At 40.3% G+C, this 144179-nt stretch overlaps 1 protein-coding gene across 1 annotated transcript; it reads right to left on the bottom strand.

Annotated features, from left to right (window-relative positions):
- Positions 1-31236: 31236 nt before the first annotated feature.
- LOC132398806 (transmembrane protein 114) lies at positions 31237-124412 on the bottom strand. Its single transcript, XM_059978650.1, has 4 exons — positions 124229-124412; positions 123940-124020; positions 110474-110611; positions 31237-31559 (listed from the first exon to the last, which is right to left on the bottom strand). Exons 1-4 carry the CDS (start codon positions 124410-124412, stop codon positions 31330-31332), a joined length of 633 nt encoding a protein of 210 aa, XP_059834633.1. The 3' UTR covers positions 31237-31329.
- Positions 124413-144179: the final 19767 nt, after the last annotated feature.

Raw genomic sequence — 144179 nt, 5'->3', positions numbered from 1 at the left:
GCATGCGCGCGCACACATGCACACACACGCACACACGCGCACACACGCGCGCGCACACACACACACGCACACACACACACACACGAGTGGGGCTGGAACACTGAATTAAACTATGGGCCATATTAAAGTGACTGTGTCTAATGAGGCTAAATCTCCAGTAAAGAGAACAAACATGAGAGAGGAAATTATCCCATTGCCCACAGACTAACACCAGAAACATAGAACAGTACAGCACAGTATAGGCCTTCCAGCCACAATGCTGTACCAACCCTTTTAACTTTAAACAAGATTCATCTCACCCTTCTTTCCAACAGTTATCCATTTTTTCTTTCATCCACGTGCCTAAATAAGAATCTCTTAAGTGCCCTTAAAGTATACATAGCTCACTTTACCTTTCCTTATAAGTCATGCCCTCTAATAATGGCAGCATCCTGATAAATCTCTGCACCCACTCTAAAAACCTTCAAATCATTCCTGTATTGAGGCAACTGTAAAATGAATACAATACTCCAAGTGGGTCTAACTAGAGCTTTATAGAACTGCAACATTGCACCGCAGCTGTTGAATACATTCCCCTGACTAATGAACACTTTATAGAGCTGCAACACTTTATATATCTTCTTTAACCACCCTATCAACTTGCAACAATGAGGATCTATTGTCATGGACCAAATGTGGTATCAAGACACTTTAATGAGAGCAAGATTTCTCTACTCTCGTACTCAACTCCTCCTGAAATTCGTGTCAACATGTCGTTCCGTTTTCCAAACTGCGTGCTTACCCTGCATCTTTATTTTTCATGGTTCATACACAAGGACAGTCAGGTTTCTGAAGATCAACACCTTTCAATCTGTCACCACTTCAATACTACACTGCCTTTCCCTTTTGTTTTCTATCATGGAAGATAACCCTGTACTTTTCCACATTATATTCTCTCTGTTTTCTCCTTGTCCATTCCCTTCATCTGCCCATATCCCCTGAAGCCCTTCTACATCCCCTCAACCCACACAGCTGCTTAACACTGTATTAACTCTTCCTGCAAGTTGAACATTAGCGTGCAGATTTGGGTTATGCAAATTGCTTCATATTGATTCTGCTGACTTGTTTAATTGAGAGCACGTGGGGACAAGAAGCAAATCCAAATTTATTAATTCAGTCTGGTAAATTTTGATTCTGTACACAAGTGTAAATAGATAGCTCTCCTTAATTCTTTGTCAGTAACAATTTCCATACTGAAGTGACCTATGAAGCCCAATATCTCTATTGAGCGACAATGGGTTGGGCAACACTGAGAGAGCAAGCCTTTATTGCCACTTAATCAAGAGATTTGCCAAGTAGTGAAGTGAATGGTCTGGAGTCACATAAAGTCCAGAATGAATAGGGAGAGAAAATTCCTTTCTTTAATGGCCCATGAGTTAAGCAGATGACAACCATCAGATTTTAAATTGATTAACTTAATTGAATTTAAATTTGTTGCTTTGACAGGATTTTAACTTGGTCAGTAATCTGAGCTTCTGGATTCCATATCTCTCCACCTGATCTACCCAGCTCCTCCTGCACCCAGCTCATTATCACCCTGTTTTTTTCACATTATGCATCCATTCCATCTGCCTGTGACCCATTCCCTCTTTCGTACTGGGTCACCTTCACCCACAACGCCCCCTCCCCAAAATCACAATGTTTCCGTTCGCCCTCCCAACTCCTTTGTTTGGTTCTCTGCTCCACCTTCCTTTCCTATTAAAATCGGTCACCAACCCTCTATCACCTCCACCTCTCACCATCCAGCTTCTGTTGCTGTTTTCACTCTCCCATCCTCCATCTGCCTGTCATCTCTCCTCACTTGCCAGCTCTTGCTCCTCACCTGGAGACTGTCCAACCCACACTGCCCTGCCCTCCATTATTCAGTACAAAAGAAGGGTCACATCACCTGCCCAGTTCCCTCTCCGCATCTGCTGTCTGTTCTGCTGAGTTTTTTTTTGGTCAGCTTGATTTCTATTTTGCTTCATTTTCCAGCATCTGTGATCTCTTGTGTCAAATACAGCATTACCCATGTGAATACTTGGAATTAGGAGCAATGAATACAATTCTGTCATCAGAAAGGTGATTGCCTGCTCTGCACAATGAACTAATTGTCTTCAAAGTCAGAGTGATCCACGCACTCTTTTATCTAGTACATTAAACTGTGCCTAGTTTGTGTTTTTCTTTTGGAGCAGAGAACAGAATAGCACAGTACAAGCCTTCCAACCCACAGTCTTTTAATCTGCTCCGAGTTCAATCTAACCTTTCCCTCCCACATAGCTCTCTATTTTTCTTTCACGCATGTGCCTAATGTATCTGGCTCTACAACCACCCCTAGCAGTACAGTCCACATAGAGGGCTAATATGAGAGGACATAATTTTAAGGTAATTGGAGGAAAGGATAGTGGGATTACAGGATAGGATTTTTATACCCACCCTGTATAAAAATCCTACCCTGTCATCCCACTGTCCTTCCCTCTAATCATCTTAAAATTATGTCCTCTCACATTAGCTATTTCCCTCTGGGAAAACTCTGTCTGTTCACTCTGTTAATTCCTCTTGTCATCCTGTACAGATTTATAAAATTCACTTCTCATCCTCTTTCACTCATGTGGTGAACTACATATACCTGTCTGGACACGCCCCCTGCTGACTGCTCCTGTGGCTCCTCCCACAGACCCCGGTATAAAGGCGATTGAGGCCTGAGCCCGGCCTCTCTGTCTCCAGGATGTAGTATGGTGGTCACTCACTGCTTGTTCCTTCTTCCAGTCAATAAAGCCGATATCTCGCCTTCTCGTCTCAGAGTGAGTTATTGATGGTGCATCAACTCAAAAGAGAAAAGCCTTACAGTGTTCAACTTCTCTTCATAAAACATTCTCTAATCCAGGTAGCATCCTGGTAAATCTCCATGTGAAATGTGGTGCAGCCAGACAACACAGGAGCCTCTGACATTACCTCTGACATCCTCCCCTCCCTTTTATTTTAAAATTATGCTCTCTTCTATTAGCCATTGCTGCCCTGTGAAAAAGGATCCGGTAGCTGTGAGGCTAATATCAACAATGCTGGATGTTGTTTACAATTTAAATTTTAAAATCTAATTACTTCACATGAATTTCATTTCCAAAGCTATGCTGGTGAAATTCTGACTTGTGCCTCTGTGCCAGTGCTGCATAATTCTAACTGATAAGACAATCTTTTACACAGCTCCAGGCTGCAGAAGGTCCATTCAGATTTCCTCCTTCTTCCAAAGCTCTCTCAGTACCACCTCACCCTCTCAACCAGCCCCAAGCTCCCAGTGCTCCTCTCCCTTCCCTACACCTTCTGTTCTCACCATCATCCCTCACCTTCTGACCTCATATCCCACCCTCAGCCCTCACACTACACTTACCACTTCTTCATCCCTCTTTCCAGCTGAGGCCCCCTTCCTTTCACCTCACTTCCTTATTTTACGCGCCCGTTGCCCTCTCATTTTCCCCTTCTGATCCCTATCCTTGCACCAGCTCCAAACCCTGCCAGGTCTTCACTGTACGCCCCCACCTCCCCCTCTCTGATGCTGATGAGCAGTCTCCTCTGCAAGGGCCCCACCTTGTACCTCTGAGCCTATAGCCCACAAGATGGCCTGTCATGATGTGAAGTTCTTTCTTCCATTGCCTTTGCCTGCATGTGGATTTCTTTGGCAGGAAATTATCACCAGACCCCAACACCTCCCTCTGCTGATGATCCCCTTCTCATATTTCAAATACTCCCCTTTCTCTTGGACACCCGTGCACCCCCCCCCCCTCCCTTCTTCAGCGTTTTACTCTCTCTTGACCTTGTCCTCCCCAGTTCTCTTGTGAGATCAACAAATTCAGCTTCTCCACTACCCTGGCCAGTTCTACCCTTACTCTTTGCAGAGACCAGATGATGGATCTTGAATATCTCTTCTTACTAAGCCCTAGATGATAACCCCTCCAACAAACTCAGGGTCGGCATTTTCCACACTGTCACAGATCTCACTACATCAGGAGATCTCTCTTCCTCAACCTGTAACCTGATAGTTCCTCAAACCCACACTTCCAGCTTCCACCTCTTGCCTAGTATCCACAAATAGGACTATCCAGATAGGGCCGTTGTTTCTGCCTGATCGTGGCACAGCAAACTTAGCTCTTCATACCTTGACTACATCCTAAGCCCCAGACACACAATGCTGAAGGAACTCAGCAGGTCAGGCAGCATCTACGGAAATGTATAAACAGTTTTAGGCCGAAACCCTTCTTTAGGACTGGAAAGGAAGAGGAAGATGCCAGAATAAAAAGGTGGGGAGATGGGAAGGAGGATAGCCAGAAGATGGTAGGTGAAGCCAGGTGGGTGGGAAAGTTCAAAGGATGGAGAGGAAGGAATATGATAGGAGAGGAAAGTGGACTGTTGAAGAAAGGAAAGAAGGAGGGGACCCAGGGAGAAGTACTAGACAAATAGGAAGAGGTAAAAGGTCAGACTGGGGAATAGAGGAGGGGATTGGCAAGAATTTGTTTACCAGAAGGAGAAATCAGTGTTCATGCCATCAGGTTGAAGGCAACACAGATGGAATATAAGGTGTTGCTCCTCTACCCTGAGGGTGGTCTCATCTTTGCAAAAGAGGAGGCCATGGACTGACATGTCAGAAGGGGACTCCATCCTCTCTCCCATTATCCAATTCTTTCACCCCTATATCCAGGACACTTCGCATGCCCTTGACAATTTAGGCAACTTCTGATTCCCCAGCGCCGACCACTTTATCTTCACTATAGATGTCCAGTGTTTATGCATCTCTATCTCCCATCAGGAATGTCTAAAAGACCTCCACATCTTTCTACAACAGAGGGTCAACCAATTCCCCTCCACCAACATACTCACCCACATGGCTGAACTTATTCTTGCCCTAACCAGCATCCCTTTTGATTCCTTTCACTTATAAAAAATCAAACAGGTAGCCATGGGCACCTGCATGGTCCCTGGCCCTGCCCGTCTTTTTGCTGGCTACATGGAACAGTCTCTGCTCCAAACCATCTCTGGTACAACTCCCTGATTCTTTCTCCATTGCATTGATGAATGCATTGGTGCTGCTTTTTGTACCTCTGCAGAACTCATCATTTTTTTCACCTTTGCCAACAAATTCCACCCTGCTGTCAAATTTACCTGAACAATTTCTGACACTTCTCTCCCTTTTCTATTTCTCTCTGACTCCACCTCAGGAGAGAAACTCTCCACTGATATTTACTATAAACCTACTGATTCCCAGAGGCATTTAGACTAAACTTATTCACTCCTTCTCTCTTGTAAGGATGGCATTCCTTTCTCCCAGTTTCTTAGGCTCCACCACATCGGGTCTCAAGATGAGGCTTTCTGGTCCAGCACATCTTCTGTGGTTGATGGAGCCTGATCTCTTCTTGTTCTTCTTCTCACACCTCACTTTCTCATAGCGGGAGCAGAGACCAAGGGAGCAGCCGGCATAATATCATTCATCAGTTTCGCCAACTGCAACGTGATCCCAGCACCAGCCATATCTTCCTCTCAACCCTTAACCCTTTCGCAGCGGGAACTCCCTCCACGATTTCTTGGTGTGCTCATTCCTGCACACCAATCCCGTCTGTAAACCCTGCCACTTCCCACTGCCCTTGCAATAGGTGTAACACTTGTCCTTATACCTCCTCCCTTACACTATCTAGGGGTCTAAACAGGTGAGGCAAAGGTTCACATGCATCTCCTTCAAACCTGTCTACTACAATAGCTGCATTCAATGTGGTCTCTATATTGGCAAGATCATGCACAGACTCAGTGACATCTTGCATAGCATCAAACCTTAGTCCATGATGGCCAGTTGCAGACCATCTCAACTCCCTCACCCGTTCCCACATTGACCTATCCACCCTTGGCCTTTTCTGCTGTTAGGATGAAGCAGAACATAAACTGGAATGAACAACCACTTTCTATTCCACCTGGGCAGTCTGTAACCCGATGCCAGAAATATTGAGATTTCCAACGTTAGGTAACTCTCTCCTTTTCATTTCTTCACTCTGCCCATCAAGTCTTCATTTCCCTCCCCTCTCCTTCTCTTTGTGATCCCTCTGTCTCACTCTCTCCCAGCCTCACTGCACCCATCTTCAATCCCTTCCCTCTCCTGGCTGCATGGACCCACTTCACGCTCAGGTTTAGCTCCCATCCATCCTGCCATCTGGTTGCAATTGTCGTTCACTCTTTCCAATTATTCCCATTCTCTTCTCGTCTCATTGCTTATCTAAATGCAATTCTGGTAGTGCTTTGCATTCCTGCTTATCTCCTTCCAGCAGCTGTCTCTCCTTCTCCGACCTTGCTCCATCTGTTTATTTTTTCCTCTTTCTCTTTGTCTGCCTTAATCTGTCATCCACTGTCTTCCTCCTCAACCCTCACACACTCCTCCTCTACCAGATACTACCTGTCAGTCATCTTCCACCCCTCCTCAGTACCGTATCAAATCAATCAGCCATTGTGCTTGCTGCATGCATATGTAACAGTTGTCACATCCCCACCTCTCCACTCTCAGTCCTGATGCGGGGTTTTCATGCAAAATGCCAACAATTTCTTTCTTCCTACAGGTGCTGTGTGACCTGCTGGGTTCCACCTGCACAACCTCAACCCACCCATATATTTTCCTGTCTGCCCTTCCTTTTGCTGCCACCATTCAAACAATTGGATATGCAAGGATAGAAACTTTGAAGCACAAAAAAAAATGCTAAATTTGGTTCAGTTATGGAATGGATCATTAGAATCTCCAGGATCTTCAATCATCAGAGTTCAACCAAAAACTGAGTAGTGCGATTAGATTGAACAGTCAGAGTGCAGCTTCCACTCTATGATTTATTATCACCAAGGGATATCTTCAAGCCCATTTGTTGTTCTGAAATAATTAAGTTACTTGTCTTTAATCAGTGTTTGTGCTGCATCTTTTAAGAAGCTGACAAAAGTTGAAAAATTAGTACATTAAAAACAAACCATTGGGCAAGGGTGATACACTGAAAGTTCAATTTGCAGCAATCCATTTTGTGAGTGAAATTACCTGTGAAATAAATAAAAATATATTTTCACGCTGTAAATCTTTACTAAAAAAACTTACCTTTAAGTTGTAAAGCATCATATCTATTACAGAAAAGCAAAAAGCTATCACCACTACAATTGTTCAGTAGTTCAATTTAATATCAGAGATTGTACAGAGAACAATTTGAAATCTTTATTTTTCATAGACAACCAAGAAATGGAAGAAAACAGCCCCAAAGACTGAATGGGAGAAAATTATAGCACCCCAAAGCCCCCTTCCCCAAGCACAAGCAGCAGTAATAAAAAGCATTAACCTTCCCCCTACTTGCTACAGCAAAAGCACCAGCCCCCACCACTCACCATGCAAGCAATAACAAAGCCCAGAGAGAACATGATCTGGAGTCCATCAAAAATTACTGTCCATCCCAACACTTTGACATCTCAGACAAGCTCTCTCTCTCTCATTAGCAAAGGAGACAGAGATATCACTCCTGTAACTGGCCAGGGGGGGACTAACAGCTTGCCGTTTCGATGTTACAATCTGCAGCGTCACTCACTCGAGTTTCCCTGACTCGAGGGCCTTCTTTCATCAGCAGCATACACTGCTGTCTGGATGTTTCACTCTCCCACAGCACGGGTGAGGAATCAGGTGGTCCACAGAGGTACACACCTTCCAGGCTGCACCTGGAGGTATTGAAAACGTCAAGCTGCTCAGCAAGCTCCGAGACCAAGAACCTACCAGCATGAAGAACCACAGTTTGGATGCAGCTGTAGATCATGGGCTCAAACAGGAACCCAGCCATCTTGAAAAGGAAAAAAAAGGAACATTAAAAGAGAAGAATTAAACTGTTCCACCACTTTGACCACTACAACTCTCACATGCCCCAACTATTTCCTGTCACATCCTCTTCATAAGGCTCACTATAACCTATTGCAGCTAGTATAGGTTATGCAAACAACACACACACAATGCTGGAGGAACTCAGCAGGTGAGGCCGCAACTACAGAAAGAGTACAGTTGACATTTCAGGCCGCAACCCTTCGGCAGAACTGGAGAAAAAAGGCTGAGCGGTAGATTTAAAAGGTGGGGGGAAGGGAGAGAGAACCACCAGGTGATAGGAGTGTTAGGCAAAACCAGGAGGCGGAGGGATGAAGTAAAAATCTGGGAAGTTGATTGGTGAGATGAGGCGAGATAGGGAAAGGGAGTGGGAAATGGAGAAAGGGGGTTGGGGTTTGGGGTTATTACCAGAAGTTTGAGAAATCGATGTTCATGCCATCAGGTTGGAGGCTACCCAAACAGAATATAAGGTGTTGTTCCTCCAACCTAAGTGTGGCCTCATCATGACAGTGAAGGAGGCCATGGATAGACATATCGGAATGGGAATGGGAAGTGGAATTAAGATGGGTGGCCACTGGGAGATCCCGCTTGTTCTGGCGGACTGAGTGTAGATGCTCAGTGAAGCGGTCTCCCAATCTACGTTGGGTCTCACCGATATACAGGAGGCCACACTGGGAGCACTGAACACAGTAAATGACCCCAACAGACTCACAAGCAAAGTGTCGCCTCACCTGGAAGGACTGTTTAGGGCCCTGGATGGTAGTGAGGGAGGAGGTGTAGGGGCAGGTGTAGCACTTGTTCCACTTGCAAGGATAAGTGGCAGGAGGGAGATCAGTAAGAAGGGATGAATGGACAAAAGAGTCGCACAGAGAACGATCCTTGCAGAAAGCAGAAAGCAGAAAGCGGTAGGGAGGGAAAGACGTGCTTGGTAGTAGGATCCCGTTGGAGATGGTAGAAGTTTCAGAGTCCTGCCAAAGGTTTCCAGCCCAAAATGTCAACTGTGTTTTTTCCATAGATGCTGCCTGACCTGCTGTGTTCCTCCATCATCTTATGTGTGTTGCTCAGATTTCCAGCATCTGCAGATTTTCTTCTGTTATAGGTTATGCAAATGAACATAGCAATAGATTTCAGGGATCGTAAATCAAGAAATGAATTACCAAAGTTGTGTGTTCAGGTACATTGCTTTCCAAACTATAAATCTTGTTAATGGATAATAATTCTAAAGCTATTGAGGACAGCATACATACATACATACATACATACATACATACATACATACATACATACATAATACAGTTTCTTGCAGATTCTGAGTGATCAGGTTTGTTTTCAATATCTCGCTACTCAAGGAAGACTTCCCTCAAATATCTACAGAAACTAGTTCTAATGAATGGACCCAGACCCCAATGTGTTAACTCTTTGCTTTCCATGGATGCTGCCCAACCTGCTGTTTTCAGCATTTCTGTTTATATTTCACACCTATTATAGTTTGAAGAAATCTCAGGATGAGAACAATGCTATGATTGGGCATTTTGAGTCAAAGCTGAGAAAGTTTTCTTTAAGAAGCACAAGCAAATTCTAACAAACACTTTTTTTGAAATCTTCTATGTAAGTTTATCTAATATCTCCTCAGCTTAATCCTTTAAGCTTTGATACTATTCTAGTAAAGCTGTGCTGAAACCTTCCATCCTTGCTCTGATGTAATGCCTACAACAGAATTGAATAAAGGATCAAATGAAGCACATGAGGAGCATAAAAGAATTCAGAGAAGAACTAAAGAAGGGAATTGGAAAAGCCAGAAAGGGCCATGAAAATTCCTTGGCAAGTAGAATCAGGGTGACTCTTAAGGCATTCTATGCATACATCAAGAGCAAGAGAATAAGTAGGGATAGGGTGGGACCACTCGAGCATTAAGGGGGAAACTTTTGTTTGGATGCAGAGAAAGTGAGTGAGATACTAATAAGTACTTTGCTTCGGTATTCACTGAGGAAAAGGATATGGAGGACCAGGAGATCAGTGCTGAGTGTAAGGAGGAGGAAGTGTTGGGCTTTCTAATGAGTATTAAGGTGGATTAGTCCTCGAGGCCTGACGGGATTCACCTCAGATTATTGAAGGAGCCAAGACACAAGATTGTTGGGACCTTGACCAGTATCTTTGTGTTGTCTCTAGCCACAGTCAAGGTTACAAAGGGAAGACAAGGGAAAATCCTGGGATCTATAGATTGGTGAGTCTCACGTCAGTTGTTAGGAAATTGCTGCAGAAAATTCTCATGAATTATATGAGCATTTGTAAACCCATGGCCTAATTAGGAAGAATAAGCATGGCTTTGTGAGGGGTAGGTCATGTCTTACCAACTTGATTGAGTTTTTTGACAAGGTGACAAAAAAGTTTCATGAGGGGCAGTGGATGTTGTCTACATGGATTTTAGTAATGGGTTTGACAAAGTCCCTCATGGGAGGCTAATCCAGAAGAATACGATGCATGGGGTCCACTGCGAATTGACTGTTTGGATTCGGAACTGGCTTACGTATAGAAGACAAAGGGCAGTGGTTGAAAGAACTTGTTCAAGTTGGAGGTCTATAATTAGTGGAGTTCTGCAGGGATCTGTACTGGGACCTCTGCTATTCGTAATACATATAAATGACCTGGATGAAAATGCATATGGGTGGGTTTGTAACTTTGTGGATGGTAACCAACACAAAGTTGAGATGTGTTGGTGACAGTCTGCAAGTGTTGCCACACATTCCAGCGCCCCTTCTGACTCTCTTAGAGTAGGAGTGATTTGCAGTTATCGATGAACTTAACAGCATGATTTTGGAAAATAAATGTTGCCCTGCTGAGAGAGAAAATAATCAGAATCAGACTCAGCTTAAAATGACTGGCATATGTCATGAAATTAAATGTTTTGCTGTAGCACTGCAGTGCAATACATGTTAATGAAAAAACTACAAATTACAGTAAGTATATATATAATTGAATTAATTAAGTAATGCAAAAAGAGAGCAATAAAAAGAATAAAAATAGTGAGGCAGTGTACGTGTGTTCATTGCCCATTCAGAAATCTGATGGTGGAGGGCCGTGATTTAGGCCCAGCAGTGGTTTAGGAATATTTGACGCGCACCCCAAAACTGATTCACTTGCGACAAGGAAGGGAACCTTCTCGTGATGTTAGGGTGGTTTTGTAGGCCATCTGGTCAACCAGTTATAATATCCTTCTTTCATGTTAACTCTTTCTTTGTGCTTTTTTTTGGCTGGTGTAGTGATTCATGTGCTTTGCTCCAACAGCCATTCTCTCACTGATTTGGTAAACGTGAAGTGTCCCAGCATTTTTCCCTCCAGAGGTTCTCAGTCAGTTCTGAGAATCGATCCCTTAGAATTGCCAAGCTCATCTTGAATATGGAAGCGAAGGCAAGATTGTATAGGGGCTGCTGCTTCTCTGGCTACCCTTCCCGACCAGTTCTCACTGCGTATCAACTGATATCCTCTGTTGTTTTACTTTTATTGGTTGCTTTGCTATAAGATTATCATATTCTCAGGTTTTACATGTTTACAAAGTTTTACATGTTTGAAATCTGTCCTTGTTGTAAGAAGATAAGTCGAATTCAGTGTCATGTTGGGCACTGGCTACAACTGAACCCAGGTGCGGAGCAAAGACATTACAACCAGGCAACACTGTAAGACGAATCATTCTCAACACAAAGTCCACCCCTACAGGTAAGCATGAATCTGGAGTCTGCTTTAAGCAATCACAGACCGCGGAAAATCCATGCCAGTCAAAATAAACTTGACAAGATTAAACAAAAAGCACAAGAGCTTAACACCTCTAGTTAAGACAACAATTACTGAATACAGGATCTCAAGAAACCTAAAAGCCCAATTCTTTATGGCTCACCACAGAGGCCCACAAGGCTCAAGGTATTCAGTGTGTTTACAATGGACATGTGACTGCCTAGACCAGGGGTGGTGAACCTTTTTGAGAGAGTGTGCCTAAATTGGCAGTAATCTTCTAAAAAATTCCCTTGCATGTTATTGATCAAGTATCAAAGTACATCCACTGTTTGTCAACATACTGTATACTACGTTCAGCTTCATTTTCTTGCAGTCATTTACAGAAAATAAAGAAACAATAGGATTTACGAAAAACTATATATAAACAAAGACTGACATACAACCAATGTGCAAAAGAAGACAAGTTATGCAAATAAACAAACAAATAAATAATAATGAGAACATGAATTGTAGAGTCCATGAAAGTGAATTAGTAAAAACTTAAGTAATGAATTATGGACATTTGTAAGTAAAAAGAAAGAATCATGTTACTTATTTTGGTGTATTATTGTTTTACTATTAATAAAAGCATAACAGAAACAGATTGAAATAAATGAGGGTTTTTGAAAACCTGTTCAAAACTATTAATTGTAATATTTTTTAAAAAGATAGCATTTGGGAGGGTACAGAACCGAGGGGGGTGTAGCTGGGACACCAGGTAACACCGTTGAGCCCTCTAGAGACGTTGTGGGCTTATCAACGAAATGCCAAAGAAGGAGGCTGCCCACCTGATGACCCGATGACGTAGCTACCCTTCTCGTCACCACTCCAAGCCACTGCCAACATCGAGAGTGCCGACTTATCATAGGGATTGAAACATCAAGTCCTATTAGCTCTACTAATAGTGTGGGACTTCATATATAAGAAATGTGAATGTGAAATTACAAGCTTTGGTGAATGTTCATAACAGATGAAGGAAGGGAAAAGAAGCACACTTTACTGTCAGTGAGACCTTCGTTATTGCACAAGTGATGACAAATATTTTACATCCAACTTGTTCTTTTGAGAGTCATGCATTTAGCACTAGTTTCATCAGTGTCTACTCCTATAATTAAATATTTCATCATTCAAAACAATGACTTACTTGACTATTCATGAGGGCACCGAACTACAGCCAAAATTTACCTTTATTATCACTGAATATCTAATGTTCACTCACAAAGGACTGAAAACAAAGTTTAAGCAGCATGAAGCCAATGCCAACAGGCCCTACAGTTTATTATCCAAATATTGATGTGCACACCAGGTCTGAGGGGATTTCAAAACACATCACCCAACGTCACTTGTTCTCACAACTATCAAGCTGGTGAAAGTATCTCACTGCTCTGTGGTTGTAAAACAGTATTCAATGCTTCATTTGGCAGTAAAGATGACCATTGGGTATCCTTTTATTATGGGTGGGGGTTAAAGAATTGAGAAGTGGCACTGCATGCTGTATGCCAACATATTTTGCACGTGTCATCTCAGGCACATATGCTATAAGTTCTATACCCCTGGTTTAGACGAAGTCGTACAGTCATTCAGCACAGAAAATGTCCCTTCCATCTGTGCTAACCAAGATTCCCACCAAACCTAGTCCTATTTGGCCCCTATTCCTTTACACCTTTCTTATTCATGTACCCATCCTATCACCTTTTCAGCATTGTTAATGTACCGACCTCAACCGCTTCCTCTGGCAGGTCATTCCATATACACAATATTCCATATGAACCACAGGTGGCACACCAGTTTGTACAAAATGGTTTAATTGGGAAAGTTAATGATATGACCTTGCTGATAAAAACTGTCTTATGTCACAAGATCACAAGACAAAGGAGCAGAAGTAGGCCATTCGGCCCATCGTGTCTGCTCCGCCACTCCACCATGAGCTAAACTATTCTTCCATCTAGTTCCAATTTCCCGCTTTTCCCCAAATCCCTCGATATCCTGACTTCCACCTCTGTTAATATAGTTCCTTTCCTGATTTTGAATGCATCAGAACTTAAGAGCTAATTAAGCATTTTAGAAATAGGTATTGAGGTTATAATTTTGAATATGTGACAGCCAATTTGTCCTTGGCACAATGCTACAAATAACCTTGGGTTAATGTCTAGATCAATTGTGTGTGTTTTTGCTGGGGATATAAATTGTCTTGATGAATGCATAACTGGTTCAGATCTCATCCAGAATATTAATCACCTGCAATACTAGAATGTACTCTCCATACTGCACACTAGCTTCTGACTTATTTTCTTGAATTCCTGATACAGAGCTTTATAGAACATTACAGCACAGTGCAGGCTCTTCAGGCCACAGTGTTGTACCGACCTTTTAACATACTCTAATATCAATCTAACCCTCCTCTCCAACATAACCCTCCATTTTCCAATCATCCATCTACCCATCTAATGCATCTGCCTCCACCACCACCCCAACACTGTGTTCCACACACCCACCACTCTCTGTGTAAAAAACTTAACTCTGACATCCCACCATGCTTTCCTCCAAACATCTTAAAATTATGCCTTCTCATATTAGCCATTTTTGCCCTAAACGTGTCTGACTATCCACTTCATCAATGCCACTTACCATTTCGTACACCTCCATCAAGTTATAGCTGGTTCTCCTTCACTCCAAAGAAAACAGCCCTAGCTTTCTCAGCCTATGCTGATAAGATATGCTCTGTATTCTGGGCTGCATCCTGGTAAACCTTGCCTGCACCTTCCCTGAAGCTTCCCCATCCTTCCTGTAATGAGCTGACCGGAAGGGTAGACAGATGTAAGCCACATCCTCCTGACTCAGAGGTAAGAATGCTACCTCCAACCCAAGGATCATGTTGAAAATTGCAAGGTCTCCCCAACCTCCCACACCCACTCCAGACCTATTCTATCCCACATCTGATGGCTTATCCACCCAATAGTACAGTATGATCTGAGTTACATTTTTTAGCAGCAAAGATAATTAAATTAATTCATAAAGTTAATTACTTTACTATTAAGTGCCTGAAAAGGAACAAGTCAATTATTATCTTATCACCCAGTTCTTGGTTCCTTTGTAATTGTCTTCAAAGATTAAAAAAATCCAAATCCAAATATTTGAAGTATGCTCATAGCTTTGCCTTTGATCCCCATCCCTGCATCAATATCACTGTAACTTTAGTGTTCTGCCTTTATCTATAAGTGTCCTTTAAAATGAACTAGTCTTCCAGTTCCAACAATACACATATTTCCTTTATCTCTGTTCTATCACTATTTCAGCCCCAGAAACCTTCAAATGGTCCCATGCTGTTGTGCAACATCTAGTATTGAATGAGTTACAATTTCATCCAGTTTAATAACAGAAGAGCCACATCAAAAAATCCAAATCTACATCACAATTTACTGTTCCATCAAAACAGTTAACATTTCAGATATAGGACCCTTCATCAAAGCTGTTATATAGAGAAAACAAGCTTGTTTTACATAGCAGGGAAGGTGGGGAGGGGTGACCAGTAGAACAGACGGAATGTCTATGGAGGGGTCAGACCAAATAACCCAATATAACGGTTAAGTAGCAGTTAAAATCAGATTATTCCTTTTTTTGTGTGTAATGTCCTGCTCATGGTAAGATCATGGGATATTCCCAGCAAGCCAAATGATACAAGAAAAATGAAAAAATGATGATAGGCAGAAATGTCCCTTTGGTGCCAAGGCTGGTGGTGAAAAGAGATTTGCAGAAAATTGGTAAATCTTTCAGTAAGATGGTGGCACGTTTCGATGCAGCAGGCTCTTGGGGACCAACCAAAGGTTTTTTTTTGTCGTTAAGGGTGTTTCTTACGATCACAAGACAATGCTGGACTCCAAGAACTTCAGTACTCTAAATCTACCCTATCAGGGAGCTGTTTGTTGATTGGAGTAGCCGGACTGGGTTTCGGCGGAGTCAGCCAGGGTGCCAGAGGAGCTGTCCTGGGAGTTGGAGGAGCTGGCTTGAAAGCAGACCGTGTTGCTGCCGCTACTCGAAGGCATCAGATTTGGGGTGCGAAGGTGGCATGGAGTGTAACCATATAGGTGATTGTATTGGATGTTTTTCTTGTGATTGCAAGACCCTGTTGAACATTGATCATGGAAGTTGCCTGTTCCCCTTTTTTGGTGGGTGACAGGCGATGGGGAAGCTACATAGCCTCAGTTGTAGTGAGGACTATGCCTAAAGCCATGGGCTTGCCTGCTGCTGCAGTCCTGGAGAGGAAACGCCAGAGGCGGTGCAAAGTGGTGTCCATGCTCTGTTGGGGCTGGCCTCTCCCACTAGTGAGGCCCTCTAGTGTTCAAATGGCAGAATGACAGACTGGATTGCAGCGCGGGGAACCGTTCTATCAATCTGCGGGACATGTCAGTCAGGGTCTTGCGCTGCATGTGTTTTTTTTTTGCATGACTATGTTTTTTTGTTTGTTATTTTGAACATGCTGTGTACTTTCTGCACCTTGGTCCCAGGAATGCTGCTTCATTCGGCTTCATTGATGTATGGTTGAATGAAAATTAAACTTGAATTTGAGCATTCAGCATTGAGACATGAAGGCTGCAATGTGCTCAGAGAGAAAGTGAGGTTTTGTTTCTCAATCCCGCGTTGTACTTCCCTGTACAGGAATCAAAATCAGAATCACAATCAGGTTTATTATCACTGACATACGCATATAATGAAATGTGCTGTTTTGCAGCAGCAATACAGAGCTATACATAAATATATTATAAATTATAATAGAAAATATATAAAAATTAAATAAGCTGTGCAAAAAGAGAGCAAAAAAAGTGTTCATGGACTCATTGTTCATTCAGAAAAATGTTGGCGGAGAGCAAGAAGCTGTTCTTAAAATGGAGCACTTGTATCTTCAGGCTCCAATATCTCCTCCCCGACGGTAGTAATTAATGGAGGGTAGGTCCTGGGTAGCGGTTGTCCTTAATGATGGATACCTCCTTTTGGAAGATATTCTCAATGGTGGGTAAGTTAGTGCCTATGAAGGAGGCCGCAGCGAAAAAAGTCAGAGTGGGTGTTTGATGGTGAATTAAAGTTATAGACAAGCAGAAGATTAAGTTTGAACACAAGTGCTCTGCAAAGCAATCCTCAATTTGCATTTGATTTCTCCAAAGTAAAGGAGGCCACACTGCACATATCAAACTGCTGAGTACTGGTCCAGAAGAAATGCAAGTGAACAGCTGCTTCTCCTGGGAAGTCTGGATGGTGAGAGGGAAGACGTGAAGGAACAGGTGCTGTACCTCGTTCGCCTGCACAGGAATATGCCCTAAGGCAGGGAGTGGTAGAGCAGACCATGGAGTCATGAAGGGAGTGAGTCCTTCAAAGTGCTGTCAGGAGAGGGGAGGAGGACCTGTGTCCAGTGGTGGAATGTTTTCAGAGTTTTCAGAGTTTTCAGAGGATAAGTTGTTGAGTGAGGAGATTGCACACCTGTCCGTGCTCTGTCCAGGATAGGAGCGGATGAGAACCGAGATGCAAGTAATAGTTGAGGTCTGGTTAAAGGCAATGTCAACTATGGTAGAGGAGAAGCCATGGTTCTGCCAAGTACTATTAGGCTAGAGGTGCATTGTGGTGATTGAGTGTATTGAAGACATCAAGGCTGTTTCACTGGCAAAGATATACTGCACTCTGATGCTCCTGAAGTAAGATCACTGGTTTGTTTCACAATCAGAACGGATAACCTCTTCTTCCTTCGTGTTCGGGAGAATGCTTATTTCAATGCTTCATTGCATATGCATATCTCTGTGACTGACAGCCTCCCAGTGAATCCAGCAATTTAATAGAATGACTACTGTAGGCAACCAACATGAAATGAGTCAGACCCAAGAGTATGAAGCTCTTTTTATGTACTATGTCAGCCTGTTGGAGGCGAAGTCGGAGGAGGCATTTGAATAGACACAAAGATTGAAAATTACTTTCTTGTTTTTAGAGAAGGACAAAAGAAAATATGCAATAAAGGCACAAAAAATCTTGAAAGACACTGAGAAGTGAGGACATGTATGATTTTAAACTCAGTTCTTCTGTTTTTTGTCCAGGCTTGATTCCTTCTCTTTGATTTTGGATGTCTGTTCGATATATTGGACCCTGGCTGCATGGTGTTTGCATTAATAGTTTGTTTTCTGCACATCAGCTAATTTCTACCATTCAGTTCTGGGAAAATAGAGTTGATTGAGGGCAAATACTTGCATAAAAGCAATTATGTTGGAAGCAAAAGAATAAAGTGAAAAGTAGAAAATGTTAATCCAATAAAAACAGAAATTAAACATATAAGGACATGAACTATAGGCAGATTTGTTAACCAGGGTTAAACGTGTAAAGAATTATTGAATAATATTTTTACTCATGATTGAATATTTATTTAAGTTCAACTTTATTGTCATTGGTATTTAGACATGGTGGATGAATGCCTTGAAAATGAGTTTCTTATAGCAGTGCATTACAAATATTATTGCTTCAAATATCAGTTAATCACTGCAGCCATCACAGCTGCAGATTTTAACATTAAAGGATGAAAAAGGGAATATTTTAATGTTCCCGTAGAAATTGGTTTCAAAATGTCATCATATTCCAGCGCCATCATATGACAATTATGCATTTGATGCCACTGACTCAACTTTGGTGTTGAGTAAAAATAACAGCCAATGCACACATTCAGCTCTACAGACCACAAGCAGATTTCTTCCCTGGAATGTTCCCACTGCTATCTATAATTGACAGATACTGATCTGTGGAAGACTGTAAACTGGATGAAACAGCCTTAGGAATGTTAGCCAGCATTCTTTTGTCTCTGAAAGGGAACAATATGGTTATCTACTCTTCCATCACAACCTACCAACCTGACAAATTCATAAGCTCAAGTGATGTGGTAGAATTTATTGCTAAACTGATGGTTTCAAAGAGGCATTGCTCAAAGGTACACAAGATATATACTAAATTTAATACAGAATAGTCAAGTTATTCTTATCTTCATGAGCAGAACCAGAGAGCTGCCAAGCCAAAAGGATGTATAATGTATATGTTGTGAGGCATAATGGAGGCAGTAATTATCCTTTAAACTGGCATCCATGAGAATTCAGTGTGATGGTATTGGGTTTGCTATCTGCAAAGTTCTGAACTCAAAGGAGGTCTTAAGCCCTATTCAATATAGATAGGTATGTGTACCCTCACTAAAAGGAGGTTATTGTATAGCTACCTACTCCTCCAAGGTGAAATATCATCATTGTTTACTCCACAGTGAGTTTAGCTACTAATACCTACTAATTGAGCCATGTTCCCCTCTCCCTAACAAGCTTCCAGCTAATGAAGTAGGTTAAAGGCAGTTCAGTTATTTTTAGTGATATGCATTAAACTTAGATAAAAAATTTTAAAACACACTTAATCTTTTCTATCTTACAAAAGATTTCCAAATTACAAACAATTTCTAAAACAAAAAAGATTTACAAAACACAGGTACAATTCCTATAAGCTAAAAAGACATAGCAACGAGTTACAGACAAAAATGTCCTTCACAGAAAATGAAGATAGAAAAATGGATTCATGCCACACTGTCTTTCTGTCACTCTTCTTCTCATTCTTTGACCATTCCTAATAAGTTTGTCTATCCTCTAATGCTTATACTGCTTCTTAGCTACTTTGTAAAATGACACACATGTGATATTTTTCAGACTCATTTTCCTACAAATGGTCTAAAATCTGGGAACAGATATCCTAGACACATAAAATTAATACTGTGAGGGCTGAATGCCTGAGTACACAAGTGTCCCAACTATTGATAGAAACATAGAAAACCTACAGCATGATACAAGTCCTCCCTTCGGCCCACAATGCTGCGCTGAACATGTCCTTACCTTAGAAATTATCCAGGGTTACCCATAGCCCTCTAGTTTTTCTGAGCTCCATTGACCTGTCCAGGAGTCTCTTAAAAGAACCTATCGTATCCACCTCCACCAACGTCGCTGGCAGCCCATTCCACGCACTCACCACTCTCTGCATAAAAGACCTACCCCTGACATCTCCTCTGTACCTACTTCCAAGCACCTTAAAACTATGCCCTCTTGTTCTAGCCAACTGGGTCAAATACTTGAGGTGCTAAGTGATAGCATTAGACAGGCCTGCAAGATTCCTTGGAACTAAATAAATTAGCCAGTGTTGTCTGGTTTGTTGAAGGCCTAATTAACATAACCCCGTTCTATGGCGCTGCATCTTTTGAGCATCCAGTCCCATGCTGTGTGCCAGCAGTCTGTGGTCCATACACAATACTGTTTGTTTTCAAAGCTGGCCTTTTATCTTCAGACTGATTATTGTTTGCCATTTGCATTAAGAACTGAAGACTGTTTGTTGTTTATAACAAGAAACTGAGCAGAGAATATTGTTTTTTTTTAATTTAGAGTTACAGCATGGAATAGGCCCTTCCAGCACTTTGAGCTGTGCCACCAATAGCCCATCTGTTAAGCATTTAATATTTCAGTAACATTTGAGTAATGTTGTAAATATTATCTTTGCTTAAACAATCTTTGCTTTTTACATAATGCATTGTGAGTTATATGTAAAAGTACATGAATGGCATCCACCATCACGCCACCACTTCATAAGTGGGTGCCTCGCTAAAAGTAGTGTAAAGGGGGTTTCTTTTTTATTTGTTGCTGTGTATGTATCAAAAGGGCTTCTTTGTTTTGTTAAAAGTAGGAATGCTCCTTTGTTGCGAGAGAGTGCTGGAAGCTTGTTTGGGTTAAAATTTACTGATAACGAGAATTGTATTCCTTTGTAAACCAAATGGGGATTAATGTTGTTCTTTCTTCTGAGTCTGTAAGCGGTTGTTGATGGGCTTTTGGGCAGATTGGCGCGAGGGGGTCGAGAGAGAGGATGCAATGCTGTAAGCTGGGCGAGGAACGGACCCCAAGCGGGGGTCCGAGGTCCGGAGGTACTCCGAGGAGGGGGGATGAAGCTAGATGTGCTTGGTTGACCACTTCGGAGGGTCCTGAGCTGCGAGTCGAGGAGTTCAGAGGGGATCGAATGGTGGCCAGAAGACTTCAGTAATTGAGCTCCAACGGTTGTGCATGAAGTGGTTTGGACTTTGATAAGTTTGGTGCCTTTCCCTTCATATATACTGTATCATTATTAATCACTTAGTTATAGTAACCTTTATAAATTGTACTCATTCAATCGCTTATGGTGTACTGTCTGTTTTTGGGCGAGACAGGGACATCACACAGCATCCACACCAGCTGATTACCCAGTTTGGCGGGGCCGAAGGCTGCTCCCCCTAGACGAGAACGAGCTGAGTGAGCCTGAGGCGACCCAGGGGGTTACAGTAAAATGAACAACATACACAGGTTATCCTGGCTCCAAGTGTTCTTTCAAACTTTTTAATGTTCTGGAGTTGAATGAAATAGCCAATGAAAAGTGAATGCCAGTTTTGCTGAGTGTAGTTAGTGGAAATGCATACAGTTTGCTTCAAAGTTTAACTACTCCAACCAAACCAGCCAAAATGAGCCCTGCTGATATCGAGAAAGTAATGTTGGAACATTAAGAACTGAAGCCATTGTTGACTGCAGAAGGCTTTAGGTTTCGTAAGTGGAATCAAAAGGAAGGGGAGTCCATTTCAGCTTACATGGCTGAAGGGAAGAGATCATCTGAGCATTTTCATTTCAGTGATGGGTTTAATGGCTTAATGCTGTAGTCACAAATTGATCAAAGTTGCAGTGTCAGATGGAGGCCTGTCTGGCTGAACAAATCATGTTACCACTGTGGCCGAATCTCACATACACCTGACCAAGGCAGGTTTAAAGGTGAAACCTGTAGAAAATACAACAAAATTGGACATATACAAAGAACATATCAGGCAGACAAAATAAACGGACTGTACAGGGAAGAGAAAAAGATAAAAAGTCAAGTTAAGGTTTCAAAAGGAGCACTAATCTGCATGCTGTTGATGAAAAATCCGATAATGTCAAGAGTGACCCAGGACTGAGTAACCTTGAGGTTTGCAATCTGAAAATGAACAACAGACCAGCAAAATGGCTTACTCCAAAAATGAACAGCAAAGTACTTAAAACGGAATTGGACACTGGCTCAGCTGTTCCAGTCATTCCACACAACAGGTTTCAATGGCATTTCAAAGGTACTAAATTGTGCCTGCAGATATTCAACTGAGAACTTATAATGAAGAAAAGTTAACCCCTGTGGGGTTATTCGTAATGGTGAAATACAACCACCATCTAGCCACATTGGGCTTATATGTGGATAAAAACAGGAGTGCCAGATCGTGGGGGCATGATTGGCTGAGGCAACTACAACTTGATTGGAGATCTGTCCCCACTAGTTGCGTGCCACATCCCCTGCAAGAGAGTCAACTGAAAGTGAATCAAGACAGGTACTGAGTGGTGCCACAGGAATGGCATTGGAAAACTCAAACATAGTAAGGGTGAAATAGTATTAAATGAAAATGCTACATCCAAAGTTTACAAAGCCCATCCGGTTCCTTATACCATTACATGATAAAATAGCCAGTGAGTTAGATTACATGGAAGGTGAAAGAATTCTTTCCAAGGTTGGGTGGAGCCCATGGACAACACCAGTGGTCCCAAATCGCCAAGGAGAAGGGGTCTGTCAGGATCTGTGGTGATGTTAAGGATACCATCACCCCTGTACTGACAGTTGAACAAAACCCTCCCCAGGACAGTGGATATCTTTACAAAACATTCTGGAGGGAAACACTTCAGCAAGGTGGACTTAGCTGAGGCCTACCTACAGATGCAGATGGAAGGAAAGTCCAAAGTGTTTCTCATTATAAACACTCACAAAGAGCTTTATCACCATAATAGGCTTAATTCTGGAGTAACTCTGGCAGAAAGCTATGGATCAGGTGCTAAAAGACTGCCCATACACTCAGTGTCACCTGGATGACATCATTGTTGCCAATAAGGATGACAAAAACTCCAAAATATCAAGACAGTGTTAAAAAGATGTGAAGATTATGGGCTTACAGCAAGTCACAACAAATGTGAATTCTTTGAACTAAGCATCTCTTGCTGTGGTTACACTATTGACGCTCAAGACTTTGACAAGTGTGCTGAGAAAATCCAAGCAGTGGGGAATGTCCAAGACCAAAAAATGTGTCACAATTGTCATCCTTTTTTAGAATTCATCAATTACTGTAACAGATTCCTGCCAAACCTGGTAACAGTGCACCACCACCTGAACTCATTGCTACAGACAAAAGAATGGTGACAATAGACACGGTATTCACACATCATGATCCATATCGCCCAGTGAAGCTTGACCGTGATGCCTCGCCATATGTTATGAGTGAATTAAGTGTAAGCCCAATGCCTTTACATAATATTGCCACTGCAATGAAAAATTATGCGCAGGTTGACAGAGAGGCCTTCAGTCTCGTTTGGGGTATAAAATATTTGAACCAGTACTTGTATGAGAGATAGTTAACCTTCATTACTGATCATCAACCACTAATGTCTATTTTCAATCCACAGCAGAGTGTTCCACTAACAGTGGCAGCATGAATGCAGCGATGGACTCTGTTTCTTGGAGGACACAATGCTTAGATCAAAGTTAAGAGGGCAACTAATCATGGAAATGCTGATGGACTATCCTGCTTACCTTTGGAAAAGAAAATGCCTGAAAAATTTGCAAAAGAAGACATTCCTCTTGATGTATTCTCCCTAATGAAAATCAAAAGTCTCTCTATTATGGCAGAGATGATCCAAAGGGAAACCAAAAAGGTCCCTATTCTCTCTCAGATCTACGTGCCCTATAAAAATGGCTGGGAAGTGCAGCAGAAACTCCAGCTCCCCCTTTTTTACCAGCGCCGGGATGAACGCATTTTACGAAGGTTGCCTTATGTGGGGATCGAGAGTTGTTGTACCATTCAAGCTGAGAGCTAAAGAGTTGGAGGAGCTACATGCTGGTCAAAATGAAAGCTTTGGCTCGAAGCTTTGTCTGGTAGTCTGGGGTAGATCAGCAGATCGAGCAGCTTGCCAGGCACTGTCCAGAATGCGAACACATCCTGGAGAAAGGTGTCCAGGGTTGTCAGAAGCACAGCTTGCAATCACCCAGTCAACTCCAACATGGAGGAGGACCCAGAACCTGAGATCATTTCCCAGCCAGAAATCTCACCCCCAGCCTTGTCAGAAAAGAAGTCCTCAGCAGCAATTAAGTCTTTAGGCCTGAATGGGACAATTTAAAATTCACTATGCTGTGGACGTCTATACAGTAGTTTTATTGTTAGTATACTGTATGTATGGAATGCATCACAACTTAGTATATACAGATATATATCTGTATATTTTGTAAATTGAAATGTATTCCAGATTGCATTGGAATTTAGAGCTAAGCAGGGAGGAGTGATGTGTATTTATTATCTCAATAATATTTGAGTATTATTGTAAACATATTGTTTGATTAAACATTCATTGTTTACATAATGCATTGAGGATTATCTTTAAAAGGACTTGAATGGCATACGTCATTATGCCATTGCGTTGTAAGTGGGTGTCTCACTAAAAGTAAAGCTAAGAAAAACTAATCCCAGCTCCACGTTTGGCTTTCATTTAGTGTTTATGTTTTGGAGTTACAAAACATAACATCACGCATTGAACCCTAGCCTAATCACGTGACAATTTACAATAACCAATTAACCCACTAACCAATGTGCCTTTGGAGTGTGGGAGGAAACAGGAGCACCTGGAGGAAACCCGTGCAGTCATGGTGAGAACGTACAAACTCCTTACAGATGACATCAGTATTAAAGACTGAACTCCAATGCCCCAAGCTGCAATACCATCATGCTAACTGCTACACTCCATGGCACCCTGGCTGGGGATTTAACTTACTCAAAAGCAGCTCTTTGATCCCTGGAAGGTTCAGCTGCTTTGCTAGAAAGCTGAGCTTTGCAAACAGGCCCTCGAGGCCCTGGGCAGTGAATGTCTATCTCAGCAGAATCCCTGAAAAAGAAGATTCTGGAGCCTGGGGGTGCCTTCTGCAACCTATGCATCAAGAAGCAAAGCATTATCAACTTCTTGTTCAAAGCACAAAATAACACAATTGAAAATGTTCCATAGAATGGCTGGTATTGAAAATGTTCCGAGGGATGGTCAGTGCTGTAATTTTTCCAGTGCATTTGAAATTATTGTTCCTCTGGGAATTTCCATCAATACTTGTTATTAGGGATGCATTATGTTATGCACAGCTACAGACGGGAACACAAGAGACAAAAGGCACAAGAGGTAGATTTTTTCAGCCACTCATCCTATGCTACCGGTATATTCAACAGAATATCAGAAAACACATTTATGTATGTAAACCCTTGTATAGAGTGAAACTACCCTGAAAAAAAATTCACCAGTCATGTTCATCTGCCAAAAACTTGTTTATAGTAATACTGAATAGCATTGCAATACAAAGTAATCCAGATTTCTGTCAAATCACATAAGACAATCTATACTCATCCGCTGGCAGTGTCTTCCCTTCAGAAACAAGACAACATCATTGCCAAAGTATAATAATGAAATCGATAGAGTTTGATACCCTGTAGATCAGATGATTAATATGCCTTTGATGGTGAATAAAATTCTCATCAATACTAGAATCAAGTAGTGTCTGCTGTTTCTTCTACCTTTGTGTGTGTTCCTTAGTTTGCAAACAATAATTGATTGTAATTATCAGCTAGGCACTCCATCAACCCTGTGGCTTATGTAAATCAAAAAAGCTTTAATTTTCTAATATGAAGCTGGTAAATTATCATCAGAAGGCACTTCCTGTGCTACCTTAATGTGCAGCTGTGATTTAATAGCAACTAAGAGGTACTCACTGCCCCTCATTTAAAATCGCAAGGTGACAGGTGTCAAAAATAAAATTTCTTGGAAATTATGAAACTGACATTAGCAGATACAGGTTACAATAAACCAACCTTCCATTGTTAACTTTATCTCCAAGGTAGTGAAATATTTCTTCCAGTAGAAGTACGTGTAACATTTTTAGGGGAAGCGTATTTAACACAGGCAAATGGAACTATATCTGATAGGTAAACTGGTCAGTATGGACAAGATGGGCTGAAAAGTCTTATTCTGGGTTGTATGGCTCTGATAGCAATACAAGCAAAAAATGCAGGAATTGCTCAACAGGTCAGGCAGCATCTGTAGAGCCGGAGTTAACATTTCATTAAAGAGCACCATCTCAGAACATTAACTCTGTTTCTCATTCCACAGATGCTGTCGATCCTGAGTAGCCCCTGCATTTTCTAATTTTTGTTGTTTCAGAGTTCTATGTTGTACAGTACATTACGTACTTCATTTATTTGTCGCTTATTTGTTATTATTATTTCTTTCTTTCTTTCTTTCTTCCTTTCTGTGTTTGCATAGTTTGTACACATCTTTTGTACGCTGGTTGAAAGCCCAAGTTGGTACGGTCTTCCATTGATTCTGTTATTGTCATTATTCTATGGATTTTTTGAGTGTGCCCAAAGGAAAATGAATCTCAGGATTGTATATGGTAAGATACACATAATAAATTTACTTTGAACTTTGAGCTTTGCTTTTACATTGCTGACTGGAAATTAAATACAATGCTTTATTTTATGTTTTTTTATGTTTTATTGAGTATGTCTGGAAGTTCCACTTTCTACTTTACCACACAAAACATGGTGCAGGTCACAAATTAGTATACAATCCATGTCCAATGCAACTTGCAGGAATACATGCAAACATGAGGAAATCTGCAGATGCTGGAAATTCAAACAACAACACACACAAAATGCTTGTAGATCTCTTACTATTTTTCCTTTCGGTTAGTCCTGACGAAGGGACTCAGCCCGAGACGTCGACAGTGCTTCTCCCTATAGATGCTGCCTAGCCTGCTGTGTTCTACCAGCATTTTGTGTGTGTTGTTTGTTGGAATACATGCAAATTGGCTTTAACACAGCTTTCCAGTTATGCCATCCCACTCTGCATTAGCAAATTTAGTTCCCCTCTTTTTGCAGCCCATTGCAGCTCATAATTGAGATCAGTATAAATAGCACAAAGTCAACATGAACTTGATAGTCTTTGTCTTTCTTATACTCCGCAGAATATCATCAGACAAAAACATCTGACTGCTCCGACTGTTACTTTACTATAGGCAGTACAGTAGTGTAGTAGTTAGCTTAATGTTAATACAAAGCCATTCTCCCCATGACCATGTTGGTTTCCTCCGAATGTTCTGATTTCCTCCCACAGTCTGAGGACATCAGGGTGTGGTAAACTATGTATACCAGTCTGGACATGCCCCTCTGCTGACTGCTCCTGTGGCTCCTCCCACAGATGCCTGTATAAAGGCGATTGGAGGCACTGCTCCCCCCTTCAGTCTCCGAGATGTTGTGCTTCCTTTTGCTGCTAATAAAAGTCTATTGTTCACCTCCCGTCTTCGAGAGTTATTGATGGTCAATTTTTTTAGCAGCAATTTTAAAACATGGAGAGCATGTTACGACCCGACAGATTGGATCTGGACCATCAATCCCAGGAAGCCAGCGACACTTTCGAACTCTGGCTAGCACGCTTCGAATCATATGATTCATGTGACCGACCCTACCACGGTGTGCGGGGTTCTCCTCTCCAGAGTCAGTTCAAGGGTCTACTCCATGATCAGAGACCAAACGGACTACCAGGGTGAGATGGATGCCCTCAAAAGACAATACCAGCAGCCGGTGAACACCGTCTACGCAAGACATCGCTTAGCGATGCAGGGGCAGCAAGACAGAGAGTCGAGCGCTGAGTTTGTCCTGGCCCTACAGACACTCATGCGGACCTGCGACTGCAGGGGACTGACGGTGGAACAGCATGCGGAGCTGCTAGAAAGGGACACCTTCGTTACGGGGATCAGGTCAGTGTACGTGCACCAGCGGCTGCTGGAACACACCAATCTTACCTCACATTCGGCGATCGAGCTGGCCGACACGCTGGAGGCCGCTCTGCACAACGCTGACGCTGTCCCGGCGCGCAACCTCCCGCCGGCCTCATGAACACTGCAGACCCCGCCACCCGCCGGCGAGTCGACCATGGCTGCTGCCAGTCACAAGTCCGCACAGTGTTACTTCTGCAGACTTGAAAGCACCCCCAAAAACGCTGCCCAGCCCAAGAAGATTCCTGCTCCAGCTGCAGAAAGAAGGCCCTGAAATTCTGCACCCCGCGGTGGAGAAAGAAGCCCAGGCCATAGTGGAAGCTATTAGGCACTGGAGGCACTATCTCACCGGCAAAAGGCTCACCTTGCTGACCGACCAGCGCTCAATTGCGTTCATGTTCAGCAACCAACAGTGGGGCAAAATCAAAAATGATAAAATTTTGAGGGGGAGAATAGAATTCTCCACCTACAACTATGACATCCTGTACTGGCCTGGAAGGCTCAATGAGCCCCCTGATGCCCTATCCCGGGGACCATGTGCCAGCGTGCAGCTCAACTGGCTATACGCCCTCCATGCAGATCTTTGCCACCCGGGGGTCACCCGACTTTACCATTTTGTGAAAGCCCGAAACCTGCCTTACTCCCTTGAGGAAATCAGGACGATGACCAGGGACTGTCAAGTCTGCGCTGAGTGCAAACAGCACTTCTACCGTCCTGAAAAGGCACAACTTAGCAAGGCCACCCGCCCCTTTGAGCGACTAAGTGTTGACTTTAAGGGCCCCCTTCCCTCCACCGACCGCAATGTCTACTTGCTCAACATCATCGATGAGTACTCGTAGTTCCCCTTTGCCATCCCCTGCCCCGATACCACAGCCACATCCGTCATAAAAGCCCTGCGCCAGCTCTTCACTCTGTTCAGATATCCCTGCTATATCCACAGTGATAGAGGGTCCTTGTTTATGAGTGATGAGCTGCACCAGTACCTGCTGGCTAGGGATATTGCTACTAGTAGGACCATGAGCTATAATCCCCGGGGAAATGGACAGGTGGAGAGGAAGAATGCCACAGTGTGGAAGGCCACACTCTTTGCCCTTAGGTCAAAGGGATTGCCGGTCTCTCATTGGCAGGAAGTCCTCCCCGAGGCACTCCACTCCATCCGCTCCCTGTTATGCATATCCACCAATGCCACCCCTCGTGAGCGACTCTTTCCTTTTCCCAGGAAGTCTGCCACTGGGACCACCCTACCGGCTTGGCTGACGTCCCCGGTGCCAGTGCTGCTCCGGAAACATGTGAGGAGCAATAAATACTCCCCAATGGTCAAGAGTGTTCACCTACTTCATGCGAACCCCCAGTATGCCTACATGGTCTTACCTGATGGGCAGGAGGACACGGTCTCCATCCGTGACCTGGTGCCCGCAGGAGCACCAGACCCCTACCCCAAACACTCCACGGTGACTATGAACCCCATACTCACCGATGTATATACTCACGAGACACCGTGCACGCCAAGCCCTACACAGACACCTCATGACACTCCCATACCGGGTGCCATGCACACGCATGAGGGGTTACTGATTCCTAACGGGCTGGTACCTCAAGTCAGGCCGGAGCCAGCACAACCACTGTCACCGGTGCAATCAGTCTCTGTCTTTCTACTGGTCCCCACCCTATCACAGACACTCCCATTGTTCTTGACACCTCTCCCCATATCTGCAACTTAAATCAAGTTTCATTTCTTATTTTTCTTGGTTTGAATGAAGGATCATTGACTTGAAATATTGACTCACTTTCCCTCTTCACAGATGTTACCTAACCTGCTGAGTATTTCTTATATAATTTACCTAATGAGCATTTTAACAAATAAGTTAATAATATTTTCAATGCTTAATACTTTTCCTCTAGGATGAATGCATCTCAGGATGACCAATGATTTTATGACAAAACTGCACCCACTTCTTAAAATCAAGTTGTCAATGTCTTGCACCATTTGACTTAATAATGTAAGGTTTTCACAAGGAGTCACAATTATTTATTCTTTTGAATGTTGATGTATTACAACTGGTCAGAACATTATTTATCATAAGCAATAAAATATGAACCCAAAAGACTGTTTCTTCAACATTTTGTACATACAAACCACAAGTGCCGCTACACTGTTCTAAACATCCAATGGCAAGCATTAACATATAATAAAATAAATCAAATAATGAAATATTATTGTGTTTCCAAGTAATCCCAATTTGTCTACAGCAAACTTTTCACTTCCTTTTCTGTACTTACTAGAACATTAACTAGATGGTTTTCACCAATGGCTCAGCATTTTTGCACAATGAGCTGCTGAATCGCAGTCAGCAGAAAGATCATAGACTGGATCAGCTGCTGTGGTAAGCTAAATCAGCACAATAGGAAACTGATGTGGATCAGAATGAATTAGAGAGCAGAGAGCCAGTCTTAATCCTTCATAAAATCCTGTCAGAGTTGTGTATGTGATGACAGCATGGCGGTTATGACTCTCCATGGTTTAATTATCCAGTCTTTGTCCCTCTCAGAGCTCTCAATAAATACTGAAAATTTGAGCAAGATGTTGAAAGGTAACAGCTGTGTATGGAACAAAATCCATGGAGGTAATAGAAAAGTATTGATGGAAACACAAAAAAAAGAATTGCTTAGCTTTAATTATCAGATCAATTTTGAATGAAATGTGTTTATCTCTAACATTCTTGCAGTCAACTACTTAAGAGTTGATTACCATTTCCTCAGGCCGTTTAAAACCTTTAAAGAAGGGATTATTCAAAAATAAAAGCTTTGTATTTATATATCAACTTGCACTTCTCTAAAGGGTTTTGAAGTTTGACTAGTATTAATGTAGTAAAAGAACAAGATCTGCACATAGGAATCTCTCCACAAACAGCAATGTAATAATGATTGGATAATATGCTAATTATGTGGTAATTATTGTTTAGGATGCTGGATATTAAAGCAAGGGTGTTGGATCTATTATATTTACCCAAGAGAAAAAGCAGGGCCTCATTTTAACTCTAATCAGCCTTTCTAAACTTCATATAAAATAATCATTATATAGATCCTTAATTCCAGCTTTTGGACTGGTATTTGAGCTCCCTTAACACCCCAATTCTAAAACAGGGGCGTTATCAACCGACTAACAGCTAAATCCTAGTCAAGCTTGGATTGTGATATTCAGTCTAATTACATCTTATGCCCTAGTAAATACTGCTAGCCATAGACATGTAAGATTGCTTATATAGCTCAAAAATCTTTTGTGACTTGGTATTTTTTATTTAACAATAAACAACTGTATTTACAACAGAATGGAGTAACAGTAAAAGTTGTTCTCTGTACAAAAGAAATCCTTATCATTTGACCTGAAATTCCAAGAATGTTTTTCTCAAAGTCATCACGCATAAAGCAGCTACAGTAATCTTTTTCAGCTGAAAGTTCTATTTGCAAAGACATTTTGATCTCATTAGCAGAAACACGGCATCTACTAAGCAGCATTGAAAAGCAGAGTGTTCTCGTTAAAAAAAATCAGCTACTAATATTTATTTCCAAACTTTTAGCATTGAAACTATTTGTAAATAATACTGATTTTGAGAGAATTATATTTAGGTCGGTTTGCCAGATTTGCATGGTTTCTATATCAGTTATTTTCGGAGACTGCTCTTACTTTCCTTTGTTTCACCTCAGTTCTGAGCTCCAGCAAGCCATGAACATATTAATTAGCTCTATGGTGATTCTTCGTGTCTTTCCTTCATGCCTGTCCATTTTGCAGCCAGTATGAATGCAACACCTGTGAACGCCTCAGCGGTGAGTGAGATCCACGCCAGAGCCAAGGACCATCCAAACCCGATGTTAATATCTTCAAGTATGTCATTTCCAGACAGATTGACGGCTTCCTTGAACGCTGCTGCAGAATACCCGACGTACACACTGATTCCAGCAAGTGTTACCAAAGCTAGGTGAAGCAGAAAGTGAGATACCTTCATTAGATACAGCCACAATTATGATCTCTGTGGTCATTCTTTTTCAGAATACTGATCATGCAACATTTATTAATGTAATATCATCTTTATAAAAGAAATAATAAATAAATAAATTCTGTGCTAAAGGATGTGGAAAAACAAGCAATTCACAGAGGCACAAGAAACTACAGATGGCCGAATCTGAAGCAAATGAAACCAACTGCTGCAGGAATTCACTGGGTCAAGTAGCTACTGTAAAAGGAAATGGACAGCTCTACCATCTTTATCCCTTTGTTGTCTTTGTCTCCACCAATCTCCTCTCAGCCTCCCAACCACCCTGTAACTTTTTTCCATCTTATCTTCCCCCACATGACTCCATCTGCCAATCATTCCTCCTTACCTCATCACCTTTATTCACCTATCACTTGCGAGCTCTTGCTCCACTCCCTCTTCCGCATCTCTTTAAACTGGCTATCTTCCCCTACTCTACCAGTCCAGATGAAGGGTCTTGACCTGAAGAGTCAATGTGCCAACCATCCATTTCCCTCTGACAATGCTGTCTGAACCATTCCATTCCTTCAGAAGTTCATTGCTTGAAACATTTCTTGTAAACTGGTTACTTAGAGTCAGAACCAGTTTGCATTGTCATTTCGAGTGAGGACAATGGTCAGGAGCCTGATCAGTTGCAGCTCTGCAGTAGCGTTGGCTAGAAGCCTAAGCTTTCCTCAGGGATGTCATGCTCTCAGAAAGGTGGCATTGTTGAGCAGGTGCTGGAAGTCCTCCTCGACCACTTTTGGAGAAGGACATTCAGTGTGCACATGCCAACATTTAAACAAATGCTTGGCAACAAAAAGGAAGCATGCTTCAGGAAGAAAGGAGGATTTTTCTAATGAATCCTCCATTGCATGGTGTCCTATGCAAAATAAGAGGAGAAAAACCTTAATCCCCAGAGGCTTACTAGAATTATTGGCAAAACTAATTTCTTGAGATATTGCTGTTCATTCAGATAACAAATTCAACCAAAAAGCAGCATGCCATTTCACTATGGTTTCCAACATCTGGTAAACTCATCAATGGGTGAACTGAAGACTACTACGCAGGCAACCTAATAATTTTAGAATGTGGGGATGACCTGGGAAGTAACAGAGGCGGAACCTCAGTTAAGTAAAGTATTGTAAGCACCCTGAATGTCATTCTAATATAACTGTGATCTGTGAAGGTTTCTGATTAGAGGAAGTCAACAAGAATGTGTGGGAAGTGGGAATCGAGAATTGTTCAGGAAGTTGGACTCCACAATAACTTCTTAAATGTAAGAAAAGAATCAAAGGAACAGTGAAGTAACTTGACTTGTTCTATAGCAAACTGATTGAAGTTGTTTGCAAAGCAAAGTTTGTGGCTGTGATTTTGTGCCAGCCAGTGATTTTACTGCAGCTGGGAAATAATAACATGCAAATCAGAGTGAGCAGCATGACTGCAGATGAAACACCGTAAAGAATGAAACCACACAATCTGTGCTGAGGTCTGGCTGCTTTGCAAAGTAAATATTTCTGACACCAAATCCGTGGGCTGGTGTGTGTTTGCTTAAAGAAAGGGACAGAAAAAAATCAATACCTAAATAAAACGTCTTTAGAGAAATACATCAATAAAATATGATGATAATAGATAAATAGATAAGTGGAATAACAAAAGAGGATAATGACAGGAAATGGAAATAAGTGGCAAGAGAATTGGGATAGAATTAGTTCATAATATAATCCATAATAATGTAAGTCATGATGAACTAATGTAAGCTGAGCTGTTTGAATGGTCAGTCAAATGGTTTATTGCTGCTTCATGTGAAATGTAAGCATGGGACCACATATCATTTTAATCTCGTATTTTAAAAGTATGACACAAAATTAGGATGGTATGATTGCTAAATTTGCTAATAACAAAAATATACTGTATACCTGGTAAAAGGAATATAACATGAGGAAATATGAAATGTACCATTTTATCAGGAAAACTTCAAAAAAGCAAACTATCTAAGTGATGAGAGATTGCAGAGCTTTGAGATGCAAAGGGATCCGGATTATGATAGCAAAAGGCCAGTAGCAAGTACAGTAAAATCTGAACAAATCTAATGTTCCAGACATGGAACTTATTCAATGAAATCCCAGAAACTGCATAGACCATAGTTACATAAATACAAATCCAATGAATATCCAGTATGATGCAATAAGAAACAGTTTGATACTCTTAAAAAAATACTTCAGTATGTACTGATCATATAACTATGCCATTTGGTATGATCTCTGGAAAGCCATCTCACAGGTGTAGTGGAGACTCTGGACTAGACTGGAATCAACAAGGGATGCTTGACAAGGGTTTGAATGCCATAACCTCCTACAAAGTTAAATCTTGTAACACAGGAGACAGCAGAGCTTCACTTACAGATCAGCTCAATGCTTGCTTTGACTTCCAGAACAGGGAGGAACCATCACCCACCCCCATGTCTCCTGATGATGCTTTGGCCTCAGTATCATGCAGGCTTTCTTCAAGAGAGTTTATCCAAGGAAAGCATCAGTCCAGAGTACCTGGTCAAATACTGAAGATCTGTGCTGATGTATTCAAGGTTATCTTCAACATCTTGCTCCAGCAGTGTGTGGTACCCACCTGCTTCAAGCAGGTTTCAATTAAACCAGTGCCAAAGTAGAGCACGGTAACCTGTCTAAATGACTATCACCCAGTAGCACTTGCATCCACAGTGATGAAGTGTATTCAGAGGCTGGTGTGGAAGCATATCAGCTCCTGTCTGAGTGGCAAATTTGATCTGCTCCAATTTGCCAACGGAAGCAACAGGTCTGGAGCTGGAGCTGTCTGGAGCCATCTCATTGGCTCTTCATGCAACCTTGGAACATCTAGAGAGCAAAGATGTATACATCAGGGTTCTCTTTATCAGATAGAGCTCAGCATTCAATACCATTATCCCCTTAAAATCAATTAGAAAATACCAAGACCTGGGCCTCAATACCCCCTTGTGTAATTAGATCCTGGATTTCCTCACTTGCAGACAGACCCCAGTCAGTTGGGATTGGCAAAATCACCTCCTCCACAATCTCCTTCAGCACAGGAGCACCACAGGGATGTGTTCTTAGCGACCTTCTCTACTCGCTTTATAACTATGGCTGTGTGGCTAAGAACAGCTCCAACACCATATACAAGTTTGCTGATGACACCACTGTTGTGGGCCGCATCAAAGGCGGTGATGAATTGAAAATTTATTGAAAATTTAGTGGTGTCATGAAAACAACCTTTCACACAATGTCAGCAAGACAAAGGAACTGACTGTAGAATTAAGGAGAAGGAAACCAGAGGTCCACGAGCCAGTACTCACTGGAAGATTAGATGTAACTTTAAATTCCAGGGTGTCACTGTCTCAGTCGACCTGTCCTGGACCCATCTTATAAATATAATTGCAAAGAAAGCACGACAGCACCTCTACTTCCTCAGGAGTCTGCAGAGATTCGGCTGACATCTAAACCCTTGGCAAACTTCGAGAGATGTGTGGTGGAAAGTATGCTGATTGGCTGCATTGGGAACATCAATGCCTTTGAGCAGAAAATCCTACAAAAGGAAGTGGATTCAACCCAGTACATCACGGGTAAAGTCCTTTCAACCACTAAGCACATCTACATGAAACATTGCTGTAGAAAAACAACATCCATCATCAAAGATCCTCACTAACCAGGCCATGCTCTATTTTCCTTGTTTCCATCAGGTAGAAGGTACAGGTGTTTCAGGATTCACACCACCAGGTTCAAGAACACTTACTACCCCTCAACCATCAGGCTATTGAACAAAAGGGGATACTACACTCATTCTATTTCTGGTGTTCCCACAACTGATGGTCTCACTTTAAGGTCTCTTTATTTTGTTATTTCATGCTTATTATTTATTGCTATTTATTTATATTTGTATTTGCACAGTTTGTTGTTTATTGATCCAGTTTACTGTTCTATAGATTTGCCAGGTATGACCCCAGGAAAAAGAATCTCTGGGTTGTATATGCTGACTTGTAAGTACTCTGATAATAAATTTAACTTTGAACTTTTGAACTTTGAACTTTTTGTATCATGCTAGTAACTGCTATTTTCTGGTTTAGTGGTAACTACTAACTACCAGCTGCCGTGGATAGTGAGGAAAGTCAGAAACCAGAAGGGTCTCGTCCCAAAACTGTTCATTCGTTGCCACAGATGCAACCTAACCTTGTGAGTTCCTCTAGCGTTTTGTGTGTGTTGCTCAGAAACCAGTCAATCACTTCTGTCAGAATGCAGTCAATCAAAAGTAAGCTCTGCTTGATTAGACAAGCTGAAGCATACAGGTCACCCATTAAGCAACCAGTATTGATCGGAATGCTAGATGGAAGAACATCATTTGTTGTAGAGTAATCACTAAAGAGGAGTAAGGAAAATGAACAAGGTCATTGATCGATCCATTAGTATTTTTTAGTGATCATTCTAAACAAGATTTTCTGAATGAGAACATTTAATCTTGGCAAAACCACAGGTTCTCAACAGATATTGTTTCAATTTTGTTTTTTTTTTATATTCTGGAAGTGGAGGGAAGCCAATACTAACCATATGGTTTTCTTTTTCAAAACTTACTGTGTTTGCTAGCAGGAGATCCTGTTAATTTTTATTACATTGTTAAATTTCTACAATTTGTTATATGCAAAATTTAAGGGGTTTTTGTGCATCAAGTAATTAGGAAAGAATGTTATAATTTATTGCTGGGAAATTTAAATGAAGTAGAAATGTTATTTGTGTTCAAATCTGGTTGCCTCATTATAGGAAGGATATGGAAATATTAGAGAGGATGTAAAGGAGATTTTACTAGGATGCTGCCTGGATTAGAGAACATGTCTTATGAGGAAAGGTTGAGCAAGTTAGGACTTTTCCCCTTGGAGGCAACAGTGCAGGTATATAAGATCATGAGAGCCATTGATAGAGTGGACACCCAACACATTTTTCCCAGGGAGCCAACGCCTGATATCAGAAGATATCCATTGAAGGTAACTGGAGGACATTTAAGGGAGATGTCAGAGGTATGCTTTTTACACAGAGAGTGGAATGCACAGCTGGAGTTTGTGGCAGTCGTTGATACAATAGGGACATTTAAAAGGCTCTTAGATAGGCAGATGGATGAAAGAAAAACGGAGGGTTATGGACTGTATTAGATTGATCGTGAGTGGGTAAAAGGTCAGCATAACACTGTGGGCCAAAGAGCTATACTTCCACATCTGGAGAGCTGTGTACAGTATTTTCTCTCATTATAACAATATTAATGAATTGGGAGCATTTTAGAGAAGATTTATTGGACTATTCCCTTGATTTGGTGGGCTGTCTCATGAGGAAACACTGTACCAGCTGGGTTTATATCCCAAGTGGTAACTTAGAAGAGCAAGAGACAGAGATTGAGAGAGCTTGATTATAAGATCCTACTGGTTTTTACGGGGTGATTGTAAAGAGGATATTTCCTCTCGTAGGAGAATCTGGAACTAGGCATCACTATTTTATAAATGAGGAAGTGCCCTTTTAAAACATCACGATGCAATTTTACTTTCTCACAAAGTAGGTCATGTATCTTTGTAACTACCTTCCTCGAGGGGCAGTAGAAGCAGTCTTCTGATCTTTTCTTCAAGATAGAGAGGGATGAGCACTTACAAAGTGGTGAAAGGTTAATATGGATATACAGCAGAGTGAATTTGAGATGGTTTGAACAGATTGTTATTTACTCCTGTGTTTGCTTCATAGGTTTGAATATATAAATGGGAATGAAACAAAAAATACTGATGAGCATTCATTGAAACATTCAGTAGTAATGAGGGCTAACTAAAGTTTGGAACATAGATAAATCCTGCAAATCTGAAATAAAGAAAAAAGGCTTAAAATTCTGGGGAGAAAGAAAAAAATAATATTTCATGCCGATTGTAATAAATTTAGGCATTAACACAGAATATTACAGCACAGTACAGGCACATGATATTGTGTCGAATTTTTAACATACTTTAAGAACAATCTAACCCTTCCCTCCTACGTAACCCTCCATTTTTCTGTCACTCATGTGCCTATCTAAGGGTTCTTTAAATATCCCTAATGTATCTGCATCTACCACCACACCTGATATCACACATTCACTATATATTGCAGAACTAAAGAGAAAGGGAATATCATCACAGGTCCTTGATAGAGTGAAGGTGGAAATGATCCTAATGACCAAAAGAATGATGGTGCAAGGTATTTGGAAGTGATACTGGGAGAAGGAAATACAGTGACTATTAGTACACGGGTTCATCAAAGCAAATATCTAATCAGCCAATCACGTCGCAGAAACTCAATGTATAAAAGAATGCAGACATGGTCAAGAGGCTCAGCTGTTGTTCAGACCAAACATTAGAATGGGAAAGAAATGTGATCTAATTGACTTTGACCATAGAATGCTTGATAATGCCATACGGGACTGTCTCAGAAACAGTTGGTCTTCTGAGATTTTCATGAACTACCGTCTCTAGGGTTTAAAGAGAATGGTGCGAAAAACAAAAAGAAAACATCCAGTAAGTGGCAGTCCTGTGGACAAAAATGCCTTGTTAATGAGGGAAGATAAAGGAGAATGGTCAGACTGGTTCAAGCTGACAGGAAGGTGACAGTAACTCAAATAACCATGCATTACAGCAGTGGTATGCACAAGAGAATCTCCGAATGCACAACGCGTCGAACCTTGAAGTGGATGGGTTACGGTAGCAGAAGACCACAAATGTACATTCAGCGTCCACCTTATTAGGTACAGGAGGTGGCTAATAAAGTGGCCACTGAATGTAAATAAAAGATGGATCTAGAGCAGACATAATAGCTGCAGGAGAATTATTATCAACATCCACAACTTGACTAAAATAGAAGCAGCACTTTTCATCTGTAATTGTTGAACTCATTGTTGGGTGTCGAAGCTATAATGTGCCTAAATGAAAGATGAAGTGAGGTCCTCTGAGGTTTTTATGATGAGCTTTACTTGAACTATGCTGGAGTCCAAGGATAGAGAGATCAGACTCAGAATAGGATAGAGAAATAAAATAAGAACAACTCAAATCTCGTTCAACATTAACTGCCTGTACCCTCAACAGTCTTGGTCAGGAGAATTATATTTATTTAAAGACATTTCTGTTGTTGTTTGTTAAGACTTTATTAGTAGGTCTCATTGACAATACTAACTAACAATTCCACTCATGAATATTACTTATATTCTGCCGATTTGACGATATTTATCACATTATTTAAGTCGGGTAATTTTCTTTGATTGTTTGAAAATGAGAGGAACCAAAAGACAAATTGTTGAGGGTGAGAGCTAGTTCCAGCAGATGGAGGAGCCTCCAGCCTGGTAATTTCTCCCTCCACCCAATTTGTGCGTGGAATGGGCTGCTGGCGACAGTGATGAAAGCAGATACAATAGGGTCTTTTAAGAGACTCCTGGACAGATATATGGAGCTCAGAAAAATAGAGGCCTATGGGTAATCCCAGGTAAGGACATGTTCAGCACAATTTTGTGGGCCAAAGGGCCTGTATTGCTCTGTAGGTTTTCTATGTTTCTCTGTTTCTAATTTGTATATTTGCATATAACAAACCTGACTTACCAAATGGTTCTGAATCTAGCATCATCATGACTTTTAAATTCTTTTAGCTTCAAGATCTAAAAGTTTAATTTCCATCCCTGTAATTGACTTTAATTTAAAAAAACTTCTGGGATTTCAGTGTTACTTCAAGTCTAATGATCTCATTAGCATCCCTGATTTTCATCACCCAGGCATATCTTTGGCTCCTTAGCTAATGACGGCTAGCTACAAACCCAGGAGACTCAATAAATTAATTATCCATCGCAGAAATTGAAGGCAGAGGAACGGATTCTAGTTCACTCCTTGTTTCTGTCATTCCTCTTGATGTTCCTTAACCATTCCTAATAAACCTGACTTCTCTCTATGTTTACAATGTTCTTGTGCCACTTAGGTGACTTCACACACAGGTGTTTTTTTTCTTCAGACACCTTTTTACACCAACGGTCTAAAAGCATCAGGAGACACAGTTCCCAGATACCCACAATTAATGCTGTGAAGCTGAAAGAACTACTGACAATTAGCTTATCAGCTATTTGATGTGCTAAGTGATAATATCAATCTGGTCTGCAAGCTTCCTTGAACTCAATCAATAAGCCAGCATGTTTGGTTTGAAAGAAGCCAAATTAAATAACTCCATTTTCCAACACTGCAATACTTGAGGAGTCAGTTCAGGTGCTCCGGGTCAGCAACTGCTCTGTTAACAGTGTGTTTATTTACAAAACTTTCCTTTTAACTTCAGACTTATTACTGCTGGTTATTTACATCAATAACTTAAGACTGGCTCCAGTTTACAACAAGAAGCTAACCAAAGAATATTGGTTGGAAGTTTATCTTACTCCAAACTCGTTTACCTCCAGAAGTTTCTACTGCCATGTTAGAAAGCTGAGCTTGGGAAAAAAAGAAAGACCCCCTGCCTATGAGGACATGCAGCAGTTTCCCAGCTGGTGACAGTGTCAAAACGGTCACCGGCCCCATCTTGAAGTTCCTCCAAACAAGTCAAACTATGATTCACTGTGTAACTCAATTCAAACAAATTAAGTGCAATTATCAGCTTTCAGAAAGCTAATTAATGTCTGGCGTTCACAGGTTATTCAATATTTCTTTTTATATAGCCTTAATGAATTCAAACATCCTCCCAGCACAGCATTTAATTATCACAACTGATTCAATTCTGTAACTGTACAGGTGTGCAGTGCCTAATGGAAGGAGCAATCCTCCTTTCTGGTTGCATTTACTTGGCACTTTATAGCATTTGCCCTACCTTGGGATAATCAGTGTAGCTTATTAAACTCATAGATTCCATCTAAACACATAACCCACAATTAAGCTGCTCCTGTGCACAAAACCAGTGCAAAATGAGCCTTCTCCCACTTCTGCACAGTTCTAGATGTTATTATGAATCTCTTCCCAGCATCACTCCCCACATAAATACAGAGATTGTAACTATTCCACAGTGCAAATGCTGACAGAGAAACCAATTCCCTAAAATGCTAATCACAAAACAAGATTTTCAATGAACTCTTTTTAAATTCACACAATTAACTTCAAAATAACCATTTTCCTCAATGTATTGATGTAGAAAAGAATCTCATGTAGCTTCTTGAAATCATCTTACTCCTTAATACAGATTATGTAGGTCTTATGTAGGTCAAAATACCCTGTAAATAGTTCATTACCACATTACACACAATTTGGATTTTCCAATTGTTTTCATGTCCAATATTACAAGTACTATTTTATGGTCTATAAATAATTTCCCACAATATTTACTTCCTTTTGTTATTTCTTAGCTTAACCTAAATTGATTCAACTTCTACATCACCAAGTTAATTTCTCTCTACTGTACTGATCTCCTCCGGTTTTAACAGTGTTACACTGCCCACTTTTTCTTCTTTTCAACTGTCTTTCTTAAATATTAAATATCCTGGAATATTTAAATCCCAGCTTTGGTCACCCTGCAATCAAATCTCCATTATGCAAAAAAAGAGCATACTCTTTTATATCTTTGTGAACAACCTCTGGATGTTCATTTTCTAAGATGAGGGACCCAATACTGTTCACAATACTCAAGGTGAGGCATCACCAGTGCCTTATAAAGCCTCAGCATCACATCCTTGCTCTTGTATTTTGGGCATCTTGAAATGAATGCTAACATGGCATTTGCCTTCCTCACCACCGATTAAACCTGCAAGTTAACCTTTAGGTTGTTCTTCTCAAGGTCTTCAAAGTCACTTTGCATCTCAGATTTTTTGGATTTTCTCCTCGTTTAGAGAATAATCTGCACATTTATTTCTACTACCAAAGTGCATGACCATGAATTTTCCAACATTGTATTTTATTTGCCACTTTCTTATCCATTCTCCTAATGTCTAAGTCCTTCTGCAGCTTCCCTGTTTCCTCAATGCTACCTGCTCTTCCACCAGTCTTCGTATCATCTGCAAATTTGGCAACAAAACCATCTATTCCATCATCTAAATCATTTATATACAGCATAAAAAGAAGTGGTCCCAACTCCAACCCTTGCAGAACACCACTAGCCACTGGCAGCCAACAGGAAAAGGATCCTTTTATTTCCACTCCCCACCTCCTACCAATCAGCCAATTCTTTAACCACAATGGTAACTTCCTTGTAATACCTCCGACTCTTAACTTGGTAAGCAGCCTCATGTGTGACACCTTGTCAAAGGCCTTCTGAAAGTCCAAATATACAACATCCACTGCATCGCCTTTATCTATCCAACTTGTAATCTCCTCTAAGAATTCCCACAGGTTCATCAGGCAGGATATGCCCTGAAGGAACAATGCTAACTTTGTACTATCTTGTCCTGTATCTTGTGGTGAAGTACTCCATAACCTCATCCTAAACAATTGACTCTAACATCTTCCCAACCACTGATGTCAGGCTAACTGGTCTATAATTTCCTTTCTGCTGCCTTCCTCCTTTCTTAAATAGTGGAGTGACATTTGCAATTTTCCAGTCCTCTGGCACCATGCCAGAGTCCAATGATTTTTTTTTCCAGAAGGGCCCATTCTGTGCTGTATTTCAATAACTAAGTAATAAATAAAAATGTGACTGAACATTTCAATCACTTCAATTTTCAATCTGTGATTTCAAACTGCATGGCTAAATTTCTTTAAGATGTTCTTGAGGGTATTTTTTGGTTTCTGTTAAAGCAAGTACATGTTTATTGGTTTAACAAAGTTCAAGCAAGTATCAGAATCACAATTCAATATCACAAAGGACATCATTAAAGATTGATTCAGTAGATGTGTGATTTTCTGCCCTGTGCACACAATATCAAAGTGAAGTAAGCAGTCAAAATAACATTGGGTTAGCTCAGCCTGAATGCTGGTGACTGAAGGATTGTATCAACCTTCATATTCCTAGATAAGTTCTGAATAAACTTTTAATTTTAGTATTCATAGCTGCAGTGAGGAATTGTAAGTAAAATGCTCATTTTCTCAAACAACCAGATGTGACGTGACTAAGTTTCAAAGAAAAACATATTGTCTGGTGATTAACAAGGATTATCTGACAGCATGATGAATGTATTATTGAGATATATAAAGACATCAACAAAAAAAAAAAATCTAGGTGCCAGTGTGTTCGTATTCTAAGTAGGAAGATGATGCTCCATGTAATATCTGACTTGAATATATGACAGTCCATATAATATTTGATCACAGTTCTAAACAACAGTGTTACAATTGGCAGGACAAATTATATTTGACGTGTACAGTATGTATAGAGAGGAGTACAGGATTGCAAACTAATGAGTGTCTGGAAGGTCACTGAATTGATACCAAAGAAAGACTTTAGAATCTGCCATCAGAAAATTCATGGAGCCACAGGAGACTGCTGATGCTGGAATTTGGAATGAGAAAATATCTGCTAAAGAGAGGAAAGGACCTGCTGATATTTTGGGTCAAAACCCTGCATCAAGATCTGATTTATAAATCAATATTCAATATATTTCTTGGCTTCACACCATTGAACCACAAAAGGAGCAACGCATACATTTTGGAGAAAGGTTAGCAGAAGGCAAAATTAACCATCTTAACCATGAATGATGAATCTGAGACAACACCAAACATTCAAATGAGAGCTGCACAAACTCCTGATTCCAGTGGTGGAACAAATTATAAGAAAGCAGAACACAAACATTTATAAAATATCTACATGAGAAATGGAATTGGCAAGGCCACAGATCAAGTGCTGATAAATAGGATCGTGATCAGTACAGATGGGTACTCAATGATTGCAATAATGTGGTGGGTAAAAAGGCTTGTTTCTATGTTCTATATCTCTATATTTCCACTAAAATAGGAGACAATTCAGGAAGCAGTTTTCCACATAAAACTTGGAAAGTTAGAATTCTAACCCTGAAGAACTGTGGTCGCAGTGCCTGTAGAGCTTTCAAACCCAAGCTCTTTAAGTAAAACATCATAAGACAAGATGTAAAACCAGGTAGATGGAATCAGGCTAATATAATTGAATAGTGAAGTGAGCTTGATTGTTTGAATGGGCTACTCCTGTTCCTAAATTCCCAACAGCTTAGCACCAAGGAAGTGAGGATGTATATTTTTCTAATCAAATTCAAATTATGAAATGATCTGAGTTTATGGTCTTAAATGCATGTGAAATTAAGCCATGATAATCCAGAACACCATAATTCTAATCATGAAATGTACTGGATTGCATAAATATAATTATGTTAAGTATATTCCAATTAAAATTGAGAATTTTCACAGATGAATTTCCCCCAATGTTTTGATAAGGATCACCAAATCTACTGAACATTATTACTTCTATTGTGTGAAGATGATTGTTTCAATATTAATGCCTCGAGCACTTCAAAATTTTTCAAAGAAATGTGCACAGAAGCCTGAGCCAAAAGTGCAATTATGGGCATCCTCTATACTAGCTTTCTGTTTGTACACTTCCAGAAAGGGTGAGGTTACAAAAACCCCTTAGATTGTCTCCAATTAAGTTCTAAATCCAAACCACATAAACCACCATATGATAAGGTAATAGAGTATTAAACTGCTGTGATATCATGATATAAAGACTATGGTTGGATGTCTCTAATTCTGAAGCGATTCAATCTTTTCCAAACACCACAAACTTCTCTGAAGTTGCTGGCATTCCTTGATCATCTCACATCACAGAAACTGCAGTCAGTCGGGAGCCTATTTTGAAAACACCACTTTGTGCTGATGCAGTTAAGTTTAATCAAAAAGTAACACCTTGCATGAACTGTATTTTCTCTCTCTGATTTTTCCAAACAGAAACATTTATGATCAGTAAATTAAGTTTACAGTACAGAACAAAAACAGAAATTTATGCTGTGTTAACATCAGATTTGTGGGGCTCCAAATGTAGAGCAGAGCTCACAGGAAAGAGGGTGATATGTCAGTTGCTGTAATAAAGCATCCAATTTCCCACCAACTGATTTGTTCTCATAACCAATGTAAATCCAATAACACTCATGATCTTATTTTAATATATGAACATATCTTTGAAAAGATTTCCATCTCAAATCTTATGAATGTAGCCTTATGAATGAAGATATATCCTGCTTAATAATCACCCCAAAATCATCCTTTTAAAATTGTTGAACCATATAAACTATTATACTAAAGGTCTGCCAGCAAGTGCCACACCTGCCCCAACACCTCCACCCTCATTACCATTCAGGGCCCCAAACAATTCTTCTAGGTGAGGCGACACTTGACCTGTGAGTCTGTTGGGTTCCCATACTGTGTCCAGTGCTCCTGGTGTAGCCTCCTCGATATCAGTGAGACCCGATATCGACTGAGAGACCGCTTCACTGAGCACCTATGTTCTGTCTGTCAGAAACAATGGTGTCTCCCAGTGGCCACCCATTTTAATTCCAATACCCATTCCCATTCTGATATGGCTATCCATGGCCTCCTCTTCTGTCGCGATGAGGCCATTGTTGTTCCTCAGGTTGGAGGAACACCACACTATATTCCGTCCATGTAGCCTCCAACCTGATGGCATGGACATCAATTTTTCAAACTTCTAGTAATGCCCCCACCTTCACCATTCCCCATCCCATTTTCCCCTCTCACCTATCTCCTTGCCTCCCATCACCACCTTCTGGTGCTCCTTCCCCATTTTATTTCTTCCATTGCCTTCTGTCCTCTCCTATTAGATTCCCTTTCTCCAGCCATGTACCTCTTTCACCAATCACTTCCCAGCTCTTTACTTCATCCCTCCCCCTCCCAGTTTCACCTATCACAGTGTTTCACCCTCTCCTTCCCCCACCAGTTAACTCTACTCCTCATCTTTTCACCTCTAGACCTGCTGAAGGGTCTCAGCCTGAAACATCGACTGTACCCTTTTCCGCAGAGGCTGCCTGGCCTGCTGAGTTCCTCCAGTGTTTTGAGTGTGACACTAAAAAAGTCAAATACTTTGAAACAGAAAAATGGAATTTGTGTGCTTGAATGCAATATTCTTTGCCTGATATAAAAAATAAATATATACCATGGAAATTTCACGAAGTGTGTAAGAGGCAACATTTTCTTTGTCTTGCATTGCCATCTTTTCCATATTTATGCACATAAGAAACTGACGCAGGAGCTCAAGCCTACTCTACCATTCAACAGGATCTTCTACCTTATTTACATTTTCCTGCACAATCCCCATGTCTATTGGCCTCTGATCTAAGTGAACTCAATAAGTGAGTCTCCACATCCCTTCAAAACTGTACACCCCACAGATTCTGTATCCTCTGAATGAAGCAATTTTTCCTCACTTTGGTCCAAAATAGACTACTCCTTATCACCTCTATAATTCCTCAGCCAGGATTCCCTTAAGGAATGCAGTAAGTTTCAATAAAATCTCAAAGTGAAATTCAAGTTCAGTTTATTGTCATTCACCCATACACATGTATACCACCAAACAAAACAATGTTCCTCCAGGCCAAGGTGCACAACACAGTACATTTAACTCACATGCACAACACATACTGTATGTAGTACAGTAAGTCTCCACTGGTTGGGATCAATTATGGATGTCGTATCCTAGCTGGTATACACAAGCCAGGGCAGTACACTATGGAGAGCAAGCTGTTGACCGAGCATCAGGCTCTCCCTCTCCACACAGCTGACGAGTCCAAAGGAACAGCAGAAAGGCAGATAGTTTGGCAGCAGTGGCATCACAGGAGTTGCCAGTCAGTACGAGCTCAATGTAGGACTGCCTTAGGGACTCCTGCTCTGGATTATTCCCTCAGAGTTTACTCCCAAAGCCTTCTTCATGAGTGAGTATAGCCTCAAGACAGTGGAGGTTTGAAATCAGAGTTTTCCTTTTCCAGATGAGCTGCCAACTATAGCTGATGAACCCCATATTTTCAAAGCAGCTGGTTTTAAAGTGGCAGCAACTTAATTTTGCCCCTTCTCTTTTCAGTAGAAATGATTCCACCAGACTTGATAGCTAAGTTACAGGTGAAGGACGGGAATGCACACAAAATGCTAGAGGAACTCAGCAGGCCAGGCAGCATCTGTGGAAAAGAGTAAACAGTTGACGTCGAGTGTTTACTCTTTTCTATAGAGGCCACCCGGCCTGCTGCGTTTTCTCCAGCATTTTGTGTGTGTTGGTTTAGATGTCCAGCATCTGCAGATTTCTCATGTTTGTGAAGGACCTGGACTTGGTTGTCAGAGGCCATTTGAGATGCATGCCATTGGGAGTGTTTTATAAGTAGTGGGAGCTTATCCCCATCACCACCTCCCTCCACCCCTGGATATGACAACCTTAAGGGACTGACACATAAGTACTATTAATACCTATAAGTACTATTACTACCTATAAACTAACAAATAATAAGGTGCCCTTACGACACAAGTTAAAAGGCAAACAGCATAGTGCTCCTAGCACTTCATACGTAATGAGACCTAGGTGGTGGCTGGCAGTTCATCAGTTTTATGGCCTGGGGAGTAAGCTGTTTCCCATCCTAACATCCTTTCCCAAACTTTCATCCATATGTTCGTGGTCCGCTGCTGCTGTTAACATTTAACATGTTGTACATTCAGAGATGTTCTTCTGCACATCGCTGTTATAATGTATGGTTACTTGAGTTACTGTCACCTCCTTGTCAGCTTGAACCAGTCTGGCGATTCCATTCTGACCTCTCTCATTAACAAGGTGTTCTGCCCACAGAACTGTCACATACTGGATGTTTTTGTGTTTTTCACATCATTCTATGTTAAACTTTAGAAACTATTGTGCATGGCAGTCCCAGGAGATGAGTAGTTTCTGAGATACACAAAGCACCCCATCTGGCACCAAAAATCACTCCACAGTTAAAGTTCCTTAGATAACATTTCTTCCCTATTCTGATGTTTATTCTGAACAGCAACTGAATCCCTTGACTATGTCTGCATGCTTTAATGCATTGAGCTGCTGCCACATGATTGGCTGATTAGATATTTGCATTAATGAACATGTGTACAGGTGTACCTAATAAAGTGTCCACTGAGGGTATACATGATTTAGTTCAATCATTTTGATATTAGTGTAAAGAACACAGAACTATTCTCCTCATCCTTTCCTCATACAAGTTCACAATCCAAGAAACAATCTTATGAATCTTCACTGCATTTCCTGGGCAAATACCTAATTTCTTAGGTAAGAAGACAAAAATTGTACATAATTTCCCAGATGCAGTCTTAACTAAAACCTATCATTGTTGTCGTCCCTCCGATTGCCTGTAATCAAATCATCCCAGAGGAAAGCCCAACTGTATTGGAGGGGTCATGACTGTTAAGTGACAGCACGGCCCATTACCTGGTCGAAGGACATGCCACCTACCAATCAAGGTTTGATCTCTCCTCACCCATCAATGCACACCTAACCATTGGCCCCTTTAATTAGCCTTGTATTTGGCCTTGGGCAATTGGCCTTTGTAATCTGTTTAACTCAGCTGGCACAGAACCATTGGCTTCCCTATGAACTACCTAGGCTGGACTCATCAGCCCTGCTGCACTATAAAGGAAGCCACGTGTGCTTGACCCCCTTGTCTTTTTGCCATCCAAGGGATCAGCCTGCTTCACTCCAGGCTGAGAACCGTATTAGTTAGTTGCGCATTGAATAGGGTCAGGAACGTTAGTTATTGTCCCTAAAGGCAGAGAGCCATGCCCCCACAGAGTCAAGGGTTGGCAGATATCATATTGAGTGTGTGTGTGTGTGTACTGTGTTCCCATGTGATTTTATTAATTGTCCACTTGTATTTTATTGCTGATCCAACTACTGTAAATTTTGCGCATGTGTGTGTTGCTTCTGTTGCCATTTCCCAGGTTTCCCTCTGTAAATAAAATTCTGTACTACCAAGGCTGCATGTCCAGAGTCCTTGTCCGTGAGACCGATCGAATCTGTTTCCTCACTTACAACACCAACACACAATTTGCCTTCCTAATCACTGTTACAGCTACGTTTTTGTTTTCAGAAAATTGTGAACAAGCATACCTATTTTGCTTTGAACATAACCACCACCCGGTCTCTCATCATTTAAGAAATACAATGTTTCTCTGCTGCTTCTTCTTAATAGTAGAGTTTCTTAGAGGTTACAGTACTATAGATAGCATCTAAATGCCTGCACCATACATGAAAAGAAAGGTTTTGTACTGGTCAGTGTATCTGACCACTAAAGCATCTTAGCCGTTATCAAAAGGCCAATTTATTAAGCAACATTTCTTACTGTGCCCATTACTTACATTATACTTGCACAAAAGCATGTTTAATATCCATTGCCTTTAACTTTCCCATCATAAGACTTATAATGAGGGATCAGTGTCAGTGTGTAAAGACTTTTTGGGAACCTTCATTTTAGCTTGGGTGTTTATTGGTGAATGGCCTTTAGCTCAAATGGAACAATGTTCTTTTGTGCGTTTACTGAAGCCTCTAAATCATAGCACCAAAAATAGCAATGTGGCCTACTTATTTCAGTTTTCTCATTGTGAGAAAATAGCATCCATTACTGCTACAGCCATTATATGTCTTCTACAGCAAAGTACAGGCTTTTAAGCGCAGCTGAAGAGGCAGCTTTTATGTTTCCCTGATAAATGTGTAATTGGCCAACTCTTTGGACAAACCTACCCTGTGCTGGTAGTCTATTCATACTTAAGGAATGAACAATGATTGAAAAGTTCAACAGGTGAACTACCATAGATCATAATGATGTATACATCAGGATGTCCTTCATTGACTACAGCTCAGCATTCAATGCTATCATCCCCTCAAAACTAGTCATTAAGCTCCAAGACCTAGGCCTTGATATCACCATGTGCAAATGGATCATCGATTTCCTCACTGCAGACCCCAGTCAGTATGGGTTGGCAATAACAACTCCACCATCGTCATCAGGACAGGTGCACTATAAGGCCGCATGATTTGACCCCTGCCCTGCTCGCTATATTCTTATGAACATGTGGCTAAGCTCAGCTCCAATACCATATTTCAATTTGCCGACAACATTATAGTTGTTGATCAAATCAAATGTGGTGACAAATCGACATATGGTGGGGAGGGAGATGGAAAATCTGTGTATTTATTGAGATACAGTGCAGAGTAGGCCCCCCCGGCCTTTCAATACACTGCCCAGAGGAAACCCACATGGTCACTGGGAGAATGTAAAAATTCCTTATAGACAGTGGCACAAAATGAACCTGGGTCACTGGTACTGTAAAATGTTGTGGTAACCACTACTCTACCATGTCGCATTTGGTTGAACAGTGCCACAACAATGATCTATCACACAACGTCAGCAAAACTAAATAACTGATTATTGATTGCAGGAAGAAGAAACTGGAGGTGCATGAGCCCATCCTCATTAGCACATCAGAGGTGGAGAGGGTCACCTCTCCCTGGCATTATTATTAAAGTCCCTGGCATTATTATATCAGGCGATCTGTCTTAGGATTGTTATGCCTGCAGCCCCCTCCTTTGTGAGAATCACTGTTGGGTTGGGTCAGGGGACCCAGGAAATGAGAGAGAGACGTGCGGAATGTCTCGTTCCCCCGGCGATGTAAAGCTACGGGACATGGCCATTGTCTCTGGAAGGTGAATTTGTGGATTGAAGACTGTGCCACGTGGAAGCCCTCAGGCAAAGTGGGCTGGTCGAGGGAGGGATTGCATCACCCCCAACCTGATTGACTTCTGCGACCCTGCGAGTCAGGAAAAAAGAGGGTCTGTGGGAACAGCCCCTCAGATGCACCAGAAGAAACGCTAGCGATCCCGTAATAGCGGGAAGCCATTTGAAGGAGGCCACATGCTTTCAGTTCCGTTGCCTGGGACTGATGGCTGGTACCACGGAAAACGGCTTTTAGCTAACAACGGGGAAACCAACTCCCCCAACTCAAAGGATTGGCATCATAAAAGACCTGGGCAAGTTTAAACCGTCTCTCTCTTAAACCCAAAACGCTGCAGCTTGAACGAGCTAACAGTGACTGTTATATTTCCATCGGACAATACATTATCCCCTAGACAACGATAGAGCTATTTCTTATTGATTGTTATTATACCTGCGCTTTTAGATTTAGTATTGATGACGTATAGTATCTGTATGTTTGCATTAATCTTATTTTTGTGCCCCTTTTATCAATAAATACTTTTAAAAATAGTACCATCAGACTTCAACGGACCTCTCTATCTTTGCTGGTAAATGACCCAGTTACGGGGTTCGTAACAGGATCAGCATATCAGTGCCATCACAAAGAAGGCATGACAGCACCTCTGCTTTCTAAAAAGTTTTCACCGATTCAGCATGTCACCTAACAAACTTCTATAGACAAACTTCTATAGACGCACAGAGTAACGGTGGAAAGTATCTTGACTGCTTGCATCATGGCCTGGCATGTAAACACCAATACCCAAGGATGGAAAAGTCTACAGAAATTGATGGATATGGCCCAGTCTATCACAGGCAAAGCCTTCCTTACTATTGAGCAATTCTACAAGGAGCACTGACAAAAGAAAGCAGCATACGTCATTAATGAAGCCCCACCATCCAGGCCATGCTCTCTTCTTGCTGCTGCCATCAGGAAGAAGGTACAGGTGGAACCTAGGGGCCCACACCATCAGATTCAGGAACAGTTATTAACTATCAATCATCAAGCTCCTGAACTAGCATAGATATCTACATCCCACAATACTGCACAACCTCTGAACTCACATTCAGAGACGCTACAACTCATGTTGTCAGTATTATTTGCCCATCTGCCTACCTACTTATTTATTTGAACAGTTTGTCTTCTTTTGTGCATTGGTTGTCCGTCAGTCTTTGTGTGGTTTTCATTGATTCTATTTTACTGTGAATGCCTGCAAGAAAATGAATCTCAAAGTAGTATATGGTGACAATAACTGTGATATAAATTTACTTTGAAAGGTCATAGGGCATGCCTGAAGCTGGAGAAGCTGAAGATGAGACAAGAAATTCTCAGATAGTCGGGAAACGCTAAACTAGGCTGGCAGAAGATGCACCTGAGAAATAGAGCATTGTATCTATTCCCATGTTGAGATATGCTACTTCCATTTACAAGTGGATAGGGGGTGCTGAAATCACGAAATTCAGAAGTTACAAATTCATGAGGACATGACTATTGTTGGTGGGGGGAAGAGTGTAATGCCCAGGTTAAGATTTATACTGCTGGGTGCTTTTTCAATTATCTTTCTCTGTATCAGATTGTTATTGTATGCTTATTTTTGCACTGTATCAATGTCCTTCATTTTGATCTGGGGGGTTTTTATCTGTAGTTCTGTAGAAAATGTATAAAAAAACTAATTAAAAAAAAAGATTTATACTGCTGTGCTGTAGGCATTTCGTATCAACAGTTCTCTGCAAAATCAGTGTGTCCTGATGGTAGGATGTTTTGGTCTTGGCTAGATATAAGAGCCCCACTGTTCTGTTTAGGAATGTTGTGTCAGCCAATCAGAGTGGTAAACTTGGGAGAAAGTTCTTGAGAGAGTGGAACAGAGAGTTTTGGTGACAGACAGTGTGGATCATGGCTCATTTTGGCAGGAGCTGTGGGAAGACAGGAAAGAAGATGATTGAGAATGTCATGGGAAGGAACCTCTCCATTGCACAAAGTGCTTTGTGCAGATGAATGGCTCCAAGAAGAAAGGGCCATTACTTCCAAGAGGAAGCCCATTTGTTCAAGATGGATTTTGAGTGAAGTTTGGAATATGGTTCTCTTTCCTCCCAACTGTCTGATAAAGCTGAAATTTGTAAATATGCTTTCTTTATGAATTTAAGCAGTGTACGATTCGTTATATTTTGCCGTCCAACAATTGTGTATGGGCGGTATTTACACTGCATTCACTCAAATCGAGGTTTCTTTAACTGGAACATCACAACATTGCTGTTTGATTGAATACCAAATCATATCAACCCTAGATTTATATTGTTTATGTAAGATGGCCTTTTAACCACCAAGTCCCATGGCTGTTAGCAGAGCAGCCTATTAAACCAAGTTTGCATACGAGCCCAGTGAGGGGGTTACATTAATGTGGTTTTACAGACAGGCAACACTCCCTGTTGTGTGAAATGAACACTGTTTCTCAGCTTGGATTAATTAAAGCAAAGCTCTGGAGACAAAGGGGATCATTTAAAGTTAGTTGTTTATCTGGTACTTCAATGACCTTAGAACCTCAGAATTAATTTCTCTTCAACATTTCAATGCTGTCTTATTTGCATTTCAAATTTTGTTGTCTGAAATAGCTTTGACAATTTGCAATTGTTTATCAGTTGCACAAATTAATCCTGAACATGTGATCATTAAAGTGAGGCTTTTGAGACATCCCAATTGCTATTTACATTGTTCAGGAGATGTTGTAGGAGTCAGCACCCATATTAAATGCCAAATCCTTCATAATGATTGGAACTAGGACAAACCCATAAATGAATGCATCTTAAGGAAGGGTGGGGGCATTCTTTTAATGCAGGTTACTCAATATAAAAGGCTGAAAGACAAATATTAAAAGCTGGACAATTTTCCTTCAAAATTTTAACAAGGCATGAAACAGGTTAATTGTAAATTGTCTTTGTCAATGAAAGTATCACAAATCCAATCCAATTCAATAAAATGGCTGATAATTATGTGAGGAAGCAATAGAGTTGAAAGTCACAAGAAGTATATAAGTACTGATCATATAGTATAAACCGATTTAATCCCTCTATATTAAGCAGCAATGTCTCTCAAAAGGAAGAGTCTCAGGACTTCTCCTTATTTATTTATAGTTTGGGATCGATGTGCCACACTAAGGTCCAAAGTTTATTTCCTGCTCCTAAACTTCCCTTGTGAAGTTTGTGATAGCCAGCTTCTAGATCTGTTGCAACCCTTCTAGCGAAGGTTGTCTCATAATACTGCTAGACAGGGTGCTCCATTAATGAGATCCAATGACAATGAAGGGGCGGTGGTATACTTTAAGTAAAGAGAGTGAGAGATTTCAAGGAGAACTTGCAGATGGTGATGTTTCCATTTACCCACTGCCCTTGTCCTATTTGGGGATAGAGGCCATGTTGTAAAAAACCTAAGCAAATAACTGCATAGCGCTTTGTAAATGGTGCACATTTCAGCCATGGTGCACTGGAGACAAAGGGAATGAATGGTTACTCTGTTGGATGAAGATAGGCTTTTTTATCCAAGAATATGTTGAGCTTCTTTAGGGTTATTGGAACTAAACGCTTGCAGGCAAACAGAGCGTATTCTTCCACACTCCTGTATTATGTCGAGCTTGGTGGAAAGGTTTTGGGATGCCAGTAGTGATCCCAGGATATTGTTAATACAGTACTATTGAATATCAAGGGAAGATTGTTGAAGACATGCTTGCATTTAACTTTCTTTGGAGATTTTAATATGTTCAGAAAAAATGTTTATCTGACACTTGTGATACAAATATTATTTATCAATTATCAGCTTTGTTGACTATTAACCAGTTTTTTCAAATTTTTATTAATACTAGACTTGAGTGAACATTGAAACAACACACAAAATGCCAGAGGCAGAATCTATGGAGAGAAATGGACAATAGAAATTTCAGAATGACCAAAACTTCAACTGTCCATTTTTCTCCATAGATGCTGCCTGACCTGTTGAATTCCTCCAGCGCATTGTGTGTCACTCCAGGTTCCAGCATGTGCAGTCCCTTGTGTCTCCATCAGGAGAACGTAGTTTTGCAGTCAAGGCCATTCACTTTCACCTTATCTCTGTGAAAAGGCCTGGAGCTGGTCTGAGCATTGCTGAGCAGGCTCCACTTGATCATACTGTAAAACCTCCCAATGATTTACTGATGATTAAATGGTTGGTAATTAGCTGGATTGCGCAAGCAACTTTCCACATTGCTGGATAGATGCCAGTATGTGACTGTTCTTAATACACCAGATTCCTCAAGTTCCTGCCAGTAACCCTTGGAGCACTCTCTTTGCTGCAGGGAATCATTGGAATAGCCGGAGCAAAGTGAACAGCGGGCTTTGTGCTTGACCACTTTGAGGCTGGCTGCTGAATTCTCAACTATGTGTCAGAGTCTGGAAACTATGAAGAATTCAACTTACTGGGGATGGAGCAAAGAGGGCTAACAAATCACTGCACCTCAATGTGTGTGTGTGTGTGTGTGTGTGTGTGTGTGTGTGTGTGTGTGTGTGTGATGTAAGCACATACATCTATGTATATTCATCCTTTCTCTCCCAAAATGGTCAAAAGTCTGAACAAACCAGCAACGCAATACGTCTAAACCTCAGCCCTCTGCCATATAAAAATGTTACAATGTGGCCTTTCAGATTTGTAGTGTTCACCCAATTTAGCACCAAACTTGATAAATATATTCACTTATACTGTTGGTGTCCTTTGGCTTTGAAATACTCTCTTGCAGAGAAAAGTGGTCATAACTGGCAAATTGCTGGTACAAATGCATTCTTCATACACAAAGTTCACAAAAGAATGGGGAATGAAAAGGATGACTATGTAGTAGATTTTCATGATACAAAACTAATCAAATTCTTCTAAGACAAGCACCTTTAGAAGCAACACACACAAAATGTTGGTGGAACGCAGCAGGCCAGGCAGCAGCTATAGGAAGAAGTACAGTCAATGTTTTGGGCTGAGACTAACGGAAAAACAAGATAAAAGAGATTTGAAAGTGGGAGGGGGAGACCCAAAATGATAGGAGAAGACAGGAGGGGGAGGGATGAAGCTAAGAGCTGGGAAGTTCATTGGCAAAAGGGATACACGGCTGGAGAAGGGAGAGTGTCATAGGACAGAAGGCCTTGTAAGAAATAAAGGGGAGGGGAGCACCAGAGGAAGATGGAGAACAGACAAGGATTTATTGTGAGAGCAAAAAAGAGAGAAAAAGGAAAGAGAAAAGTACTTCACTTTATTGTCACCAAACAATTGATACTAGAGCGTACAATCATCACAGCGATGTTTGATTCTGCGCTTCGTGCTCCCTGAAATACAAGTCAAATTAAATATAATAAAAAATTAAATTATAAATCATAATTAGAAAATAGAAAAGGGAAAGTAAGGAAGTGCAAGTCAGGTCCGGATATTTGGAAGGTATGGCCGAGATCCGGGTCAAGATCTGTTCAGCAGTCTTATCACAGTTGGAAAGAAGCTGTTCCAAAATCTGTCCATACAAATCTTCATGCTCCTGAACCTTCTCCTGGAGGGAAGAGGGACAAAAAGTGTGTTGGCTGGTGGGTCGTGTCCTTGATTATCCTGGCAGCACTGCTCTGACAGCGTGTGGTGTAAAGTGAGTCCAAGGATGGAAGATTGGTTTGTGTGATGTGCTGGGCTATGTTCACAGTCTTCTGCAGCCTCTTCCAGTCTTGGACAGGACAAGTTCCATACCAGGTTGTGATGCACCCTAGAAGAATGCTTTCTATGGTGCACCTATAAAAATTAGTGAGGGTTTCAGGGGACAGGCCAAATTCCTTCAGCTTTCTCAGGAAGTAAAGGCCCTGGTGGGCCTTCTTGGCAGTGGATCCTGCTTGGTTAGACCAAGTCAGGTCATGGATGATATTCACCCCGAGGAACTTAAAGCTTTTGACCTGCTCCACCTGCGCACCACCAATGTAGATGGGGTTGGGCGGTCCACTACTCCTTCTGAAGTCAACAACCAATTCTTTCGTCTTGCTGACATTGAGGGATAGGTTATTGTCTTTCCACCATGCTACCAGGTTCTTAATTTCCTCTCTGTACTCAGACTCATCATTCTCCAAGATACGGCCTACAATTGTGGTGTCATCAGCAAGTTTATATATTGAGTTCAATGGAAACTTGGTTACACAATCATGGGTGTACAGTGAGTACAGCAGGGGGCTGAGTACACAGCCTTGTGGGGCACCGGTGCTCAGAGTGATTGTAGAGGAGAGCTTGCCCCCTATTTTTACAGCCTGGGTCCTGTCTGTGAGGAAGTTGAAGATCCAGCTGCAGATCTGAGTGCTAAGACCCAGGTTCTGGAGCTTAGGAATCAATTTATTTGGAATGATGGTATTAAAGGCAGAGCTGTAGTCAATGAAAATGAGCCTTACATATGCGTCATTATTCTCCAGGTGTTCTAAAGAGGAATGTGGTGCCAGAGAAATGGCATCTGCCGTTGACCTCTTGCTCCGGTAGGTGAATTGCAAAGCATTGAGGTTGACCGGTAGGTTATAATAAAAATAATAATATCAATAAATAAACAGATTAGATAGATAAATAAATAGTGATGGGGTAAGAAGGGGAGGGGAGGAAGCAAAGTGCCTTTTGAAAAACTCTTTGGTGCAGTTGAGAATGAACTCAAATAAAATGTTGGACCAATAATGACAGTCGTGATGTGAGTTGAGGGGTTTGACAAGGTGGCTCACAGACAAGTGAATAGTTAATAATTGCATTTTTTCACAAGTTGTTCAAAACTCAGATTGTCATTGTGTGAAATGCAAAATCAACGACGAAGTTAATCATCAATTTTTAAATCTACCAGCACTTGGATAGAGTCTGATTAGGAGGAGTCAGCGAGGCTTTGTGCATGAAAAGTTCTGCCTGAAAGGGGACCCAAAAAAGGTTGATGAGGGCAGTATAGTGAATGTTGTCTATTTGGACTTTACCAAGGTCATTGACAAGGTCCCACATGGTAGGCTAGTCTAGAAGGTCAGCTTCCTTGGAATACAAGGAGAGCTAGTTGGATGGATTCAAAATTAGCTGAGAGATAAAAAACAGGTTGTTGAAGGTTGTTTCTCAGATTGGAGGCTGGTAAGTAGTGTTGGGACCCTTTTTATTCATTATTAATATCATCGATTCGGACACGAATGCACAACACTTGATCAGTAAAGCTGCGAATGACTTTGTAGCCTCGCAAGTTCAGGTTATTGCCATCATGGCCTTGACAGTGAATTCCTAGGAAGGTTGACTCATTCTTTATACAGGGAGCTTCACAATGAAATATCAACCTATTGGGGAACTTCAATCTGGAAACCCTCATTCTGCTACTTTGACAGTCCTACATAGTTGCCCTTCATCTATCTACCCCAGCCACTAAGGGAATGCACATTTAACTATGATCAATTTTGCTCTGGAATGAATACATCTTGATTTGCTTAGTTCTGATGTTTTTGATTATTTAGGAGCAAAATATTGAGATGTTCTGTATGTTAAAGATGTTAATGTGGGAAATCCATGACACAAAGGATTCTGAGCTAATCTTCACTTGTTTTCATCTTTGTGTGATCGGGGGACAGGTCATCATGTTGTGAATCTCGGTTGCCCTTTTAAGTTGGCGTGGTGCGGCCTTCAAGGCCCACTGTTTTGGTGTGGAAACAGTTCCAACAAAGTGAAGATTGAAGGAAGGGGAAGATTGTAGGATGCCGAGTCTACTTTTCTGAAATATCTAGGCAAAGGGCATCCTTCCCATTCCAAATCTTACAGATTGAAGACTCTGTTTGTGAGGGAAGAAGATTTCTTGAGGTACTGCCACTCATTTAGAAAGCATCATATAATGAAGGCATCACAATGTAGAGCTGCATACAAGGCTGCTGTTGTTCATAGTACTATCAATTGGTTGCTTCAAGAAAAATTAGATAGAGCGTTGGTCATTGCCTTTGTGGTTGCAAGCAGAGAGGCAAATAGAGAGCTTTGTTAGAGCTTTGGGAACTTCTGAGTTGTGATCTCTCTTTTTCTGATGGATGAGCAGCTTTGTGAAGTCCACACAATGGCAACCACTACCTCTGACATGCTTCAGGAGCCACAATAATGAAGTGACAGTTTCAAGTAATTTTCTGGTCCATTGTAATCCCCAGAAGGTTTTTGTTGTTGGAGTGTGCAATCATAATACACTGAATGTCAAAGGAAAGCTGGAGGAGCTTCCCACCGGTAGATAATTTATTTTCTCCCCTTGCTGCATTACTTTAAGCATATTTTACCAGCAAGGTTCTTTTAAAGCATGCCACTGGCATAATATTAGGAAAAGCCAGTAACCAATTCAACAGAGCAATGCTCCACAATAAGATAGAGTTTTGTTGAGTTTGAGGAGATATAAATGTTGTGCAGATATCTCTATATTTTGCGATGTTCCTATAATGACTAAAAAAGCCATTGTTCTAATGAAGGATCATTTACCAGATAAGTTTTTTAATGGCAACAATTATGAAAATATTTTTATCTGCAGATCAAGGACACCTGATAAAATTCAGCTTCAGCAAAATGAAACTAAATACTAATGTATCAATTGTTTCATTCAATAAATAATTGGGTAACCAGGTGCTGAAGGCAGTGGCAGAAAATATCTTTTCGGCCATTAACAACAGTAAGCACCTCTGGCAATCCAGAAAGCCCATAGCCTTTGTCAAAGCTGCAGACCAATCACAGCCTCAGCACTGATCGCCAGCAGGGTTTCTCACCACAACGTCTGACTGGCAACTGAAAGTCGACCTTGGCAAGCAATTACAGTTCCCTGACTTCATTACATAGTCACCATTGAGGCTTGACATGGTCATTCTGTCAGAAACCTCAATGCAAGAGATCATGGTACAATTAACAGTGCTATGGGAAGACTGGATTGAAGAGACATTTGGGTGTAAGAAAGGCAAATACCAGGAGCTGGTAGAACAATACCAGAGATGGGTGGAGGGCCGAAGTGAGCCTGTAGAGGTGGGGTGTAGAGGTTTTGCTGGCTGCTCACTCTGCAGGCCCAACTCTCTCCTTGGTATTACAGGGGGCTGCAAAGAAAAGAGCCATCAGGACCATCACAGAGGCTGCTGATGGAGCCACCAGACGACTTTGGATCAAGAGGTGTGACCAATGGACTGTTGCTGCTGGGACACAAGCCAGGGCCTAATCAACCCTGGCTGGGTTGCCAGGGGGAGGGAGCCTGATGTTGAAAGATCCGAAACACCCAATGACCCCAAGTTACATCACTGATGATGTTTCAGCACATTCTAGGATGTAACTCAGTTTCACATTAAATATTTCATTTGAATAGTATTAATAACATAAGCTAAGTAAAATCCTTTACAAAATTAACAAGTAAACTATTTTAATCTTGGCTTCTCTTCAAAGAAAATTGAATTTGTCCTTTATTCCCATTGAACAATTTTTATGTAAGTCCTATATCTTTCCAACAGAATTATAATGGCCAATAGAGTAACTCACCATTAGCATCAGCTTTAGAAAGCAAATAAAACAGCCTGAAATGTATTTTAGAAAATAGAAAGTTACTGTAACATTCTCCTCCTCTTAGACATAGGTATTGAGGATGACTTGCTTCCACTCTCATTTTGTAGATAGTGAGTTGGTTTATGGGGCCAATGTAGAGATTGTAGACTCATTCACAGATGGGGCATACAATGATAAGCTGGCCCATTCTTTCAGGTGCATAGACAAGGTCTTATGTTGCTTCTGATACATTGCCTTAAGGTTCATAGTTGGCCCTGTTTTAGCCTGTTATTGACCAGATATTCCTAGGAGTCAGAGAGAAAAATGCACAATTTCTTCAAGAAGGATTTGAGCACATTCTTGAATCTTTCTTCTGTCTGTTGGGAAATGCCTTCCCATGGTGGAGTTCAAAACAGAATGTACATTTCAGAAGTTTGTTGTCAGTTATATAAAAGAAGTAGCCTGCTTGCTGTAGTCAAATGCAGGAACAACAGTGGGGCCTTGCTGGCTACTCTTAATGCCAAAGAACTGTCCTTCAAATCCCACGGTAAACTTTATCCATTTGATGCATAGTGGACATAAATCTCAATGAGAAAAATGCAAGAAGCAGAATCAAATATTGTACACACAGTATTCTTCAATCTCACCAAAGCCTTTGATGTCTTGAATCAGGAAGGATTGTGGATACTTCCTTAAATGTGGCTTCCAATAGAAATGTGTCCTCACTTTAAACTGGCTCTCCGGTAGCATGCGTATGAACCAATCTCAGTGGACTGGTGTCAAACAAATCTGCATTATTCCTCCAACACTCTTCTAAACCTTCTTCCAACAATATTCCACAATATTGTGTGACAAATTTCCTTGGTAATGGAGCTACTCTTCAGAATTGATAGGAAGTTATTAAACCTACTGTAAATACAATCCAGAAGCAAGGTCACCTAAACCTCAATCGATGAGTTTCAGTACAAAATTGTGTCTATTTATACCTGGAGAATGAGTTCTAAGCCATCATCGATTTATTCATTGAAGTTTACGAAAGAATGAGCTTTACAATCGACATTCACAAAATCAAAGTCCACTACTAACTTACCCCTACTGTACCACATAAAAAATAACCATGGACTACATGCAACCCATTGCTTGGAAGCCACCTCTCAGTGAAGGCGGGCATTGATGGTGAAATTCACCAATGCCTTCAATGCACTTCCACGGCCTTTGGTCAACTGAGGGAAAAGCTATTTTGTTTCAGTGTTATTCCAAACATTACTCTACCAACAAAAGTTGCAAATTCTAGGGTGATTATTGTCTCTATCTTTACAAATACAAAGACTGTCTGTCTCTCATTCACTTTATTTCCAGTTTTTATTAAATAGATACTTATTTTCCTTTTCCTATCATTTACATGTCTCAGGTTTCCCACTAGATCATTATGGAATAATAGACCTGCTGAGTTCCTCTAGCACTTAATATGTATTACTCAAGAATTCCAGCGTCTGCAGAATCTCTTGTGTTTACTATGGAATTAATTACTTCATTAATGAAGCAATCTTCTCCACAATTTACATACAGCTCCTTTTCGACCCTCTTCTGTTTTAATTGACCATACAAATCTGTACTTCCTAATTCAACATGATGGATCTGATTGATCTGATTTTATAAAAGGTACTAAGAATTTTCTTAGTAACTAAAGGAACCTGTTCAGTGATTCAAGAACACCCTCAATATATAAACTGGGTTATCCTGATATCTCCAGATTACCCTGATCGAATAAATGTCAGATTGTGATACTGAAAAAGGTTGCTACTTTTTTGATGACACGAATGGCAACCTATTAATTGGTTGGAAACCAGAAATAAGACCATAAGACATCGGAGCAGAATTAGGACATTCAGCCCATTGGATCTACTCCGCCATTCCATCATGGCTGATCTCGGATCCCACTCAACCCCATTCATCTGCCTTCTTGCTACATCCTTTGATGCCCTGCCCAATCAGGAAACGATCAACTTCCACCTTAAATATACCCACGGACTTGGCCTCCACCGCAGTTGGTGGATGAGCATTCCAGAGATTCACTATTCACTGGGTAAAAAAATTTATCCTTACCACTTTTCTAAAAGGCCACCCCTCAATTTTGAGGCTGTGCCCTCTAGTTCTGGATACCCCACCATAGGAAACATCCTTTCCAATTCCACCCTATCTAGTCCCCCACATTCTTCTAAATTTCAGCGAGTACAACCCCAAAGTTGCCAAACACTCTTCATATGTTAACCCCTTCATTCCTGGAATCATCCTCGTGAACCTCCTCTGAAATCTTTCCAATGACAACACATTCTTTCTGAGGTATGGGCCCCAAAACTGTTGATAATACTCTGTGTGCCCTGACTGGTGTCTTATAAAGGCTCAGCATTACTTTTTTGCATTTATATTCTATTCCCCTTGAAATGAATGCCAACATTTCATTTGCCTTCATGACCACAGACTCAACCTGCAAATTAACCTTCTGAGAGTCTTGCACGGGGACTTCCAAGTTCCTCTGCACCTCTGACATTTGAATTTTGTCCCCATTTAAATAATAGTCTGCACTACTGTTCCTTTTATCAAAACATGTTATCGCACATTTCCCAACATTGTATTCCATCTGCCATTTCTCTGCCATTCTTCCAATTTGTCTAAGTCCTGCAGTGATCAAACTGCCCTACCTACCTCTTCACCTATCTTCATATCATCCACAAACTTTCCCACAAAGCCATTAATTTCATTATCTATTTCATTGACAAACAATGTGAAAAGTAGTGGTCCCAATACTGACTCCTGAGGAACATTACTAATCACTGGCAGCCAACCAGAAAAGGCTCCCTTTATTCCTATTTGCTGCCTCCTGTCTGTCTATTCATGCCAGTATCTTTCTTGTAACACTATAGGACTTTAGCTTGTTAAGCAGTCTCGTGTGGCACCCTTACAAATGCCTTCTGAAAATAAAAGTAAATGAAATGCATTCCCTCTCCTTTGTCCACCCTGCTTGTCACTTCTTCAAAGAACTCTAATAGATTTGTCAGGCAAGATTTTCCTTAATAGAAACCATACTGACTTTGACCTGTTTTATCATTAGTCTCCAAGTACCACAAAACCTTATCCCTAATAATAGACTCCAACACTTTCCCAACCACTAGGGTTAGGCTAACTGGTCTATAATTCCCTTTATGTTTAGCTTCCTCCCTTCTTAAAGGATGGTGTGACATTTTCAGTTCCCTAGTCCTCCATGCCAGAATCAAGTGTTTCTTGAAAGATCATGACCAATGCATCGGTTATCTTTTCAGCAACCTCTCTCAGGACTCTGGGATGTAGTCCATCTGGCTCAAGTGACTTATTCACCTAAAGAGCTTTGGGTTTGCCAAACACCTTTTCCTTTGTAATAACAATGGCACTCACTCCTACTCCCCGACACTTCAAGACTTCTGGCACACTGCTAGTGTCTTCCACAGCGGAGACTGATGCAAGGTACCCATTAAGTTCATCTGCCATTTCTTTGTCCATCCATTACTACCTCACCAGCATCATTTTCCAATGGTCCAATGTCAACTCTTTTTACTCATTATATAACTGGAAAAACTTTTGGTATCCTGCTTTATATTACTGGCTAGTTTTGCTCTCATATTTTATCTTTTCCCTTCTTATAGCTTTTAAGTTGCTTTTTATTGGATTTCCCACTTTCCCACTTACATTTGCTACCTTATATGCCCTTTCCGTAGCTTTTATGTAGTCTTTAACTGCCCGTGTCAGCTACAGTTGCCTACCCCTGCCATTTGAGAATAACTTCTTCTGTGGAACATATCTATCCTGCGCCTTGTAAAATATTCCCACAAATTTCAGCCGCCTCTGCTCTGCTGTCATCCCCGCCAGTATCCTCCTCCAGTCCACATGGGCAAGCTCCTCAGTAATTCCTTTTATTCCATTATGATACTGATACATGTGATTTATTCTTCTCCCTCAGAAATTACAGTATGGATTCAATCATAGTATGATCACTGCTTCCTAAGGGTTCCTTTATGTTAAGCTCACAATTAAATCTGGGTTATTATACATCACCCAATCTAAGGTAGCCTTTCCCTGAGTAGGCTCAAGCTCAAGCTGCTCTAAAAAGCCATCTCCCAAGGATTCAACAAATTTCCTCTCTTGTGATCCAACACCAACCTGATTTTCCCAATCTCCTTGCACATTGAAGACCCCCATTACAATTGTGTCAATATCCTTATTACATGCCTTTTCCAGCTTCTATTGCAATCTCAACTCCACATCTTGGCTACTATTTGGATGTTATTATATATGATTCCCTTAATGTGTGTTTTTTTACCCTTACAGTTTCTTAACTCCACCCACAAAGATTCAACATTCTCTGAACTTAGGTCACCTCTTTCTAAATATGTAATTCCATCTCTTACCAACAAAGCTATGCCTTCCACTATGCCTTCCTGCCTGTCCCTTCAATACAAAGTATGTCCTTTGATGTTAAGCTCCCAACTATGGCCTTCATTCAGCCATGACCCAGTGATGCCCAAAATATCATACCTGTAATTGCTCCCACAAGTTCATCCACCTTATTCCAAGTGCTACACACATTTAAGTTCAGCATCTTCAGTCCTGCATTCTTCGCCCTTTTGAATTTTGTCCCTGTGATTCAATTGAACTCTTTACTCTGTCCGCAGTTGTACACAAATCTTTCTGTATTTTTAGCAGAAGTGGTTCGAACAATAGTTAAACCATCCATCTCATTAGACCAATGAACTCTAAGACTTACGTCTGTGCTGGGCCACTGGCTGTTTTGGAATAAAAAACATTCAGCGGAAGACTGAAGTGAACAGGAGGCAACTTGCTTTACAGTAGGATAGAGGCAGTTGGGAGCCCATTATCAAATCAATGGGGGATCTGGCCATAATGTTTTCCTGGTGGTGCTCCAGTTCATCTTTACTCCTGCCATCCAGATCATTTAAGTATTACAGGTGGGCTCTCACAGGCTTCTCCAAAAAAGGGGGCTATTTACTGGAGAGCTACTTTTTACATGCAACCACCTTGAAGTGCTTTTGGTTCCTCAAAATTCTGGGAGAGAGAACAAATTAAAAGTAGACTCTAGTTTAAACATAAAAATAAGTTGGCAAAAATTGAAAATCATATTGTGATGCATCACATTGTATTGTGTTGCAAATGCCACAAGTCTGATTTCATTTCAAAATAAGTGATCAATTTTCAGCATGCTTGTTTTCTGCATCAATGATCATGATGGACATAAAAGATCCATTGTTTGGTGAATGAGGAAATAGAAGAATTGGATCTTATCTCTTACTCAAGTATTATATTGGACAACAATCATCTGTAGCATTTAATATAAATAATAATATTAATAACATTTGTAGGACACTTTTCATCAAAATGATATTGTTCAAAGTGCTTTGCATTGGGATAAAGTACAAACATAAAAATAAAAGACAAAATTATGTTAGTTAAACGCAAGGTTAAATAAGTAGGTTTTGAGCTGGTGTTTAAAAGTGTCAGCTGAGTCTGCATCCCTTATAGTTTTAGGTACTGAGTTCCACAGTTTAGGAACATATTTTAAAAATGCTGACTTGCAAATTTCATTTGAGGGAAGTTGTTTAAATTTAAGAGGCTGTTAAGAGAAGACCCAAGAGTTCAAGCAGGAATATAAAATGAAAGTGATTCTGTGATGTACTCCATTCCCAGATCATTGAGAGCTATTAAAACTAGTAAGAGAATTTTAAAATCAGTTCTAAAAGGTATAGAAATTCAATGCAGAATAGCTAGAATAGGAGAAGCATGCTCCCTCATCCTGGTGGTAGTTAAAAGTCTAGCAGCAGTGTTCTGAGTGTGTTGTAATTCATTAATAGATTGATTTGGAAGGCCAGTAAAAAATGCATTGTAATAATCCAGTCTTTTTGATTTAAAGATATGAATTAGTTTTACAGCATGATTATGTGACAGAAACGGATGTAAATTTGCAATATTTAAGTGTAGAAATGCTGCCCTCGTCACTTCCTTTATGAGGAATTTAATATTCAAATTGGAATCAAGGGTAGCACCAAGGCTTATGAAGTCTGATTTTACTAGGAGAGCCAAGTTTCCAAGTTTATCAAGGAGTTTACCTCTTTTGACTTTGAGGCTGTTGTGTATTTAATATTTCTATATATTTGAGTAATTTAAATTTATTGTTTGATTAAATAGTCTTTCATTATGGGTTATATATATGAAATATGTCATTATGCCACAACAGCATAAGTGCACGTTTCACTAAAGTACAAATGAAGTAGACATGCATCTCCTCGTCTCCCATGTTTTTCTTCCATGTTTTATGTTTTGGAGTTACAAAGTGATAGGATAAGTTTTAAACAAACCTGAGAAGACTACCTGCCTGTTGAAGCGCAAGACTTTTTTTTTGCTTTGCAAGAGGAGAGCGACATCTGAATTTTTTTTAAAAAATGAGTGCAGCATGATTTTTTTCTTGAGAAGTGCAGTGAAAAAGTTGAGTTAAAAAGACAGAAAACAGATGAAATTCACAGGTCCATAAACAGTGAGTACCAGATGATTAACAATAATAAATAAATAAATAAATAAATAAATAAATAAATAGATAGATAGATAGATAAATAAATAAATAGATAGATAGATAAATAGATAGATAGATAGATAGATAGATAGATAGATAGATAAATAGCTGGATTGCTGGCTATATCAGAAATATAGATGTCTTTGATTGCACAATAGATAGCTTGCTGATGTATACTTAGTGAAATGAGAAGTATTTTAAAGCAACTGGAACAGCCAATGAGAAACAACTGCCAGTTTTGCTGAACATACACAAGACAATACAATATGCTTAGAGGTTTGACTGCTCCAACCAAATAAGCGGAAATAAACTTTGCTGGTATCATAAAAGTAATGAAGGAACATTTAGAACCAAAACCATTATTGATTGTAGAATGCTTTAGGTTTTTTAAGCAGAATCAAAAAGAAGGGGACACCATTTTAGGTTACTTGGCTGACTTGAAAAAGTTGTCTGAGCATTGTCCATTCTGTGATGGGCTTAATGATGCTCTGAGAGGTTGTTCTGTTTGTAGAGTCATACAACAAAGCATTCAGAAATGACTCCTAACTGAGGCATTCGAGAGTGAAAGTGAGTGTAAACAAAATTGCAGTGTCCAGATGGAAACCTGCCTGGCTGAATAAATTGTGCCAACATTGTGCCAGGGGCTCACATACACCAAATCAATGCAGATTTAAAGCTGAAACTCACAAAAGATGCAACAAAATAGGACAAATCCAAAGAAAATGTTGAACAGACAAAAATAAATGGACTGCACATGGAAGAGAAAAGGATAAAAAGTCAGGTTGCAGTTTCAAAAAGAGCACTAATCTGCATGCTGTTGATGAAATATCTGATAATGTTGAGAGTGACACAAGTTGGATAACCTTGAGATCTACAAAGAGAAAACTAATAGATGAGCAATATGGATTATACCAGAAGTTAACGGCAAATTAATTAAAATGGAATTGGACACTGGCTCGGCCGCTTTAGTCATTCCACAAAGTGAATTTGTGTGGCATTTCAAAGATATTGATCTGAAGCCTGCAGATATCCAACGAAGAACTTAGACCAGAGAAAAGATAACTCATGTGGAAATGACATTCATAACAGTGAAATACAACAACCAACTAGCCACATGGGGCTTATACGTGGCAAAAAAATCAGAAGGTTCAGCATTTTGTGGGGTGTGATTGGCTGAGACTTGAGTGAAGATCCATCACCATTTGCATGCCACATCCCCTGCAACAGAATTAACTGAAAGTGATTTAAGAAAAGTCCTGGATGATGCCAAGCAGTGCACAAGGTTGGCATTGGAAAACTCAAACACATCAAGTGCAGAATAGTATTAAATGAAAATGCTGCATCGAAGTTTTACAAAGCCCATACATTGATAAAGTAGCCAATAAGCTAGATTACATGGATGCTGAAGGAGTTCTTTACAAGGTTGAGTGGAGGCCATGGGCAACATCAATTGTCCCAATAAACAAGGAGAATGGGTCTGTCAGGATCTGTGGTGATATTAAGGACACCATCAATCCAGTACTAAAAGTAGGTCAATATCCTCTGTCCAGGATAGTGGATATCTTTGCAAAACATTTTGGAGGGAAACTCTTCAGCAAAATGGACTTGGCTGAGGCATACCTACAGACATAGATGGAAGAAAAGTCCAAAGTGTTTTTCATTATAAACACTCACAAAGGGCTTTATCACCATAATGGGCTTAATTGTGAAGCAGTTTCTGCACCTGCAATCTGGCAGAAAGTTATAGAGCAGGTGCTGCAGGGCAGTCCAGGTACTCAGGGTTACCTGGATGATATCATTACCTGTAAGGGTGACAAGGACCATCTCCAAAATCCCAAGATAGCGTTGAAAAGGTTAGAAGATTATGGGCTCAGAAAATGACACAAGCATGACTTCTTTAAACCAAGCATCACTCCCAGTAGTCATACCATCAACACACAAGAACTACTCAAGTGTGCTGAGAAAATTCCAGCAGCGGTAGATACCCCACAGCCAAAGAATGTGTCACAGTTGTAGTCCTCTTTTGTTTTTTTTTCAATTATTGTTACAGGTTCCTGCTAGACTGGCACTGTGCTTCTTCCCTTGAACTCATTACTGCAGATTGAGAAGAAATGGCAATAGACAAGTGGCAGTATGGGGTGGGTTTTTAAAAAGCTAATGGAATGGTGACATCAGAGATTGTAGACACACATCATGATTCACATCATCCACTGAAGCTTGCCCATGATGCCTTGCCTTAAGGTATAAGTGCAGTCATGTGACATGTTGTTAGTGATAGAAGTGAATGCCTTTGCGTCACGTTCCCTTACCGCTATAAAGAAAAATTATGCAGATTGACAAGGAGGATTTGAGTCTGGTGTAGGGTGTAAAACCTTTCTACAAGTACTTGGGTGGGAGAGAGTTTGTCCTCACTACTGATCATCAATCTCTGGTGTCCATTTTCGATTCACAGAAGGGTGTTCCATTAACAGCAGTAGTATGAGTGCAGAGCTGGGCTCCGTTTCTTGGAGGACACAATTACAAGATTAAATTCAAGAGGACAACTAATCATGGAAATGCTGATGGATTGTCCTGTTTACCCTTGGAAAAGAAAATACCTAAAACATTTACAAAAGAGGACACTTTTGCAAATCTCCCTAATGCAAATCAAAGTCTCCCTATTATAACAGAGATGATCCAAAGGGATACCAGAGAAGTCCCCATACTGTCTCGGGACTATATTGTAACCCAAAATGGCCTGAATGTTCAGCAGAAATTCCAGAAATGACCAGAGCTGGGATGAACTTGCCCTTGACAAACATTGGCTTATGTGGGGAATTGAGAGTTTTGTACCTTCCAAGCTGAGAGCTAAAGTGCAGAGGAGCTCAAGACCAGTCATTTAGGTACGGACAGGATGAAAGAGTTGGCTCAAAGCTTTGACTGATGGCCTGGTCTAGACAAGACTATTTAAAATTTACTATGCTATAGGTGTCTATATAGTAGGTGTACTACACAGTTAAATTTGAGTAATATTGCAAATATGTTTGATTAAGCATCCTTTTTTGTTTACCTTTTGTTTCCTTTTTCATTACCATTTATATGTACGAAGTATATGAGTGGCATACATCATTACGTCACCACGTCATAAACGTCTCCCTCACTAAAGTCAAAACAAAGCAGACACACATCTCCCAGTCTCCTGTGCTTGATTCTTTGGAATTACAAAACATAACAGGGACGAACTAGAAGAATTTCAGTTCTAGGAAATTATTGTTCATCCATTTGCTCATTGCAGTTATACCAGAAGTCTGAGAAGATACAGTGCTATCATCATCAGGCTCAGCCAACACATACAACAGTGTGTCATCTACATAATTGTGGAAACCAAGTTTATGCTCCCTATTGATGTCACTTAAGAGGAGCATGTGGAAGAGGAAGAGTAAGGGACGCAGCCAGCTTTCCTGAGCAACACCGAAATGCTCATTGAATCCCTCAGGGATTTTCTCTGATTTTGTCACTGGGGTTTTGCTTCATCGTGCTGAATCCCGGTCAAATCAACCCTGCTCCACAGAGTCATCCATCCTATTGGGTGGCAGATCAAGAACGAAAAGGTTCATACAGGCAGACAAGAATGAAGGTTGATAAGGATGCTGTTGGCACAGGAAACAACTTTCGTAGAAAGAACTGAGGCTCGACAATTGAATTAATTCAAACCTTTAATCTGGGCAATTAGAAGCAGATTCATGGCCGTTCCAACGTCAGCACTCAGATGTTCAAAACCCAGCCGCTGCCATAAACACAGTATGCTCTGCTGATAAGAGGAGAGCTTGCCAGCTGATTTACACTCTTCCCCATCCTACTTAATTACCCAGGAGCTCGGGCATCATATGATCTGATAGCTTATTTTTCATCAGGTAAGTGAACCATATTGTCTGCTGTTAATACCATCATCAGAAGCCCCCTGTGATTTAGGTGACAGATTCTCATCTCTGTGCATGGCATAGATGGCCAGCGCAATGATCCTGGCACTTTATTATTTAAGTAGTTAGCTGGTCAGCCACTGGGGAGAGCTAAAAATATCAGGACTATTTAAACCAGCATATTTCCAACAAGAAAAAAGCAGTATAATGAACAATAAGTAGCAAGGAAATGAACAAGATAAAGTCTTTAAGATTCAGAACTCCCAAATGAAGGATGTAAATGATGACACTTCCCCTCACTGCTGCTAAATTGGCTAGAGCTGTTTCAAAGAGTCGCGGGACCATAGACAGACCACACAGAAACAGGCCATTCAGCTCACCGAGTTCCTGCACCGAACAACCATTTGCACACTAATCGTCCCCTATTCAATTATATTTTCCCCAGATTCATATTTTACAGATGTACCATGGGGAGCGTTCTAACTGGCTGCATCATCGTCTGGAATGGGGGTAGGAGGCCACGGCACAGAATCGAGATTTGGAAATCCAATTTGGTTCAGAATGCTGTTGTTGCTCTCTTCTATCGCTTATGTGACTTGTGCTGTGTTTTTTTTTCTCTCTCTCTCCGGGCACTGAGGGGTTGATCTTATTTTTTCAAGTTGGGTTCTTTCGTGTTCCTTGCTTTGCAATTGCCTGTAAACAAGCGAATCTCAAGGCTGTATAATATATCCATTCTTTGACAATAAATGCACTTTGAAGCTTTGGAACTTTGAAATAAGCTGCTGAAAGTTGTAAATTCCATCAGCTCTGTCATAGAACACCTTCAAGGAGCTATGAGTTCTAGTTTTACTGACGCCTTCCAAAGGTGGCATCCATCGTTAAGGAACCCCATTATCCAGGGTATGCCATCTTCTCAATGCTACCATCAGGGAGGAGGCACTGGAGCCTGAAGGCTCACACTCAATGATTCAGGAATAGCTTCCTCCCATCTGCCATTGGATTTCTGACTCGACATTGAACCCACGAACACTACCTCACTACTTTGGTCACAATGGTTATTCATGAATCCATGATTTAAAGAACAGATAAGCATGAATTGATCCATCTCTGGCATTAGTGATGACTGCCTACAGGTTCTATGGACTAGATGGGCTGAAAGGCCTGTTTCTGAGTTGTAGTGCTCTATAACTCTATGACTATGACAATTTGTTCAAAAAGCACAAATAATCAACTTTAGCATCATGCCCAATTTGAATCCTAAAGCGAGACAACAGTGGAATGAAAATCCCCTCATTAAGACTATATTATTTAAAGGGTATGCTTTAAAGTTTCAGCCTAGATTTTCAGCTCAAGTCTCCGCAGTGGCACTTGATACAAAATCCTTCCGATTCTGAGATGAGAGTACATGCAAATGAGGCACAGCTGGTGTTGTATGGCTAATGTTGTATGTTACGATCTTGGGTATTCTGCTGTAATTTAATCTGATTTCAGATTAAAACAGAAACTAGCAAGCCACATGTAGAAATTGTAATCTGACTGTTTAGATATGTCCATGAAACAGACAATTAATGCGCACATATAAGCACACTTAATATTCTTAATTATTAGGAAGCCTCCGATATCTGCCTCCGCACCCTATACATACACCTATAGGCTGAAAATATGCCTGGAGCTGCCAAAATTCTAACAGCATATAGCAACAGAAACTTAAAAGTGCTGAGGAAATTTCTGATCACCTTAATGGGAATTTAAATCTGTAATTAGTCATTCCAATTTTTTCCCAAACCTGTTTCTGAACCCATTCCAAATCCTGTGTCACCGTGAAAAAAAATGTCAACAACTGAGTTGAAAATAAGATGTGAGCGTAAACATCCTTCCAAGAAGGTTGGTGAGTTTTCACAGGAACTGGAGATTCTTACAATTTCCTACAAGCAGTGTCATTGTCTATCAAGATTTCTTCAGCTTTCATGTTATTTAGAAATGTCTTCTATTAGCCAAGTCATTTTCCTCGTTCTTATGTGAATGCTAATTCTATCAGGATAAGATCACATCCTACCTGGCAATTTTGCAAAGAAGGAGACATGTAGAGAGCAATCCCTGCGGAAAGCAGAGACGGGATGGCAGAGGGAAAGATATATTTAGCAGCAGGATCCATTGAAGATGGCTGAAGTTACAGGGAATGATGTGCGGGATGTGGAGGCCCATGGAGTTGTAGGTAAGAACCAAGGGAATTCAATCCCTGTTATGGCAGTGGGAAGGCGGGGTGAGGTTGGATGTCTGGGAAATTGAGGAGATGGGGGTGAGGGTAGCATCAATAGTGGAAGGAGGGAAACATGTTCTTTCCCTCCCCCAACCCCACTCTCCACTTCCCTCAGCCTGAAACACTTATTCCTCTCCATAGATACTGCCTGACCTGCTGAGTTCCTCCAGTATTTTGTGTGTGTGTCTCTCGATTTTCAGCATCTGCAGAATCTCTTCTGTTTATGATTGGCTGCAGATTACTCATTTGGCAGCTGCAACAGACGGTATCAAGGAAATGAGATGCAACTATCATGATAAACCGGACCTCCTCCTGTGCTATTGGGCAGATGGCCAGGCAATCGCGTCAACTACGCAACCCCTGATAAAGTGAAATGGGTAAACAGGAAATTAGTTTCCCACAAACAACAGAATTATTTATTAATAAGTGACAGCCATCAGTTAATGAAACTAATTTACCATCTGCGCAGTTTGGGAAAAAATGCTTGTACTAATATAATATAATATCATTTTGAGCCTTGCAAGCCTCAGACTAGTAACCAATATATTTATTCTTCAAGACTCCAGCAAAGTATTTGAGAGAACAAATTTTAATCTTCTTTTTCTTTTTCTTTTTCAATCTTTTTATTGAGTTTCATATAAATATAAAAAAACATAACATAATAATGAATAGGTTATGAATACAATAGACTTGAAATTACATTGATAATAGGATAATAATATCCTAATAAACATCAACAAAAAAAATACATTAATCAATCAAGTCTATATAATTATATATGAAAAAAAACAAAAATAATCATCAAAAGAAAAAGAAAAAAAATTAAAAATGTGTGAAAGAAAATATATATATGAAACAAACACTAAACTAAAACTAACGTGGGCAATAATAACAGTTTATAAGTATATGATAGTGTCAAAGAACTCCGGAACTCCATACCTGAATAAGAATAAGCAGAGAGAAGGTCTGGGAAAGGCCAAATTAATTCATATGAAAATGTCGAATAAATGAATGAACAAGTTTCTTCAAATTTAATTGATGAGTCAAAAATAGTGCTTCTAATTTTTTCCAAACTCAGATAAGAAATAGTTTGAAAAAGCCACTGAGACGTGGTAGGAGGATTTACTTCTTTCCAATTTTGTAATATAGACCTTCTGGCCATTAATGTTACAAAAGCAATCATTCGTCTGATTGAAGGAGAAAACTGATTACCATCCTCATTTGGCATACCAAAAATTGCAGTAATAAAGTGAGGTTGTAAATCGATGTTCTAAATTGAGGAAATGGTAACGAATATGTCCTTCTAATAGTTATGTAAAGTGGGACATGACCAAAACATGTGGGTCAGTGAAGCCACTTCTGAATGACATCTGTCACATTGAGGGTTAATATGAGAATAAAATCGAGCAAGTTTATCTTTAGACATATAAGCTCTATGTACAATTTTAAATTGTATTAAAGCATGTTTAGCACATATAGAAGAAGAATTAACCATTTGTAAAATTTTTTCCCATTTATCTGTTGGTAGATTGTATCGAAGTTCTTTTTCCCATTGTTGTTTAATTCTATCAGACATCTCTGGTTGTATCTTCATAATCATGTTGTAAATAAAAGCAACTAATCCCTTCTGACAAGGATTTAAGGTAAAAATCAAATCTGAGAAATCCGTTGAAGTTGAGTTGGGAAAAGATGGTAAAACTTTATGTAAAAAATTTCTGATTTGTAAATATCTGAAGAAATTAGATTTAGGTAATTTAAATTTATTGGAAAGTTGGTCAAAAGACATCAAAGTACCTTCAAAAAAAAGGTCACGAAAACATTTTATACCTTTTCTTTTCCATATGCTAAAGGCTTGATCTGTCAAGGAAGGTTTAAAGAAAAAATTAAATAAAATAGGGCTATCAAGAACAAAGTTTTTCAGAGTAAAAAATTTCCGAAATTGAAACCAAATTCGTAATGTGTGTTTAATAACAGGATTAGATATCTGTTTATTGAATTTAACTAAATCAGCAGGAAGAAAAGAACCAAGAACAGAGAGTAAAGAATATCCCTTTACCTCATTGCATTCCAAATCTACCCACTGCGGACACAATAATGAGTCCAAATCTAATTTCCAATACGTTAGGTTACGGATATTATTCGCCCAATAATAAAATCTAAAGTTAGGTAAAGCTAAACCACCATCTTTTTTAGATTTTTGTAATTGCCTTTTACTTAACCTGGGGTTTTTATTTTGCCACACAAATGAGGAAATTTTTGAATCAATGTTGTCAAAAAAGGATTTAGGAATAAAAATTGGTAAGGCTTGAAATAATTATAAAAATTTCTGTAAAATCATCATTTTAATAGCATTAATCCGACCAACTAATGATAGGAATAAGGGAGACCATCTTGTAGTAAGGTGTTGTATTTGAAGAAGCATAGGTAAAAAATTCAGTCTAAATAAATCTTTATATTTCTTGGTAATTTTTATACCTAAATAGATAAAATTATCAGTAACAACTTTAAATGGAATCCTGTCATTCAATAAAGTTTGCGCGTTTAAAGGGAATAATTCACTCTTATCTAAGTTTAATTTATAACCAGAAAAACTACCAAATTGAGCCAACAAGGATAAAATAGTGGGAATAGATCTATCAAGATCAGAGATATATAACAGCAAGTCATCAGCATAAAGTGATAATTTATATGATTTCTCATTACGGGTAATACCAAAAATATTAGGAGATTCACGAATGGCAGTGGCTAAAGGTTCTAATGCAATATTAAATAATAAAGGACTTAAAGGACAACCTTGTCTCATACCACGAGATAATTGAAAAAAGGAGGATCTATAATTATTTGTAAGAACAGAAGCAACAGGTTTATAGTATATTAGTTTAATCCATGATATAAAATTAGGACTAAAATTAAAATTTCTCAATACATTAAATAAATATGTCCATTCAACTCTATCAAAGGCTTTTTCAGCATCTAATGAGATAACACATTCTGGGACTGTGGGTGACGAAGAATGAATTATATTAATCAATTTTCTAACATTAAAAAAAGAATACCGATTCTTAATGAAACCAGTTTGATCTTCTGAAATAATCTGTGGTAGTACACAAATTTTAATCTTAATGTTCCATAAAAACTCAGGATGCAGAACGGCTCCGCTCTCCCTATCATCCTCAACACAGGTGCCCCTAGAGCCGTAGGGTGAGTCCACTGCTGTACACTCTGCTCACGTATGACTACACAGCCAAATACCTGAGTAATCACATTGTAAGCTAGCTAATGACAGAACAAAGGTGGGGCTCATCAGCAACAACATTGAGAAGACCTATAGAGAGGAGGTGGAAGAGCTCAAGGCCTGATACCAGGCAATAACCTCTTCCTCAATGTCAGCAAGATAAAGGGGATAGTTATTGACTTCAGGAGAACTCACACCATTCACACCTCTCTTTACACTGCCAGCACAGTAGTAGAAACTGCGAGCAGTTTCAAAATCCCTGGGACGGCACACCTGGCACAACCTCTCATGGTCCCAGAACACACCCTACACAGTCAAGAAAGCTCACCAAGGCATCTCCTTTCTGAGGAGACTGAAGAGAGGTGAACTGTCCACATCTATACTCAGACCTTCTACAGGTACACAGTTGAGAGCATCCTAACAAGCCGCATCATTGCATGGGACAGAATATGCACTGTGGCAGACAGGATGGCTCTGCAACTGGTGGTCAAAACTGCCCAATGCATCACTGGCACCAGCCTACCCCCCATCGAGGTCATATATACTGAAAAATGCCAGTAAAAGGCCAGCAGTATCATAAAGCTTCCCACCCATCCTGCTGTTGGACTGTTTATCCCACTTGTATCAGGCAGGAGGCTATGTAACATCCACATCAGGACAACCAGACTCAAAAACAGTTACATTCCCCAAACAGTAAGGCTGATCAACACCTCCACCCAGTAAATACGTAACATAGCTTTTTATATATATTTTTATATAAAAGCTATCTTATGTATTTATATTTATTGTGTTTTTGCATTATTGTTTTCTTTATCTGATTGTGATTTTTGTGTGCTGCATCGAATCCAGAGTTACAATTATTTTGTTCTCCTTACACTTGTGTACTGGAAATGGTATTAAAGAATCTTGAATCTTTAAACCTAGTTGATTTTTCAGATGGGGTCCCATTTTTCATCGTTGTTCATGAATGCCATGTAAACAATGCTGCTGAAAGGCGCTGGTTCGATCATCACATCACACTCTTCTTTATCTTCTTAGTTATTTTCAGAGTAGCGATGATCTTTTAAAGGCACAATTTGTCTTCTATTCAATTTTCATTCTGCCTTTAAGGCAGTGTTGCAGATCCACCACCTATTTTTAGTTCCATTAATTCTTAATAACATAGAGTGAGCAGATGTACAACGTGCAGAAGACCACAAAATTACTGGCCATCAGCTCTGTAAAGTTATTCAAGAATATAAGCTTATACCATGTCTTGTAGCTTCTTTTAATGCTTATGTTTAACTCTTGGATAAGACTATATAAGCTAATATGATGTACCCTAAACTCACGTTATCACTATCGTTGCTTTTCTTGCATTTTGCTCCCTCACACTTTCTCAATTTTATTGATGCAAAAGGCATTGCTTTCCTGAAATTTTCTCTATTGCCCCGTCTAAACCTCTAAACTCCAATATGTTATTCCACTGCCTAACTCCCTGACTTTACTGTACTAGAAATAAAACTCATGCAAAATTGTCCCAGTTTAGTTCAGTCATTCCAAGACCCTCAGTCATGTAGAGCTCCTTCCCTCCCCGAAGCATTCCGCTTCTGAAACTAAAGTTCAGTAGATATTCTAATCAACTCATTGTAATCTAGCATGTGTCTTCCATCAGTTGCCTAAATCAGAAGAAAATCCCACTGAGAACAACAATTTGCTTTGACCCTAATTTGCTTAATTGGCTTTGTTGTTTGAAAAATACTCATGAATGTAATGTAGAGCAAAGTTTAAGTCAGGAATTTAACAGAAAGTATTTGAAATACTTATATCTCATACCAAATAGTTTACAGCAGTTGTAAGTAGAACCCAGTGATTCTACTTGCCAAGTTTCATAATGGTCATTTCAGATGTGCATATAACTACATTTATGCCCACATTGGTAAATTGTGCACATTTAGACACACATTTGTTAAGAACTAAATACATGCAGTTATTTATAATCAAATTTTCAGCTTGTAAAGTCTGACTCTGGCATCTGACTCTCCAGGATAAATTATAGGAGAGCTAGTTACTATAGCAACCTTCTGATAGCATCCATTCCTTATGCCTAGGGGTATATATGAAAAATAGATGCCCATAGTTTGGAACAAAGGAAAAGATGAAGCATTGAATGCAAGACAAAAAATTAAAGCAATTGAACATCAGGGCATGAACATCAAAGATTATTAGAAATTTTGAAGGAACAATGATCAATTGAACATTAGGTAAATGACTCATTTACTTCCTTTGAAGAAATTTCAGTCATCCAAACACAGCACGAATTCAAAGTAAATCAGAGTAGTTAGTGTCAGAATTGAGTAAGTTTTCGTCAGGGTCCGATCCGGTCCAGAATCCGCGTTCCGGGTCTCAATCCGGTCTGAGGGCTCCGGACTCCAGGTCCTGCAGTTGCACCTCCCGTCACCTGTGAACCAGTTAGAACCCTCCTGGCTCAAGGAGGCACACCTGTGACTCATTTAGCTGCAGGTGTTTATAAGGGGCCTTGGGACTGGGACCAGGCGGGTGGTCATTTTGTTCTGTTTCTCCACCGGCTCCAAACTCTTCTCTGCATTCTGTTATCCTGCCTGGGCTCAGATCCACTCCTCATCATGCTTCTCTGCCCCGTACCAGCACTGCCAGGTTGGTCCTCTCCCCCACCTTTCTTCCCATGCGCTGGTCCAGCTTCTCCGCTCGTTTGTTTTGTTCGCACGGTCGCGCTGTCTGCCGGCCTTTCCTGATTTTCCTGCTATCATGGCTGTTGTGTTGGTCACCCTAGACCTATGCCCGTTCCTACCCCTTGCCTCCGTCGGGCGGATCTGGCTGACCTGCCGCAGCCCGGCGGGGGTTCTGCCCCGTCCTTCTCTTCCACCCGAACCCTGGGATTGTACCCCATATCCGCCTAGGGGTCCGCCTCGTGCCCAGGTCTCCAGTGTTTCCGCCTGGGAGGCAGCCCTACCCAGGACATATGCGGCCCACCCAGGGAGGGCTCTCCTCTGCCCCGTCCTCCTCTTCCGCCCGAACCCTGGGATTGTGCCCTGCACCAGCCTAAGGGTTCGCGTCTTGCCCAGGCCTACGGTGTTTCCGCCTGGGAGGCAGCCCTACCTGGGATATATGCCCAGGGAGGGCTCTCCACCAGCTTATCTAGCTACCTAGACCTGTCTGCCTGCCTGCCTGAACCCCGGAGACCTGTCTGCCTGCCTGCATGAACCCCAGGAGCCTGTCTACCTGAACTCGAACCCCGGGAGCCCGCTCTGCTCTGCCTGCCTGAACCCCAGGAGCCTGTCTACCTGAACTCGAACCCCGGGAGCCTGCTCCGCTCTGCCTGCCTGACACTCTATCTACCTGAACCCCAGCTCTACACTTAAATGCCATGGCATCCCCATCCTGTCCTCCCCCTAGTACTTCAGTGTCTGCGTCCTGCGTTTGGGTCCATCCGGCCTCGTTCCTGACAATTTTCTACAGACCATTTCTACAGATGTACCATGGAAAGCATTCTAACTGGTTGCATCACTGTCTGGTATGGAGAGGCCACTGCAAAGGATTGGTAAATGCTGCGGAAAGTTGCAAACTCAACCAACTCCATTATTGGCACCAGTCTCCCCAGCATCAATGAGATCTCCAAAAGGCAATGCTTCAAAAAAGTGGCAAAGAACATTAAGGACCTCATCACCCAGGACATGCCCTCTTCTCATTGCTACCATCAAGAAGGACGTACAGGAGCCTGAAAACATATGCTCAACATTTTAGAAACAGCTTCTCCTCCTGTGCCATCAGATTTATGAATGGAATTTGTTCTGAATGTACACTACCTCACTACCTTTTTCTGTCACTTTCTGGGACACATATATAGATTTTTATTATATATCATAATGTACTGCCCTCAAAAAACAACAAACTTCATGACATATACCTGTAATATGAAACCTAATTCTGTTTCTGATTCTGTCTCTGTTGGAAAACAGATCTCCTCACTTGCACAACAGCACTGGGGCGAAAATAAAAGGACGTTTGAGGGTAAAAAAATTGCAAGTACAGTCAAGAACAGGAACCAAGTGCCCAGATGAGTAATTTATCCATGACACTGAGGAACTGGTGTCGGAAGACACACACAGAAAGTAACCATATATCCATACAATAATTACAGCATGGAAACAGGCCATTTCAGCCCTTCTAGACTGTGCCGAACGCTTACTCTCACCTTGTCCCACCAACCTGCACTCAGCCCATAACCCCCCATTCCTTTCCTGTCCATATACAGGAAAGTAGCCTTGCCAAGATTCAAGAATCAAGATAACGTATAGTCATTTTTCAGTACACAACTGTAAAGAAGAACAAAATGATTGTTACTGCAGATCCAATGCAGCATATAAGCATAAAGAACACAATAAAAACACATTACTGTAAATGTATAAGATTAGCGTGTATACATAGACTGATTGTATGTACATAAAGTGATGCTAGGTACACGAGTGTCTGTACGCAAGATGACTCTGACAGGAAATGATAAAGTAGTGGTGGTGTGGGGTGTAGTGGCATGGGTAATGGGTGGAGGTGTTGATCAGCTTGAAGGCTTGGGGAAGTAACTGGCATGAATTCTGAATAACCTCTTCCCTGATGAGAGGGGACAAACAATCCATGGGCAAGGTCTTAACTACCTGTAGTGGAGCCACCTTGCCCACTGCAGTGATACAGTACACCACACAATGAAGGAGCATGTCAGGATGCTCTCAAATGCACACCTGTAGAAAGTCATGAGTACTAAGTACAATACATAGTTCAGTTCCAGAAACATAGAAAACCTACCACACAATACAGGCCCTTCAGGCCACAAAGCTGTGGCAAACATGTCCTTACCTTAGAAATTACCTAGGGTTACCCATAGCCTTCTATTTTTCTAAGCTCCATGTACCTATCCAGGAGTCTCTTAAAAGTCCCTATTGTATCCACCTCCACTACTGTCGTCACCAGCCCATTCCATGCACTCTCTGTATAAAAAATTTACCATTTCAACCCTGGGAAAAAGCCTCTGACTATCCACACAATCAATGCCTCTCATCATCTTATACATCTCTACCAAGTCATCTCTGATCCTCTGTCGCTCCATGGAGAAAAGGCTGGGTTCACTCAACCTATTCTCATAAGGCATGCTCCCCAATCCAGACAACATCCTTGTAAATCTCCTCTGCACTCTTTCTATGGTTTCCACATCCTTCCTGTAGTGAGGCAACCAGAATTGAGCACAGTTCTCCAAGTGGGGTCTGACCAGGGCGCTATATAGCTGCAACATTACTTCTCAGCTCCTAAACTCAATCCTACGATTGATGAAGGCCAAAGCACAGTATGCCTTGTTAACCACAGAGTCAACCTGTGTAGCAGCTTTGAGTGTCCTATGTATTCGGACCCCAAGATCCCTCTGATGCTCCACACTGCCAAGTATCTTACCATTAGTTCCATTAACTCTGCCATCATATTTGACCTACCAAAATGAACCACCTCACACTTATCTGGGTTGAACTCCATATGCCACTTCTCAGCCCAGTTTTGCAACCTATCAATGTCCTGGTGTAACCTCTGACAGCCCTCCACGCTATCCACAACACCCCCAACCTTTGTGTCATCTAAGGGATTTATGTCATATGGGACATAAATATGACATATTTATGTATGTCATATGGGATTTACTAACCCAACCCTCCACTTTCTCATCCAGGTCATTCATAGAAATCATGAAGAGTAGGGGTCCCAGAACAGGTCCCTGAGGTACATCACTGATCAATGACCTCCATGCAGAATATGCAGTTCTCCGTGCAGTTCTCTTCAGCCTCCTCAGAAAGCAGAGGCTGAATTAACCAACTGCTGTGTTTGTGCATTACTGAATTTCATCATCAATGCCTGCCTTTGGCAAGAAGAGATTACCACAATAATGGGAAGCACTCTATATTTTTTGTTGTACCCCGTGGACATTTACAATGTGATGCAGCAGGGACAGGATTATACAGTACATTTGACGGCCCCACTTTCATATGCTTCAGTGAAATCATCGGCAAGGGCTAGGAGCTCAGACCCCAAGCATTCACAAATGCAAGTTTCTCCAGCTGCCCTCTGACCAACGAACACCCACTTCAATATTGCATTTCCAAAGATGTAACACTGCTAACTAAATATGAATATAAATACACTGGAAAAATCCTGCAACCAGGCAGACTCTGTACAGTATCTTTTATTGTTTTTTTGCTTCTTGGAGATTATTCACATATCAATTTATCACAGTGAAAATGTATCTCCAGTATTGGCTGTACTGAAATATTCCACATAAATCTATTCAATAAGTTAGTAATGATAGGAAGGAAAGACAAAGCAGGGATTTGTCTTCTAAATGCAGCAGTTGGGTTTATATGTTAATGGCAAGCAGTGAAAGGTTTTACAACTGTGAATAAAAGACTGAATTAGATTACTAATAAACACGTCATTGGGTCCAATTTTAAAACCATTAAATAAAGAATGAGGGTATTACGCATCAGTTTTAAAACTAACATCAAATTGTATTCAAACACTTCATATTTTCTGTCAAATTTACACACCTTATGGCACTGTCATTAAAGTGTAAAATGAAAGCAAAACATTAGCCAGCCATGCCAAGATTAAAATAACTTCGTAAGGATGGAAGCTCACTGTTAACATCCATTGTGTGTCAAATAACTGCTTGATTGTCCAGACTAATTAAAGGAAGGTAAGTTAAAGGAAATTATGGCCAGTTGATTTCTACACCTGACATGAAATCTTTGTGACCCATAAAAGAAAGTGTGGAGTCTTACTCCTGCAGGTAAGAAGCTGCCTAGAGAGATATTACTTGATTACAAAATAGTTTTCTCTTTGCATTAATGTATCCTGCTGTGTAGCAACCTATTGATATTTAATTCAGCTATTTTATTCAGCTATCTGCTTCGTTTTCTGCCCTATCTTTAACTTAGATGAAATTATTGTCTATTAAACCCAAAGCATGTAATATTCCAGTTACCCTGGTAACCAAACTATCTATACAATTCCAGTGAGTTGCAGCATGAGTGGACAAGACTCAATCCATGCCAACTGCCAAGAGGAGCCCAGGATATTTCTGAATCAATATCGGACATTAAAAGGCAAAGCTTATGAAGTATTGTTCTTATAGAATAAAAATGCTATCAAGACAGACTATTTTGTTTTAACAAATCTGAATTTTTAGCAATGTGGCTTAAGCTCTATTGCAAATATCTAGCACTTGGGATTCTAAAAGGTGATGCATTTGGCTAAGTATCACCCAGTCGCTCGAATGGAATTGAAGTTACTCTGCTCAAATTGAATATTTTCCAGTATACTCCAGTCCTTCCTGATTAAAAAGGAAGATGTTTATGGACTTTGAAGGCCAGCCATCTCACAATCTCCACTTCACAATGGGAGAATGGGTAGAATATCCATTTAAATTAATTGCATTCAACAGCAGGAAAACATAGTGTTTTCTTAAAAATTTGCAAATAGTTATGATTTGCAATGTTGAAATAAAATGGAAAATGTAGAAAATATTCAACAGGTCAAGCAGCATCGTTGAAAACAGGAACAAAAATTTCTCATAAAGAACACAAGGAGGTTGGTAAAACAAGTTAAAGAGAACAGTGAGTGTTGAAAAAGACAAGGAGGATGGTTGTAATAGATAAATTACAAAGAGGTAAACAGAAACTGCAGATACTGGCTGAGATAGGGTGCTGAAGACTTGTTACTTGCCAGTGACTTGTCCCAAAGTTGTATAAATAAAGGAAGATAAATAATGATAATTGAGTGAAAACGAAACAAATAAAACTTACTGATATTGTGAAAGAGAGAATATTATAGTTGCTAGACATCTAAATTAACACAGAATGCTACAGGCAAGATTGCATCAGGTGGAGAGAAAAGCTGGACTAACATTTCAAATTGATGACTTTTCACCAGAATTGGCAAGCTCTATCAAACCTGAAATGCTTGTTATCTGAATTTGTCAGTCATTATTGAGTCTGGGGAGCAGTGAAGCGTCTAGTAACAATATACAGTATATCTTGTAAATGCTTATTGGAGACAAATTCATTGTATTCACCAGATTAGAATTGGATTGCCCCCTTCATTAAAAAAAATTGTATTGCTGCAGTCAGTAACTAGGGAGATTAATAATCAACCCTTAACCACAGGAGATTTTGCAGATGCTGGAAATTTTGAGCAACACATGCAAAATGCTCGAGGAACTCAACAAGTCAGTAACACCAATGAAGGGGAGTAAACAGTCAACACTTCAGGCCAAGACACTTCATCAAGACTGGAAAGGAAGGTGCAAAAGTCAGAATAAGAATGTGGGGACAGGGGAAGAAGTACTAGCTGGCAAGTGATAGGTGAGACCAGCTGAAGGGGAAGGTGGGTGGGGAAGGAGGGATGAAATAAGAAGCAGGGAGGGGAAGAGTAGGAGAGGTAAAGGGCTGAAGAAGAAGGAATCTGATAGGTGAAAAGAGTGGACCCTGGGAGAAAGGGTGATGGGCAGGTGAGGAGAAAAGAAGAGGTGGGAGGGTAGCTAGAATGAGGGATGGAAAAAGAGAGATGAAGTGAGAGGTGAGAAATGACGTGGTTAGAGAATTTGATGTTCATGCCATCAGGTTAGAAGCAACAAAGTGTATCTAATTGACAATGCTCCTCTGAAAGCCAGCAGATCAGATGGATTAAAACAGCTTCACCCTAAACTGTTTGACTCAGCAGCACTTGGAATCTAATTTTCCAAAATCACACTCCTGCTAGGATTATCCTTGAAGAAATTATTGGTACCATCCCTGTTATGTTTCATTCATTACAATTCATTGGTAAAATGTTATGAAAAACCCATCTACAATTTCCCAATATATGTTCGCTGCAGGCTAAATATCAACTGCACTCATTTGAGTGAGCACAAGTGCATGAAGCCACACCAGTTAATGCGGAGAAGATATTGTATACTGTATACTCCTAGGGATAAAAGACATTAGCTAGGGACAAGGGTGAAATTTAAAAAGACTAATGGCTGTTATTCTCCTTTAACATCATCACAATATCATGAAGATTTTAATTTCACAGCCTGCTGTCTAAGTATTAGATTAAAAAAAACTCTCATAAGGATAATAACAAGAGTCATTGATTATCATAGAGCATTAAAAGCAGAGATAGTTTAGAAAGGGAGACAGGAAAAACCAAGTAAAAACACTCTAGCTAGTTTAATTTACTTGTGGAAATATTATTGGAATCCATTTCAAGGGACAGGGTATACAGATTAGAAAGCATCAATTAAACAGGAAAACTCATGGTGCATTTGTTGATAGAAAGTCACACCTGTTTTCCTGACTGAATTATTTGAGGAAGAAACAGGGCTGGATGATGGTTATGTTCTTGATGTAGTCAACATCAAAAGTAGTCTTGGGCAGGGGTCACCAATCATTTTTGCACCGCGGCCCGGCCGCCAAGGGTGGTTTGGGGATGTTAATCGCGACCGAAATGTAGGTGATAAGTCAACGATGAGTCACTTATAAGTGGCTAATACACTCAATTCCGTTTCTAAATGGGTTTACCTTACAAATTTAATATTAAACACACAGCGCATATTTTCCTTGTGTAGTCACATGCAACGCACTACTAAAGAAAAACATGGAGGCAGAGAGAGCTGAACTCAGAATGCCTTTACTGATTTAAAATCGCGCGCTTAAATCTACCCCCCCCCAATGGGCCCCTGCGACCCGTGGGGCAGACGTGACGTCAGACTGTCCCCAGAAGGTCTGCCCCAAGCGGGTAGTTCCAAACATCCTACCACGTGTCTGCCTGTGGCTCCCGATGGCAGTTCAAGTCCCGCGTGTGCGGGCCACCACACTCACATGAATATAGTGATGTCAATTATAAGTCACTTATAAGTCAATAGCATCATAACATTTTAAGTAGCGTTTGGATATTAAATACACAGCGCATATTTTCCTCGTATGAACATATAAAATCATTGCAACACACCAATATCGCTGAATCAGTGGAAGCCTTGGGCCTGTTTCCCTGCAACAAGATGGTCCCTTTGAGGGATGATGGGAGACAGTGATACTTGAAGAGGGTTCCTTGTGACCAGTCTATTCCGCAATTCAGTTTTCATGGCTCTCAGCACTTGCTTCTGTCCCTCTTGCTCATGTTTTTTTCCACTCAGAAAACTCAACGGGTTTGTCTTTAAGTGCAGTGTGCTGAAGCAATTTTCATTGCCTCATTAAATAGCCTCCGGTCCTGAACTCCAGCCTCTGACCCCTGCCTGCCGCCAGATGCCTTGGCCATGTATGGCTGGTCGTGGGTGGGGTGAGAGGACAAGGTGAAGACCAGAGGTCCCCGTGCCAGGGTCGCAGCAGTCGCAGTCCAGAGAGAGTGACCAACCGAGTGAGGAGTGCAACAGGGTGCGAGCCCGCTACCCCCCCCCCCCATAGGTAGTTAGGATCTATCGGCCGACCAAGGTTTGTCTCAAGGGATGACTTTCAGTAGATCGCAGCAAGGTAGCTGCTCTGCTACTTACGAAACTCTGAGCCCAAATTAAGTCATCTGAGTATATTTTGGCACCAGGTTCCCCAAGAACATTTGGTGTGTTAAACAGGTTTAGAGGCGACGCCTATCTGTCTGCGCTCCAGGCCAATAGCAACGGTACAGCCACACTAGGCGGCCGGTTACCCGAGGCCAGCCAATGACCCCTGGCGCAAGGATATCACTGTGTTTAGGCGACCGATGACTTCTCGTGCGTTCAAGGTCAACAGTGGGCATTACAGGGAATGAGGAAAGGTGCAGCTGACTCATATCTTTTCATGTCGTTTCATATCGCCAAATCATATTGTTTCCTCGCGGCCCAGTAGCACATGCTTTGCGGCCCAGTACCGGTCCGCAATCTGGTGTTTGGGGACCATTGGCCTAGGGGTCCTGAAGAAGGGTCTCAGCCTGAAACGTTGACTGTTTATTCATTTCCATAGATGCTGCTTGACTTGCTAAGCTCCTCTAGCATTTCATGTGTGTTGCTACATGTGGCACAGTAGCATAGCAATTGCTGTACTGCATTACGTCGCCAGTGACTCAGGTACAATTCCATTGCTGTCCGTAAGGAGTTTATACATTCTTCCCGTGACTACGTGGGTTTCCTCACACATTCCAAAGATGTACGATTAGGGTTGGTAAGTTGTGGGCATGCTATGTTGGTGCCGGAAGCATGGCGATATTTACAGGCTGCCTCCCACATGTCCTTGGACTGCGTTGGTCGTTGGTGCAAACAACACATTTCACTGCGTGTTTTAATGTTTCAATGCACGCAACAAATAAAACAAATCTAATCTAATCTGCATTGGATACAATAAAAATGATCCACTAGCTCAAAGAACTAGTCCTAAAATTCTATTGAATTGCACAATATTTTTATATGGTATGCAAAAGGATTCTCTTAAAAGCCTGTCACTATATGTAGTCAAGTACTTAACCGTACTTGATCTTCAATTAGCAACTAAGACAGGGCAGGGTTCAGAAATGTGCGTAGGGGAACACATTTGATCTAGTAATCATGACTCTGTTAGTTTCAAGATAATTATGAGTGTAGGTGAGAAGAATAGATTCTAAATATGAAAAAGATTAACTTTGATGGTGTCAGAAAGGATCTGACAGGTGTGGATTGGGATAGGTTGCTTTATGGCAAAGAGATGCTTGTTGAGTGGGAGGTGTTCAAAAATGAAATGTTGAGAGTGCAGAGTTTGTATGTTCCTGTCAGAATTAAAGGCAAGGCAAATAGGTTTAGGGAATCTTGGTTTTCAAGGGATACTGAGGCCCCGGTTAAGAAGAAGGAGGAGGTACATAGCAGGTGTAGGCAGCAAGGAAGAAATGAGGTGATTAAGGAGTATAACAAATGCAAGAAAATCCTTAAGAGGGAAGTCAAGAGACCTAAAAGAATGCATGATGTTGTTCTGGCAGACAAGGTGATGGTCGCTTGTTGTGTGTGATGATACGGCGGTTCATTAGTTATGGATCTGAAGGTGGCTGTGGAGCCAAAGTCTTGAGTGGCAGGTTCTTTGGCAGTGTGGATAAGGAAACAATCTTAAGTCAGCTGGAGCAGTTTCTGTTGCAGCTTTCCGTCACTCTCAGGCTGCACGATGCCTCTTCTCAAAATTGTCATGAGCAGGTCTTTCCAAGGCATGCCATCCAGTCCATTCGTCTGTGTATTGTTCCAACTGCTTTGGAGTAAGTCCAGCATATGCAGTATTAGCTCTCATGCAATACTTAAACCTCTTGTGAACTCTACCTTGGTTCCTCTTGCTCAGAGACAGTATGCCATACAGTGGCCGTTTGAGGATTCTGGACTCCTCCATGCATATGACATGTACTGTCCATCAAAGCTGGGCTTTCAGGACCATGGCAACAATGCTTGAAGAGTAAGTATTTGTTACTTTGAGGTGGAAAAGTGACCAGGGCCTAACAACGTGCCCCTTGTACCTAGTGCGAGGCTAGTGCAGAAATTGCAAGGGGCCCCAGAAGAAGTTTAAAGAACATTCTTCTGCCATGGGTGAGGTGGCAGAGGACTGGAGGATAGCTGGTGTTGTTCTGTTGCTTAAAAAAAAGGTTCTAAGAATAAGCCAGGAAATTATAAGCCGTTGAACCTGATGTCAGTATTGAATGAAATATTGGAAGGTATTGTAAGTGATGTTCCTTAAGTTTGTCAGAGCCAGGACTGGTAGTGTGGATTACCGCCTATTAAATGCTCCCAATGGCATGTGTCTCAAGTATTCTCAGACAACCAAGACCAGCTCCTGGCCTTTAAATGTGACTTATTTACTAAGTCCAGCAGAATTCTTTCTACTGAAAGGAGAAGCGGCAAAGTTAGGTTATTGGACACATAAAATCAGACCCTTTGGGCAAATGGGTCTCGTCAGCAGTGCTTGGCAGCTCATCCAGAAGGAGAACTCTGATCTCAAACCTCTGCTGCCTTGTGGCTATACCCTCTCATGGGGAAGGCTTCAGGAGTAAACCCAGAGGGAAATATCGAGAGCCAGAGAGCCTAAGGCAGCCCGACATTCAGTTCAATGCTGACTGGCCACTTCTGCAACACCACCTGCGCTAAACTCGATCATTGTCTGCCATTCATTTGGGTTCATCATCTGTACGGAGAGGGGAAGCCTGCTTCATGGCACCAGCTTGCTCTTCATATCGTACGGCCCTGGTTTGCATGCCAGCTTGCATATTACGTAGATAGCTGGGATGCAGCATCTGTAGTCAACCCTGATGAATGGAGTGAAAACATATAAGCATTTGGATCAGACATGAATGTTAGCGATAGTCAATCTGGCTTTGTGCATAGTAGGTCATGTCTAATCAACCTTATAGAGTTTTTCAAGGAGATTACAAAAAAGTTGATAAAGGGAAGGCAGTGAACTACATGGACTCTCGCAAGACGTTTGACAAAGTCTGCATGGAAATCTGGTCCAGAAGGTTTAGTCACTTGGCTTTCAAGATGAAGTAATAAAATGGATTCAACTTTGTCTTTGCAGCAGAGGCCAGAGAGTGGTAGTAGATGGTTGCCCCTCAGACTGGGGGCCTGAAACTAATGATGTGCCAATGGGATCGGTGCTGGGTCGGTTGTTATTTGTCATCTACATTAATGACTTGGATGATAACATGATAAACTGGATCGGCAAATTTGCAGATAACACGAAGTAGGGGATAGCGAGGAAGGCCATCAAAACTTGCAGCAGGATTTGGACCAGCTGGGAAAAAATGCCTGGAGAAAAAAGGCAGATGGAATTTAATACAAACAAGTGTAAGAAATTGTACTTTAGAAGGCCAAACTAGGGTAGGAATTGTGAAAGGTAGGGCACTGATGAGAGCGATAGAACAAAGGCACTTATAATACCTTGAAAATGGCATCACAAGTAGAAAGGGTCTGTAAAGGGATTGATTTTTATAGTTCTTTGTTTTCTATGTTAATTTTCACAGCTTCACTATTACCTTAGACTCTTACTTAATGCTGTATGCTGTCTTCACTCCCCTGCATTTACCTGCATTGTCTATTTCAGGGACCTGTGAGCAATATGTCAAGGCCCATCTCTCCATCAGCCTTCCTGAGTACACCAGCAATTTATTATATATGTATCTGACATCCCAAAATACATTAGCTCACGCTTGACTGAATTATATTCTTGTTTTTGACTTACAGTTATGTAAACGTTTATTTATTTTTATTCAGAGGTACAGCACAGTGTAGCCGGCCCAATGAGCTACACTGTCCAGAACACCTCAAATTTATCCACAGCCTAATCACAGGACAATTCTTACACTGACTAACTAACCCATGGTTCCTAAGGTTGTCATAGGCAGGGTGGTAGCGGGGATAAGCTCCCACTGCCCATAAAGTGCTCCAAATGGGGTGTGTCTCTAACAGCCTCTGACAACTAAGTCCAACTCTTGGCCTTCACGTGGGGTTTAACTACTGGACCCAGCTGAACTGTTCTGCTGACATGAGAAGGGGCAAAGATGAACGACTGGCGCCCCAAAACCAGTTGCTTTGGGCAGGTGGGGCTTGTCAGCCTTGGATGGCAGCCTGCCCAGGAGAAGGAACACTCTGATTTTAAAGCTCTGCTGCCTTGCAGCCATATCCACCCATGGGAAAGGCATCAGGAGTAAACCCTGAGGAAGAAATCTGGAGTAGGGTCCCTAAAGCTGTTTGCTGTTGTTTACAACTTCACTCTGGCAACCTCAGCAACGACACTGGTGCCAAGCTGTACCGGTACTTCTCCTTCCCTTGGACTACATCAGTGACGTGGAGAGGGGGAACCCGTTGGTTCTTCAAATCTTCCTGCCCAGGCCTGCCCTCTGGAGAGGACACAGTCCACCAGAGGCACAAACCCATGATCGCCTGGGATTGAAGCTGCCTACTACCAATTAACCTACTAACAGTTATGTCTTTGGATTCTGACAGGAAACCGGAACACCTGGAGGAAACCCATGTGCTCACAGGGTCAATGCACAAACCTTTTAAAGAGGACACCAGAATTGAACTCTGAACTCCAGTGCCGAGTTGTAATCATGTCATGCTAACAGTAGCATGTTATGCTACTGTGGCACCCCTAAACATAATGGCATCTATCCTGTCAAGTCACCTTCGGATCCCCTTGTTCTTCTAAATTCCTTGAAATTTAGACTCAAACTATCTAGCTTCTCTTGGTTGGACAACTCACTCTTCCAAGTAATTAACCTGGTGAACCTCCTTTAGAATGCCTCTACTGCTACTATATCCTTTTTTTAGGTGTGGGTCCAAAGCTGTGCATAATATTCCAGGCACGCAATATCCGTAATATCCTGTAGAACTGTGATGAAATCTCCCAATGCTTAAACTCTAGCCCATTTGCAATAATGGGCAAATACCACTTGCCTTCTGAACTATTTGTTGAACCTGCCTGTATCTTTTTGTGATTCATGCATGAAGATGTGATTCACTCATTTTGATTTTCTCTCCATTTAGATAATAACCCATTATTTCTCTTACTGAAGTTCATGACCTCACATTTCCCCTTATTAAAGTCCATTTGCCAAGTGTTTATCTGATCTATGCCTCTACATCCTGTTGCAGAATCACAATATCCTCAGTACAATGTGCTCTTCCACTTAGTTTTGAACCAATTGCAAACTTGAAAACATTAATAAACGATTGAGGTCCAAGAACAGATCCTTGGGGTATACCTCTCATTTACCTCTTTCAAGTCCGAAGAGGAATCATTTATTGTAACTCTTTGTCTTATGTGTTAGTTTTCACAGTTTCACCAATACTAATCAATAAGCTCCAAGACCTTGGCCTCGGTACCTCTTTGTGCAGTTGGATCCTGGATTACCTTATTTGTAGGCCCCATTCAGTTCAGATCGGCAACTCTACTCACTTTACACCCAGGACTATATGGCTAAGACCAGCTCCAATGCTTTATTCAAGTTTGCTGATGACACCATCATTGTGGGCTGATTATAAGGTGGTGATGAATCATTATACAAGACAGAGATTGAAATTTTGGCTGAGTGGTATCATAACAACCTCTCACTCAATGTCAGCAAAACTAAGGAACTGATTATAGATGAGGGAAGCCAGATGTTCATGACCATTCCTCAAGGAGGATCAGAGGGGGAGAGGGTAAGCAACTTTAAATTCGTGGATGTTACTATTTCAGAAGACCTGTCCTGGACCCATCACAGAAGTGCAATTGCAAGGAAAGCATGGCAGCACCTCTACTTCCTTAGGAGTCTGTGGAGATTGAGCATGACATCTAAAACTTTGACAAACTGCTATAGGTGTGTTGTGGAGAGTATATTGACTGACTACATCATGGTCTGATATGGAAACACCAAAGCCTTTGAATGGAAAATCCTACAAAAGGCAGTGGATAACTGGCAAAGCCCTCCGAACCATTGAGCACATCTAAATGAAACACTGTCATAGGAAAACAGCATCCATCAGCAGAGACTCACCACCCTGTTTATGCTCTCTTCTCGCTGCTACCATCAGGTAGAAGCAACAAGAGCCTCGAGACTTGCACCACCAGGTTCATGAATAATTACTACCCCTCAAACATCAGGCTTTTAGATCAAAGGGGATAACTACACTCATTCTATATCTGGTGTTCCCACAACTGATGGTCTTAATTTAAACACTCTTTATCTTGTTATTTCATGTTTCGGTTATTGCTATTTATTAATATTTGTATTTGCACAGTTCATTGTCTTCTATGCACTAATTGATCTTTCATTGATCCTGCTATAGTCACTGTTCTATAGATTTGCTGAGTATTCCTACAGGAAAATAAATCTCAGGGTTGTATATGGTGACATATATGTACTTGATTATAAGATTTACTTCGAACTTTGAAATTTGAATTCAGGTTCTTAATTAAAGCACCAGTCTCTTATGTGACATCTCAGCAAATGCCCTTTAGACCTTTAGATAGCTCAATATGTTATTTCCCCAGATTCCTTTCAATAAATTGTCCCTTATCACTTCCTTAAAGATTTCAATTAAATTCATACTTAACATTTACTTTGCATGGGATCATATTGCCTAGCTTGTGATAGGAGGAGCTATGAAAAATTGCATCCAAGGCTTTTGCAAATCCAGGCAACTTCTTCTGGGGGGGGAAGGAGAACAGAGAGAGACAGAGAGAGAGAGGGGGGGGAGGGGGGAGGGGGTAGGAGGAGAGAGAGAGGGGGGAACAGGAAGGAGATAGTGTGTGAGTCAGAGAGAGGGGGAAGAGAGAGAGAGGGAGGGAGGAAGACAGGGAGAGAGGGGAGGAGGAGAGAAAGGGGATAGCAGGAGAGAGAGAGTGAATGAGTCAGAGGGAGGGGAAGGAGGAGAGAGAGAGTGAGGAGCAGGGTGAGAGAGGGAGAGGAGGTGAGAGGGGGAGGAGAGGGTTAGAGAGGGGTAGAAGAAGAGAGAGAGAGTGAGAGAGAGGGAAGAGGAGAGAGACAGGGGGAGGAGGAGAGCGAGAGAGAGGGGGAGGAGTGGGATAGAGGGGAAGAGGAGATAAAGAGAGTGAGAGAGAGGGGGAGGAGGAGAGATAGAGAGGAATAAAAAGGAACAGAGGCAACTAGGAACTAGGAAATGCCATCACTTGCAACCTTCCCTCCAAAGCATACGTATCTTGAAAACTTATCAGAGTTGCTGACTCAAAATGCTGGACTTGCCTGTTGAACAGCTCTGAAAAAATAACTCCAACAAAAGCCACAGTAATCTATGAAGCTGGTTCAATCTGCCTCCTCAAGCGTAATAAAATATTGGTAATAACTGTTGGCCTTACACTGACATCACATAACAGATTTGAAAACAGAAGCTGAAAATGCATTAATGGTCAAATATTAAGAAAAAATGTAATATGCTGGTAACATGGAAATGTGGCCTGTGAAGTACATATTTTCAGAGTTCTAAGGTGAGTTAAATTGCCTTCTGACTTGAATAATTCAGACAAATTTGCAATCAAAGGAATGAGTAAATAAATTTTCTATGAAATTCTGTCCATTCAATGCATTCAATCCAAGGACACTTAGTCCTTACAAAGTTTTGAATCTGGTTCAAAATCTGTACCTGGTGCTGCGCAATGAGCCTGAACAGATGACTAACCTCTCACTTTCACATGGTGAGCAGTTAGGGAACAGTGTGCACAGCTCATTAAGTTTTAAGGTCACTATGATTAGGATAACCATTAACCTTGAGGGACAGTATTAAATTGGAGCAGGGCAAATTTTGAGAGCAGTAGGCAAGAACTAGGGAGATTTAATTGGGAATGGCTGTTTTTGGGCAAGTCCACATCTGACATGTGGTAGAGTTTAAAGACCAACTGCACATAGAACAGGGACAATATGCTCCAGTCAGAGGGGAGGACAAGGATGGCAAAGTGAGAGAACTTTGGACTTTATGAAAGGTAATGAATTTAGTAAAGAAGAGAAAGAAAAAGTATATAAAGCTTAAGAAGGTAGAATCAAACATAGCCCTTGAGGATTATAAAGAAACCAGGGAATTAGAAAAGCCAGGAGGGGCCATGAAAAGCCCTTGGCAAGTAGGATTAAAGAGAATCCCAAGGCATTCTCTATATCCTGAACATCAGGCGTATAGGAGCCATGTATCTGTTCTCCATCTGCATTGTGCTGTGCATTTATGATAGTTTGTCACATGGATAGGCGGGTGGTAAAGCAAAGAGTTCAAATAGCCACTGCATGGAGCAAGAAGGTAACTAGGAAGAGGATAGGAATACCCAAAGATAAAGGAACATTTGCTTGCAGGGGAAGTGGGTGAAATCCTTAATAAGTATTGTTACCGATTCAAGCAACAATAAATATATGAGTTATGCAGGGGTTTTTATAACAAACAACACGTCTATTAAACACTGAAAACAAGCCCCCCAAAAGTAAACAAATCACTAACGTAACTGGAAATCAGCTGCTGTGCGGCAGCTTAAACAGTTCAAAGTAAGGAAGCTTAAACAGTTCTTAAAACGATGTTGCAAAAACAGTTCTTCAAAGTAGTATTGCAAAAGTTCAAAATGCTTACAGTCCATTTAAGGGAGAGACTTTTTAATACCACTTAAATTCTCTTTCACGTCGTTTCTTTTGATTCCGAATCGAACTTTTCCCATGAAGAATTTACGGAGAAGGACAAATGAAACGGCTTAAAGGCACTGACCTTTCCTTTACAAAACTGTTCCCAATCCTTTCTGCTATTATTCACAGGGATTAACAAGGGGACAGTCAATGAATTCCTTCCGAATGAGGATCAAACAAGGTCGAACCGGTTACACCGTCAATAACGATTCTCCTCGATCTTTTAACTCCCGAACTCCGATCTTCACTCTCCACTGATTCTAAACTAGCAGTATTATAAAGAAACTGCTGGCAATGACCTTTTAAACTTTAGGCATTAAATAAAACTCCACCTTGCAACCACACTGCGTCATGACATGAAATCACGCAGTGGCATGAAGTCAACATGGCAAATCCAGCCACAAACTGCCCCTCCTCACAGGGAGGGGTCCTCCTTTTATACCCTGTAAAAAAAACCTGTCACATGACCTCTACTGGTGGGAAAATGACGTCACTCCACCATCACAAGACCATTACTTCAAGTCCAGTATAGCTTCAACACCTGTCACATGACAAGTACACCACTGTCACGTGTCACGGGTACATAACACCTCCCTCCAAAAAAAAAACATTTTTGGTCTGACAGGAACAAAAATTTTAACAATTATTTACAAGAACAATAAATATATAAATTTTATAACATACATAATATACAATACAGTATCATCATATAACATCTTACAACTCACAATACAGTAGGAGTGTTACAATTGTAAAAAAAAACCACTCCATAAAAAAAATTACATTGTACATTCAACGTCGAGATAGACAATCAGCAACCACATTATCTTTACCTTTAATATGAGTTATCACAATATTGTACTCTTGTAACATCAAACTCCAATTTAATAATCTTCTGTTTTTGTTTTTCATCTTACTCAGAAACACTAACGGATTATGATCAGTGTAAACAATAAGTGGTTTTTGAGTTGTACCAACATATACCTCAAAATATTCTAAAGCTAAAATAAGAGATAACAATTCCTTCTCTATTGTCAAATAGTTTCTTTGATGTTTACTAAATTTCTTAGAAAAGTAAGCTACTGGATGATCAACCTCATCACCCTCATTCCTTTGCATTAATACTGCTCCTGCAGCCTCATCACTGGCATCTACAGCTAATGAAAAAGGTTTTTCAAAGTCAGGTGCCTTGAGCACAGGTTGTTGACATATCATTGTTTTCAATTTTTCAAATGCTTCTTGACAAAGCACTGTCCACACAAACTTTACATTCTTCTGCAAAAGGTTAGTTAATGGAAGGGCAACATTAGCAAAATTCTTACAAAATTTCCGATAATATCTTACCATTCCCAAGAATCTTCTGAGAGTTTTTTTCCCCATTGGAGTGGGAATCTCTAAAATTGCCCGAACTTTCGCCTGAACAGGAGCTACCTTACCTTGACCCACAACATAACCAAGGTAAGTCACAGTGGCATGTCCAAATTCACTCTTAGCTAAATTAATAGTTAAGTTAGTTTTTGAAAGCCTTTCAAACAATTTCTCCACCGCAATAATGTGTGCTTCCCAAGTATCATTTCCTGTCACTAAATCATCAATATAAGCATCAGTATCTTTCAATCCCTGAATCACAGAGTTAGTCATCCTCTGGAAAGTACTTGGGGCATTCTTCATCCCAAATGGAAGAACATTATATTCATATAGCCCAGATGGAGTTACAAATGCAGAAATCTCTCTACCTCTGTCCGTTGATGGAACACATCAATACCCTTTCAATAAATCAGTCTTTGTAAGGAACTTTTCTTTTCCAACTATCTACACAATCATCTACTCTAGGATTTGGATTTCATCTGTTTTCATTACAGCATTCACCTTCCTATAGCACGTACAAAACCTAATACTACCATCTGGTTTTGGCACCATAACACAGGGTGAACTCCAATTCGAGTTAGAAGGTCTAATGATACTATTCTCGAACATATATTTAATTTCTTTCTCAGCAAGTTCACATTTTTCTATGTTCATCCTATATGGGTGTTGTTTAATAGGTTTGGCATCTCCAACATCTACATCATGTGAAGCTATAGTAGTCCTTCTTGGAACATCTGGAAACAAATCCTTATATTTAAAAATTAATTCCTTCATCTGTTGTTTCTGCTCTAGCTATAAATGTGCTAATTTCTCATCAATATTTTCCAGAATGGTTGAATTTGGTAACCTAACAGAAACAATGTTGGATTTAGAATGAAATTCAGATGAATCATCTATCATGTTCCTAGTTAAATCAAATTCATTCTCACTAAGCACAACAGTCACAGTATCAGATTGCTTCTCAAAATATGGTTTTATCATATTTATATGGCAAAGTTGTGCTGACCTTCTACGATCTGGAGTTTTTATCACGTAATCCACATCATTGATTTTAGACACAATTTCATAAGGACCATGAAATCTAGCTTGTAAAGGATTCGTTTGCACTGGGAAAAGAACCAACACCTTATCTCCAGGCTTAAACATCCTCATCCTAGCTTCTTTATCCAAGTAATATCCTACTGACACTCTCTCAATTCCACTATCTAGTAGAGCTTGTTCTCTTAATTTTATAATCTCAGGGTCTCTATTCTGCTCTGCTATCTCCTTCCGAGACAGAGATAAGTCTTCATAGTCAGACTTACTCCCAGAATCTTGTTCAAACAACGAAGGTAAGAAGGTCTCTGACACATCCTCAAAACTTGAATCCTGAGTTGAACAGTCATGAGTAACAAACTCATTCTGCACATCAATCTTTTTAGCCATTGCTCTAGTCACAACACAGGAAGAATCTGTGTTAGAATTCATCTCTGGTTCCTCTGACTCCATTGTCAAATGCACTTCAGGAAAAACTTGTCCACCTGCCAAGTCATTACCTAACAATAAAGAAATATCCTTCACAGGTAAGCTATGCTGTAATATTACTTTAACAAATCCTGTAACTAACCCTGACTTTAGATTTACTTTATGCAAATGTACAGGCATAAAATCACTCCCAACACCTCTTATATAATTTACCTCACCAGAATCAGACTCTTCATTAAACTTCAATACACTGTCTAACATCAGTGATTGAGAAGCTCCAGTATCCCTAAGGATTTTTATTGGCACCAGAGTAGATCCTTCTTTCAAGGATACAAACCCTTCAGTTATAAAATGATCATATCCCTTTCTAACTTGGTCAGACTCTAACAAAACCTCATTTATGTTTATCGAACCCTGTAATTTTACGGGTGCTTCAGTATGTTACACACAAGCATCTGGAACTGCTTCCTTCTCTTTCTTTTTCAATCTGAAACAGTTAGCTACTACATGGCCAGGTTTCTTACAATAGTTACAAATAAAACCAAACTATCTTTCCTTCACAGATTTTCCTTCCTCCTTACATTTCTCATTAACTTCTGATTTAATTTCTGATTTATCTTGAGTCTCCATGTTATTTTTCCTCTTAAAAATTCTGCCCTGAGGAAATTTATTCTTATGGATTAAAACATACTCATCAGCTAATCTAGCACAATCCTGCAATTTATCAGTACCCCTCTCATTTAAGTAGATCCTTACTTCAACAGGAATGCTTCTTTTAAATTCCTCCATTAAAATCAGCTCTTTCAATGTATCATAGTTCCCACTTACATTTTTAAAAGAAACCCATCTCTCAAAACACATAGCTTTATCATAGGCAAATTCCACATAAGTTTTTTCCACAGACTTCTTCAAACTACTGAATCTTTCTCTATACACTTCTGGGACCAGTTCATATGATTTTAAAATATGCTTTTTCACAATATCATAATCAAGTGCTTTCTCAGCAGTTAAAGCTGTATAAACTTGTTGTGCTTTGCCTTTAATTACACTTTGTACCAACACTGACCATTTATCTTTCGGCCACTCTGAAATCTGAGCAATCGTTTCAAAATGTTGGAAATATTTTTCCACTTCTGTTTCACTAAATGGTGGGACCAATTTAATTTCTTGACTAGCAACAAACGGTTTTCTAGAACCAGAAGACTGATTCCCAGACCTTAATTCCATCATAGCATATTCAAAATCCCTTTTTTTCTGATCAGCTTCTAATCTACAATGCTCCAACTTCATTTGTTCGATTTGCAACTGCATCTCCAGATTACTGATTGGAAACGACTCTAAATTCGATTCATCAAAATCACCCGAATCCACATAGTGTGACGCGATTTTTCTCTGTATTACAGTCTTTGATGTAGTCTTCAAAATACCTTTAAGTTGCAATCTACTAGCTATCTCAGACACCTCCGTTTTTTTCGCCATCGCTAACAACTCGGCGTCTGGCAAAGCCAGAAACTCATCAATATTTATTGTTGCCGAATACCACTCACAATCAAACAAAAGAATCAAGTATTCTCCTTTTCCAAAACACCGATTCAAAATTTACCAAGCATTTAAACTCAAATGATCCAATCCCGGATGAGCCCCCATATTTATGTTACCGATTCAAGCAACAATAAATATATGAGTTAGGCAGGGGTTTTTATAACAAACAACACATTTATTAAGCACTGAAAATAAGCCCCCCAAAAGCAAACAAATCACTAATGTAACCGGAAATTAGCTGCTGTGCGGCAGCATAAACAGTTCTTAAAGCGATGTTGCAAAAACAGTTCTTCAAAGTAGTATTGCAGAAGTTCAAAATGCTTACAGTTCATTTAAGGGAGAGACTTTTTAAGATGATTTAAATTCTCTTTCATGTTGTTTTGTTTTGATTCCGAATTGAACTTTTCCCACGAAGAATTTATGGAAATGGACAAATGAAACGGCTTAAAGGCACTGACCTTTCCTTTACAAAACTGTTCCCAATCCTTTCTGCTATTATTCACAGGGATTAACAAGGGGACAGTCAACGAATTCCTTCCAAATGAGGATCAAACAAGGTCGAACCCGTTTCACCGTTGAAATCGATTCTCCTCGATCTTTTAACTCCTGAACTCCGATCTTCACTCTCCACTGATTCTCAACTAGCAGTATTATAAAGAATCTGCTGGCAATGACCTTTTAAACTTTAGGCATTAAATAAAACTCCACCTTGCAACCACACTGTGTCATGACATGAAATCACGCAGTGGCATGAAGTCAACATGGCAAATCCAGCCACAAACTGCCCCTCCTCACAGGAAGGGGTCCTCCTTTTATACCCTGTAAAAAAAACCTGTCACATGACCTCTACTGGTGGGAAAATGGTGTCACTCCACAATCACAAGACCATTACTTCAAGTCCAGAATAGCTTCAACACCTGTCACATGACAAGTACACCACTGTCACGTGTCACAGGTACGTAACAGTATTTATATCAGTAACTATCAAGGAGAAAGACATGGAGGATAGAGAGATCAGTGTTGACAGTGCTGACTAGGGCATTTGAAAGTAAAGGAGGAAGTAGTGTGCATCTCTTAAAGAGCATTAAGTTGGATGAGTCATGTAGGATCGATGGTGAATTGGCTGTTTGGATTCAGAACTGGTTTGTCCATAGAAGACAGAGGGTAAGAAGAAGAAGAAAGCCTTTAACTCGAGTGGAGTCATCGGGATGCCATCATGACAGCTTTTTTTTAACAGGCTTTCTTATTTTTACAAGGCCGAGTTGCTAGCTCGACGCTCAACCCAGCATGGATGGAAAGCGTGCAAGGGAGCCAGCTGGATTCGAACTCAGGAGCCTTTGCTCCAAAGTCCAGCACTGATGCCACTACACCACCAGCCGGCCAACAGGGGGTAATGGCTGAAGAGAATTATTCTAGCTGGAGGTCTGTAATTAGTGGTGCTCATCAGGGAACTGTACTAGGATCTCTGCTGTTTGTGATGTACGTAAATTATCTGGCTCAAAAAGAAGATAAGTGAGTTAGTATGTTTGAAGATGAAATGAAGATTGGTGGTGTTGTGGGTAGCATAGATGATTGACAAAGATTACAACGGGATATAGGCCAGTTGCAGATATGGACAGAGAAATGGCAGATGAAATTTAACCCAGCCAACTGTGAAGCGTCGCAATTTGAAATGTCAAATGTAAAGAGACAGGACACTATTAAGGGCAAGACCTTTAACACTGCTGAGGAGCAGAGGAATCTTAGTTCATAATTCCCTGAAAGTTACTACACAGGTTGATAGGGTGGTTAAGAAGGCATATGCATGCTTGTCTTTATTGGTTGAGGCATTGAATTTAAAAGTCAGGAAGTTATGTTGCAGCTTTATCAAACTCTAGTGAGTCTGGAGTATGGCATATTGTTCTGGTCACCCCTTTATGGGAAGGATACTGAGGCTTTGCAGAGAGTGCAGAAGTGGTAACACAGGATGCTGCCTGGATTAGAAGGCACATGCCATAACTAGACACCGGCACTCAGTCCTCCAACAGTGGCGGGATCTCCCTGTGGCCACACACTTCAATTCCACAGACCACTCCCACTCCGACATGTCTGTCCATGGCCTCCTCTCCCGTCAAGATGAGGCTGCGTGCAGGTCGATGGAGCAATACCTTATCTCCCACCTGGGTAGCCTCCTACCTGCCGGCATGAACATCCAACTCACAGACCTCCGTTGGTACCTCTGCCCCCCCCCCCTTACCCCCATCCTTATCTATTATTTCAGTCTGGTTCTCTTTCTCTCTCTTTTTTCCCCGCTCACTATAATCTCCCCCGAGCCCTACCTTTCTTTCTCTTTTATTTCCCATAATTCTCCACCTTCCCCTAGCCCATTTCCCTCCAACCTATCACTTCCTAGCTCTCTACTTTATCCCTCCCCCCACTTCTTAGCCCCCCTTGTCCATCCCATGTTACTTCACTCCTGATGAAGGGTTTCGGCCCGAAACGTCGTCACTACCTCCTCCCATAGATGCTGTCTGGCCTGCTGAGTTCTGCCAGCATTTTGTGTTTTTATTTACCAATCTAATTTGGATTAGCAATTATGATCCTGGACAAACAATGCCACAACTGTAGTCTCTCATGATTGAAACTCATTCTTAGCAATATTAGATTTCTCCTGGCAAACTGCTGATGTTGCAATTGACAGATGTTGTGAAAACCATGTCTCTTTTTGCTGCCGATTGCTGAACGATCCACAGGCATCATTGGCAGCAAAGCTCCAATGCATGAGTGACACACTAGCAGAAAAATGCCCAGAAATATCACTTCCATTTTGTTTGGTGGGGTCTTAGATAGCTTAGTCACTACCCTCATGTTCCTGTCTCACAAGTAGAAAGACCTATCATGGAAACTTTAGTATTCATTTGACCCTGGAGGATATAAGCTCCCAACAGTGTGTGCATATTCCTGATATCGGGAGCACAAGTATTGACTTCGTGGGAGGGGAGAGGTGAGTTTCTCCACCTGCACTGATGTCAAGATCATTCCTGTTATGTTTTGTAACTCCAAAAACTAATCAAAAGAAAATCACGGTGTCGTGTATTTAATATTTCAGTATCTTTGAGTTATCTTGTAAGTATATTGTTTCATAAAGCACTCTGTTGTTTATATAATTCATTATGGCTATATGTAAGAATACTTGAATTGCAAACATCACAAAGTTACCATATGATACGTGCATGCCTTGTTCAAAGTAAAGGATGAAGTTAGACTCCTGTGTCTTCCTTAGATTTAGTTTCATGTGTTGAAGTTACAACACATAATAGAGGGGACAAGGTATTTTTAAAACAAACCCGAGACAGCTACTGACATGTTGAAGTGCAGTGAAGAATCGCAAGTAAAAACTGCAGTCCAGCACAGAAAGAGACTGTCGAGTTAAAAAAAATTAAGCAGTGAATGAAAGTAGCATTCTCTGATATGTTAATCAGGCATTTACTTGTGAAATGTGGTTTGGTTTTAAGCTAGAAAAGAATTCAAAAAGCTTCAGGAAAATTGCAAGCATTTGGCTTTTCTGAGTATAAATTTACTGAACAGGCCTTAAGGTTATTGCATGAACTTCAAGTGGGAAACAAAAAGCTGCTTGTAAAAGTAGATGCCAAGTCTAAAGTCCAGCTTGGACGAACGGAAGGCCAAAAAGAAAACATTCAACAGAGATACGAAAACAGAGGATTCGTCAGATAATGTTGAGGATGAGGAATCCAAGAGGAGACATCAGATCATAAAGGAAGCAATATAAGTATTAATAGGAGAGTACTCCAGTGAACAAAATGCACCTTCCCAAGATTGAGATGCGCATCCTAGAAAGAAGTAAAAGAAAGAAGATGACGTAAATGCTATGGAAATGGAAGAGAATAAACCAGAATTAATTTCTCAAGAAATTAGCAAATTCCAAGATACTCACAAGAAACTGGAAGAAAAAGGAAGGTGAGAAAAAAAAAGACAATAAGTTAAAAAAGAGAGAAACAAGGATCGAAGCAGATCCAGAGAAAAACACCAAGTAAAGGAAAAGAAAGGTGTCCAGAGTTGTCAGAACCACTTTTTGCAGTCTCAGAGTCAACTCATACAACCACCATGGAGGAGGCCCCAGAACCTGAGGTTGTTTCACAGCAACAAGTCTCACCTGCCGAGCAGAGAGATCCCCCTTGTCAGGAAAGACATTATCCCACAGGACACCTCCACAGCAATTAAATCTTTAGGGCTGAATGGGACAATTTAAAATGTATTATGCTGTGAATGTCTAAATAGTAGTTGTATTATATAGTATACTGTGTACATAATTGAGATGGATTCTATATTGAGTCGGAGTTTATAGCTAAGAAGGGAGCGGTGCTGTGTATTTAATATTTCAGTAATATTTGAGTAATCTTGTAAATATATTGTTTGATTAAGCATTCTTTTTTGTTTATATGATTCATTATGGTTATATGTAAAAATACATGAATTGTATTCGTCGTGACCCTGCCACGTGATATGTACACGCCTAGCTTAAAGTAAAGAACAAAGTTAGACTTGCATTTTGGACTCCCATGTCTTCCTTTAAATTACTTTAATGTTTTGAAGTTGAAAAACAGAACACACGGAAGCTTGGGATAACGCGTCTACTCCATTTTCAATTTAGTGAGGTGCACCCTTTTGATGAAGTTGTTTAATGGCATTTGCCATTCACATAATTTTACAGATAACCCGTTATGAATTATGGAAACAACAAAGATTGCTTAATCAAATGATATGTTTACAATATTACTCAAATATTACTGATATATTAAATACATAACAACTCCAATTTCCCTAAGCCAAACTAATTTTCACTTAGGTATCAGAAACTCAGAGTCAAAATTAAATTCCGATGTTTGCTTCTGATAAAAGGAAGATTAAACATAACCTGCCATTATTATGTCATGGTGATTGGCATGCTCAAATTAAATGAAACTGCACAGTTTTATTCCAGATTTTCAGAATTTAAACAGGGACTGGAAGGTTGGATGTGCTTTTTTCTCCAAAGTATGGATCAGAGGAGGGGTAGTTTTCCACATGGGCTCCTCAAGGAATTTATTACACCAAACATCCAAATGTAAAGCCCTATCAATCACACATCCCATTTTTTCTAATTGTCAACAAAGACTTCCTTCCTCTTCTCATTTGCACCCGTCCACAACTTCCAGTTTCCTGCCTGATTGCATCAGACCCCATCCTGACTAATTACCTGATCAGAGGCCCTCCATTGATCGGGTCAACCATGGATGTTGCTGTCCATATGATACACAAGCCAGTGTAGTACAACATGGAGGGCAAGCTGTCGCCCATGCAGCAGGCTCCCCATTTTCACACAGCTGATGAATCCAAAGGAACAGCAGAGACCAATACAGTTTGGCAGCAGCAGCATTTCAGGAGAAGACAGTCAGCATTGACCTCAATGTAGAACTGCCTTAGGGACTCCAGTCCTAGATTTTTCCTCAGGGTTTAATCCTGAAGCCCTCCCCATGAGTATAGCTGCAAGGAAGTAGAGGTCTTAAATCGGAGTTTTCCTTCTCCTAGGTGAGTTGCCAACCATGGCTGACAAGCCTCAACTGCCCAAAACAACTACAAAGTATTTTTAAGTCGCCAGTAACCCACCTTTGCTCTTTCTCCTCTCAGCAGAAACAGTTTTGCTGAGCCGCACGTGGAGGCCAGGAGTTGAACTTTGTTGTCAGAGAATACTTGAGATGCACGCCATTGGGAGCATTTAACAGGTAGTGGGAACTTGTCCCCATTACCACCTCTGGCTCTAACAACCTTAAGGAAACTTACCTGATTAACAATTTTCACCACTGTTTGATCACTGTTTGAAGCACTCTAATTTCCCAATTACTCTTTGTATCTCTATGAAACCAGAATTATTATAAAATCTGAGGAGAAAAGAATAATGATAGCCAAATAATTAGTCCATTTGTAGGATTGATTTTGGTCAGATTACTAGGAAGCACAATTTGAATTTACAGTGCAATTTTGACAAGAAAATCCAAGGCACATAAATTTGAAAAAATGAATTGTCTCCAAATCAAATATGTAGCTTTGGTTTGTAACTGTAAATGACCCAATATAAAGTGGTCAGATCTAGAATTCAAAAAGTTGCATGGGGGATTGGCATGTCCAAATTTTAAATTGTATCACTGGGCATTTGTATTAAAAAGTCTTAGCTATTGGATGGAGGAGGATAAAGTTTTGTCATGGAAAAATATAGAACAAGAGCTAGCACTAATAAGGTTGAAGGAATTATAGGTATGTCTACCAAAAAATGTGATTTGTATCACAGTCCAATTTTAACCCATATGCTACAAGTGTTTAGAGCAGCAGAAAAATTCTTAACATTTAAAAGCACATTGTGTAAATCTTCTCCATTATGGAACAATAATCATCTTCTATCTGGGGGAAAACCATTCACTAACAGAACTTGGGAGGATAAAGGTATTATTATTCTTCAAGATATTAATGGGGCAAGCACTATCCTTAGCTTCAAGAACTGGTATCTCGATATAATATTGATAAACTCTCCCTTTTCTTCTACTTTAAAGTAAGATCAGCTTGTAAAGCCTACGGGGTTCCCTGGGGATCAGATTTAAAGGACCATCCCATTTTAAGTTGGATACAGAGTGCTCCACGATGGATAGGGTCATATATCTATGATAAATTAAACTCCCAGAAAAATATGTGCCCACATCAGGAATGAAAGCCTGGGATAGGGACATATCTGAAGTGGGACAAGACTTAGACTGGGATGCGATTTGGGATAAAGCTGCCGGTGCTTCGAAAAACCCAAATCATCGGTATATATACTTGAAATTTTGTCATAGAACACAATTAACACTGAGAATTAGACATCAAAAGGGACTGGTTCCTGACCCATATTGCTCAATTTGCCCCCACGGAAACATTGGCTCTTTTATATATACTGTATTGAAATGTCCAGTGGTTTTTGGTTTGTGGGGGAAGGTTATCAGTACTCATACAGAACTAATGGGGGTACAATTACAATGGACCCCACTGTACATCTTCTAAATGATGACTCCCACCTTTCCCTTACGGAAAAAACATGCAAAGTCGGGCTGGCAGGCCTGACTGCAGCTAAGAGGATTGTAGCCCAGCGTTGGAAACCTCCCCATGATATTTCAAGTACTCACTGGTTTAGGAGCTTTTTGGGCATTTCTTAGCTGGAACTATCATCAGCAAGAGTAAACGATGCACGACCAAACACAATCTTAATGTGGGCAAATGTGATATCTAACTTAAAAGATCTTCTATTAAAATAGGAATGCTCTGTCTGTGTATGCACTACTATTCAGTTGGTTGGTGGAGGGGAGAGGGATGGGGGGGTGGAAGGGGGGAGGGGTGGAGAGGTGGGTGGGGATGAGGAAGAGGATGAGGGGTGGAAAATGGTTGGTGATGAACGTTGGGGGGTGGCTGGGTTAAACAGTCAAAATGTAATCAGCAACTGGTTGTATTGAATATAATTTGTTGGTGTTGCAATAAAAATTAGTGATAAAAAAAATACGTAGGTTCGGGAAGGGACCATCCTCAATTTAGTCAGAAGGCCTCCTTGCGTACAAATTAACTTCCTGGATGCATGCTGTTCCTGCACCAACAATCTATAATTCATTTGCATCCAAACTCTCTGAATAACAAGATGTAAAAATTGCTCACTTTAAGGATAAAACTTCTTGCTCACTTTTTGAAAAATATCCTTTCTTTCTAACAAATTAAGTACTCATATTTATATGCATACCTCAGTTCCTTTCCCAGTGACCTAATTTGTCTAGGTCCCTTTGCAACCCCTTTGCAATCTCTTTTAAGCACATTTTTTTTCAGTCGAAACTGATCGCTGATCCTTAGAACAGATATTTACAAACTGTCATCATAAAAGTAACCAACATATTTTTGTTTGCTATCCTTTCAGCAATCTTCTACCCATGCTAATATTTTTTTTCGACGTAATAGTAGTCCTTATTGTTCGGATGTTTGTACAAGAATATTTCACCCATGGAATACTTTATCAAACATGCTGAAAGTTTCAGATTTCTTCATAAACTAAATGACATTTTAATGAATCAAAAGAGAAGGTTGCTGAAGAGAGTGCAGTTGATGCCATCTAGCTAGTGTCCCACATAAATGGCGGAACTGAGGCCCATGAAATTAAAAGATCAGAAGTACAAATATGTTAATAATGGGTGTGCACAGTAAAATTTCCAAATTTACATATTACTTAAGCTTGGAAGTGTATTTAAGAGATTCAGATTGAGATGCATATATTTATCTACATCAAAGTGTTCCTTGCATTAACAACCTACACAATGCAAGGTTATGTTGGGGACAGCCTGCAAGTGTCACAACACATTCTGGCGCCAGGGGAATAGGAAGAGGAAGTTAAAAGTAAAAAAGACCTGGACAAGCTGGTTGAATGGGCAGAATAATGAGAAATAATATGCAATATAGAGCAGTGTGAATTGATGCACTATGACAGAAAGAATAAGTGGTAGTAGAGACAACTGTCATAGTGAAGAAGCTGAGAATCTTGGGTGTTACACATAAAAATACTTGTAAATGGAGCAATACTGTGAAAGTACATGCATAGGATATTGGGATTCAATACTCAAGGCAAAGTACAAAGGTTATCAAATCATGTTGAACATTGTGTATAAACAGCCCACAGCTGGTGTTTTGCATTTATTCTATGCTTAGAGATGCTACATAAAAGATGAACTAGAATAGTTCACTGGATGGGGGAATTTTAGAATATTTAGAATTGTGAAATTAGGTTGTTTTCCTTGATGAAAATTACATTGAAACGAGTGTTGACAGATGTCATGATTGATGTAAATTTGATCAACGTCATCAGATGTTCAAGGGTCAAGAGAGGTAAAGGGACAAGGGAGGTGGAAGGAAGCTTTTAATTTTTAACTTAGTAAATGGTTATGGAACTTATTGGCTTCAGGGAAGGTTGGAACAGAATTACACAGTAGCTTCAAAGGGAATTGGAAAGGCTCTTGAAGGGGCTCTGGAGAAGGAAAAGAGGAATGGAACTGATAGCTTTGCTCAAATAAAAGTCAGCATTAAATTGGTAGGTCAATTATCCTCCTATAACAATTCCATGAGTCCTAACAACACACACAAAATGCTGCAGGAACTCAGCAGGCCTGCATCTATGGAAAAGTGTGCAGTTGACATGTGCCTGGCCTGCTGAAGTATTCTAGCATTTTGTGTGCGTTGCTTGGATTTCCAACATCTGCAGATTTTCTCTTGTCCATGATACCTTAATTAACTTGGCTTCACGTGGTTGCTACAGGACAGTATAGAGGTAAGGTAAGGAACTCCATTATAGGCATATTGAGGACCTTGGGGTTTGGGTTGGTAGAGAGTGCCATGTTGGTTGGAATAGGGGAGACGCCATTTTTAAAGATGTTCCATCTCAACTCAATGGATAGAAATGGAACCAAAACAGCAAGCTCCCTAAACTGGATACCAGTAAGACTGGAAAAAACTATGAATTTTGAATGTTTCAAGATGGTTGAAGCATACAATGGGAGACATTTTATGACTTATATTATTGACTTTGTTGATTGTGCAGCAGGCTGATTGAGAAGACTCAACCAGAGATAATGGAAACTCTTCTTGAAGCCAGAAACACATCTTAGGAAAGGAAATGAAGTTAAAGGTTAAGTAGTCACATAGAAATACAGAGAGATCAAAGGCATCTTTTGCAGCAGAAGAGTGATGGTGATATTTTGGAAGGAGGTGGTAGGAATGCCCAAGGGAAAGGAGAATATTTTGGAGATTAGTTTTACCTTGCACAATTCAGTCAGGATGAAGACAGGGATGTGCTTGAGCCATGAAAAGGCATGGGATCAAGTAGTTAAAGAGAGATGAAATTCATAGCAAGGTAAAGGCAATCTGGAGATGGTCAAGGATTGGTTAATGTTGTAGCTGAATATTTGACCTGGCTAATAATGGCACAGAAAGGCTATTGTTCCTCATGCTTACATGAGCTGAGAGTGGGCAAAACAGAGAATAATAGTTTTGGAACTTTATTTGTAATGCAGTAAAAAAAAATGAATGTGTAATGTTTATTCTCCAGAAATAACCAAATGCTTTAGTGGAGGTGAATGAGGGCCCAATCTGGATGATGAATACTTAACCTCGCAATCCCTTAAATTGAAGAAGCAAAGAGGAAGCTAAATGAGAAAAAGAGGACAAAAGTGATAAGGGGACCAAAGTAAATGAACAAATTTTGAATAATGAACTCCAAAGGAAGGCAATTAATCATCTAAAAGTCCTGTTGTAAGATGTTTGATGCAGTTTTCTAAACACCTAAATACAAAAGATTTTAATTTAGAAGAAGGTACTGGACAGTGAGGACTACAATGAAGTGATCAGGGTTATTGTTTATTCCTCTTATGGTGCATCAGGCAGCAAGCTTGCTGTTTCTTTAGCACTTGCCTGTTTTTTATGAATTTGAGTTGCTAGCTGAACGCTCAACCCAGCACTGCAAGAAGCACGCCAGATTCAAACCCGGAACCACTCACCTCAAAGTCTGGTGGTGATGCTATTCCACCACCAGCCAGCTCTACTGCTATGTTCTCCATTAATGACAGAGCAAGTTTATATTTGTCTTTACTCTTGAACACAGGGGTACAGAGACTCCTGAAGTAGAAAGCTGAGAAGAGTGACTATAAACGTGAGTAGAAAAGATTTAGATTTAGTTTAGAATAGATTTAGAAGGGATAAGAAAATAGTGACTACAGAGGTCAGAATCCAAAGGATAAAGATATAGGATTAGTAAATGTGTTAGCCTCTGGTTTGTATATATTGTAGCACTGAATTTGTAATAAAGGTTTTTTTTTAAGAAAAGAAGATATAAGATTAGAGATCAAAAGGCTGTGGATTCACTCCATGCAAAGGCTGAGGTGGTTCTAAAGGAAAACCCCAGGCTTGAAGATGTGAGGGAGAAGTGGCATGGGGAGGAAATCACAAAATTAAATAAACCAAGTAAGGGATAGCAAGTTCAGATTAGTCTTACCTCCAAAAAGAAAGAGAATTCCAGTCAGTAGCAGTAAGGAATTGGCTCGAACTAAAATACTGATAAACCCAGCTATTCCACCAAAAATCATCAGGATGAGACTGAGCGGAAGCAGAATCACAAATGCTCCATGTAGGTCTGTAAGAAAAAGAAAAATCAGATCCACTTCAGCCAAAGAGAATAAGCAAACGACATTTCTGGAAATTAGGAAATATGCAAGTACTTTCAGTAATTATGGTTCCGTTACAAATTAAAGAACAATTCTGAATTTGGAGCACAAATTAAATAATCTTTAGTCAGAGACCAACTGTAAACAATTAATGTATAACAATTAAAGTAATGCACACAAAATTCTGGGTGAACTCTGCCTGTCAGGCAGCATCTATGGAGAAGAATAAGGAATCAGTGTGTCAAGCTGGGACCCTTCATCAAAATGACAGGAAGGTGAATTTGGTACCTTATGATGTTTAAGAACTTCTGAAGATCAAAAATAATCACACCACAGCATGTCCAGCATGGTGTAATATCCTCTTACACCTTTTAAGCTCACCATGTGAAATCTCCCAGACGTTAAGAAATTCCTGCCATTCTGCACACCAGTTAGAACTTTTCCAGAGTTGTCCTTCCGTTCCTTCTGTTGAAAATGGGGCCCTTTTCTCTTCTTTCTTGTGGTTCTCAGCCTTTCTCAAGCCTTCCAGTGCTTATTGAATTCTATTGTAATTTTGACATATTTTGGGGGAATCTGCATAACTGCTCTATCTTATGCTTGATGGATTTTTGTGTGCCAAGGGTGAATGGTTACTCTTTCGATGAAAACCCTGCTCTAATGATATCTTCAGTTGAGCAGAAAGCAACAGCAATTGTAGAAACTATAACATAAGAATAGAACTTCTCTGTTAAATTCCACTACATTTAAAGAATATAGCATGTAAATGAGTTAGATCATTTTATACTGGTATTATGTCATTGTATTGCTATCATTGCCATATTCAATATTTGTTTATAACAATTATAAAATACAAACCCAAATTGTTCACAACTCTAAGTACACAATCAGCATGGAGGTTGCACGTCAAACCCAGAAGAAAAAAGATTTGCTTTATTTGTCACATGTACATCAAAACATACAGTGCAATGAATCTCAGGGTTGTATATGATGACATATATGTACTCAGATAATAAATTTACTTTCAACTTTGAAACATTTGCTTCAAATCAAATTAGCTGGGATTGTGCTGGGCAAGTGTCGCCACACCTCCAGTGTCAACATAGCATGCCTGTGGTGAACTACATATACCTGTCTGGACACGCCCCCTGCTGACTGCTCCTATGGCTCCTCCCACAGACCCCTGTATAAAGGTGATCAAGGCCTGAGCCCGGCCTCTCAGTCTCCAGGCTGTAGTATGGTGTCACTCACTGCTTGTTCCTTCTTCCAGTCAATAAAAGCCGATATCTCGCCTTACGTCTCAGAGTGAGTTATTGATGGAGCATCAATGCCCACAGCTCATTAACCTCAATGTGTGTCTTTGGAGTGTGACAGGAACACCTTGGGGGCATGCCACACAATCACAGGGAGAACATACAAATTCCTTACAGACAGTGCTGGAAATCGAACCCCAATCTTACTGCAGGTGCTATAAAGCAATATACTAACCGCTACGCTACTGTGCCACTTCTTTACGATAGTTTAGACAAAGATGGGAAGGATAATACAATGGTATAATATATCAGTATAAAATGAACTAACCCACTTGCTACATTCCTTGTATGGGCCCTTTGTTTAACATAGTGCAAGTTAGCAGGGATGTGCCATTAATGGTTTCTGGTGTCTACAATTGTTCTCTGCTTTATTGCCAGCTTGAACATATCACTGGAACGGGTTTATTATAGTAAGGGTAGCCATTCACTCTTGGCACACAAAATTCTGTCAAACATGAGACAGAGCAGTTCTGTAGATTCACAAAAGTGGCATTAAAATTACAATTTAATTCAATAAATACAAAATTACAATACAGCCAACAAATTATTCCAGTTTCTCCTTCTAGTTTACCAAACCTGAATATAAAAATCAGCAAATCAACATCCAATAAGACTAATTCTGAATCCACCAATGCTGTAAGATATTTGACCTGTTACTCTTCAGCTAATATTACTCCTTTAACTGCGCTGTCGAATAAATGAATTCTTCAGAAAATGAATTGCTTTTGCCCTTCAGTTTGAACTTGACTCTATGATCCAATCAAGCAATCAACTCCAAATGCCAAAATAATTTGTGTTATGTATGGATTCCAATTGTTTTTCTTGTGCACGGAAAGCAAGTCCATGTTCACAAAGGAAATTAGGAATCTGATAACTGTTACATTATGCTTAAGGACATCTCTTTGGTGATGACATTCTGAGTGAGATTGCCATTTTACTATTTCTACCACTGTTCCTGCTGCCTGTGCATGCTGTGACAACACCATCTCATACTTCCAATGATGTGGATTTCTCTGATACTCCCATATGGATCAAACATCTATTTTTAAAATGAATACTTAAGGGAAAAAAAAGACAGAAAGGAGATAGAAAACAATAGACACTTTCAATAGATGTTAATTAAATAACGCAAAATGCTGGCAGAACTCGGCAGGCCAGACAGCATCTATGGGAGGAGGTAGTGACGACGTTTCGGGCCGAAACCCTTCATCAGGAGTGAAGTAACATGGGATGGTCGAGGGGGGGATAAGAAGTGGGGGGAGGGATAAAGTAGAGAGCTGGGAAGTGATAGGCTGGAGGGAAATGGGCTAGGGGGGAAGGTGGAGAATTATGGGAAATGAAAGAGAAAGAAAGGTAGGGCTGGGGGAAGAGATTATAGTGAGGGGGGGAAAGAGAGAGTAAGAGAACCAGTCTAAAATAATTAGCCTCCTTCCTGCCAGCATGAACATCCAACTCACTGATCTCCATTGATAACCCTGCCCCCAACCTTACCCCCTTATCTAAGACATCTTCAAGGTGCAGTGCCTTAAAAAGGCAGCCTCCACCATTAAGGATCTCCACGACCCAGGACATGCCCACTTCACACTGTTACAGTCAGGAAGGAGGTGCAGAAGGCTGAAGACAAACACTCAGCAATTTAGGAACACCTCCCTCCCCTCTGCCATCTGATTTCTGAATGGACAGTAAACCTATGAACACTACCTCACTACATTTTATTTTTGTTTTTTGCATGACTTATTTTAACTTATCTATTTTATATATACACACACTTAATGTAACTCAGCTTTTTTTGTTCTCTATATATATTTATCATATATTTCATTGTCCTGCTGCCACAAGGTTAACAAACTTCATTACATATGCCAGTGTGCTACATATATGCTACATATACCTGGTCTGGACGCGTCCCCCACCCCCCGACTCAGCTGACTGCTTCTGTGGCTCCTCCCACAGACCCCTGCATAAAAGCAATTGGAGGTACTGCTCCTCCCTCAGTCTCCGAGATGTTGTGTGGTGGTCTCTTACTGCTAATCGTGGTCTCTTGCAGCTAATAAAAGCCTATCGTTCGTCTCCTGTCTCCAAGAGTTATTGATGGTGCATCAGCCGGTGATATTAAACCTGATTCTGATTAAACCTGATTTGATTCTCCTTGGCAGCTCTATGCTGTATTTTTTCTCTTTGAACTGTTTCTTACTACAGCCTCTTTTTCCCTGGGATTGATGGGTCCACACAGGCCCAGATGTTTACTCATCCCCAGGTAACTCAAAAGAGATTGTGGGATGAGGGGAAAGTGGATCAGGATATGAAAGCTTATACCGTACCAGTCACCTACTGAGATAGTTGCATGTGTAATAGAAAGCACAAATCTCATCCAAGTTACACATCTAAAACAAGCAGAAGTGACATCTGCTAGTCTTTTGTTGCTGATGGCAATTGTTTGGGATTTCAACAAGAAATATAGGAGTTTTTTGACACTATCATATACTTATAAACTGTTATTATTGCCCATGTTAGTTTAGTTTAGTGTTTTTTTTCTCAATATATTTTTTTTTACATATTTTCAATTTTTTTTCTTTTGACGATTATTTTTGTTTTTTTTCATATATAGTTATATAGACTTGATTGATTAATGTACTTTTTTTGTTGATGTTTAATAGGATATTGTTATCTTATTACTAATGCAATTTCAAGTCTATTGTATTCATAACCTATTCATTATTATGTTGTTTTTTTATATGTATATGAAACTCAATAAAAAGATTGAAAAAGAAAAAGAAAAAAGAAATATTGATATTCATGCTTCCAGACGATATGCTTGCCGAGCATGGATGGCTGACAATAAAAGGAAGTTATGGGATATGCATTTATATGCTAAAGTAGTGATAAGCTTGGGAATGGTGACTGGAGCATATAAATGTTAGCTAGGCATCATGATTAATAGGCTGGAAGGAAATCTCACCACACAACCTGATCTCTGATCCACAAATGCAAAAAAAGATTCAGAGTTGGGATTGTTCCATGAGTTCATTTGCTTTGACTGTATCTTTGAAATCACTATACTTCTTTTGAGCACTACATTCGGGTTGTAATGGCTTAAGTACTGTTATAAGCATGTTAACCCCTTCCAACCAATGGATAGCTGTTTAGCTTCCTGGGCCCAAAACTCTTCTTCCTTCAACTCCTCTTATCAAGACACTTAGTGTTCACAGCTCTGCTAAAAACTCCAGATGTCTATCTTATTATTGTTCTGCCATACAATACTCTCAAAGCATCTAAAACAATATTGATCATTAACTTCTAATGCCAACTCTGTTTCTCTCTCCACAGATGCTGTCTGACCTGAGCAATGTTCCCAACACTTTCTGTTTTCTGATACTGTTGGGGTCCAGAGCCCGCCTTCCGGGTCTTGCTCCGGTCCGCAGACTCCGTACTCTGGGCCTTGCAGCCAGCCCTCCTGTCACACAGAGCCATTGGATCATCTTGGCTTAAGGAGGTACACCTGTTGCCTATTAGGGGGCAGGTGTTTATAAGGGGCTCGGGGACTGAGCCTAGTTGTGGGGTTGTCCTGCTCTGTACCTGAATCCTGATCTGCCCTGTTCTGTATATGCGTCATCTGGTTAGTCTTGTTCCCCTGCTTTCCTGTGCGCTGGTCCTACTGTTCTGCCTTATTTGCCTTGCTTGCACTGCCATGATGTCGGTTGCCTTTCCCAATTTACTGGTGTTTCACAGTATTCCTGCTGTTCACCCTGGATCCAGCTTCCTTCTGATCCCTTGCCTCTGTTGGGCAGGTCTGGCTGAACTGCTGCTGCCTGGTGGGAGTTCTACCCTTTCCACCTATTGCTCCCTAAGGGTTGTGCCCTGCACCTGCCCAGGTGTCTGAGACTGGCCTAGGCCTCTGTTTTCTGCCTGGGAGGCAGCCCTGCCTGGGATCCATGTGGCCCACCCTAAGGACTCCTACCCTTTCCTCCCCTTGTTTCCCATGGGTTGTGCCCTGCACCTGCCTAGGCCTCTGTGTTTCCAACTGGGAGCCGGCCCTGCCTGGGATCCATGCGGCCCACCATGAGGAATCCTCCTGCCCTGCCTTGCCCGAACTCTGGGATCCTCCTGCCTTACCCCCTCACATGCCATGGCATCCCCATCCTGTTCCACCCCTAGTACTTCAGTGTCTGCGTTCTGCATTTGGGTCCAATCCTGCCCCTGTTCCTGACAGATGCCAATCAAAGGCAATGAGCACCGTCTCAGGAGGTGCAGTCATGACTTTAACTGGCTGGTGTTAACTTCAAGTTGTTGGGAGCAATTTCCAAAATTACTCTCCACTGTAAAGCACCGATAGAATGTGGTTGGTACCAATATGATGTAATTGTTGTTTGAGATGTGGGTTACTTGTGTATCATCACTCCAGTGCAGATGTTCTAGATCAATCCAATTTTTCTGACTCTCCAAAGCTGTTGCTACTAACTGATGTTGCAGCAAAATACCAATTCGTTTTTTTTATTTTCTCAATTGGACATCCAGTATACAGTTCATTTTGTTTTTTGCTTGTGGTTGTCGTCTTCTAATAAGCTCACCTTTCCAAAGATTTCCCCACCACTGTTGTTATAAAAAAAAATCAATATCATTTCCACCAATATTTTACATGAATTACTTCTAGGAAGAATTTCCTGTTACTAGTCATTTGTTTAAATTAAAGGTCTTTTTAAAAAAAAATACTTCCCCTATACCATTTACAGACTTCTGTACCACTCTATTCCAGATAGTAACCTCACCCCACCCCCAGGCCATTTGTCTATTTGTCTTTGGTCACTGGCACTGAACCCATAAAAGAGTATTGACAATTGGTTGTACTCAGCTCTGTCACCTGTATTTATGTCAATACACTAAACATCAGGAAGGGAATAAAATTAATATTCTCTCACCAATGAACAGACAAATTTTGTATCTTATGACTCTCCACCGTACGTGGGTAATCAGATTCATGATTAAACCAGGACAGTCTGAACTTTAATAATCATGTGTTTCTTGAATTAATTTTTCATAATACAGCTCTGTATATCTGATGAACTGATAGCATCTATCCTGAAGTTTATGATCCAACTACACTTCTACAACCTGTGAAATCCTCACACTAATTCTCTTACAGTGTAGTTACTTAGCTATGTAACTCAATCAAATTGGTTGAGCTAATGACAAGGCTTGAAGGTAACTCATCGGAAAACAAGGCTCTTTAGAACTGTCTCATATATAACCTCAATGGTTCAATTACAAAACATAGAAAGCCTACAGCACAATACAAGCCCTTCGGCCCACAAAGCTGTGCTGAACATGTCCCTACCTTAGAACTACATAGGCTTTACCCATAGTCCTATTTTTCTAAGCTTCGTGTAGCCATCCAGGAGTCTCTTAAAAGACCCTATCATTTCCGCCTCCACAAAGATTCAATATTTTGTTCAGACAGGAGAAACTTTGTTCATGTTCGACTGCATTCAGCAAATATTGTTCAGTCCGGCAATAAACAAAAGAGTCTACTTAATTGGACATAAAAGTGCAAATTTTCATCAGTTCCCTGTCAGAGATATCTGACTAAGATATATGTAACTTGTCAGAAATAAAATTCCATGTTACCTTTTCCAAACAATGAGTAATAAACTACTGGAAGAATTTTCAGTGTCTCCACAAAATGTCATCTATCCACAGATAGCACCTGACTCAATGAACTCCTCCAGCAGTCTGTTGCTCCTGATTCCAGCATCTGCAGTCCCTTCCATCTCTGGATGATTTCATACTATGGACCATATGCAGGAAGGTGGAGTTACATTTGGTGTAGTCATGGTGGCATGATCTTGTGGTGTACCACTCTGTATTCTGTCTTCATTATTTTATTCTTGTTGACATTTAAATTCCACATTGATGTGTGCTAGTTATTTGGGCTTACAATGCAGTTATAAGCATGATTATGAACATGAATCAAGACTATCCTTTCCTCATAACTAAGATACAGATGAAATCAACATCATCCTGATGTATGAATAACATTCATCATTTTAACCATAAGAGGTAGCATAGGGTCAGATAGTGTTGAATCACTGTGGATAGATCTAAGAAATGGCAAGGGTAAAAAGACCCTGATGGGAGTTGTATACAGACCCCCAAACAGTAGTAAGGATGTGGTCTTAAAAAGTACAATGGGAGACAGAAAATGTATGATGAAAGGGCAATATTGTAATAGTCGGGAGAGAGGGGGGAATTCAATATACAGGTACGATTGGAAAAATGAGGTTGATGCTGGATCCCAAGAGGAGGAATTTCTGGAATGCCTTCGAGATGGCTTTTTTAGAGCAGCTCACGGTTGAGCCCACTAGGGGATCAGCTAATCTGGATTTGATGTAGTATAATGAACCGGAATTGATTAGAGAGCTTAAGGTAAAAGAACCCTTAGAGGAAGTGGTGATAATATGATCAAGTTCACCATGAAATTCAAGAAGGAGAAGCTAAATCAGATGTATCAGTATCACAGTGGAGTAAAGGGAATTACAGAGGCATGAGAGAGGGGTTGGCCAGAAATGATTGGAAAAGAACTTCGGCAGGGATGATGGCAAAGCAGCAATGCCTGGAATTTCTGGAAGAAATTTGGAAGGCACTGGATCCCAAAGAGGAAGGAATATTCTAAAGGCAAGATGACACAGCCATGACTAACAAGAGAAGACAAAGCCTACGTAAAAGCCAAAGAGAGGGCATATAATAGAGCAAAAAATTTAGTGGGAAGTTAAAGGATTGGGAGGCTTTTAAAAACCAACAGGAGGCAACTAAAAAGTCATTAAGACGGTAAAGTAGGAATGTAGAAGTATGCTAGCCAGTAATATTAAAGAAGATGCTAAAAAATTCTTCAGATACATAAAGTATAAAAGAGAGACAAAAATAGATATCAGACCGCTGGAAAACAATGCTGGAGAGTTAGTAATGAGGAACAATGAAATGACGAATGAATTGACTAAGAATTTTGTATTAGTTTTCACTGTGGAAGACACTAGCAGTATGCTGGAAATTCCAGGTGTCAGGGCCCATGAAGTGATTGAAGTTATCATTACTAGAGAGAAGGTACTTGGGAAACTGAAAGGTCTGAAGGTAGATAAGTCCACTGGACCAGATGGTGTACACATCAGGGTTCTGAAGAGGTGGCTGAAGAGATTGTGGAGGCATTAGTAATCACTTTCAAGAATCACTAGATTCTGGAATGGTTCCAGAAGACTGGGAAATTGCAAATGTCACTCCACTCCTTAAGAAAGAGAGGCAAAATGAAGGAAATTATAGGCCAGTTAGTCTGACCTCAGTGGTTGGGAAGATGTTGGAGTCAATTGTTAAGAATGTGTTTTGGGGTACTTAGATGCTCATGATAAAATAGGCAGTAGTCAGTATGCTTTCCTCAGGGGAAAATCTTGCCTGACAAATCTTTTGGAATTCTTTGAAGAAATAACAAGCAGGATAGACAAAGGAGAGACTGTTGATGTTGTGTTCTTGGATTTTCAGAAGACCTTTGACAAGGTGCCACACATGAGGCTGCTTAACAAGTTATGTGTCCATGGAAAGATTCCAGCATGGATAAAGCAGTGACTAATTAACAGAGGCAAAGAGTGGGAATAAAGGGAACCTTTTCTAGTTGGCTGCCATTGACAGTTGTTCCACAGGGGTCTGTGTTGGCACCAATTATTTTTACAATATATGTCAATGATTTGTATGACCCAATTGATAGCTTTCTTACAAAGTTTGTAGATGATACAAAGATAGGTGGAGGGCAAGTAGTTTTGAGGAAGTAGAGAAGCTACAGAAAGACTTAGACAAATTAGGAGCATGGGTAAAGAAGTAGCAAATGGGAATTATATGGTCATTTACTTTGGTAGAAGAAATGAAGTGTTGACCATTTTCTAAACGGAGAGAAAATACAAAAATCTGAGGTGCATAAAGAGACTTGGGAATCCTTGTGCAGCATTCCGTAAAGGTTAATTTGTAGGTGAGTCTGTGGTGAGGAAGGCAAATGCAACGTTACAATTCATTTTAAGAGGACTAGAATATAAAAACAAGGATGTGGTATTGAGACTTCATAAAGCACTGGTGAGGTCTCATTTGGGATATTGTGAACAGTTTTGGGCTCCTTCTCTTAATTAAGGATGTGCTGAAGCTGAGGAGGGTTCAAAGGAGGTTCAAGAAAATGATTCCAGGATAAACAGCTTGACATATGAAGAGCATTTGATAGCTCCGGGCCTGCATTCACTAGTATTCAGGGGAATGGGGAAAGACCCAATTGAAACCTATCAAATAGTGAAAGGCCCTGATAGAATGGATGTGGAGAAGATGTTTCCTTTTGTCGGAGAATCTAAGACCAGAGAACACAGTCTCCAAATTGAGGGGCATCCTTTTAGAGCACTGATGAGAAGGAGTTCATTTAGCCAGAGAGTAGTGAATCTGGGAAATTCGTTGCCATGGAGGCCAAGTCGTTATGTATATTTAAGGCAGAGGTTGATAGATTTTTGATTGGTCAGGGCATGAAGGGATATGCAGAGAAGGCAGCAGATAGGGGCTGAGATGAAAAATGGATCAGCCATGATGAAATGGCAGAGCAGACTTGATTGTCCCACCATTCAATTAGATCATGACAATCCTATGCCTTAAGTGCACTTTTCCACTGATTCCTTTAACTTTCTATGTCCAAAAATGTATTGATCTCAGCCTTGAATATACTAATTGACTGAGTGTTCACAGGGCAACAAGGTAAAAGAATTCCAAAGATTTACCAGTTATTTAAAGAAATGTATCTTTATCATGGACCTAACTGGGTAACACTCGTTCTGAGATAATAACTCATTCTCCTTTGAGTGGAAGTAGTCTTATTTCATCTACCTTGTCAATCCCTCCAGTGATCTTCATAATATACATGAAAAACATCAGAAATTCATTGTTGATTTGCCTGTAGAGGCAGTCCCCCAGGTTACCACAGGGTTTTATTCCCAAGAACTGTTAATAATCCAAACTAATCAATAGTCACAAATGAACAAAAACAGTGTGTGGCACGAGATCTCAGAAACTGGGCCATGAGCGAACATAGGTAAAACAGCCACCTGTAATCCTCAATGTCTCAGAGAGCGTGTAGGTGTGCCACTCAGTGCCCTCAGCTCAGGGAAGGTGAGAGTGCGGAGAGAAGCACATAGAACCATTCCCACTCAGCAAAGTGCATCTGCAGCCTCCCCTCCACAACTCCCCCCCCCCCACAAGCAAACATAAAATTCATCCTGCTGGTCCAAGCAGGGCTCCAGGCATGCAGCCTTGAAGGTACACCAATATTGATGGTCAGAGAAGAGAAGTTTTTGTTACCAATCCTCACTGATCAAGGTGTGTACTAATGAAGAAGTTGAGGATCCATTTGCAAAGGTAGGTACAGAGCCCAGGCCTTGAGGCTTGATGATAAATTGGAGGGGTTGATTTTGTTGAATGCTGTAGTTAATGAACAGCAGCCTGAAGATTCTCAGCCTGAAACATTGACTGTTTATTCTTTTCCATAGATGCTGCCTGACCTGCTAAGTCCTTCGAGCATTTTGTGTGTGTATCCTAACATATGTTTTTCCAATGTCCAGATGGTGCAGTGTGAAGAGCCAGAGAAATCACATCTGCTATTTACCTGTTGTGGCGGTAGGCAAGTTGGAGATGATCCAGGTCATCTTTGAGTTAGAAATTGATTTGTGCCATAACCAACCTCTCAAAGCAGTTCATTATGGCTTATGTAAATGGTACTGGATGCTAGTCAACATGGCAGATCACCCCACTTGTCTTGGGCACTGGTACAATAGATGCTTTTTTTGAAGTAGTTGGAAACCTCAAATCACTGAACCAACATTCTCTTCTTATAAAATCAGTTTTTGGACCTGTTGATGACCCGTAGTATCCTTGGATCGCTACAAGACTCAGCCCATTTAAGTTTTTCAGCTTCTCACAATTTAGATAATAGTGTGGTGCTCTGGTGGCATGGTCGACAGCTTGCCCCAGCATTCCTAATAGTGTTACTTATTGTTCTTGGTTTAAAAAGCATTCATGGTATACATGTTCAGTAGAATTATGGTGAGATGTTCAAGTTCACTGATTTTAGCTCGGGTTATACAGTTGTTCACTTGTGTGGTTGTGTGTCATCCTGATTGCAACTGGGTTGTGTAATAATCACCTCTCCCATCTGTATGTGACTGAGTTAGTTTGCACCGAGCTATGGCCCTCTGTCTGTTGTTGTACTGGTTGCAAAAAAAAAGGCAGTTGGGATAAATGACCTCTTCTCACCTGTCATCAAGCACCGAATGCTCACCATAATACTATGATTTACCTTTAGTAAAACGTGAATGGCCCTAAACTTTCTGCACATTAAGCTCCATTTGCAGAAGTTTTATGCAGTCATTTAAGCTCCTCATATTCCACTGTACCTCTCCTATCTATATACCACCTAATTTAGATATAAGTTCCTGTTTCTTCACCAGTGATTTGTAAATTTCTCATTATATGATCCATACAAATCCATAAGGACACCACTACCCAATTTGAAGACCTGAATTCAATCACTGTTTGAATTTGATCTTGTCAATTTGAGCGAGCATCCTTTATTCTAATACTCTCACCTCCTACCTCCTAACCAATTCCCTATTCTTATCAAAAGTCCATACAGCATTAATATGTTCTAATTTCTTATTTGGTATCTTTTGGAATGTCTTTGAAGTTATCAGTCCAAGAGACTTGTCAATCTTCAATCTCATTATGTCCTCTCTTACATTCTTACTATGTTATAATAAGATTAATGGCAGACTCTCATTATTTTCCCAAACACTGGAATCCTCAATTTTCCCATTCATTCCTCCCCTAGCTATTTTTAAAAATGAGGCCAGGTGAAGACAGAGTTATGAATAGATTTGCAGTTACCAATAAATGCTTGCAAGTATCAATATGTGTTCTGATGGGTGTCAGCAAATCTATTCATAACCATATTTCCAGGAGGTTCAATGGATGAGGTCCAAGACATTAACTGTTCTCTTTTCATGGGTGTTGCCTGACCTGCTGGATGTCACCAGAAAGTTTCTGCTTCCATTCCCAGATAGGCTGAAGAGCCTGTTTCAGTGCTCTAGTGTTCTGTGACTCTGTGCTGCGGATCTCCAACATCCACAGCTTTTGATTTCTGTTTTTTTTTTCTTAGGAGGTTAGATGTTAAGTATGTGCTTAAAATGGCACTGTTTGCCTGTTGGGGTAGTAGATTAGTCATTTCAAACTTAACTGATAATTCTGACCTCTTCTAATAACTTCACAAACCTACATGAGCTACTACATGATCTTTACTCTCACCATCAAACAAATTACTTCCTAAAATGCAAGTACATTTAAGGAAAGGGGATGATTACTGCTACCTGCATTTTTTCTTGGACCAGGTGACAAACTTAATTCATCAGAGGAGCCTGAGACATCATACAGTAGTCTAAGATAGATTATTCTTTTGTAGCAGGTTTAGTCTTTGGAGCCGTATGTTCTGCACGTCTGATGTCCAGTCCTCCAACACACACTGAAGTTGGAATATGTCATCCGCTCTATTATGCCACATTGCCAAATGTTAGCCTCCCAGTTTAAATAAGTCTTCACTCCAAATGACTGTTAAACAGCTAGTTTCCTTTCTTTTGTAATCTAATTTACTTCACTCAGTTCTCATGAGAACTGTTGGCAGTCTTCTCATGATGCTTCTTTCACATTCCCGGCTAGAACAAACTCAATCAAGTCAGGCTTGCTAACTTGTCGCTCACTTTTTTTTTACCCCGACAGCCTGAGGAAAGGATGCGAATACTTCTCAATTATTATTGCTTCGCGTTTAAAATTGTGGTTAATGGCATTCACGGCATTTAGTTAGAGCTGGAGGAGACGGGTTGCTCTGCGCAAGGTTTAACTAATCATGGTCACTGGAAGAGGTAAAAATAACTTACTTAAAATCTGTCTCTGCGAGGTTGTCAAGTTTGCCTTCCCTCTCCAGAACGGATTCATTAAATCGAAGCATTTACTTTCAACTGCAAGCAAAAAGACAAAACCCGCTGTAAAGTGAAACATAGATTTCTTTAAATAAGTAAAATTGTTATTCAAGAAAATTAATCAAAACTACGGTTTGACAGCCTTATGCATTATTAAAAATATCACATTACTGCATTGGAAGAGTCGTTGCTAATAACACAGACAGTCTAGCACGATAACCATGTTTGTGCTATTTAATGGTCTTACATTTGCAAGTTCTCCAAAGCCCAGAATGGGAGCTGAGGTGATGGGTAGAATTGGAAAATGTTTCCAGTTTTGAGGCATCGATTATGTACCAGAAATCTGTCCCAATTGCGACCACCAGAAACACAAAGCTTACTGCGCCGGTCAAAGCAACAAATGCTGAGAGAAACCTGAACGTTAACTTCATTATTAATGACCAGTCGCCGGGGTGACTAAACTCATAGACAACTCAAGGGCTTGTTGCACAGTCCAGAAAATCCAAAACGATGCTGTCTGCCACCCCTGGCCGTTTCGGCGCGAATACAGCGAATTCTCAGCGCTGAGTGCTCTTTGCGTGTATTTGCTTCGGCTATTCGCCACGCGATAGAGATGTCAGACGCATCTCCCTGAAACTGCTGAGGTGTGTGTGTGTGTGTGTGTGTGTGTGTGTGTGTGTGTGTGTGTGTGTGTGTGTGTGTGTGTGTGTGTGTGTGTGTGTGTGTGTGTGTGTGTGTGTGTGTGTGTGTGTGTGTGTGTATGCTCATTCCCTCACGAACAAAGCCCGGCAATCTAGCCCTGCATTTGCCTTTACCACCACTTAACGATGCCCTTGAATACGTTCCATTATGTAAGAACCTAACTCCTTACGAGTCTGAAGTTAACATCCTTGTGAGGGGAGTGTGGGGGAAAATAACAAAAGTGAAGTTAAAAGAACCGAAGCAAAGCTTTGCGCGCGTTCCTCAGAGAGTGCAGTGGGGTTGCGACACAAACAAAATACCTGAGGAACTCCGGTCAGGCAGTGTCCGCGGAGAGGAATAAGCTGTCATCGTTTCGAACCGAGACCCTTCATCGGGACTTTGAATTAATTGTGGATCATAAAACTAAGAGATTGCAACCACATTTCTCCTTATTCTGATGATTTATATGTATTGAAATGTACCTTTCGAAACAACATAGGGCTGAGGGTATTGACCTGGGGCTTCTGTACCTCCTTCCTGATGACAGGAGGGAGAAGAGAGAATGGCCTTGATGTTGGATACTGCTTTCCTCAGACAGTACTCCTTGTACATGTGTTCAATGGTGGGTTTTTTTTTTATCCCTGTGACCGACTGAGCTGTATCCAATACTCTTTACAGGCTTTTCCGATCTTGAGCACTAGTGTTTCCATACCAGGTCATGATGCAACCAGTTACCATGCTCTCCACTGCACGTCTATAGAACTCTGTCAAAATCACAATCAGGTTTGTTATCACCGGCATGTGTCCTGCAGTTTGTTATCATAGCAGCAGCAATTCAATGAATACATAATATAGAAGAGGGAAAATAAATAATAATAAATAAGTAAATCAGTATACATATAGTGAATAGATTTAAAATAGAGCAAAACATAAATAATATATATTAAAAAGGGAGTTAGTGTTCACCGGTTCAATGTCCATTTAGGAATCGGATGGCAGAGGGGAAGAAGCTGTTCCTGAATCGCTGAGTGTGTGCCTTCAGGCTTCTGTACCTCCTACCTGATGGTAACAATGAGAAAAGGGCATGCCTTGGGTGCTGGAGGTCCTTGATAATGGACGCTGCCTTTCTGAGACACCACTCCTTGTAGGCTAGTACCCAAGATGGAGCTGACTAAACTTACAACCCTCTACAGCTTCTTTCGTTCCTTTGCAGTAGCACCCCCCCACCCGCATAGCAGACGCTGATGCAGCCTGTCTGAATGCTCTCCATGGTACATCTATATACGTTTTTGAGCATATTTGTTGACATACAAAATCTCCTCAAACTCCTAATGAAGCATAATCATTGTCTTGCCTTCTTGATACTGCATGGATATGTTGGGAACAGGTTTGATCCTCAGAGATCTTGACACCCAGGAACTTGAAACTGTTCACTCTCTCCACTTCTGATCCCTCTTTGAGGATTGGTATGTGTTCCTTTGTCTTACCCTTCCTGAAGTCCACAATCATCTCTTTCATCCTACTGACATTGAGTGCCAGGCTGATGCTGTGGCACCACTCCACTAGTTGGTATATATTGCTCTTGTATGCACTCTCTTCTCTATGTGAGATTCTACCAACAATTGCTGTATCATCAGCAAAATTATAGATGGTATTTGAGCTATGCCTAGCCATGCAATCATGGGTATGAAGTGAGTAGAGCCGTGGGCTAAACACACATCCCTGAGGTGCACCAGTGTTGATCGTCAGCGAGGAGGAAATATTATCATCAAACCGCACAGATTGTGGTCTTCCCATTAGGAAGTCGAGGATCCAATTGCAGAGGGAGGAACAGAGGCCCAAGTTCTGTAACTTCTCAATCAGGATTGTGGGAATGATATATTGAATCTGCGCAAATTTCTGAGGATGTAGAGGTGTTGTCGTGCGTTCTTTGTAATGAATGGCACTTAACAGTACGTGCTGGTCCCGGGCCAGATTCTCTGGAATGACGACACCAAAAAGAATTTGAAGTTACTAATGCTCTCCACCTCCCATCCCCTGATGAGGACTGGCTCATGGACTGGCAGTTTCTTCCTCCTATAATCAATAATCAGCTGTTTGGTTTTGCTGATGAGAGGTTGTTGTAGTGGCGCCATTCAGCCAGATTTTCAATCTCCCTCCTCTTGTCATGGTCCCTTCTGGCACTTGGCTATCTTCCTCAGGAATCAGGCCTCAATCACCTCATTTAGTTCCCAATCATTCTCAGGTTCCACTAAATACAAACACCTGTTTTCCATCAGCAAGTGCAGTATAAGAATCCTGTGACCACTACAAGGAGGTGCTAGTTCGTTGATCAACTTATGTAAGAATAACCTCATTCCATGTTTCTTAGGATTATCAGTTCTAAGTCTAGCATCGTTCCTGAATTCTCTACTAAAACCAAGACTCCAGGTAAAGATTCCCTTGGCACCCATTCCACGCTCGCTATGGCTGTAACACCTCCCGACTCGGCCTCCGCGCCCGTGTTCAGCACTTGGGTTCGTTCCACCACCACGTCCTTGCAACACCTCTCTGTCCATTCCTCACAACCTTTGATTCGGCCAACAATGGTGGTGTCGTCATCCAACTTAAATATGGCGATGGAGCTGTACTTAGCCTCACAGTCATAAGTAAAAAGTGAGTACAGCAGGGGGCTAAGCACATACCTTTTCTTGCACCTTTGATATGGTGATTGTGGAAAATGGGATACTATCCTTAACGCAAATATAGGAATAAACTATCAGATCTTCATAGTACAGAAAATATCAATGTAATGCAGAACAAAATTCCAATGATATTGAATTAAAAAGTTGCAACAAAACATATAATTATTTTCAATTTAATTAATAAATCAATAGAGAACTATAACAAGAGAGCTATGGATGGTGCTGAACCTAATTACAGAGTAAAGTCCTGAATATGCTCAGACTCAAATTAAATTAAACAAAATAACACAAACAAAATCCAGAGGTGCAATCTCAAACAATAATACTAGAAATGGAACTCTTATGATTGAGCACTGAGTGCTCAGCACAAGGGCTTTAAGTACAGACTTTCCATGAAGGAATATGGCAGGCAATAATTGGCAGTCTGAATCTTAATGGGAAAGCAGCAGTTAAATATATTCTGGGGAACTGGAGCACCAACACTTGGATGCCTGTCACTGTTCAGTTGGGATTGCGACAGAGAAGTTGTGATAAGGAATCTGAAAACACTCCCTGTGTTCTTTATCTGCATTCATATCCATTTGTTGCTATATTTATGTGAAAAGATATACTTCACTGCCAAAAAATTATATGCAAAGAATGATCTAGCTCTTTTGAATTATACTACATTGGCTACATCTGAATTAAGAAGGGGCTGTCAATGATAGGGTTTCAAGGGAGCCCTGGGCCAACTGTGAATAAACTCTAGTTGCCAGGCATGAGTCATACCTGAGTCAGATATGGGTCAATATTATTAAGACTCCTGTACGTACACCAAGTAGACTACAATAAAACTTGTGTACCTTCTGGGAAAAAAACATAATTGATATGAATCAGTAGAATTTGGATTGTTATAGAAAGTAGAATAATGATAATGAAATATTTCACAAAAACCTAATGCTTGTATGATTTTCACTTAACAGCAGCACTGCATAATAGTGTGATTTTTTTTCTACATTAAATGAGTAAAATTATAGTGCAGACCAATGACATTTAGCTTTCATAGCTTCACGGGTTCTTTTCAATGATAAACTTGTTTCTGTGAAGACTAGAGAATTGAAACCTTTTCATTGCTCTCTGTAGCAATTTTATCTTCCTTTGTGCCTTCGTATCATGAGTAGCTATTGACTTCTTAGGTCAGTTTCATTTTTTCTTAAATTTATCTGACCTTGCAACCTAAGTATGATATGCTTTCTATTGGTTGTCATGTTAAGCTTATCCTTGGAGAGTTAAAACTGACATTATTAACTTCATTAATTCAACTCAAAACTAAAAAATATGCCCATCTCTTTGGACATTTCCAACATTTTACAATTGCTTTTCAGGACTATCAAGATTTTTTTAATAGCCTTTTGATTTCAGAGAACCAAACCTAATCGTCATTTCTCCAGCTGGGTCTGTAAAAGGGCATCCATAATGCAGCCCTGGCAGTCCCTCTGAAGCTGCTGCCAAAACCATTCACTGATTGAATCACACTATCGGGCCATTCAGTGAAACTTACTGCCCATTATACCTCTTGCGCTTAGGGCAGCAATGGAAGTCCACCATCTCTGTCAGTCAAGGATATTTCATTGGTGTTTCTGTAACAATATTTTTTACCACTCTAGCTTGTTAGCCCTGAGCTGAACACCCAAATCTGAAGGACCGGTAGACCACTCTTAGTCTGGCCTCTACCCTTTGACCTGTTTGGCATGGGTGACCCTACCAAGAGCAAAGAACAAGGCCTTGACTCCAGTCAACTTAGCTCTCTGGGTCACTGAGGCACGCAAGCCTCCAAACCCTACTGTGATGCGAGACTTGGGAGAGAATGGAAAGGACCCAAGTGTTGGAGTATCTAAGACTAGAGTCAGGACATGATTTGAGACTGAAATGAAGACAGGCTTCTCAACTATACATTAGATGAATATCCAATGTTGAACTGATGATGGAGCTCCAAACCTCAGTTCAGATGCTATTTAAATATTAAAATTCTGGCACCAAAACATGGCTGCCAATTAATAAGGTGGGCCTGAATCTTTAAAGAGGCCGCTCCAGCTGTCCATATTCCAGAGCTGTAAAGTGTCTAAATCCTGGATGCGTGTCATAACACCTATGACAAGGTTGTGGTCCTCCTGGAGGAGTAAATGAAAGGATCCACAATTTTGGACTATGTGTGTGAGAAGAGGAAGAAATGGATCATCTCAAGCCAAGCCCATCATACTTTGACATATGGATGGACCAAGGGTGCAGCTAATAGAACTGTTGCCTTGCAGTTCTAGTGACCATCTTCAATCCTTAACCCTAGTGTTATTTATGTGATATTTGCATATTGTCCTTGTGAACCATGAGAGTTTCTCTCAGGTTTTCATGCCACATTCCCTCTAGTTTTTTTTTAATTGCTGTATGGACCACCCATTGCTCTGAGCAGGAAATTTTTACTCAGCCTGAAAACTGCACAGCACTTTAAACATTTTTTATTTATAATATGCATGCTATGAATATTTAGAACAAAAATTGAAAAATCACAAACTTTTGATTTATTTATTGACTGAAGGGTATAATGAAATACGGTACAACATAAAAAATAAGAGTGGCTGCATTTCCAAATAACGTTGTTTTTGTGAGAAAAATATTGGCTGGGAAAAATATTAGCTAAACTTCAAATATTTCCATAGACCCAAACAATCCTTTGTCAAAAGTAAGGTAACAATCTTGAGCTTAATAATGAAATCCCACTTCCAGTAATGTTATGAATTATAGTGACAAATTAGCACACTGTACATTAATCAATCGAACATACATTTGTTAGAAAGTATGGTTGGTAATTGATAATTGATTATCAACTGTTTGTTTCATGTGAAATATATCTTTACTAAGTAATTTTTTTGTGAATATCCAAAGAAAAGTTTGTTCCCAAAGATACTTTAGAAGATTCTGGATGATGCAAACATTGGCCTTGAAGGTGAAAAGGAAAACTGCAGATTCCAGGCAAATGGAATTCCATCTGATGATGCACAAGGTATTCCATTCAGAAATCTTCACACCTCTTTGGATAGAATTCTATTGTACTACCTAACATCTGCCACTTCTAGCATCATAAACCAGGGTGGGAGGTGGGGGGAAAAGTAATAATTATAAGTCACAAAGGTTGGTTATAAGGAGAGTAACTTTAATTATAGCTAATAAAGTGTAAAAAGTGAAAATATACAGTACCCAGGAGAAAGTGTTAATTAAACTGAAGATCATAAGGCAGATAGATCACTTAATTAAGAGGATACAGATTTATTTTTCCTTTAGTGGCCAAGGTATAATATAAGAAGTAAGGAGGCTATGATACAATGATAGATTGACCACAGCTAGGATACATGATATAGTTGTGAAGTCTATGTAACAGAAATAATGTGACATTCTACTAGGATTTACTGGAAAGGTACATGGTGGGGACTGATTATTTTAAGACCTAAAATAAACTGTGAGATTTGGAAATTATTTGGAAGATGTGTTGCTCAGGCAGTTGGTGGTTGGGTTGAGTTGTTTCCCAGTCTTGGCAGTTTACTTGCAAGCATTTCATCACCATGCGAGGAGACATCGTCAGTGAGCTGATGATTGCAAATTGTCCTCCGAATGCTTGACCTTTATATACTTTTATATCGGGGTGGTTTCACAAGTGAGACAGAATTCAGAGTTCCCCTGACAACAGCAATAATCAAAGTGGCAGCTAAGAGTCATGAGCCCTACAATCTTTGTAAAAGTTTTTTTGACTTGCTACATTGTATTTTGTGCAGTATATTTGTGCTTCCTATTTTATCAAAATAAATTAGGCTTAAGTTATTTTATTGTGCTTGTACGCTTATTACCACATCTCCTGGACACTGGAATAGTTTGGATCTCATCAACCCAGCCCATTACATACAGGTATCCCCATAGTCGGTAGTAACTTGAGGAGCAGAAAGGTCAAGAAATTGTGTGGAGCAGTGGATGTGGTATATATGGATTTATTAAGGTGTTTGACCTTCTCATTGGCTTCCCATTGGTAGACTCATCCAAAATGTCATGAGGAATTTTGATCTAATAAAACTTGGCTGCATGGATTTGGAATTGGCTTGCCCATAGAAGGCAGGAGATTGTAGTTGATGAAGTTTATTCTGCCTGGAGGACAGTGATTAGTGGTGTTCCACAGAGATCTGTTCTTGGATCCTGCTCTTTGTGGTTTTTATAAATGACCTGTATGAGGAAGCGGAAGAGTGTGTTAGTAAGCTTATAGATAACTCTAAGGTTGGTGGTGATTTGTGTTGCAGTTGTCGCAGATTATAATGACCGATATATAAAGGATGCAGTATTGGGTGGAGATGTGGCAGATGGAGTTCAAATCTGGAAAAATGTGCACTGACATACTTTGGAAGATTACACTTGAAGGCAGACTGCAAGTTTAATGGCAGGATTCTTAACAGCGAGGAGGAATAGAGTCCTTGAGGTCGAAATCCATAGATCTAGTAACTGATTACAAAACTAGAAGGCATAGATAGAAGATAAAAGGGGAGAGATTGAAGAGACCTAAGAGGTAACTTCCATACACAAAGATCTGTGAATACCTAGATTGAGCCACTTGAGAAATAGAAGAGACATTTGGATAACTATATAGAGGGGAAAGGCTTGGAGGGTTATGGGACAAACACAGGCAATGGAGACTAGCAGGAAGGATGCTATGGTCAGCATAGACTGGTTGGGCTGAAGGGCCTGTTTCTATGCTGTATTATTCTATGACCATGGTTCCTAGTCATGGTTTTCAACTAGTTCCATTTACCTCCATTTGGCCCATATCCCTGCAAACCCCACCTATTCACTTACTTATCCAAATGTCTTGTAAATGTTATTATTCTGCTTAAATAATACAAAGGGGCAAAGATTTAAGATATTATGCAATGGGGTAAGATGCAGAGAAATTTTTCCATCCCTTGAATGGAAAAATTTTTCCTCATCTAGGCTCCAAATGACTTACCAAGTAATGTTGATTTTATGATTTCAATTTAGAAAATGTTGTAATGTATATCATAGAGCACAATCAGATTTTGCATACAATAAAGATATATCCTCCGAACCTAGTTGGTTTGAAGTGTGGATCCAAATATCGCTGCTGAAACTTGTGATTGAATCAGAAACTCTCACCATATTTAAAAGTACCCAGATGAATACATCTTCTGAAACCTACAATTGATGAACAGCTGGCAAGTGCAATTAGTCTCAAAAGTCACTCTTAGCTGATACAGGTTTTATGAGCCAAATTACCTAATCTGGTGTTAACAGTTCTTTGACTTGTTTTTATACTCCCAGTCTGGGATATGCAGTAATGTATATAATACAGAGCAATTAGGGTATTATAGCATCAAGACTCATCCTCATAATCCATTATGATTCATTCATCATAAGTGAATTTATGAATAATTCACTTAAAAAAAAGATGAGTCTGTGCTCCCTGTAGCAATTTCTGTCTCTTCATCTTGATATTTGTTTCAGTTCACAACCTTGAAAAACTTACTGTGAAGACTTAAAATGAGCAATACTTGCTTCAGGGTGACAAAAGGTCCCAGTAAGGAGTGAACAATATGGTAAGAGAAAAAAATGTGGAACATGCAAGAGCAAAATAATTGAAAGACTAATCAGGAGTTTTTGAAATAGAGGAAGTAGAGAAAATGTTGTTTCTACTTACAAAAACTACAAACCCTACATAGCCCAGTCCCTTCTCACCATTGAGCATTCCTACAAGGAACACTGCCGCAGGAAAGCAGCATTGATCATCAAGGACTGCCACCAACCAGGTCATGCTCTCTTTTCACTGCAGATATCGGGAAATAGGTAGAGGAGCATTAGGTTCCACCCCACCGGGTTCAGGAATTGTTAGTAGCCCTAAACCATCAGGATCCTGTATCAACGTGGGTAACTATAACTTCACTCACTTGAACACTAAACTGATTCCACAACTTATGGACTCACTTTCAAGACTTCTACAATTCATGTTCTCAGTACTGTTTGTTTATTTATTTATCCATCCATCCATCCATCTATCTACAGTATCTATTTATTTATTTGCACATTTTATCTTCTTTTGCACATTGTTCTTTCCAGTTTTTGTGTGTAGTTTTTCACTGATACTATTGCTTTTTTCTGTTCTACTATGAATGCCAGCAAGAAATGAATCTTAGGGTGATACATGTACTTTGATAATAAATTTACTGTACTTGGAGCTTTGAACTTGAATATAAGTGCATTGCTTTATCTATTTGAACAATATGGTGTCATCGTTTAGGTAGAAGAGGAAAATTTACATGACAGTCTGGTACTTACATTTGTTATTATTGACAGGTAAGACTTGTAAAATAGAAATATGATTATTGTGAAACAGAAATAACAAAATTATAGCTGAATATATATATACCTTAATCTTGTTCCTAGCTGCACGACTGCAACATGAAAATCATTGTTTTTTACGGATAATTAAATCAAATGGTATACACAAGGAGCAGTGGCAATTTACCGACATGCCCAGAAAGCTATCATTGAAATAATCAACATAAATACACTGCAGAGAAGCATTTTATGTTAAGAAAACATTTTCAGTAAACAACAAAAGTGAAAGTGCAACAGATGCAGTTCAACTTAAATTACAGACTATTTCTGTATATATTAATCATTCTCCAGAGAAAATCAAGAAATCTGGATTGAAATAAAGTTTGTTCTTAATATAACTATTTTTTGACCAAACTTGAATTTCAGCTCCATGCATTGCTGTTACTGAAGCAATATCTCTGCACATTACTAAAGATCCCAAAACAGTCTAAACAATTCAGTGAAACGATATATGAAGGCCAAACTGCTCCATTCTTTAAGCTTCACTTTGCAACAAGCCTTCCTAGCTGATTTATTTACCTGTGGAGCTGAGTAGTTAAACAGGATATTATGGCATTCCCAGAAATAACTTCTGGAATATTCATTAGTCCATAATGTATACCAACTGTGTTTGTCACATTAATCAACATTACCAAAAACACATTAAGTGTTATCATCTTATTGTGTTCAGGATCTTGCTGTGTACACAATGACATTAAGTTACTCAGTGCATGGGAAGTAATTTGTGATATCCTGAGAATGAGACAGGCATAATTAAAGTGCATTTTTTCTACTGACTGAATCTACTTAAAATTTCTTCAATGCTGGTAGCCTGTTCTGAATAGCACCAGTCACATGCTGTCCACAGACAATCTGAGATGATAGATACCCTTGTTATTGAAGCTGCTGCAGTTCTTTCTCTCTTCAAAAAAAAATTAAAACCATTTCTGTGATATCTGGATTAATGAGGAGATCCAAGCAAAAAGGGTGGAGGAATGAAATAAAACTGAAAGAAACAAGCTGGAACATCAGAACCAACAGTTAATTTCACTGCTCATATACTGCACACCCTAATGATATGAATATCCACAATATGAGAAAAATAGGGGCAGGAATAGGCCATCAGAGTGCTTAAGCTTTCTCCACAATTCACTACACAAATCAACACAGGCTGATTAACTCCTTCTCGGTACCAGTGCTCCATGACCCTAAATTACTTGATCTTTCTATTTCTAAATCTAAAAATCTGGTCTCCATCACCCTCTGGGTGCAGGGAATTCCAGATACTTACCTCCCTTTTGAGTAGAAATTTAGACCAAACTCAGTAGATTTAGATCAACAGTTGACTTCTCAACCAATCAGTTGAAGTTGAATTGAAGCCTAGATGATGTCATTGGTTACTGATTACTTTTATCCATCACCTGGTCATCTTAGTTGACATGGTAATCATAAGATTGAAGTACATTAAGTAGTCTCATTTCCACCAAAAGGATTCTATATGAATTAAGAGCAAAACGAAACTATATGGTCCATTGAGCCTACTTCACCATTTGATAAGATCATAGCACATCTTGCCGCAAACTCTATCCTCTTGCCTACCTCTACAATTTTGAGACTTTGGCTAGTCAAAAATCTAACTATGTTATTCAAATATATGCAGAGACTCTACTTCTACTTCCAGTGCCATTTAAGGAATAGGATTCCAAAGACTCACAGCCCTTTCAGAGATAAAAATAATTTCATATTGTCATAAATGAGCAGAGTGACCTCCAGCTCTAGATTCAGTACCTTGGTCTTGAAAACCAGTGTAGCTGAAACAAGGCAGTAACTGAGTACATGTTTTTTTTTAAATAAATGTTATATGTTGCATCAAGCAGTACTTGAAAGGGAAATAATATTTACCTATTGATCTTGTAATGCAATATTGACTTTTCACATAAACTATGAAAACTGAGATGATTAATTGTAAGCGAATGAACTAAAGTCTATGACAATTGCTTTTGCTTTGGGAAATTTAAAAAAACCTGATTTATCTCATGTGCAATAAGTTAACAATAAGATTAGGAATAGAATGTGTGAAATAATGAGGGTAGGATTAGGATGTATGAGGGCCAGTGAGAATAGGTTGATATACCAATGAATGTCTGGCTAAAATAGTAGTACAGAGAGCAGAGTGGATCACTGAGGAAAGGTCACTTCATAAACTGTAGAAAAGGGATGGGTCACACCTCAGCTTGAGGGGAACCAACATACTTGAGGACAGGTTTGCTAGAGCTGTTTGGAGGGTTTAATCTACATAAGCAGGAGGATGGGAAGCAGATTGATGGGTGAGATGATGAAGAAGTTGGTATGAAGGCAGAGTATGAGGCCAAGGAAATAGTTACCCCCTCACTGGACCCCCTGCAGTTCGCATATCGTCCCAGCCACTCAACAGACCATGCCATTGCCACTACCCTCCAACTGGCCCTCACCCACGTGGACAAAAAAGACACGTACACTTGAATGCTGTTCATAGACTTCAGTTCAGCATTCAACACAATCATTCCTCAGCACCTGATTGAAAAGCTGAAACTGCTGGACCTGAACACCTTCCTCTGCAACTATATCCTAGACTTCCTGACTAGGAGACCTCACTCAGTCCGGGTCGGGAGCAGCATCTCCAACACCATCACACTGAGCACGGTGGCCCCCCCAGGGCTGTGTGCTCAATCCACTGCTGTTCACTGTACTGAACCACGACTGTGCAGCTATACACAGCTCAAATCACATCCTCAAGTTTGCCCATGACACGACCATGGTGGGTCTCATCAGCAAGAACAAAGAGTCAGCATACAAAGAGGAGGTGCAGCGGCTAACGGACTGGTGCAGAACCAACAACCTGTCTCTAAATGTGAACAAAACAAAAAAGATGGTTGTTGACTTGAGGAGAGCATTGAGTGACCACTCTCTGTTGAACATTGATGGCTCCTCCATTGAGATCGTTAACAGCACCAAATTTCTTGGTGTTCACCTGGTGGTGGATCTCACCTGGTCCCTCAACACCAGCTCCATAGCCAAGAAAGCCCAGCAGCATCTCTACTTTCGGCGAAGACTGAGAAAAGTCCATCTCCCACCCCCCCCCCCCCCCCCCCATCCTCACCACATTCTACAGGGGTTGTATTGAGAGCATCCTGAGCAGCTGCATCACTGCCTGGTTCAGAAATTGCACTATCTCGGATCGCAAGACCCTGCAGCGGATAGTGAGGTCAATTGAGAAGATCGTTGGGGTCTCTCTTCCCGCCATTACAGAAATTTAAACTACACGCTGCACCCGCAAAGCTAACAGCATTGCGAAGGACCCCACACACCCCTCATACAAACTCTTCTCCCTCCTTCCGTCTGGCAAAAGGTACCAAAGCATTCAGGCTCTCACGACCAGACTGTGCAACAGTTTCTTCCCCCAAGCCATTAGACTCCTCAATACCCAGAGTCTAAACTAACATCTACATCATATATTATTATATTGAAATTTGTCCTCTACTCTGCTTAATGTCTTGTTTATTAGTTATTTATTTGCTGCTTAATTATTGTACTACCCAGCACTATTTTGTGCACTTTATGTAGTCCTGTGTAGGTCTGTAACCTAGTGTAGTTTTTGTGTTGTTTTACATAGTCTAGTGTAGTTTTGTGTTGTTTCATGTCGCACCAGGGTCCTGGAGGACTGTTGTTTTGTTTTTACTGTGTACTATACCAGCAGTTTATGGCCGAAATGACAATAAAAAGTGACTTGACTTGACTTATGAGCAACCAGGAAATTGCTGAGGATTTCGCCATATAATTTGCATCAGTTTTTACAATAGGTATTGTGAACACTGAAGTACTAAGAATAAAGAGCAATTAACTACTGTTACCAATTCGGGATAAATGGCATAAGGCAAACAACGGGGCTAAAAGCTGATAAGTCCTCAGAATCTGATGTATTACATCCTAACATTTTAACATCCTAGGAAGTAGTAGCTGAAGGGATGGTGGATATATAATCATCCAAAAACCTTCAGATTGAGATTCAAAATGGTAACTATAGGCTAGTTAGCCTAATATCTATTATTAGTATAACTTTATAATCAGTTATTAATGAAGTAAAGGCAGAATATTTGAAAAATAAGAATGAACTTAATCAAGCAGACTCAATGTGGCTTCATGATGGGAAATCATGACTGACAAATTTATGAAACCTTAGCCAAAGTAGACAGAGGGATGTCAGTAGATGGAATACTGTATATTTGGGTCTTCAAAGGCATTTGACAAGTTGCCACACAGAGTTAAGAGCTCATATAACAGCGTGAATAGGGACATGGTGTAAATTTTAGACTGACAGCCTTTAGCTGGTAAAATTCCACAGGGTTTAGTGCTGGGAACATAGCTGTTCACAATATCCATTATTTTGAACAAGGAAGCACTGTAAATCTACTGCAGCCAGATTTGCAGATGCTAATTAAAGTAGGTGCAAAGATAAACTGTGAGGAGGAAACACACAGTTTACAAAGAGATATTGATGAGTTGGCAAAATAATAGCAAATTATATATAAAATGGATATGTGAAGTTGCTCATTTTGAATGAAAAAGGTAAGATTAAGCAAATAATTTTTAAATAAAAATTGCTGAAACTGTAGCTCAAGGGGATGAAACAGAGAAAGCTAGCACACAAGTACAGTGTTTAAGTAGGAAGGCTAATGAAATGCTAGCTTTTTTACCAAGGGGACTGGAATATAAAAGTTTGTATTTTCTTCTGTAAATGTGAAAGTCACCATTTGTAACTCAACTGGAGTACTATGAACAGTCTAGCCTCCTGTATATATTATCAGAGGAGTCAGTTCAGGGAAGGCTCACTAGGGTACAGGAACTCAGGGTAGGACCAATTATCTTATCAGAAAAAGCTGAATAGTTTGGGTTTGTGATCTTTGGAACATTGAAATACAGAAGATTCTTATGGGATTTAATGGATTAAATGTCAAAAAAAGGTTTTCTTTTGTGGAAATCCAGGTGAAGAGGATTGAGTACTGTATCTGAATGAGAGGACTCTCATAGACTGAGATGAAGAAGAATTATTCCTTCAGGTGGTTGTGATTTTTTTGGAATACCTTGCTCAGAAAGTTGAATCACAAACAAGGGAAAATCTACAGATGCTGGAAATCAAAGTAATACATACAAAATGCTGAAGGAACTCAGCATGCCAGGCAGCATCTATGCAAAAGAGTAAACAGTCGACATTTCAGACCAAGACCCTTCATCAGGACTGGTGAAGGGTCTCATCCCAAAGCAATGGCTGTTTACTCTTCTTCAAATCCTGAAAGTACTGAAGACTAAGGTAGATTTTTATTCAGTAAAGGTATCAAGGATAAAGAGAAAAGGCAGAAAAGCGGACTTGTTGAATGCTGAATCAGGCAGGGTCTTAGTGAATGCCAAATCATCAATGGGGAGGGGAGTGGAAAAAGGACTACTTTTGTTCTTATTTCTTCTGCTCAGAGTTAACCAGCACTAACTACGTTTGGTTATGTTACTATCCCAGTTGAATTGTTGGATGTGTTTTAATAAAATTTGGTTCATATGAAACCTTCCATAGCTTGGAGAAACCTTTGGGGAAAATAATTTCAGATGATCCAACCTTACTTGAAGATAAGCGTTATATTCACTTTACTATTGAGAAATTAATTTGTTCTCAAAAACTGATTTTGTGAGATTTCCTATCTGTCCACTTTAGCTCATTAAGATTAATTCTATACATTCTTGTTAAATCACATATCAATTTGTGCAATTATAAATAAAGATCCAATCTTATGATTTTTTTCTTAAAGTAAACTAGTAATGGATTTTGCTTCAAAACTTCACTACAGAAAATACACACCTACAGTGAATTTCTACTTAAAATTAAAGGGAAAATTACCATATTAATGTATTAATGGACTTCAAATTTTGAAGTGGAAGGGTGAATTTGTGTAATTCACTAATGTAGTGTTAACATTACAGAGAAGGCTAACATTCACAGTCTGTCTTTTCTTCATTTATTTATTTATTCATTCATTCATTCATTCATAAATGATGGGCTTCATTGCCCAGACTAGCAGTTATAGTACATCCTTTATTGCCCCAAACTGAGTCATTTGATAGGCCACTGTCAGTCTAAGGTCAAACAGGGACCCAACAATCCAAAGACAGCAGATTTCCTTCCTAAAGGGCTTTTCCACCAATGATACTTTCCAGAAGTACTTATGTTTTAATTTAACCTCTCCATCTGTCTAAATGGGATTTGAATCATGCTTGTAGATCAATAGATATGAATCTAGTAACTTAACTAACATCACACACAAAATGCTGGTGAAACACAGCAGGCCAGGCAGTATCTATAGGGAGAAGCACTGTCGACGTTTCAGGCCGAGACCCTTTGTCTTCGTGAGACCTGACGAAGGGTCTGGGCCCAAAACATCGACAGTGCTTCTCCCTATTTATGCTGCCTGGCCTGCTGTGTTCCACCGGCATTTTGTGTGTGTTGTTTGAATTTCCAGCGTCTGCAGATGTCCTCGTGTTTGCAACTTAACTAACATGCCTTTAAGAAAATGCTGGCAATGTATTATCATGACTGCTGAAGTCCTCTCACAGAGCTGCTGAGAAGGATATCTAGGATTTTGACAGATCAACACAGAAATACTGATGTACAACCAAATATTCTGGTATTCCTATTTGACTTCTACCCTTGTTCTTTCAGGTGGTAGAGGTCACAGGTTTAGAAGGTGCTTTTGAAGCACCAGCATGGTGTTGCTGAGCATTTTGTAGATTGCACATACTCTAGTCTCATGATGCTGTTGGACGAACTGACCATTTAATAAAGTGGATGGAGAACATTGAACATTGATCAGATAGTTGGAAATGGAATGGACCAGGATACACAAGAAAACCTCCTTTCAGAGACAGTTAGTGTCTAAGAACTACTGGGACCTTTCGTTGTGTAATCCAAGTCCAGCAGCTAAGGGGTATTTACCCTAACTCCCATTCATTCATATTTTTCTAGCCTCATCATTTTGAATCAAAAATCAACTGAGGTCTGGAGCTAGCTCTCTGGTATCAACACCTTCCTTCATCTTACTACTGACAGATTGAATGGAGGAGATCATAATTAGCAAGATTATTTTACACTGCTTTATTTCAGTCTAGTTATATCTTGACAATTTTCCAGTTTTTTGGGTAGATACCAGCTACTCTGGGACTAAAAGTATTTGGCATGTGGCTTGTCCAGTTCTGGGGCATATTGCTTGGTCCCATGGCTTTTGCAGCATTCATTGCACTCAGCTCTCATTTGCTGTTGCCTGAAGTGAATCAAATTGTCTGAAGACTTATCTCCGCAATAATTGACTTCAAGAAGAGATTGTATATTGGTAGCTGGCTAAATACGGGTACAGATTCTTCAGCCTTGAATTTCACACTGAAGTGTTAGGCTCCCACACAACTGAAAATCATAATGTTCTTGGAAGTGTGTTATTTACCCACTGTTTTTCATATTTGATTGTGGAAAGAATGCAGAGCTTTGATAGATTGGTTGGACAGATAGACTGATTGCTTGCCTGTAAGATGTACTATTTCCAACATTTTTCAAGCACATACACCTGAAAGGGTTGATTATTATGGATGCCAGTTGCTGCTTCTACTCTCATTGTTGAACTATGGCATTACCCTAGCTTGCTGAGAATGTTAATTCGAGAATACACAGATTTATAAGGTAGGATACAACCTTGTGCTGTTGGATCTCTGTGGAATACAATGTAGATGAAACAGCATCTTCACTGGACGACAATTTCAAATGAAATCTTCTTGCTCACTCCACTTCAATATCATTGCCTTCCACTCTTCTTAAATTTCTTTCCACATACACATTATTCCAATCATGCTCACTCCCATCAGCCTGGCAATTTCACATGGTCCATCTACTATCTGACTGCCAGCCAATCTCTGATCATTATAAATGAACTTCAATAACCTCCTCATGATATTTCAAGTACTCACTGGGTTCAGAGCTTTTTGGACATTGTTAAACCTGGAATTATCATCAGCAAGAGTAAATGATGCAGAACCAAACATAATCTTAATGTGGATAAATTTGATATCTAACTTAAAAGATCTTCTATTAAAATAGGAATGCTCTGTCTGTGTATGCACTACTATTCAGTTGGTTGGTGGAGGGGAGAGGGGTGGAGGGGGGGAGGGATGGAGAGGGGGCTGGGGATGAGAGTGGGCTGGGTTAAACAGTCAAAATGTAATCGGCAACTGGTTGTATTGAATGTAATTTATTGGTGTTGCAATAAAAATTAGTGATAAAAAATAAATGAACTATCTTGGGAAATGAATTGCAGCATACTCTATCATATAATATATGTAATGTTTTCATATATGTTTAAAGAATCACTGCTGTAGTTGAGTCTGTAAGCAAGATATGCAGTATTATCATTTGCTTAAGGCCTGCATCAGCTCCATAGATGTTAAGCTGTTAATGGAGATCTTCCAGCACAAGGTTGTGTCCTACCTTATAGCGTTGCGTATTCTCGAATTAAAATTCTCAGCAAACTAGGGTAATGCCATAGTCCAACAAGGAGTGAGGAAGGGGAGCATCAATTAATTGTTTAGCATGGTGTGGACCATTGAAAAGTGAGGCTGTACGTAGAGCAGCAATGTAACAATTGCCAACTCCATAACTGCTGACTTATTACAGAACTGCTGACTTATTACAGAACTCCTGTTCAAAGTGTTCCTGTGAATAAACAGCAAATGTGAGAGCTTCCACATAAAAGCACTGATTTCTGCTTGCAGTGGAGGAATTGTGTACTGCATGACTGGTGTAATCATTAAGTACCTGCCTGAAGCTTGAAGGGTGACAACCCCACTGAAATTTGAGCCCAATTTCCAATTGGGTGCTTTTTCAACCAGAAGCAATTGGTAGCACAATCTACTCTGTATAAAACCATTTTTATGCACAATTCATAAATAAAAAAGGCTTGCATTAATGTACACTTTTGAGGCTGCAATTTCTCTAATGCCTGACTGATACTTAACATAGTCTTGCCTATTCCATTGTATTGACAGCCTTATCACAGAACTTACAAATGGTCTGCATATTTAAAACCTTTGATGTATACTCCAGTAATCATAATTTAAGATAGTCTAAAATTTACTCTTGAATTATACTATAGACATTTCCTACACTAACTTAATTTATTTAACTTAGATTTTAAGATAATGATCCTGGTAGCCAATGCTTTGTTCCTTACGATGTAATTCACATAAGCTCTCATTTAATGGACCTTAAATCTGTAGCAACTGACTGTATTACAGATTATGTAGAAAAAGAGAGAGCAGCTTTATCTCTGTCTAGGAAATTTGCGCAATAAATGGGATTTAGGATCAGGAGGATGGGTTAAGAACCCTGTGCTCCTCTCTTACTTCCCTCACACACACAAATGAAATGTTTCAGAATCTATGGATTTACATAAATCCCAGAGCTCAACTCTTACCTTCAAGTTCTTCAAGAATTTCTGGGAGGAGAAATATGAAAATGGTTACCTGATTAAAGCTAAATGCTGTAATATGTTTTACTGACTTTCAGTATTTCAATCATGAATTGCAGAATGCCGATAGGTAAGGTTTCACAAGGAGCCAGATGATGAGAGATTCAAGTCTTTCTTTATGTGTTTCTGACCTTTGACTCATGTATCAATACATTATTCAAACTTTAGGAGCTTCAAAAGCCATTAGTATTGATATCTTCATGAGAGGGTCACAAACATTTATTCTCTAAAGCAGGCTAGCAATAATTGGAAGTTCCTGACTCTCAGGAGGTTTTCAATGTGAAAAAATATACAGCTTTAGGCATAATATGATCAAGCTTTACTGTGGTATGAAGGAATAACTGCAATCGAGTTAGAAATTGTTTTTTTTAGTGTTACAGCTATATTCATTTGGAGATGCATTTTGACATCAGAAGAAATGTGTCTCCTCTCTGCCCACTCATCATCAACAACCATACAATTAACAACATTTCAACTCAGCTTCCTGGGCATCATTATTTTGTAGGGCCTCACGTAGGATGACCATATCTCCTTCGTTAACAAAAAGGCTCGGCAGAGGTTGTACTCAGGGCAGTTGATAAAAGTCCATCTTCATTAGAACATACTGGTGCAATTCTGCCACCATAGAGAGCATCCTCACATCAGGCATTACTGTCTGGTTTGGTGCAGCATCCTCTCTCAATATATGACACCTTCAGCAAACTGTCAGGTCAGCAGAAGAGGTCATTGGCTGCTGTCTACCATCACTGCAGGAATTATATGTGTTCATGACAAAGGAGTGGAGAGGAAAAATCATTGTGAACCCATTCTGCGCCACCCCCCAATATCCAATCCCTCCCTC

The sequence above is a fragment of the Hypanus sabinus genome, chromosome 9 (genome assembly GCF_030144855.1).
Source record: "Hypanus sabinus isolate sHypSab1 chromosome 9, sHypSab1.hap1, whole genome shotgun sequence".
Classification (NCBI taxonomy): Eukaryota; Metazoa; Chordata; class Chondrichthyes; order Myliobatiformes; family Dasyatidae; genus Hypanus; species Hypanus sabinus.
This window is presented reverse-complemented; position numbering and strand designations above follow the sequence as displayed.

Bases quoted from the DNA above. Each gene is read 5' to 3' on its own strand.
- LOC132398806 (XM_059978650.1), bottom strand. From the start codon at position 124,412: ATGAAGTTAACGTTCAGGTTTCTCTCAGCATTTGTTGCTTTGACCGGC. The intron at 124,021-124,228 runs GTAAGACCATTA...TTTTGCTTGCAG, and splicing joins GCTTTGGAGAACTTGCAAAT to TTGAAAGTAAATGCTTCGAT. The intron at 31,560-110,473 runs GTAAGACTAATC...TGCTTCACCTAG, and splicing joins AATTCTCTTTCTTTTTGGAG to CTTTGGTAACACTTGCTGGA.